Genomic DNA, 144,179 nt, shown 5'->3' with positions numbered 1-144,179 from the left:
CCTAAGAACATCATCTATGCATCTTTTAAACACCATCAGGGATGGTGACTCAAACATTTCCCTGGCTGCCTGTTCCAGTGCCTGACAACCCTTTCCGTGAAGAAATTTTCCCAAATATCCAATCTAAGCCTCCCCTGGTACAACTTGAGGCCATTTCCTCTCATCCTATCACTTGTTAACTTGGGAGAAGAGACTGAAGCAAGTGAGCAGTAAATTAAAGCCTGGTGTTCAATAGCACTGCATTGCAACAGTGGACAAACCCTATGAAACAGTACCCATGTCCAAGGATACTACAGCAGGAGCATCTGCTGCCCAACCCAGTGGCCTTTCATCTCATACATAACCCAGTATGTGTTGTTCTTCTCCCAGGACTCCTCAGGCCATCACACTCCGGTTGAGAAAAAATAAATTTTGGAGATTTGGTACCAAACACTGGAGGAGTCATTGTGTGGCTTTCAGATGCGTTTAGTGAACTTTTATCTAGCAGATAAGACATATCAGACAGTGAGGCTCTGCCCCACAGCTGCTTCATTACCAGGCTCCTCATAGCAAGGCTGGGGATCTGTTCTCCTGCTGGCAGACCCCTGCTCAGCAAACCAGCTCCCTGCTGAAAAGAGGGATCCTCCTTCTCCCAGGCACTTGCAGCCAGTATACAGCTGCTGCAAGAGTTTTGAGGGGAATCTGGCCCTCTACTGCCAGCAGCAATTTATGCACATTTGCAGGTGTGACACATTTGCTTCACATGACCTGTGGGAAGGCAAGAGCATTGCCTGGAAAGTGTGTCAGTGATACCACTTAGCACTTACATTTTCTACTTCAAAGTGTTCTACCAACATTAATGAATTGAGCTTAAAAACAAGAGCTGAAAACACCCTAATAACATGAATATATTGCCCTGGAACAAGTATATAAGCAAGAAGGCAAGAAAGCCATTATAAAATGAGGACATTTTTTTTTCTTTAATGAGTTGGCTTTGCCCAATCTATTTTTAATGTAGCTCATCTGTTTAGCTGTAAACCCTCCAGCCATTACTTGATAGTACTGTGCTGTGGAATACAGCAACTACGGATGTAAAATTTCTGTTCCTGTGACCCTGGTGGCCTGAGAGAATACAGTACTCAATTTAGGAAGGTCTTAAATGACTTCACTTATCTCTCCAGACTATTTTTCAAGATATATGTAAATGTATGTTACAGAGTCCCTCAAATACAGATTCAGCACCTGTTTTGAAGCTCTGGGACTGAGGGACTCAGCTGAGATTTGACCAGGAGCTGTAGACAGTCAGAGATGCAATTTTCTTCTGAAAGCATCATCAGGAGACTTGTAACTGTGAACAGATCAGATAGGGTTGAATAAAGCAGGCAAAATTGCCAAATCCAGGCTTCTCTTTAGCTAGTTTCCCTTTGTTTTTAATATGGTTAGGATTTCACCTGCTGGACCAAATTCCCAGATCTACGCTGAATTCACTGTAGCAGAAATCCCTTAATCTCTCTGCGCTTCCTTCTCTCTATTCTCTTTCCCATCTCTTCATCTACAGATAAGGATGATACTAATGTCTGCCTCCATGGGTGTTATGAGAACTAATTAGCTGAGCTTTCAGGAAAACTTCAGCAACAAAGGCAAATTTCTCATCTGGAGATGGATCACACACATGCATGTATAGATATAGATATAGATATTTGTGTCTGTAGAGATACATATATATATATACATACATATATAAGCTATACCTGTTGCCTGCCTGACTTTTCTCAATGTGAAGGCTTTTCTTCTCTTTTCCTTGTCTTTTTGTTACAGTCCCACTATTTTTAAATGCTGGGCTTTATTCCAAGTCAGTGTGGGAATGTCAGGCAGGTAGTTGTTTAAAAAAAAAAAAAAAAAAAAAGAAAAGAAAAGAAAAATAAATCCATTGCCTTCTCCTTTTTTAATAGCATTTTTGCTCTGTAACCATTGTTCCTGCCAGTCAGAAAAACTGCTTGGTTTTTAATGAAAAATTCAAACACCAACAAATTGCAGCCCTCCCTTTCAACACAGACATGCCCTTTGAATTTAATTATGCCTCAGGCAACGCATTATAAGAGGCATGTGATAAGTGACACCAAAATCTTACAACAAACACAGCAAAAATAGCTCGGTACCAGGTTGCCTGTTTTGGTACCGAGTCACTTGAGGCCAGAATCTGCCTGATTTAAACCATCGGTGATAGTGTCGCAGTTTGGCCCCACTGATGCCAGGAGACCTGAACCCCTTTACATCCACTGAAGATCTGCTCACTGTGCACCCCTTGATCCCTGGCTCTGGTGGGAGGGGGCGGCTGCAGGAAAATGTTAACCCCAAGGAAGGGGTGGAGGACCCTGCTCTGGGGCAGAGACATTCCTGGAGGGGTGATTCAGAGCACCCAGCGGGAGCTGAGGGCAAAGGAAGCGGAGGAGTTTGGAAGGCTTCCTTTGCTCCCAGAATAATTTCTCACAAGCTGTGTCAACTGTCCGCAGTTAAATAAATACTTGAAATATCAACATTTCCCATTTGGAGGGAGAGGCAGCATCAGTTACCTTCAGTTTTGTTGTCTTGGGAGCTGCAACAGTCAGTGAGAGGAGGCTGCCTAGGATTTTTCTGAATGTTTGCAGAAGAAAATTTCTTTAGAAAACAAACATCCACAACCCTGCCTGTAATGTAACACCAGGGTCAAACTCTGTCCCTCTCATCCTTTTGAATGCTAACATGGGATAATGCAATGCCCCTGTATTGTTTAGATCTTCTGCGATGGCCGGTGACTGCCAAGCAGCAACAAACCCATGTTTTCCACCTCTTTGGTGCTGCTGGTGGCGCACACTGTTTGCATCTGCTTATTATCAGGATGTAAAGTACTCATATGTATGGAGAGACAACAGTCACAGAGGCCTCCTGACTGCTGGTGGGCAAATATCAAGACAAATTCCATCTAAACTCAACAGTCGTAAGGCTATAAACACAAAATGAAGCAATTGCAATCCTGCCAGAGAGATTTGTTCTTTCGAAGTGGCTGCATTTGACCTGGTGTCTGTCTTTCCTTCCCTTTCTCTTCTGTACCAGTGCCTTGACATTTTAAAGAGGTTTTGGGTTTTTTTTTTTAATAATATATATTTCAGTTATAGCTGCTCTGTGTCTGAAGACCCTTACTCATGTCAGGAAACTGATTCCCTGCAGTGGTGCAGCTCTCATGATCTTCTGCAGCAACTGTTTTCATTGAAGTCTTAGAGATGATAGACAGCTAGAAGAAAGGGCTGGGATGCACAATCGAGTTATCAGAGTTTAATGTGTTTCTGTGCAACAACTGAGCCACACCAGCCAGCTGGGTGCATACCTTCAGCTTGTGGTGAATGCAGGATTTAAGAAACACATGTTACATGTTATTATGGTCTGAGTGTGTCTCCGGTCAGGTATTCACAATAAATCATTCACTTTCTTGATCACAATAACTCCATCACATAACTGAATCCTCCAGATACTTAGATGTTTATTTTCTGACTTTACCACTAACCTGCCCTGCAACCATGGGTCATATCACCCCCTTAGGTTTCAAACTTCAGATGAAAAATAGATATAATAGGAGTGCTTATTCAAAAGGGTATGATTTAGGGTCTTGTTTTTTGCTGCAGTAAATAGAAGCCAACAAGGCTGTGTTATTCTACAGGAATCAAAAAACTGGCCCGTTTTGTTGCATGTTTTAATGTGAACCTGGAAATCATAATTTTTGTACAAAAATATTTCCAAGTGTATAATCGCCTTTGAAAGGTGAAATTATGGGAGCTGCTGTCATATATCCCTCATAAACCACATGAAGGATAGCATCAAACATTTGGAAAGTGTACAAGTACAGCAAAGGGAAATATGGTGATTTACTGAGCTTTAATCTGTTCAAAATAATTCCATGAAATTTACACCTAAAGAATTTGGATTGCTGTAACCGTTACCTGTGAATAAAGCTTGCTTCTGGCAAGTGATAATTAATTCTTAACTCTCGGAAGCTTCTGAGTTTCAGAGACCCCTGAGCACATTTGTATGAAGATTAGACATTGTTTCTTTTCTCCTCTTTTTCTTTGAAGTCTTTTCTTCAAAGATTGCAGCTCGCTGCTCAGGCTGCATAAACCCCTCTCTTGACAGAGATCGCTTTTCCCTGCGCTCGCGGAGTCTTTGGGTCTGATTCTGCGCTCCCTTTACTCCGCTCTGCACCCCACCGAAGTACAGGGATATGTCAGCATCACATCTCTGCAAGTGGGGAGAAGAATCCAGCACTCTGCCAAACACGTCAAGTGAATTTCTCACCCCCTGTGGGGAAAATTTACCACATAACAACGCAGTAATTGATATTGATGGTGCGTGTTGTTCGCATTTCATTTTTTCAGACGCTCGTTTCCAGGGTTGTGAGAAGTCAGGTTACAGTGATCAAAGGTCGAAGCCTGAAGTTCCCTGTAAAACAAGTTCCCCGGGGCTATGCCTAATGTGGGAAGGAATTAGTGGTGAGATTTATACAAGGCACGTACCTAAGCTAGAAAAAGGCCAAAAATGCTAAACTACAAGAGTGAAATTCTGTTCCTATTTCCATCCCTATAAACTGTAAATAACTGCTCCAATATTGAAAGAATGACCTCCCCAATTTTAGCTGGAGTAGGAAGTGTTTGGTCCGTAACAAATGCAGATTAACTCTTATGTTCACACCTTAGTTGAACTCCTTACTGCTCCCTCCTCAAGCTGTTCTCTTCTTGATATTATCATGAAAAAATATTTTGCAGCTTCTTTTCTAACAAAAAAAAAAAAAAAAAACACCAAAACAAAACTGTGCTGTTAAGGAGAAGTGTTTGAGAAGTGTTTCCTTTATTTTTTTTTCCTCCCTGTTCTGGGGAACTGCTTTCTGACGGCTCATTATAAAGGAAATGAGGGAGAGAGAGAAGGAAAAGGATTCACATAATCCAAGTTTTGTTTTTTTTTTTTACAGCTTAGCATAAATGGCCCTCGTTAATGAAATAAATTAGAAAACCAGGGTTCCACTTATAGAATTCAGAAACCATATGGATGATTCAGTTCTATGTACAGCAGGACCCCAGGATCTTAATGCTAAGCAGTAGGAAGTCTTCAAATACTCTCAGCTGTCCTCCTTCAGTGGTCACTTACCTCTCCTGACTTGTGTGATGAAGTCACTGTAGAGGTGAATAAAGGTTGCACTATCAAGATGAATTCTTGTAGATTAAGTTTCTACTCAAGGTAATCACAATTACGACCCAAGACATTGGGAAAGAACAACGTTATACAGTCTGGCCAAAATTAGCACCTTTCCATTTAGTGACAAAAGAGTTTTAACCAAGTCACTGAAAGGCACTGCAAAATCCTTCACACTGAAAATACATAGCTGTATGTTTAGTGATACAAGTGATACTTATACACACCATGTCTTGCTCATTAGCAGATAACTCACACATCCCATCTCAAACTATCCCTTGTGTAGCTTCCCAATTTAGCATCCTAACTGGTCTATTCAAAATCAGTCCATCTAAGCAGTCTTGAGAGTTTGCTCTCATGTCCTTTCATAGTGCACAGGTTGGTGAAGGAAATGGTTCCAACTCTTGTTATGCGTCTCTTTTTTTACCCAAAACTTCAGTGCACAGACCTGAAATTTTGGGCCACTTCTTGAAACTGGCACCCCAGGCTCCACATACCTCTATCACCCACCTTAAGCACGAACAAGCTCTGCCCCATGGTGGCCCAACATACCAGAAACACAAATGCAACTGCATCAGGAGACTTCTCTCCAGGGGCCACAGGCCAGATGACAAAGAGCCAGGAGAGGAGGTTTACAGCTGAATATCTTTGCCCAAGGGAAAGCAGGCCAAACAATACAAAATGTCGGTAAAGGGCATGTTGCCCTTGATTGAGTAAAGAAGGGCCCCCACTGGCTAGAAACCCAGAATTAACAACAACAAGAAAATTAGTAAGGCTTGCCAGCTGGGGAGAGACATCTGGCTAGTGATCAGAGGGGCCTGTGAGTCAATTAATCCATCTCCGTACTGGATTAGTACATTGAAGCATGCTTCCCTTCACTGCTGCAGAGGGACCTGTTGAATGAGCTGTAAAGATGAATGGAACTAAAGAAATTTCATTTAGATGAAGAAAAATGGCTCTGAAGTAGTGGGTGGGTGGTTTTTACATGCCTTATGTGCTAGAAGAATTAAGCACAACTCAGAGAATTTAGGGCATGAAGCAGCCATTTGGATACCAAAGCTCTTGAATTTAAGGTCTGATGGATTTAAAGTTTGTATTCAGGTATCTGCTGCTTTATTTTTCATGCTTGTAACACAGCCAGAACAAAAGGTACTGCAAACACAGATTAAGATTAAAAACTCTTTCAGACCATTCTTCCCCAGCTGTATTACATCGTTACCGTGTGTATCTCCTCAGAAGCTATTCCTGGGCTCTTCTGCAATTATATGGAATGGCAGGACTGTTGCTCAAGGGCATCAGACTGCATTTAGCCCTGAAGAGACTGAGACTTGATTTCCACCTTCTCTGTCATTGCATATCGCTGGGACATGGTCTCCATAGATACTTTTCAGATCATCAGAGATAGGTCTTGAAGGGACTTCTTTGACACTGAGTTCGGTTCTAGCTGTCATTAGCCATCAAGTCACTCACGTGACTTATTCTTATTCCTTCCCATGGATTTCTTAAACTCCCTCTTCAATTTTTGATTTTTTTTTTGGTCTGTTATTTCTGCTGTCAAAAGGCTTTTCCAAAACTTAATTCCTCTGCTGTTCAGAAACATCTTTATAATTTCCTGTGTCCGTTTATTCAGGACCAGGTTACAGTAATTTGTTCTTGTGCCAGACATGTCTTTTACTCTCCTTCCTCCTAAGTTTCAACCCACTGAGGTGTCTATGGACAGCTGTCAAAAACTTCAGCTTTCCTTTTACTCAGCTAAATAAGTGAAGCCACTCAGCTCTCCTTCCTTAAAACAGGTTCACCACTCCCTTGGTTATTGCAGTAGTCCTCTTCTTCACCTACTCCTATTTAAATTATTATTTTCACAATAAAACATGGATTATAGACAGGTTTCTAGTGGTTATGCTGTGCAATGGCACCAACATCACCTTGAATGTACAAAAAATATCCTTCCTGTCTGTAGCCTGGAAGTTGTAGTCACAGATTGGGTGCTGCCTGCACCCAAGCAGTCTCCACTGCTTGTTTTCAGCAAAGAAGCTTTCAGCTTGAGGGAAGTATGAGGAATTTCTCTTAGTTAAACACTGAAAACCTGTTAGAGAGAGATACACGAGGATGCGCAGGAACAATCTTGATGAAGATATTAGCAAAGCAAATTCAGTGCTAGGATTCATCAGGCAAGATTTCTCTAGAAGAATTAGTGAGAATTGTCTTTCTGTATCACTAATAACCTACACAGTGCCAGTGAAAATCCTAGACAATATAATCTGATTGCCCATACTGAGAAATTGCTGAAACAGACCCTGGCATAGCTCTGACCTGAGGCATAGAGTTCTTTTGGGACATTACATTGTCCCAAATAATTCCTGGACATGACTTGAGACCTAGCACATAGTGGGCACAATTCACTATATACATTTTCAGTGTGGGCACCCTATTTTAGAGGCTGAGAGAGGTTAGCCGTATGGGTGCACACCATTGTGGGCCTAGTGATCTCACTGGCTGAGAACGGTCCCATGTAAATTTATTTTATGAGACTAGACGTAACTGTTGACTTTAGTGTACAAGTCCTCATATGAAAGACTATGCACAGTTCTGATCATCTGTATTCATGACAGAGGAGCTTGAAGGTTGCAGCGACAGCTCTTAAACCGTGACAGACACCAGAATATGATCATCCATATCACTTAATTGCTAACACAGTCTCTGGCCCTTGAGTTTTGGGCAAGATAACTCTCCCAAAACAGCTCTGGGAAGAGGCTGAGGACTATCTCAGCCCCAGCAGTATTCAACACAGACTCCTGGGATGTGACCATCCAGTTCTGGAATGCCAGACATTTTAGCTGTAAGGACAGAGCACAGCTGTGCGAGGTAGTATCCAGACCAGAGGGTCGTCCATCACCCATCCTATTTGCTAAGATAGCTGCAAACAAACTGGATCAGATATAGTGAAGGGCTATTGGGGGGATCAAGAGAATGCAGAATTAACTCTACGAGAGCAGATAAAACAGAATTTGTATGCTTTTGAAAAACCCCTTTGTGCTCAGAGAGATTTATATACAGAAATGGTCCACAGCCCCTGGGAATTCGGTCCTCAATTCCTTTAACTGGAGCATCCCAAATGATTTCAGCTGTCACATGTCATGTCTGAGAGACAGGGAGCTTTGACACAACACATACCTTCAAACAGATGTAGCACTTCTCTGGGAGGCAATGACAATTGCTGAGCATGATTTCCATCCCAATAAATATGAAAACTCCACAGGCATCAGTCAAAAGAAATCTACTCTCTTGTAAGATATTTCATATGAATCCCCTTCTTTCCTCTGTCTCTTGTCTTAAGGAAAGTGCCAAAGTGGATAAATTCAGGTCTTACTCCTCTGACAAACAAAGGGGCCTAGAGTAACAGAACCCCAAAACCATGAACATATGTACATAACTTGGGTCATATCAGGTTTGCAGATACCTAGTCTCTATTGCTACTGTGTCATTCAGTGTCCATTGCCAGCTATTGACTCTTATCAATCACAGACAGTGCCAGACATAGAGGGAAGAACTCCTTCTCACACATTTGTATAAAACCTACTGTTTTCCCTTGTTAGGACTCCTAGTTATACTTACACAATCCTTAAAATACAAGATTTGTCACAAATTCAAGGATCTCATCTGAAGAATCAGGTGGGTGGTGAGAAGGGCTTATCTGTCATTTTCTTTAAATGCAAAGGAAAGGCTCAAATATGGTTCCAGTCTGGGACATGTTCAGACCAGAGGTCCAACAATTCAAAACCACTAGGATTTCTGTTATGGTTACCTCTCAAACATGTTTATCCACTCAATTTCTTCCTCTTCCCGCCTCAGTTAGTAGCCAAATGCTGCTATTTTTTACTATTTTGAGATATCTACATAGTCCTCAATTCATTCATTTCACAGTTGTGTTCTAAGCAATGTATGTTCTAAAGGTTTTGATACATAAATAAAAAACTAATCAAATGAATCAGGTTGATAATAAATAGATATACATGCTTGAAAATAAGAATCTTAATGTAAAATGCAAGTAGATATAAACAGAACAAAATCTGAAATTATGGACTTCATAAATATACCCCGACTTACTCTCACAGCCCATCAGTGTGACAAAAGGACTCTAACTTGTCTCATATCATCAGGGGTGAATATAGGACTTACAGGGATGGAGAACTATGCCTACAGTCACACTTGACACAGAGTTATGAATTGAGTTGAGATTTCCTGGTCATCAGCTCATAAATTAATAATGATGAGAGAAAAGAGTCAATTAGGAGAGCTCTAGGAGCATCAAATAGCTCTAAATATCCCTTTATAGCCATCAAGCCATCAAGTTCCTTCAAGATGCAGCAAAAAACACAGGGAAAGGACCAAGAAAAGACAAACCTGGTCAAGGTAGTTGTCACCCACCTAATATCTGTCGACTGTAACACTACAAGTGTTTGCTGACAGCAAAGGCTAACCACCAGCAGTGGCCATCTCAGGAAAAAGCGGTTCTTCATTCAAGAAGGAAAAGCAAAAGAGTGTTTTAAATCTACCTGCAAGCTGCCCTGGCCTTACGCTCATGTATAAGGTAGGTTGCGTATTATAAAAGAAAGTGTTGTTAAAGAGAGATTGTTGGCTTGTTTAAGAGCATGCCTAACAGAATCTCTGGGAATAATAAGGAAGTGTTTAAAGTAAATTGCCTGCCTAATTCAGATGTGTCAAGGAGCTGATCCAAAGACACACAGGAACTTTAAAAGGCTCTGGAGCAGGCCCATCAGCTTCTCATACTAATAGGAGCCGAGCTGTTAGTGCTTTTGCGTGACATCCTGTAAGAAAAAGCACTGGCATTTGGCTTACTCAGGAGAGATTTCACCATCTGTTATTGTAGAGAACAAACAATGATATGAAAAGCAAATAAGCAAAAAGCCCTAACACTCTGTCACTATTTCAAATTTAGTGAGGTCTTAAAATATTCCTGCACAGGTAGAGGATTTTGCTGGAGGAGGATCCACACAGCAACGGGCTCAATTACATCCGAGTTTCCTGTGTAAGATCTGTCAAGCAACTCATCGTCACGTCTGTAAGTGAGTGTGAGTAATGGGTTTTATTTAAATTCATGTGGTATTCACTACCTACAGCCAGACAGATAATGGACAGATAGCAGAACAATGATCAGCAAGCAGCTACCACTTAATTCTTGTTTTATTCTGCAGCTTGCTTGCCTCCATCTATCTTCCCTTCTGAAGAAGTAAGCACGTTCTTTCTGTCTCAGATGGAAATGTGATGGCCCATTATGAATTCACTGCAAGTTTTCCATTCTCCATCCAAAATCTTGACAGTGATAAAAAAATAAAATCCCACAGTATTTGTTTCCAAAAGCATTCAGTTCCAAGCATATATGTTTAGCTTTCTGCAATTGGATTTCTTATCCCCAAAAAGACACTGTTGACAACTGAACTTTCTAACTAGCAAATATAACATTTAAGGAGACTATTTGCCTTTCCAAAAACAATAGGTACTAAGTATTGTGGTGAGGGCAGAGCATCCTAAGAAATATTGAAACAATCTGATGACTTGCTGCAGTTCTATTGATTTCAGAAACACAAAGAAAATATGCTGAACAGGAGATTAAAAAAAAAAAAAAAGGCATTAAGTAGCATCACGTGAATGCGGTACTAAAACATGCTACATATTCTCATCACTGTCACATTCCTGCAGGAAGAAAATATGTGTTCAGCCCTGAAAGCTACCTCTTTTCAATACGAGTATTGGTATGCATTCATTTGCTCCAGCTATCTGAATTCCTTTGGGTTTAGTGAAGCTGTCAAAACCTTACAAGTGTGAATGCTGTTGTGTAAGTAAAATTAATGACTCCTTTTCTGCTTCCCATATTTTAAAGCTTTAAATGAGTCTTATTGCTGCGGGAAAGGGGCAGAAGAGCGGAGGGACTGTCAAAATGGAATTGTAAATCTTTCGACATTTAAAATCTTAGACCTGATTGACCTCATGAAGGTGCTTCAGATCGGCATTTATCTTGGTATTGTAAAGCAAGCAAACTATCTTTACCCAGGCATAAATCCCACTTCACAATCTGTTCTAACTAACTAGGCTGTGAAGCTCAAGTGGAACGCTCCAGTCGAGCAAGTAAACATCAGAAAACAAACAAAAACATTTGCACTTGTGGAAATATTAAATGTATTTATAGTATGCCCTTTGAGTACGTGTAAGTGCTGGAGTAAGGGAACAGTAACGTGAATGTAGTTGCTAGTCAATTATTAAATAAAATGGAAATATATGAATAATTAATATCAATAATAACTCATGCTTGCCAGAATGGCGTGTGCTGAGGTTTTAGTTGATGCTTGTCATGATACAGGGTCACAGACTAAGGGTTGTTTGGGGAGGGGGCTTCCTCAGTGTCTGGATCTCCCAGCAAATTGTGGGCTGGACCCTGAGCTATAGCCTGGCTGTTTTCGGTACAGTGAGGAGGACTTCCCAGAAGCATCCTGCTTACAGCTGTGAGAGGAAGGTTGGCTTCAGAAAGCAGTGCCAGCCTGCCAAACACCCCTGCCTACATGCTGTCTGTCTACACCAGTGGCTCTATACCAGGGTAATTTAGATTCAGCTCAATAAAGGTTATTGACACCCTTATATTTCAGCTGGCCACGCTATGCTCCCCCACAGTCATTTGAAAGGCTCTTCAGAAAGCACTTTGGAACAGAATCCAGACTCAGGTGCTCTCAAAATCCTCTGAAGGAGGATGCATGAGCCCAGAAAAGAGAGATAACCAAGGAAAAATTATTAGTTTATGATTTTTCTCTAACAACTAGCAGCAGAGGTGACCCCACATGCATTATTTAACCATTCTTCCACCAATCCATGCAGAGAGGGCAGGAGATGTAATGCTCTGGAAAGTATCTCCTGTTTTACCAGAGCATGCATTCTTAGTTCTTGCTCAAACTACTGAGAGAACCTCTGGGTCCCCTCACAACCTAGAAAAAAAAAAAAACAACTTTTCTTCAAGGATCCTTCACAACATTTGAATTCAGATGTGAGGCATGTCAACAGCTGAATGAAAACTGGCTGGAGAAGATGGGATTCATGCTACTATCCAATAGGGACAAATTTCTGCTGCCACCAGAGCCATATCTAATTTACCTCCATGTGAAGAACAAAGTGTACCCACTGACTAGACTACCATTCCTGAAGGAGTGTATAGAACATTACAAGCATTAATTCTTAGGACACAACCACAAGGTCAGAAAGTAATATTATCCCTATTTTATATAGGCACAAAGATGTGAGCCAAAGACAGAGATGAGACTGAACCAAGTTTCAATGCACTGTTTTACTTACTAGACTGGAATCCTTCCAACAAATGGAAGGGGATTTTGTATACTATATTGTGAGCCCAAAGCCAATAAAACAAATTCTCACGGGTTTTAATGAGCTGATTGCAGGAAATATGGGTTGTACATGAGTTTTCTTAAGAGATTTGGAGAAATCAGTCTCTAAATTAGAGATTGTCATAAAGTCAAAAAGTGCTGAAGGATACTTTTATAGAAAATTCCATTATTTTCTCCTTCTCATAAACAAACAAAAAACTCATATTCAGGGATCTTTGAGTGGTTCTAATCTAATGTACAGTTCTTTTCTCTTGGTTCTGCTACTGGCTGTGCAGTAACTTCCCCATCAAAATTCCTCACATTTCTGGACAAACAGCTTTGCAAATGGTTAGTGCTGTAGCCATAGATTAAGTGAGGCAATATTTGTAGAGAGAAGTGGGAATTCAATCGATGTTTTTGAGGAGAAACAAATAAGCTTTGGATAATAAAGACCTGAAAAAGAATTTCGTTACCCTAAAGGGTATCTACTTTCTGTGGCGATTTCAGTCTTATAACAGGAACAACTTATTCTTGTATATGGACTGGGCTGTACTGAAGGTCATATCCCACCATTTCTAGCTTCTTGTTCTTTTCATTGTTCTTAGATACTGATGATCTCTGAGAGTTATATCCTGACACTAGGAAAGAAGTGATCTTTGCTTCTTTTAACGTCAATTCATGCCATACTTTGTTTTCTGCACAGCTTCTCATTGGTAGAATACAGAGATGGAACTTATCTCCAGTCATAAAGAGGTTTTTGTGTAGTGGAAAAGTACAAAGCATTCTTGTTTATCAGTTCAGCTAGTGAAAAGGAGAGAGCTGTTCACAACTCTACCAAAAAAAATATGTCTCAGTGTAAGGGTCAGGTGTCCAAAACAGAGAAGCAGCCAAAGGAAAAAGAGATGTGTGTTGCAGGTCTATTCCACTGTTGCCTTGTTGAGCCATCCAGGTTTCTTACAGTCCCTGAGTGAAGACCATGCCATTGCTTTAGACTCATGGTATGCACTGAATCACAGCTAATGCCCTACTGCAATTGTTTCTGAATGTCGAAAGCAGCCAGAAAGCCTATATGCATGCATACATGTGTATGCTCATTGCTACTCTTAGGCTGATGTAAATTTTATAAATTGCTTACCCTGTTTGGAACTGTATTCCTTCCAACCAAATATCAATGCATTGAATTGAGCAGCCAATTTGGGAGTTGAAAATGGGTTTTCTGAAACAGCAGGCTTAAAGAGCTGAAAGCGTCAAAGCTTTGAGCCTCCATGCTGGCTAGCTGATGAGTTTTCTATTTCTTCTCTGTGGCTCCTGAGATGCAATAACAAATGCATAAGTTAGTTCTGTTCACCTTTAAGTATCAATATAGAAAGTTTGCACCTTCTAACAGAAATGAAAATAATCAGTTAGTGTACTTATATGGACCGCTAATAGTGATGTTCATAAGGTACATGTGCTCATTGTGCAGATCTGTTTGTTCCTTTATGCAATATGTTGACAATGAGCACCTACCCACACTTGCAGCAGTCACTCAGGGGCACAACCATGCATCTTGCAAAATCGATGTGTTAACTTGCATATGTGTCAGATGAACTGCTGCCCCAGACACTGAGCCCAGGTGTGTCCATATACCTGAGGACAAGACCCAGCTCTACATCACATGCAAATACCTATTACAGCTCTCTGACTTCCTTATTACACCTACTCAAATTCAATATACTTTGTACTAGATCTATCAAATAAGAGAGGGAAGGAGGTAGGAATTTAATTTTTCCACTTGAAAAATTATGGATCTTTGTATTTCATTTCTATGCCTTCCCACATTACAATCATATTTAAGATCTTAAGTGGTTCTAAATAAGGCCCTAAGATTCAGTTTAAGTACAAAATATTCATTCAGGAGGAATGAATAACTCTGTATAGCTGGAACAATAGAACAAAAAGGTTTTAATGTTAACAATGGGCCAGATTCATCAATGAGATGACTATGATTACACAAATGGAGTCTCTTTCACCGGTACTTAATTTGGTCATTGCATTGCACAGTGTTTTATTCCCCACAGTTACAGTCCTAGCTCAAAATATTCTGTTGTTACAGGAGAACTCATAGTTCAAGTTTACAAGGCTCCTGACTCAATGAAACACTGAAGCCAGTCAAATGTCTCATGCTGACTCTAATGAATGTTGATTCAGCAACTGACACAAATTCTTGAATTCAGCTTGAAAAATCTATGCATTTTCTCTCAGTGTAAAAGACCCTTCCAGTAGAGCGTGTTGCTAAATTCATCCAACATTTACCACCACGTGACTTTCTCCAGCCCTAGTTCATCAGCATTGTATGGTGTGGTCTGTTTGAGGTTCCGTTTAATGTGAGCTGAGAGTGAATTGGGGGTCAGAAAGATCCAGCAAGAAATTGTGAGAGAGATAGAAATGTAGATGGAAGGACTGCTGCTTTGCCATTAAAAATATAAATATATATATATATATGTATATAAAAAATAAAAAATTCTAACAAACTTTTATTTAAAAAGCAAATACAGTTGCTTGTGCTTTGGAGTAGGATACTGAGAGTGAGCACAAGAGTCATTTGTTCAGGACTTTTGCTAAACCTTTGAGTATATCCCAAAGCCGAGCTGTTACCAACCCTTTGACATAATCACCGCTTACACATATTCAGGAAAACCTTCTTAAGAGACCAGTAGCTGAAACCTTTAAAGATTCTGTCCTTGCTGAAAACACTTGAGCCTCTCAGCACTTCTAGTACCATCCAGAATAATCCCACATGATAGAGAAGGAGGTTGCATTGCTTCACTATGTCTGCTTGGAACCAGTTTATCAATGCAATGAACGACAAGAGCACAGAGGCAAAGCTGGGATTTTACTGCGATTGCTGCTCTCTACAGCCAGCCATGGTGGGGCTGATCTTCAGAAGAGTCTCTTTTACATTGTCAACACAGACAGGTAGAACAAGAGAAAAAATAAAACACGTGCCACTGAAATGGTAAGGGCATCCAAAGTGTCTTGCAGTGTGCAAATGACTTGGAAGAAAGAGGCTGCCAGCATGAAATGGGGGAAGTCTTGGAAGAGGAACACAAGAAGAGGCAACTGCGAACAAGGAGTGAGATATGTCTGAGAGATGCTGAGGGACTGAGCTGAACAGTGACCAGGGAAGGGAACAGTTCGTAGACTGAAGAAATGGAGCTTTTAGCATTTGCAATCCTATTGTAAAAAGACAACTTCCTACATGCAGGCATCCTAACTACAGAGTACTAAGTTAACTCACTGAGGCCATGCTGGACTAACTGGGGCATGTTGTAAAGATAATAAGAGCATTTGTCTGTCATGAATTAAGCTTATAGATTGGTAGATCATTTGATCTGTATGACTGTATTATGGATTTGCCATTAGCTTTCATCTTTAGCCATGCTGACAGAATCAAAAAACACATTTATTACACTTGGTAGGTTTTAACCGACTTTGCATTTTCCTATGAGTACAGTTGGAACACAGATAATCTGCAAAAGACACTGACAATCTTCCAGTTTATTCTGGTTTATTCATATTTTTCAAAAAATAAAAATGCCGAAGAGCATATCACGGATGCATTCTCTCGTAAAAGCTTTACATAAGATTTTAAGGAGAATAAGCTAACATTAGGCATAGAAGAGAGAAAGATGCACTGCAAAAAAAAAATCTTACCCTCTGGGCTTGATGAAGAAAACAGCTCAAAGCCAGCAAATCAATGATTCCAGAATGAAACTGAAACATACCCATAGAGAGAATAGATGTGCAAAATGTGAGTCCTTCCTATTTCATATGGTATTGCTCCTACCCACAGAGAGGGGCTTTTTGGTACTAGGGCATACAGGAGTCTGACAGCATATAAGTAATGTGACAGAGGGACTGGTCTTTAGCTGTATCAAAAAGCTAATAGTGCATGAAGTGGCATCCATCTTACCTAGAAATCTTTGTTGTAGATGTCTGCATGTGACCTAACTGACTTAATGTGGACGTCATCAATATAGTTAACAGAGTGTAGGGTGTGATTCAGCCTAAAATAGATACCTCAGTTTGGTGAAATGAATTGCTTGCCAATCTCTTTTGGCTACACTGATCTCATTGGCTAAACGGGAGTCTAAAGAGTTCACTTGATTCAGAAAACTCCGTTGTCTATCTCCACAGGTCCTCTTCTCTCTCTGTGGAGAGAAATAGATACGGTTGAGTGCAATTTATTTCATCTTACTCCAATGACTAAAATACATTAGATGATTCATATCCTATAATTGACTAATTCCAAAAGTAAAATTGTGCTATCGGCGTACATAACAATAAGAGAGGTTTAAACATTAGAGCTTGGGACATTGCAAGGATAAAGGAGTGCTAATAGCTTGATCTGGTCTTTTGAAGGTGCGTTTCCTAAGGAAATAGTGCTTATGCAATTGCATTAACTGTCAATTCCCGTAAAGTTTGAATGCTAGCCAGTTTCAACGAAACTGTACCAAATACAGACTGCAAAGATATTAAGTTGTTAGAGTTTCCTTTTGAGAAAAGGAAGGTGGCTGAGTAAAGGAATGAAGAATAAGATTAAAACCCTGCTGAAAGAAAAAGGCTGAAGAGTGAACTCAGCCATAAAAGCAGACACAGGAGAATCCTCTCTGGAGATAACCACAGGAAAAGAGACAGCTCAGACAGGCTACGTCACTGTTGTAACCTGTCTTACATCAGCTGGAAACTGTCAGAAAAGGTATCTACCTTGGAAAAAGTAAAATGCCCTGTCTTTACAACATTAGAAAGAAAACACAAGATCTAGGACTCAAGTGTCATCTATGGATAGCCTGGGTTTGAGTGAAATCACTGGAAGTCTGGCTCTGAATTCAGTAAACCCTGATCCCTACATCTGAATGACTGACCAGATCTGGCTCATGTTGCTCCTGCATGAGATACTTTCACACTGCAGATGAAGACGTCTGTTCTGCAACTCACTAGGATGTATGGGAAACATGCAGCCTGTGATAAAGCAAATACAAGCTGTTACTCAAGTATCGTCCTCATTTTATATTGGAGAGAGGCCGTAAGATTTACTATTTACCATTTACCAAGTATTGTCACCTACTTTTACAGGACTACCCATTTTGCAGGTATGATTTCATTCCTGTGTGTAATAGGAAAAGGCAGAGGATTTTGGCCACACTGATTTTGCTTTCCTGAGAAAAAGTGTGTCAGTACCCTCCATAGCCAGGGAGCTGGGCCTGAGCCCTGAAGGGAGTGTGGTAGTCCTAAAAGAGCACAGGCCATTTTAAAGCTCTGTGAGCTGCAATTCTTTTTTCCTGAAAACCACCATGCAGATCAAAGGCCCAGAATTTTGTCAAAATCACCATTCTGCCCTACAAAACAAATTCAAAAATTTCCCCTCAGAATTCCTTCACTTTTATGGGGTTGTTCTCCTTCTACAATTCTCTCCTACCCTGGCACTATCAATGAAAAGCCCAGAATTGGTCCCCAGGCTCAGCAATGGCCTGACCTTCTACTGAGCTACTGCTGGAGCAGAGCCACTTCCAGGCTGCCGTTTGCTTCTGATTTATCTCCTGGCTCAAAGACAGCTCTGCAGTTCACCACCTGCAATGTAGGGTCCTTCTCCTCTTGGGACCATGGGGCTGGCACAGGGGGTAACAAACACCACAGCCCAAACCTTTGTCCACCCATTCGCTCCCCACACATCTGTACAATGGGAAGAACAGAAGATCTGCAGAGATCACTCTTTTCCATCACATTCCTGCCCCATGAAACAAGCTGTGGATCTAGAAGAATATGCCCTTGAGGGGAATGCAGCCTGGATCACAATCTGGTATGTGTGATTCCTAACCTAATTTTTTGCCCACACCTGGTCTTGTGGTTTCTCAGCTCACATTTTTCAATCACTGCTCGACAGGAGAATTTGGGGCAATTATCACAGAATAACATTCATTGTGCACTCACTGCCACATGGACAGTTCTGCTGGCATTCCTGCGGTCAGTAGAAATGTTGGCAGACATTGATTTTCTCCCTGATCAAAGCCAGAAAGTGCAAGCAAAGCAATGAAATCCTCACCTCTAGTTCAGTTTTGTTAATAAATACAAGTAGTGACTTTTGGCTGGTTCCTGAATTCTTTAATGGGATTATTATTCATTCGTACTGGCCTCAGTGAAATTTAGGATACAAGTATTAATGTTGAATTGCGATGAGAATTGTAATAACAAGAAAGCTTCTTGTTAAAAGGCACACAGGCCACACAGAAAGAATAATCAGCTCTGGCCCTCCCAAAATAAATCAATTCTAACTCCTCCTGGAGTGAGAGGAATACATCCCTAATGTGGACTGTACCTTCCAAGAAACAATAAACCTCTATACAAACAGTCACGCAAAGCAGATTTAACTCTTCATTGACCAAAACTCTCTGTTTGGCTCCAGTGAGGGATGAAAAGAACACAGTTAGGAGTTAGATTCATCCTGCTTAGCTTTAGACTTCTGACTTCGGCAGTGAAGTTAGGGTTGTTTACACCCTAAGCTACTGCTATCCACAGTGGAGACAGCACCTGTACAGAGTATTTCATCCCACCCAGACCAGGAATTGCCATTTGGAGGTTCCTATCTCCATCCATCCACTCCAAAGGATTCTGTGATTTCCTTTTAGAACCAGGTTTACTCTATCCATCCTCAGACTGCACCTTCTCTTACCATTAACAGGATCCAAAACATAAATAACTTCCACCTTTCCAAGAATAAATCCACTCCTGGGATGCTCAGCTGCAAATGGAGCCCTTTTTTCTGTCCATAACTTCCCAGTCTTCCAGTCTGTTTCAGGTCCTGGTAGGTTTGAAATCCTTGTGCATTAGTTGTCTCACTGGAGTTTGAGAAAGTATTTTCTGAGACTTCTTATGAAGAAGGAGCTTAGTGGCCAAAATGTATCTCTTTGAACAGTTTTTACCAATTAGTGTGCTTCATCTAAAGAGTAAAGAACTAACAGGTACACGTTTATCTTGCCTTATATAAGGTATGGTCATATGTAAGAACAGAGTACAAAGTTTGTACAAGTTTAGAAATAAGTGAATCTCCTAAACTCACTAGGAATTGTTGAGATTATTCATGTTGGTCCTTCCTCTGCTCTATCATCATGTCTGAGATTTGGCACCACTGAGCAGCTCCTCACAAGGAGAAGTGTCACAGACATGTGGTGTTCTTTGTCTTATGACTTAGCTGGGTCCTTCATCTGCCACCAGGAACACTGATGCAGAACACTAGTACTGTTCAAAAGACTTTAAATAGGTCCTGTGTCTTTCCTTGTTTTCATTAGCAAGGAATTCCCCGCTCGTGCTATCAGACCATGAAGTATTCTGGCAGAGGTATCAAGGATCAGGCCGAGTGGATTCAGTGAATTCAGCTCTGTGGCTGATCAGATGGCCGAAATGCCATTTACTGTCAGCACAGAGAAGAATAAAGCCAAAGCCAGCGTTAGAGAAATCTGTTTCTAGCACTATGCTGAGCAAAAGGTGCCAGGACACAGGTGGCAAGGTGCCTGGGCTGTCGTGGGGCAATCGGTGACTGCAGCCACGGCAGGCCATCAGACTGTGGCTTTACACAGAACGCTGTTGCACCTCTTCTTGCATAATTTGTGCTAAGTGCCTCTCTAAATTTTGAGATAAGCTGTTGTTGCCATAGCGATAGCCATTTAGAGCAAGGGAAGGCAACGAGCTTGTTGGGGATGTGAGGTTCTGGCTCTTCGCATAAAAATATATATATGTGTGTGTGTATATGCTGCTGTGGAGCTGCATGAAAGGAGCCAAACAAACAGCTTACACCAGATGTGAGGCGTGGACAGATGTGGAAAAATAAGCAGCTTGCTGCAGGCTGGAGGTGTTTGTTCCAGGATGCAACTTCTCCTACAAAGAGCTGAGTCCAAATTACAAAAAAGCCTGAGTGATGACAGTCCACTTTCTACAACTACCTGAAAGGAGGTTGTAGTGAGGGGGAATTGGTCTCTTCTCCCAAGTAACAAGTGACAGGATGAGAGGAAAAAGCCTCAAGTTGTTGCCATGGGAGATTTAGATGGGAAAATTTCTTCATGGAAAGTGTTGTCAAGCACTGGAACAGGCTGTCCAGGGAAGTGGTGGAGTCACCACCCCAGAAAGTGTTTAAAAGATGTGGATGTGGTGCTTAGCGACACGGTTTAGTAGTAGACGTGGTAGTACTAGGTTAATGACTGGACTCGGTTACCTTAAAGGTCTTTTCCAACCTAAAAGATTCTATGATTCTATGACTTATATGTGGTTTCACACCAGTAGAAGCTGCTTCCTTGGTCAGGATGAGGCATGTTTGTTACTGCCTTTGTGGGATATATCCTTGCAGAAACAGGAAAAGGTGGCTTTCGTGGGTTTATTTTTCTTACAAATAACTCCTACTGCTAGCTCTTTAATGGGAACACTTTTCGGCAATCTACTCACAGTGTTTATACTGGTTTATTTGCCAGGGCACAGGCTCCCAAAAAGTCAATAAATAAAGCAGGTATTGTATTACTTCATGTTAGATCCTCTTCTAAGATTTTTCTGCACACCTAACACTAGTATTTCTGGTGGTTACAGCAAGACAGAGTCAGAACTCCTTGGTTGTATTCATAACTTGCTTTATGATACCACAGTGTGAGGTGAGAAAACGGTATGAGCTTAAATACCTACAGTTGGGACAAGATCCTGCCCACATACCTGAGACTATTCCCCTGAGGACTTTCATAGAATTTAATCTTCCTCTGACTAAACTTTGCTAATAAGTGAAATTAGGTGTCACCTAAATCAGCAAATGCAGGCAGTGCCTGAAATTAAGTGTTTGGGGAATTTTCATCCTGAGAGTAAGTTTAGGTCCCCAGAGCACTAACTGACGCAGAAGAGCAGGCAGTTTGCATCACTGGCTGGGGCTCGAATTCTGTCAAAGTCCCAAATTAGACCAATTGTAAATGGCCTTTTTGAAGTCCATAAATTCACAGCAGGGCATCCAAGTTTGAAATATGTAGCCATAAACTTACCATGGCATACCTCGTCCATCTGTGAGCCCAGACAGGGTCATGGATGAGAATTAAAAATTACTAGGTTCTTGTAAGCATACAAAATTTAAGGTTTGAAAATAATTTTAGGTCCAAAAGAGAGAACTACATGTGAGTATTTTTTAAGTATAGCTTGTTTCTCAGGAATTAGAAACTGCCAGCTCCTGTCCCCTGTGTGTGATATTACCTATTTCTAAGGACAAGCCAAATGCAGGTATGGGAGATGCAGCATATTGTTTCCATCAAGCTCCCAGTGGTACTTTCTGGCAGATGCAAGGCAGTCTCGCACCTTTCTTTGCTGACTGGAAAGAAAAAAAATGCAAAGAGGATCTCTAAGTCAGCAAAAACCTATAGGTTTCTGTAGTTCGCTGATTTGAAACAGCTGCAAATCAAGTTCAGTATGATTTTTAAAACAATCCAGTTCCTGTAGATAGCTGAGGGCAGCTTTTGTTTTCAGTAAACTTCTGTGACATTTGTGATTAAAACTATAAAGGCAGTAAACACAATTCACAATCAATTATGTTTTATTAATGTTTTTTTTTAATACATGCCACAGCCCAGTAATCATGAAGCTGTTCAACAGAGCTGTTCTAAAATCAGCTAATAGGAGGATGTAATTTGCAGCCGTCTCTGCTCACTTACAAAACACTTGCTCTGTTAATTGTGATTTCACACTCTGCTGAATGCTGTAGCCTGGAGGTAACATTCATGTGATGGAAGAGTTGCCAGTCTGTGCTCTGGTGGAGGGAGAAGGAAGGATCCTTTTGAGAGAGGCTGCTGTTGTTAAATTTTTAAACCTTTTATATTTAAAAAAAAAAAAAAGCACCTTAGCAGGTAAAAGATACAATCCACTGCTAAATAATTATTTCCTGAACTATCTTGCCCTGTTTTGATCCTTCTACTGCTTTGTGATGTTATCAAGAACATAAAAACACATATAACCAGCAGGTGAGACCCAGTTCATGTAATCGGTCACCTACCCTGATCTCATATTGCAGATACTGGCTGAATTAGTCTGCTTAAAGGAAGTGCCTAAGTTTTAATTAGAAAGCATGTTGTGCCTTGAAGGTCTCCAGAGACACCTTATGTCTTTCTTAAGTCAGAATGGTCAGGGTACTCTCCTGGGAAAGGTCGAAGGTGCCTATAAAGGTGCCATATGTTATGCATGCAAGTTGAGCAGATTGAGTAGCATCAGTGAATAGTCAGTGGTGATGAGACAGAGTTCAGCACTGAACAGCCATGAGCAAGGCAAGAGCTCCTGCTCTGAAGCACTTCCAGGGCACGTGTCAGAGAGATGAACATTTCCTCATTTGACAAATGAAAGGATACATCTTAACATGGAAAATTCCCAGCTGAGGGGTTTATGCTGCTATGATGAGCTGGGAGTTACAGCTCAGACCAGGCAGGGGTGGGATCACCAACTAAGGCTTTTACTTCACTTATGATTAAGTGATGGGGGGACAACAAGAAGCTGTGGAGGGGCCTTGGCCCACTGCTGGCTCTCAGCTTTACTATTTCAGGAAAGTTTCTCCCATCACGATCAGTGATGTGGAAGGCACTGGGCCAGATTTTAACGCCACTATGTAGGGCTCAAAGCCAGGATTAGGTCCTAATAGAATAGACTACGTGGCAGCAGAAGTCATCCCACACACAGATGAAGAAGAGAAAGGGTGCACAATCAGCTGCTTTGCAAGGCCTGTATGACCCTAAGGCTGGCCATGCTGGCAGCCAGGCTGTATCTCAACAGAAGCAATAACGAGAAAGGACTCTGTGCCCTCCACCGATGCAGAGGTTCAGCCGTATTTTGGTCCTATTGCAGCAGCGTAAGGGAATGTCTTGGCAGAGACACGATGGGCATGAAATCTGGCAGCTCACGCAGATGCCATTTGGTAGGAGCCAAAAATGCACAAGGCAGAGCATCTCCACTGGAGCATGGACAGAAGCCCACTGAGAGATCTCAGCTCAAGAAAAACCCTGCAGATGTTGCATAGTGCTGAATAGTGATTATGAGCACAAGAGAAAATGAGTTCTGTGAGGGCAGAAAACAATAGATGCTTAAGAATCAAGTAAGAGGGAAAGGTTAAATACTTGTCCAAGGACTACATGTGCAGATAATCCTTGTGGGGGCTATGCTTAGATGTTAACTTCACTTACAGCTTCACTTGCATTAAGCACAAGTGTTAAAGCTTCTCTGAGCTAAAAGTTTCATGCCAGGATGTGGTGCTGAAAATGCCACAGTTCACTTCATGCAGGACAACTCTACATTTATGCCATTACCTCGCTCAAACAGCCTTTGACATTGCTGACCTTAGCATGGCGATGGCGTCCCTGCACCACCTAGCAGGAATAATTGCTGTGACATCCACAGGTCACAGAAGGCAGCTGCTCCTTTGTCCTCAAAGTCTTTACACTCCCACTTTTCCTCTTCCATGCCTTTCTGGGACCACACAGGGAGACTGAGGCTAAAGTCGGGTAACACACAATCAATAAGCAGACAGCACTTGTCTGTTCATTGCTGTCTCTGCTGGTGTGCTTTCAGCTGCCGCCAATGCCTGGAAGAAATAAGCAGATGGATAAAAAGCAGTAGGGTTCAGCTCAATCCAAAAAAGACAGAAGGGAAGATGGTGGGATTTTCAAAGGTCTAACCCTGCATTACATCAAGATCATTACACCACAAATTGTCCAGATGGTGCAAAGCCTCAGGCTCATGGCTGGACTTCTCAATACACTTGAATATACTTATTGTCAAAGTACAGAAGAAAGTCTAACGAGTTAGGAGTCTGCACGGCCTGACCCAGGTCTCCAGCTCTGGTGGTCTGCTCATTGTAGCTCCCTCTCCTGAGACCAAACTCACTATAGAAGGACTCACCCAGTGCCAAATGTACTCTTTTAATTTAAGAAGCACCAGAGACCCATATTTTCACGCCACATTGATGTCCAGTAATCTCGAGGAGCGCCCTGTTCCTCACCGGGCTAAATTAATAGGTCTTGGTCTAACCTACGGAGTCTTTTAATATCTAGAAAATTCAAGAGTACCACGTCAGAGACATCTGTTTTCCTGTGTGATTAATATTTTAAATTCTGTTTTCGAAACAGGATGAATATATCATAGATCTCTGAGGAAAGGACTAGGCATCTGTTGTATGTTGACATTGTAGAAAACATAAAGCATCATTTGTTGATGCTAACACAGTACAAACAGTAATGCAGTGCTCTGATTTTTTTTCTTCTCATTCTGAAGTAACAGAACATAAGCCTTTATATTGAGAGGAATGGTCTCCTTCTACACTGATATATTATCTCTTGCTTCATATATCATTCTTTATATTGAAATTGTATTTAAATTTTTAGGGCTTTTCAGACTGTTCTACAATATGCTAGGCCCAGGATGAAACTTCTATGGTTTGTACCCTCATGCTGCTGGCAGTGGTAATTGTATGAATTAATGTTTTTCATGTATGAATTTCTGAGCTGAAATTAAGGCTACAAAATCACCTAGCTGTAAAGCCATTCTTGTCATTTTTCCCAAGGGAATTAAAAAAAAAAAAAAAAAAGAGATATAACAGCCAGGAATTGAAATTGAAAGCACTTTGATTCATTTCTAGCAAATTTATGTGCCTGAATATCATTTCATGAAGGAAATTTCTCCATTTCCATGAAAAAAAATTAACTTGTTTACCTCACGACATTTTCTGTAACTTTTTCCTGTTTCCTGTCTTTTTTTTTTTCTACTTCTTGATTTAAGTTATCAGATTTCAGGCAGCCAGAATCAGAATGTGAGCAATTCATGTACCTGGCACATATCTATCACTGTAAAACTTGGGTTCCGTTACAAATATTCTTCTTCTAGAGGTGACAGCATCTCTAATCATAATTGGTAAGGAGACTCAAGCTTGTCCATCACTTTTTTCTGATAAAGTGAGACACCTTATCTTTCAGTGCAGTTCCCATCAGCCATTAAGGTCAAGTTCTGGCAGAGCACATATAAGTGTGCCAAATGTGTTGGATAAGCAACGCTGCTGTGCAGGTTACCCATGATCTCTGGGAGAAAGAAATCACATCATTTAACTTGTTGTATCGGTCTTGAAAGATGCACCACAATTTTGGAATTGGAATTGTTTTAGAGATGTGCTTCCCCAGGATAAGATTTGTAGGGCACAGCAAGGGCTCAGGGAAAGATGATACAGCTCTGATGAGGTGTACTTGGAGACAGAAGTATTGATGGAACTATTAACTTCCATGTTGTAATGTAGCACAGGTGTGGGGAATCTCCCTTGTGACCTTCCATTGAGCACAGGCCTCCTCCAAAGGAAGTTTGCTAAGGGTAGTAGGTAATATCAAGTTGACATATGGCTTCAGGCACCACAATATTTCATTATAGTCCTAAATAATGCAGTAAAAATCCATGAATACCAAGAGGGAGCCACCCACAACAAAGCTATACATAATCTTCTCCAGCACCCACGTCAGCTCTTGTTGCACCCTTTCTCAGGAAGCTGGGTAAACAGATGAGCCCTGCAAAATACTGCACAGAGGCAACAAATGTGGGGTAATTTAGGATATAGCACCTAGTAGGGATGAGGAGAAAACCCCCAGAATTTTATCCCAGTCATGTAAATCGTCCCATTTGCTAGTTAATGGAGTTGAAAAATAGCTAGGAGATCTGAGGTGCTTCAGCTCTCAATGAAGTTTCCCATTCCATCCTTTTAAGGGGAAAATTGGAAAGTCTACAATGGTTGGATAGACTGTCAATGCCAACCATTGATGCTGATACGGTGGAAGGTATCAGCAGAATTGTCATTGATGTATGAACAATTATATTCAACATACAAGTCATCTAGCTAAATGAAAGATTTAACTGCACTTCTTTTTGGAGTTTAACACCTAGAAAAATAGACTGAAGACCCTTAGCCTAATAGGAATTCACCCCTGAACTGAGAGCACAGGTGGAGTTACTCTGTGAGCTGAAAACAGAAAGCCTGAAGAAGACCAGAGCTATCATGTGAATGTAGCATTGGAAGAAAACCATGAAAGACAGATTTAGTTTTGGAGATTATATCAGTGGGATACTGAACATTGAAAATCCAGACATCCTCTTTCTCATTCTAGTTGCTTTCACAGAAACAAGAATATGCACATCCTTAGTAAACAGGCAAACTTGCACCAGGATATACTAGATTTGTGCAATCAACTTTTTACAGGCACAGAAATAGTCGACCAAAGGAGATTATTGAGACCAAGAGGCAAGGCTATTTTCAACAAGAGCAACACAGCTGCCATTTAACACAAGTGAGTTGCTTTTACTGAGGGAAGTGCTGACAGTGTCCCCCAAGAGCAGATGTAGCTCTTCCCTGTGGACCTTTCCTGGTGGAAAGAGAAGGGGCTCTGGTTTGGCAAGTGAGGGTATTTCATAACCCAAGTGCTTCTGGATAAAGTTCACACAGGGAAGCGTTAACAGAAACCTCCCACTCCAGACATGGAAACCTTTCTCCTTCTGCCTGTTTCTAGTTATTTTTCATTTTGATATTTGGATCAGTTCTATGCCTAGGCTCTATATATTTCCACCAGGGATCCAAAGCCTACAGGGCTATAGTGTACATATTTTTAATATTAACAAGACACCTAGAAAAATATAACCCCACCTGTAGCTGGACTTTGAGCATTAAATACAAATGAAAAATGAGAGAACTGCAGTTTGATCAGCAGGTACTTATTTTTGAAAAGTCCCAGAAACATGCTTTTAGTACTAGAAGAGGGTACTGCAAACCTAAATTGACATGGTCAGTATAGTGAAATCACTTCTGGTAGGAAATGGCAGATCTCAACTCCGGGCTGCTCACTTCACCATGGTTAAGGGGAAGAATATGGGCTGTAGCAGCCTGGTATAGGTACAAAATGTTTGTATTTATAGTCATGAGTTATGCAAGCTGCAAAGAAAGCATGTGGGTGGTGCACAGAGAGAACAGGAGAGAAACCGAGTTGTCAGTCCATCTTTGTGAGTTGTTTTAAAATAACGTCTCTTCTTCACGTCAAGCCGTCTGTTCAGTGTCACCATAGTGACGATGCTCACCAGCCACCCAAATCTGCCTTGCAGCTCTCTTTAGGAGTCCCACCACTGAGAAGATGTTGCTCCTGGAAGCATCCCTCCCTCAGAGCCCAAAGGGGAAACCTCCCCTGACAAACCAGCTTCTCCATTAATACCTCCGCTCATGACCTGTGCACAGCACCTGTGTTCCTTGGCAGGACCCTGCAACATGCAATATGCTCTATGGGCAGCAGCGCAGAGGCTGCTGAGTCTGAAAAAGGAGAGAAGTACATTTGATTCCCAAATCTCTGTTCTTGGTAACCATCTCCCATTTATAAACAAAGGCTTTGAACTCGTAAGATAGGATAATTGTGTTTTCCTGAAAAGCAGGACTCTGCATGTGTGGTGTTTCCCTATAGTTTCAAAGTCACTGTGAAAAGCTCAGAGCTTCACAGGAATTGTCAAGTGGGGAGGCTGAGGTGACTGGTGTGGGCGGGTGTCCCCCACCCATGGGCACCCCTTACCAAGCAGTGTCCTCAGATAGAGCAGGATCATGGGGCTGAGTTAGCTGTGTTCTCCAACCCAGGTGGCTTTCCTACCAAATCCTCCATTCTTAACTCTGGACACCTTCAGATTGGTGCTCTCAACACGAAACAGCAAGGAAGAAACAGAGAAATGGTCATGCCTCTTCCAAATCTCCTCTTTCCCTGATCACTCCTTGACTTCTGCTGGGACTGATCCTTCTCCATTGCATTACTGATTTTGGTTTCCCTCAGCAGGGCCACTGTAACAAGCTCAAGTGTTAAAATAAAAAAATCCTTTGCATTATTTGCAGGGAAAAACAGTTCTCTATATAGCATCATTAATTTTACATATACCCTTTTTACGCACAATCTCAAAAAGGTTTTTCAGTACCTTGCTGGCATTCGTTGCTTATGTATCAGAGACACATAGATCCCAGAGACTAGGATGTGATACAAGGTGGAGGGTGACACCCTTTGCAGCAACCAGCACCTAAGAAGGAGTCAGGGGGATGAGAACAACCTGCTTGCTGTTTAGGGTAAATCCGTTATAGCTCTAGGCACGTCCCAGACAGGTTTTAGAAAACCATATAGAGGACCTCATTACCGGCCTATTCTTTTGCAAAGTTAGTTGCTCTTGGTAGAATTGAAGGGCTGTTAAAAACAGGCTGATTTTAATATGACCTTATAAAAGACTCACATAAAAGCCAGAAGGAGCAATGGGAATCAAGAGAGGTTTGTTGTTAAGATATCAGAGGGGCATTGGAAAAGATTAAAGTTTGACTCTTGGCTGTGCTGATGACCTTAGGTAAGTCATTCAGGAGCAGGCTTGTACGAGAGATCAGCTTGCTTAGGAAGTATTTCAGAGTCAGTGCTTCCACGGGAACAAGTGGGCGCAGGGCACAGCTGAAAGTGTGTTATTTAATTCCTGAAGAGAAGCAGACACCTTTTCAAAGTTTGATAGTGATTATAAGTGCTGAGCAAATCAAAATCTGAACTTAGACTCTTCTAAGAATCTCACTTCATCTTTCTGTGCCTCTTTTTTCAGGAGTGTAAAACAGGGAAAATAAATATTTTACCAGTGTTGTAAGGATAAGTATAAGAATATTTGCTGAGATACAGCAGTGATACGAGCTATAGAAGTAAATAAAATGGATATGGCATTTTAAAAAATACCAAATCCTGGTTTTTATCCAAATGGTGGATTAGTGACAAGAACAATGGAAGTCTGTCCTACTAAATTATAAACCACACAACTACTTACGTGACAAATGCCACCTTTTTGTCTGATCATTATTTGCAATGAGATAGCATCACTGTTTTATGTCTCTGTGTACACTTGAACAATATTTGATAAATTGTAGTACAAAGTCTGACACAGAAAGTACTGCTGAATACAGTTACTTCATTAATCTTCCTAAAATTACCAGAAAATATATTTTCTAGACCTGGTTAATAAACCACAGGTGATCGCCAAAGTAGCTTACTTATAGATCACTGAGGGACAATGAAGCTTGTTTTTCCATTGACATATCACTTACTTCTGAATGGAAAATTCTGCTGAGACAGCCCACAGCTCAGACTATACACATTAGTAGGATTGCAGAGAAGGACCTTTAACAGTGTGTCTGACACATTATTGATTTATGACAGAACAATGTTGGACTAAACATGAATAAAAAGCTATGCTTTCACACAATTTGGTATAGCAACATTGAAATTGTACCAGGATAAACAACTGCCTTGCAGTAAGTGTGCTCATCCACCATTCAGTGTTAAATCTTAATTTTTGCCTATTCCAATTTCTTTGTGTTAAGTGCTTCTAAATTATAAATAACTCTGCAACTCTAATAGCAATATATACTCTGTTAAGGAAAATGTAAGCAGAGAAATAAATTGTTATAGTGATCTATTTAAAAATTACCATACTTGATTTATCTGAGGATTTGGAGATCAAGGCAGCTACTTCATCATATTTGGAGGTATATTGACAAGGAGTCTATGGACAAATCCTACCTCTATGTGGCATAAGTAGACTTTGTCTATGTATATTTAGTTACAAAATTATTACAGTATGATCTTTACTTTAAGGCTTAATTTTTCTCCTGTTAAGGTCATTGGCAAACTGTCTTGACCTTAGTGAGTGTAAAATAATATCCTATGCTAACTACATACATCACTGTTCTGTTGTCCCCTTGATCTGAGCACTGAACTGTGATTAACATTAAAGAGAGTAAGTTCAGCCATAAGTATTTTCATGCCCTAAGCAAGCAGCAAGTGTGAGACTCTTCCTTGTCACATCTCCTTTTTTTCTCTTTCATGTTTCTTTTTTTTTTTTTACCTTAATTTGCTTGTAAGATAATCTTTTATGGCTTAAGGAAGGGTGGTTTTGTGATAAAAACATTTGATGAAGAACTAGGTTCAATTTTCTGGCCTTCTCCATAACTGCCTTTAGTGGGTCAATTACTAAAGTGCCTCGAGGAACTACAGTGCTAATAATCACATGAACCATGGACAACTTTCTGCTGGTGATGTGAACCAACATGAAATGGCCAAAACACTGTGACAACATTGAAACTGTTTATTGGGAATGGTCTCTGGTCTCTGCTTGTCCATGAACCACACACAGACACTATTTATAAGAGCATTAGTTGACCTGAGTCAAAACCATCCCAGGGAGCACGTCAGCAGTTAAATGGTATGACAGGGACTTGATTGATGTTCTATTACAGACACAGCATTCAGTTCCCAATGGGCAAAACAGGGCTTTTCCTGTATTTCAAACATTTATCACAGCCCAAAAATAGAAGTAAAGCCCCCAGGGCTTTCTCCCATCCTCTCATTTCTTGCACCAGGTGAGCTGGTACTAGGAAGACAGGGTAAGTAAACTTCAGCAAGAGACTTTGGATCTGAAGGCTAAATGCTGCATTCCAACAAAACTAACAGCAAGGAGGTAGCACTGTGCTATAGCTGAAGGAATAGTAAGTACAGTGCAATCAACAAAAACAGAAAAAAAACAAAACAAAACAAAAAATTATTAAGGGAAAGCTGGAAGTAGCTGGAGACCCAGTGAATGAGGATACGTAAGACTTCAGAAGAGAGAAAGGGTGGAATAAGAGAGGATGGTATGAGAAAGATGTCAGAAGTGGTCTCTGTCCTTGCAAAATGTAAAACATCGTTGAGCAGTGGTCAGCATCATACATATCACCTCATATGCCTGTGGTCTTTGTGCAAAGCTGTCATAGTAGATGCTTAGTCTGTCATCAGTTATGGGGCAAATGGAATAAGGTGCTCTATGAGAACACAAAACAAATGTATTTCTCATTATCTGTGTTAGCCAGCGATCCCTTAACGCTGCTCGAGTGTTTTATTGATAAAAGCTCATGTCTCCTGTTGCCTTTTCTAATTCCTTCCATCTCTTCTTTAGAGGTCCAGTGGAAAGACTTGTTGGCTTGTTCTTCGCTGGCTTGTGGGAGAGCCCTTCAAATTTGGCAATGGATCAGAAGGACTGAAAAGCACTTTTGCTCCCACCAATGTTTCTCAGAGCTGCTAAAACAGGACCAGTGAAGATGTTCACCAGACTCCAAGTCCTTGCTCTAGCTTTGTTTTCCAAAGGAGTTTTCCTTTCCCTAAGTGACCACAACTTTGTAAGGAAGGAAATTAAGATAGAAGGAGACCTGGTCTTAGGTGGCTTATTTCCAATCAACGAGAAAGGCACTGGGATAGAAGAATGTGGGAGAATCAATGAAGACCGGGGCATCCAGCGCTTGGAGGCCATGTTATTTGCCATTGACGAAATCAACAGAGACAATTACTTGCTGCCAGGAATTAAGCTTGGAGTTCATATCTTGGACACATGCTCCAGGGATACTTATGCCTTAGAACAGTCTTTGGAGTTTGTCAGGGCATCTTTGACTAAAGTGGATGAAACAGAGTATATGTGCCCAGATGGCTCATATGCCATTCAAGAGAATTTACCATTACTCATTGCAGGAGTCATCGGTGGTTCCTATAGCAGCGTCTCCATACAGGTAAGTCACAGGAACTCCATCAGGTGAGAATCTTCCATCTGCAATTCCTGTGGGAGAACCCCTGCTTGTATAAGTTTGTCAATAAAGCAAGTCTTAGGTTAATCACTTTACCCCAGGAGTCAATCTAACATATAATTATAACTTACTTTATATTAGTTTGATTCATTCTTTAAAACTTTTCCTGTAGTTTAAACCTCTGGCAGCTCTCCACTTACTCCAGTTACGGTGTATCCTGAGGGCATCTGAAGTTTCCAAAACTTAGCATTAGCATTTATTTTGAACTTTGGATTTCATGAGACTTTTAACAACTCTAAGTTCAGACATCTGTTTTCACATCAATAACAAATTATACCATCTATAATTAAGAATATATGTATACCTGTCATGCTGCATGTACATAACTACTGTCATTTAAACAACAGAGATTTAAAATTAAGGTAGAAATCCTTATTTTACTTCCATGCTGAAATAAAGTAAAAACTGCACACTAGATAGCATACTAGCCAGAAGCTTAAATTATCCCTGACCAAACAATTGCAAGATTTTAGTGTCTAATTAAGCACACTGAAGCCAATGAAAATTATTGAGCTGACTTCAGTGAGCAAGGTCTCAAATATCCCATGCAGTCAATATGATTTCTGAATGGATTCTAAATTTTATGTCATTCCTTTTGTTTCCATATATAGTTCATATTAAGACAGTTTTTGCCAGGAAATGTTGTCAGGCAGAGTGCAGTGTCAGCACTCTCAGAGGTCCAGCACAGAAAATAGATGCCCTCGGTATATCTTGCTCCCTCCTTCTGCCACATTGTAACTGCAGCTTTTGGTTTTACAATACTGATCCTAAATAGGCTCTCAGTAGAGTGTTGGAGAGTATTTAATGGCTTGCAAAGGTATAAAGTTGCAGGTGGTGAAATGCTCTATATATCCTTCCAATTAGGGTTTTATTGCGTGCTTGGTTTCAGTTGCAAAGAGACAGACGTAGTATTGATTCCTTTTGATTTTGGTTTCCCATTTTTTATAATTCAGTGCAAAAACTTTAAATCTTTGGCTTTTTTTAATTTTTTTCATTACATGAACATGAAGACCATATATGCCTTCTTTTTTAGCAGAAATTTTGCATTTCTCCTCTCTGGAGCATGCAATCCTATGGCAGTCCAGCCTCAGAAGTTCCTGAGTTCCCTCTCACTGTCAGTGTGCACTATCCATGAGCAAAAATGCCTTCTAGCTTCACTTAAGCTACCAAATCTACATAAATCTTATTGGTTTGGGTTAAATTAAATAAGCCAGTCTACATCACTCATAACCACAGGTGAGTGGTTTCTTAAATCCAGATTCAGGTAGGCTGAGACCATACATCTAGTATTTACTAATGGTCAGCTGTAGGTTTCCAAAGGCATCAAGCCTTGACAGTGCTGGACTACTATTTCCAGACTAAATACAGGTCCTAGTTACTACATGAGTTTCAAAGGAGAAAACTGTTCTTCTGTACTATAGTAGCGACAGAAAGCTGTCCAAGCTTCATTTACCTGTTTCATAAACAGGCCAAAGGTTCATCCAGCGCTCATTTCAGTCAGAATTACATTGGGGAACTGACTTCTGCTCTTGTCAAGGCATTAAATCCTGTCAGCTTGGGAGCATGCATGAGCACAGAAGAAGCATTTCAACTAATTAAATTTTATTCCCTTTTGTGTTCCAGTGTGTGGCTTGTCTGTGTATTCATAACAGGACATACCTAAGCAAATGGTTACCCATATAACAGGAGAATAATTTCTGCAGAGCAGAACCTCAGCCATCTCTCATACTAGGAGTGGTTTTGTCTCACTGTAGACCACATAGCATGGCAGGGATGTATCCTTCATCAGTTACATGGATCTAATCACTTGGAGCACAAAAAGCAAGTTACAGGGTTGGAAAAGAGACATCTGAAGAGGAGAAATGATAGCTACAAAACCTCAGACAACACAAATTGCTAAGGAAATCATTATTCATTGTCTCTTCCAACCAGACAAAGGGCACAGTAAGTGAAAGTAGCAAATGGCAGGTTGCTGTGGATGCTAAAATCTAAATGAGTTCAGGAAGTTATTAGAAAAAATAAAGAAATTCTGTATAGATACCACCTCCTGCTCAGCAGTTCCCAGAGCTGCAATTATTACAAGGCCAGTAAATACTTTGAAAGATCTTATGCTTGCCCTGTGCCACTGATGGAGAGGTGGCAGTTGTTTTGCTGCACCTTTGGTCTAGCTGTTTGTGGTCAGTCTCTTTCTCAGATCACTCTGAATGCAAGTGTGTCCAAAGGATATGAAGTAGCCTAAAAAATACATCCATAAAAGCAGTTACAGCCAAGGAAAGGGTACAGGTGTTTCCTCCCTTCCCAGAAACACTGAGGCAGTCATGTCACGTTCCTAAAACAACCTGGGGCTTCTCGCACAACATCTGTCAATCTGTCCCTTTGAAGTCACTCCCTGGTGACTCTCACTCTCCGTGAGGCAGCAGATCCGATGCAGTAGGCACAGAATATACACAGTTTATACCAATGCTTCAAACTGCAAAACCTTGACTTTGGAGCAGCTGTCAGATGGAAATCAGAAGTTCTTATAAGAGACTTTCTTATTCAGTACATGTGACAAGTGACAATATAGCTGTATGCATATCTGTATGCTGCCTAATTTTCAAAATTTATGAGGGATGATGAAACAATAGTCATATCTAATATTACTCTATACTTCATACAGCTTCCCTATAGTTGCCAATAGCTGTTCAAATGTGAGACTTTTTTTACACGGTTCTTCCGAAAAACTAATAAATAGGTTCACAAATCATTCAATGTGTTATGGGACACTTTCCAGCTAAAAAAGAATTCAGTTGGTTACTTTCCCTTGAAATAGACTGAGTTGCCATTCCTTCAGTCTTTCTTTTCTAGCCTTGCTCTAGATTTCAAGCTATCTAGAAAAGATGTAATTAAGGCTTTCGCTCTTTCTGCTTATCTTGTTTAGATAGCCAGTCATGACTTCTGTTTCAAAGAAAATCCCCGTCAAGAATAATAGACATTGCAGAATCAAACCTGAAGATGTAAAGACTTCAAAGCATTGAAGCCACAAAATTTAATACCATGCCAGACTGCCAAACTTCAGAGACCTGTACATCTGTACAGAGCAGCAACTAGAATTGCACCACTACTGAATGTCAAACCGGTTCAGCAGGCGTGTGTGCAAGGCTGAGCATCCCTGTTCCCTGCGCTTCCAAACAGCACTCGGAGTGCTGGGTGCTTTCAGATGTAGCCCTGTCAAGCACTTCTCTTTTGGCTGAGAGCTGTAAACATCATCAAGTCCACAGTGCAGTTTCTTAGCCTTAAAATAAACCATACTGAGCTCTTCAGGCAAATTATTTCTGCTTTTTCTTTTTCTTTTTCTTTTTCTTTTTTTTTTTTTTTTTTTTTTGTCCTCCTGTGAATTTGCTGTTGTATTTCAATACCTTTTCTTCCCCCTCCTTTCACCCTCTCTCTCCAGATTTTTGTCTGGACAGCTGTCTGCCAAATCACTTCATGATGCTCCTGCTGTCAGATTTCTACTTCTTTCATTATCCTTCCACCAAGGAAAAAAGAATTTGCTGGTAAATCAGCAACTAACACCTTCCCCACTGAGTCAGTATGCGCGATAGGCACTTTTTGCAGAGACTAAAAACAACAAGAGAATGCAGAATGCTTAATTATTTTCTGGTCAGACTAGGCTATTATCATTAATGATGATCCGGATAATTAGTTTTTAGATGTTGTGTTTAAATTAGCAGAAAGCCCAATCTGCACAGCATTTGATCTCCCAAAACTCAAGCCAGGATTCTCAGTCAATGGAAGAGCTCATGTAAAAAAAGCTGTTTTCATGACATAAAATTTTGACCTGAGCTGAATCTAGGACTGGAAGGTGAATTCTCCAAAGTTTGGAGGACTTTATTTTGGGTTCATGGCTTTTCATGTGAGCCAGATTGTTCATTCTCTCCTTGTTTACAACAGAATTTTCAAACATATTTTCCTTGAAGGTGTTCAATTAATTGTAAAAAAGATAAGAAAAATGCGCTGTTCGTTTTCACAGAGGAGCAGTTGCATATCTAATCCAAATGTCATGTTTAAAATACTTAGATGAGCTCTGTCAGGAATACAGATATGTAAGCAGGTAACTATTCAAGTGCTGGGTTTGTTCCTTTTGTTTGTTTGTTTGTTTGATTTTTTCTGAAAATTGGACCCATCTTCCAAAAAGGAAAATCAGGGTCCACTCCCTGCAGTCAATTCTTATAAATATTAAGACATTCCCTCAGGTGGGCTGGGCTTTGCATTTCCGTATCCACCATATTAATGTTGATGTAGGGCTTTAGCCCTGTTTATGCTACCAGCCCATAAGACCTCCAGATCACAGTGATAAAAGTTATTCCCAAGTTACAGCCTTATCCAGAAAAAAAATGGCAGAATAGAAACCAGTACTCAGCTGTCTTCTCTTGAACTTCTTGTTGTGTCTCAAGTAAACCACAGCAAAAACACTGGAAGGTTTAAAGATACATTACTGCTATTACAAAAGCTAAGGTCTCTCTCTCAAGTGAATGACCATCTGGCATGAAATTCAGAATATTTACTCATTTACAGACAATATATTCCTAGCTGTCATTTCTCCTTAGTCACACCAGTCTGCCAAGGGCTCATGGAGCCTGAAAGATAATCACCTCCATCTCCTTCCTCCAAGGATGAACCAGCATCCAACCACAGTCTTAACAATAACTTATGACTTCCATAACCACTGAAAATAGTGCAAAAACTGTAGAAGAGCTACATTTAAAAACAAACAAACACCATAATATATGAGTGTCTGTCCCCCTGTGCATGGAACCAAAGGGGATACGGGCAGGAGAAATGTGCAGGGGATGTAGGAGTTCACCATGGACCACAGATCACGTATGTCGTTTGTGCTGTGCTTGCAGAGGAGCTTTGCATTCAACTGTGCAACAACAGCCTCTGGTGATTTTGTGCTTGTAAAACTAAGATCTTTATTGAAAGATCTGTTCTGTGAGATGGGCCACCTACCACTAACATTTAAGCTACATATACACTTGCTGACTTCCTGGTGCCTTCTTCAAACTCTTTCCCTCTTTTATCTCTGTTTTTTCTCTCCTTCCATTACCTCTCAGTCAGATCCTTGCTTTTTGTTCCTCTCTTTTTTTCTATTCCACATTAAGAAATTGAACAGCCACTCGCTTGAGATTTTCAAAGTGCCCAATCAGCACTGGACATGTCTTTCTAAGATTTCAAAAGCACGTATCTCCCTCTGGTTGGCTTTTTTTAAAATCTCAAGGTAAATTATTCCTTTGCAAGATTTTTATTTTAGGTTTGGAATTTTTTTTTTTCCTTTGCATGAGCATTTTATTCTTTTGCCAAGGGCAAATGATACGATTTTTCAGGGATAGATAAGTAACCTGTATGATCATAGGTAAGAAGGAAGGAGTCCTGCCGTATTACAAGTGGGGAAGGATGCAACTACAAGGGAAAGCAGACAAGGATAGGAACTACTCAGGGACATCCTGACATCACCCACACTCATTCTGTCCCTTCTGACTAGGAATTATGCATCAGTTAATGAGTCTCAAATAACCATATTTATTGGTGGCTCTTTTAGCTGCAGAAGCCATTTTATGATTTTAGAACCATCAACTTCAGTTTTAGTCCCATTCCTCACCACATGTAAATGTAAAGGTCTTCCGCACAGATCTCAGTGTGGAGACTCAGTGCTTAGCTTACTTCACTTCAGCAGTTAATGTTGTATGGAGAGAGAGAGTTAATATGTGACAGCCCACTGTCCTATTCCCTGCAGGAAAAAAGAGAAAACAAGATTTCCAAACAATTCCTCTCTCCAAGTACAACATATCTCTACATGTCCTTCTTGGTTTATATTTGATTACACAGGACATGTATATAAAAAGAAATTCCTGGGTCTTCTGCAGAAATCCTAGATGTTATTCTGACAGTATTCCCTGTTTCTGATGTTCATTCCTCAGACACAATTATTTCACTTCTCAAACACTGCTTCTCTAGATGTGACAGCTATTGAGTCCACTGCAAATATTTAGCTATATTTTTCCAGCTTGATTGCCAAAATGTTCAGGAGAAGAGCAAGACAGAAAACTCTGTTGCCTTCTCCCCTCCCCTTACTAACAAAAATGCCAGACCTTTTTATTTGTTTTGTAATGAATTGTGGGGTTTTTTCCCAAGTTACCCGTTGAAAGAAATTTTGTTAAAGCAGCACACTCACTAATTAGTAAGCAACCCTCTTAATACCAAAGAGGAATTATATTTATACTTACAGATATCTCAACAGTGGGTGTCAAGAGGATGGACCAGATTCCTTTCAGCGGTAACCAATGATAGGTTGAGGCACAATGGGCACAAACTGAAACACAGGAGGTTCCATCTGAATATGAGGAGAAAATTCTTTACTTTGAGGTGCCAGAGCCCTGTACCAGACTGCCCAGAGAGGTTGTGGAGTCTCCTTCTCTGGAGACATTCAAACCCACCTGGACACATTCCTGTGTGATCTGCTCTGGTGAACCTGCTTTAGCAAGTGGGTTGGACTGAATGATCTCCAGAGGTCCCTTCCAACCCAAACCGTTCTGTGATTCTGTGGTTATAAATTGCAGGAAGGGATGTTCTAACTTGACATGAAATGTAAATGCCAGGAGGTAGGAGCATGGGGAGGGCATGCAGGCCAGTGGAGATAGTTGACTAGAGAGGTATTCTCCCTTAGTCTTGCATTAGGTTTATGCCCACCACTTATTACACATCTTCACTGCATTCAGAACCAATGCTTCTTTCCTGACATTCTAAAATGACATTTTCTGTCAAAATTTGGGTAAAATACTTTTAGATTTAAGAAAAAATAAAAATTCAAATTAGAAAAAAAATATTTGTTGGAACGTATGTTTTAGCTGCAGTTCTGCCTGAATAATAACCAAAAGCCCACACTGAAGATTACCATTATTTAGGAACTAGATAGAACATACACTGGTAGCAGTGCACATTTCTTCAAATAAAAATCTCAGCTCCTGTGCTATAGCCATGATCTAGACATTAGGAAATCCTTGTGACATGCCTTTGTCATGGTCTTACTGTTGGAATCTGGACAAGCAACTTATACTCAGCAACAGAAATACTTTTTCAGGAGACCAAATGCAGCATCTGAATCTCTGTTAGGACAGATTGCAGTTCAAAGACATGGGAATTTCTCCAGTTTTGCAACAGACACAAAACTCCCTTACCTCAACCCCACTCTGCTCAGCAGTCTAATTTACTGTCTGTTCAAAACAGCCACAGGAGCTCTTGTCTGTCTCAAAGGAGCTCTGGGAATTTAGATTCATTAAGCCGTGTTAAGTGCCATGAAATTCTCACATGGTATAATTTTAGAAGTGCAGAGAGTATTATCATCTAACAAGGGGTCTCCTCTGTCCAACAGATGTGTGATACACATTTGTATATTGTATTGAAGAGACCTTATCTGTTCCAACACTTCTGAGATTTCTTTTTTCCAAAATGTTTCCTGTGCTCCCCAGCCCTGTACACATTCAAACAATCCATGTAACATCCTCTGGGCTGTTAAGAAGGGAAATTTTAAACAAAAACATCAGAATAAATCCTACTGCCAGCAAAGAAAGCCCTACGGAGGACTGCAAAATGTTTGATGGGATTCAATAAATCCATATATGAGTTCCTGACATATATAGGTGTTACCTACCTGATCCCATCTATCATCAGGACTCCTGAACAGCCAGAAATATATTCAGAAACTAGATTCACATGTTTGATAGCTGTACCTAATTCACTGCTCCTTGCAGAAAGGTATTAGGAAGTCATTTTAAGTGTTACAAGCTAAATTGGCAATTTCCCACAAGTATTTTTACTGTCCCTGATGCACAGAGAATTAGAAGTGACAGATGTGGCTCCAACGCCATGAGAGGAACATCGGTCTCCTCTGTCACTGTCCTGGCCACGCCATTTGTAGGATTTGTTGGTTCCCAATGGAGGGACGTGGCTCACATTGGATTTTTCTGCCATGTTCAGGTTGGGCAGCTCCTTATGAATCACTCACCATCCTAGCAGGTGGATGAGAGTCAGGATTTCTTGGGAAGTGGACGCTTTAGCGCAGGACAGATGCTACAATAACAAATCCAGCAGAGCAAGAGCAGATAAAGTTTTCCCATCATGATGAGAACTGACTGTATCAACACTCTTTGTTCGCAGCAAGCTGTGCAAAGCGGTTGTTTTAGGTTGCAGATGCAGAACATCCAGCCTTATTTTCAAAGGCGCTAAGCATCTGCAAAACCCACTGGTTTTGACAGCATAAAAAAACAGGCTACTACTGCTACTTAAGTGCCAACATATGGATTTCAGGCTCTAATTGCAGACACCAGGGCTTGATTAAATTGCTGCCTGGAGCTTTTCCAAGATAGCTTATTTCACTTAGCAAAAGCTGGATCTGCACTGTGATTTTGAAGCTATAGCAGACATTCCAAGGTAGCATGGGGCTGTAGAGGTGTACATATCCCTCAGGTGGTTCAATCTCAGCGCACATTACTCGGGTTCACATTGCTCTGTTCTCTACTGCACCGAGCCACTGCAGAATAGACATAGTCCAAGATACCAGCTCCTCTCCAGAATGGGCTACCTGCACCCTTATCTTGTTGATTGTTTAATCAGAATCTGATTTTAGAATTAGAGGTTCAGATCAGCATGGAAATGGCTGGAAAATGAGACTGTTCTGAAACTGGCTGCATCAGCTAATAACCTGAGACCAGATCTCTTTTGAAAAATTTGTCCCTAAAACCAAGTTGTTACAGTATTCCAGAAAATTCTCGACTTCAGAATTTACAGAAGAGTGTCCTAATCTGAATCAATAACAGATACAACTTCACTGACCTCCATGATCATTTGCAGCTCTGACGGATGACTAGGTCACTACCCTCCGTTATTAATCAGACTTCCTCATTTTTTCTCAGTTTTGGGCTAGGAAAATCTACCATTTGGACAGTTTTGTAGTGAAGAGCATTACAATAAACAGCATTGTCACTGGAAAGCTTTCTTCCCCCCACAGCACAGTTTGCAGGGACCCTAGAAGCACAGTGACCTCCAGGGCTCAGGGCCACCTTGTAAAATGAGGGTGTAGTTCCATTTCCCTGCATATGGATATTTTTGCTACTTAGACTAAAATAAAAAATAAAAGATAAAGAAAAAAGTTCAAAATGAAAAAGTAATTTTAAAAAAAAGTTGTTATGTTTGTTCAGAGTATCCTTTTGTGAGCGGAAGGCTTGACTACACACTGAACAGCACTGCTTTAGCCAGAAAATGGGCTTTTTTAGCCAATATGATGGGGGAATGCAGAATGATATGTGTGCATAACCTTATTATGGTTTAGCTCAAATAAAATAATTCCTGCTAGAATAAACTGAGACAAGAATAGCAATTCCAGCCCACACTGTTCTGCAACAAATGTTCCGGAATAGCTACACTGAGGACATTCTTATTACCAAGTCAAAGTGGTTTTTTGCATGAGGACATGTGAAACAAACCGTGTGGATATGTGGGTATGTAATCAAAAGTTACAAAGCCACAGTGGCTCAATAGTGCTCAAAGCATCCATTGCACCTTGATGACAAAACAAGCCTTTCAGCCCATCTCCTCTCCTTAAAGTTGATCGCTTAAATCACCACAGTGGAAACTAAATCTCACATTTCCAGTATAAGGTAGTTTCATGAGTGTTACCACCTAGCAGGGTGGTTAAGGAGGTTTCGGCTGTTTCCTGAACCGCAGTAACTTATTCAGCCACAGCACTTCCCAGCCATGTACCTACACCCACAAGCAAAACTACAGAGCATTAGCCAAAGCTCCCTGCCAGGATGCTCCTTCCAAGGAGTGTAGAAGAGGTTTTATTTTGTTTTAAACTAAAATAAACCACTTCTAGCAGTTTATTTTATCAAAGCATTCTTCAGCTCCCCAGATACAGCTGAGATGTCAGAGCATCCCACCTGCTCTTCACTGGTGCCCCAGAAGGACCAGAGGACAAGAGTCTCCTGGAGCCCCCTGTTCCAGGTGGCCTAGGGGGTTGTGAAGGACACTGCACGAGTGTGGTTTGGCAGCAGAGTCTGTCCCAGACAAGAGATTACACCAGTTTACCCTGAGCCACAGCAGGACACTGGTCCAATGTCTGAATTACAGAAAAGATAGAATCTAAATCTATAATATCCCAAGTGATACAGGTTGCTGAAATTCAATAAAATTCTTTTGTTTTTTTTTACCAGACTGACTATTTTGTTACTGACGTCTGGGTCTTCAAAATTTGCTTTGTTCCACGATGGTTTTTTTTTCAAAACAGTTCTTTGCTTTTGATTTCTCACATACATAGTCTGTGGTCAGAAAAACATTCGGGGAAAATGTGAAAAAATTCATTGGGCAATTTTTAATAAGTTTCCCTTCAGAATCTCAATCACAGTATTACTTTTCAAATGGTTTTGTCAGGATGCACTCCAAGATCAGCTTTAAATTTAATTTACTGGACACAACTTCCACTCAGCAAGATCAGAACTCAAAGTCTTCACTTTGTCATTTAAGAAGTAATCACTGGAAAAATATGTTGTAACCTTTCTTAATTTATTTCCAGATGTAATCAGGAGCTACACTTCCATGAGAGTGACAGAGTAGATTTGGGAATATTTAAGCATCGGATGTAGCAATATATGGATAAAAAAGAAAAATAAAAACCACAAGACTTTGAATCACACACAAGAAGGGCAATTAGAGATTATTAAAAGTCAACACAACATTTTGCAGCACTTGAGGAGTACTGACATGTAACAAATATGCCATGTCAGGAGGACTGCCATCAGAACAGCTAAGAAAAAGAGTTTAAAAGAGAAAAAAGTAGGAGAGATATGGAGCATTTCAACAACTGGGGTCAGAAAGTTCTGTAAAACAGAACATGTACATGTATATCTGTGATACTTGCATAAAAGAAAAATGTATGTCTTAGTAGTGTATTTGGAGAAGATGAATCATACTGAAGAGGAAAGGCATGTAAATCCCTGGACCTTAGTAAGGAACACAGGCTGAAACTGAAGTATATTGGCCATTTGTGTCAAACTCTCTGTTGGTTTAAACAGACTCAGCTCAACAGAAATAAAAGGTTCATTATAGTCCCAGTAGGGCTCTGGGAATTAACTGGGCAGCAGAACAGCTATTCTGCACCTACACAGTGCACTGGTCTGACTGAAGTATGTGATTGACACCCTTAATTTGTGATTGTCAGAATATTTCTTGTTAAAAACCACTGTTTATGCCTTTCTCTAGATTTTTCCATTAGGTGTTATAAATAGCACCCTTTAAAAATCTGTGTTCTCCCCCTTCACTCTAGGTGGCAAATTTGCTCAGACTCTTCCAGATCCCCCAGATAAGCTATGCCTCCACCAGTGCCAAGCTGAGTGACAAATCCCGCTATGACTACTTCGCACGGACGGTGCCCCCTGACTTCTACCAAGCAAAAGCCATGGCTGAAATCTTACGGTACTTCAACTGGACTTACGTGTCAACAGTTGCTTCAGAAGGAGACTACGGGGAGACAGGGATCGAAGCATTCGAGCAGGAAGCTCGCCTCCGCAACATCTGCATCGCCACGTCTGAGAAGGTGGGCCGGTCCAACATCAGGAAGTCCTATGATGGTGTGATCAGAGAGTTGCTCCAGAAGCCCAACGCCAGAGTGGTGGTGCTCTTCATGCGAGGGGATGACTCTCGGGAGCTCATCGCAGCTGCCAACCGCTTCAACGTTTCCTTTACCTGGATTGCCAGCGATGGGTGGGGAGCACAAGAGAGTATTGTCAAGGGCAATGAGCACATAGCTTCTGGGGCAATAACCTTGGAACTTGCTTCCCACCCAGTTAAAGAGTTTGACAGGTATTTCCAAAGCCTCAGCCCTTACAATAACAGACGTAACCCCTGGTTCAAGGACTTTTGGGAGCAAAAATTCCAGTGTAACCTCCAGAACCGAAAACCACATAGAAAGGCTTGTGACAAGCACTTCACCATCAATAGTTCTAACTACGAGCAAGAATCCAAGATCATGTTTGTTGTGAATGCTGTGTATGCGATGGCCCATGCCTTGCATAAAATGCAGCGGACTCTGTGTCCAAACACCACCAAACTCTGTGATGCCATGAAGCATCTGGATGGCAGGAAGCTGTACAAGGATTATCTCCTGAAAGTAAACTTTACAGGTAATAACATCTCTTTTAGTACATGCAGAATGTCACTGTAATTAATGAAATGTTTGTCAGTCACAGTAAAAGCCAGATGAATTCCCAGTAGCACTTATTATCAAAGTTCAACCATGGTGGTACCCAGGTCACAGGAATGGACAAAGAAGCAGAGGGAAAGGGAAAGTGGTGAAAAACCTAGAAAAAAAAAAGCAAGCTTGATGCTCCTCCTATTTCTAACAGGAGGAAAAGGTGAAGGTGGCAACAGCTGGTCTTGGAAATGTTACCTTCCATCCCCTAAACTTCCACACACCAACTTCCATTTCATTCACAGCCAGTTTGGCTTCAGCTGGGCATATCTGGAGGCCAACAGTGATTTCGCCACCTGCTACACTAGGCAACTGTCTGCTATGCGTATGCCAAGACTTGGCCTTCTCTTCCTCATTTTTTTATGAATTTACATAATAGTGGGACCCTGGTTAATGGCTAACACCCTTGCAATAGTAAAGCAATCATTCCTCTCAAAGAACCAGATCAGTATAAAATATTTAAATAATTTGGAATAGTGCCATTATTTATGGTACAGATCTTTAGGTTTGACGACAAAGTATAAAAAGCTAAATTAAACATATGCAGGAGGCTTGTGGAGAGAGAGTGGGTGATCTGGCACTCATATAAGTAAACTTCATGGGCACTGGCTCACAGCACAGGACATGTATGTGTGTTTGCCATCACATACAGCTGAGCTTAGGTTTGTTATTAATGTTACACCACAGCAAGGCTAAACAGATCTACAGGGGAAACAAAGTGTAGAGCACTATGTCTTTTTGTTGTTACATGTCTAGGTTTCTGAAGCATCTAGGTTGAACTTACATTTCTATGTATTATTAAACTGATATTCTCAGCTGGCTGAGTTGATAGTAAGGAAACATCATGCTGTGTTTTGTATGAGAACTAGCTCCAAGAGCAACTAAGGATAAATATGTGTATGATACAAAATGCTCAGTCCCAAGAGACTCTCAATAATGGTACAACATTAATAGCACTGGGAACTGTGTGAAACTGTCAGAATGGAGCTTGATTTTTCCCTTCTTCAGAGATCTTCTCAGCATTTGATCCCAACCATCTCTAGATACTACTGACTACATCCCTAGAGCTTCTCTCACTCCCAATAGGCTATGGCTGTTGTAGCCAAGAACTTCGCCTTAATGGATCCATGGAGACACACATTCCAGTGCATGCTGCTCAGCTCTCTGGGACCCCTGGTCTCCCAGCACCCTGCTAGCTGACCTGTTCAAACCACATCAGGGCTTCCTGCAGCCCACATGCCTGGATTGCCTTACCATGGAAATCAAGCAGGGACAGATGAGACTGGTCACATCCTACATCTTCATTCATCCCCCAGGAGGTGATTCAGGAGGACTCTGGCATTTGGGCATATTCTGGTAATATAGATTCAGTCTCTTGGAGGGCAACTGGAAGTTGAGATGCTTCAAAAGCCTCATATGAATGTTACGTGCAACGCAGTTGAAGCCACATGCTTGTCTTGAGAAACATGCTTGTGTGTCATGCTGTTTGGTCTCCTCCTAAAGACTGCTGCACCTGTAAGGATAGTCATGTACCATGACACATACAGATGCATAGGGAATATATATCTATCATATGAGATACTGTAATTGCTTTTGGGGTTTTTTTAATTTTTTTTTTTTATTATTTTTTTAAATTTCATTTTGTGTGTCACAGACAACAGCACAAGACAGAATGGATCAGCCTTTTAGTCTTTAGAACTATGAAAATAAGAGCCATTTCTCCATCCCCTCCATCCACACAGCACTTAGTATATAGAAACTATTTTCTCATTTGCCTACACTTATCCTCAGAGATGTCTGAATATCTTAAAATTGGTGAAATCAAAGGGTATTAGGAGGCCAACACTTCACAGCAGCTGGGTCCTGGCAGACTGATGGCCAGGGTTGGCAGTGGGGTGCAATATGCTTCTGTCCCTGCCAGCGAGACACTTCACAACAGTAATAACCTACACAAATGAGTAGGCACTTCACTAACTTAAACTTCATTTTAAACGTTTTCTGACATTCCAGATATTTTTATGGGCTTAAATGTACAGGCTCTTAATAGAGTGCAACTTTAGTCTGTCACCAAACAATCTTGGTTCCAGTACATGATTGCTAATAATTTTCTTATCATGCAGAGATTTTTTAAGCACTCAAGCATTTTCCCACTGAGCATTTATACATAATGTCAAAATAACCACAATTTTCTTTGACAAAAACTCCAGGAGAAATTTTGTGTAGATATAGCCAGAAAAATTCATTTTCGTTTTGACTTAATTATCTTCTATACATTTTATGAATTGGAAGTTGAAGCTGTTCAAGCTGAGGAAAAAACAAAAAAAATTCAAAGTCTGTCATTTTGCAATTTTGAAAATAGAAGGCTCTTTTCTGAAACATATTAATTTGTATTAAAATCAACATGGAAATCTTTGAATCTATGAAGAGCTTTAGTTTCAGGTAATTTTCATTGCCAATTTAAAACATTAAAAATTCTGTTGAGTTCCTTCCTGGTGGTTTTGTTCTGTGTATATTTTTACTAGCTTACAATGTGATTTGCTCATCTTCTGTTTCTTTGTTATCTGTTCTTCCATTATAATGTGAATCCATGTTTTAATGTCAGTGATTTTTGAAAGCAGATGACCGATTTTTATGTAGTGAGAGAATAAGTAAATCTCCCATGCCATCTTCCATTCTGAGAGGTGTGAAATTTTAATACATACAAGTCTTGTCATTGATTTCCATGGGACCAAGATTTCACTTTTGCTTTTTCTGGTTGAAGAAAGTCTCTGGGTGTGTTGTTAACACAATTTCAGGACTCTGCAGCAGGGTACATCTGATCAGTGATGATCATATTTCCAGTCCAAATCTGAGAACGTATCAGTGAAGAGAGAGGATAGCATGGAAGCTACCAGTCCACCAGGTACACTGCAACAAAGTCAAACTGGGAACCTTTTTGGTAGCAATCTGCACCCACCAAAAGGAGTCAGGCAAGAAACAGAACATCACTGATGACCACGTTCACACACACACACCAGCTATTTAAGCAACATCTCCTCTGCTGAAAGGCAGAGGTGCAGATAGATGGTCCCTGCCTGCAGAAACCTGCGGCTTACCATGAGAGAAATCTGATGAATCGTCCTGAATATATTCTCCCAGCTTCCAGGAACAGGTGACAGTGCATGTCAAACACATCAGTCTAGTCAATAACAGGGTGCATTTATATGACTAGTGTGGGACTGTGGAATTTTAGACATTTACCCCACGCACTTGAATTAGTTTTGGCTAGTCTCTGATTATAGTTAATGGAGGGAATCAGCACTTCCAGACTGCGGTTCAGCCGGCTTGAGGTAGCCCACGTGAGGTACAATTTGCCCCTACATCTCTTGTTATTGACTAGAGATGGAGCATAGATCAACTAAGGTTTTCACTTGCCGTTTATCTGACAGCCTGAAGTGAGACTCTTGGGCACAGCAATAATGGGATCTGTAGGGAAATACTCAGGGACCTGTTAGTAGCGGGGTTGGAGTAGAGGACTGGTGACAGGTATTTCATTAATATCTCTGAAGTCCTACTTATTTCTACCTCTTCATTAAATTGAATTAACTCCATGGAACTGCAGTGTGGCATGAAGGAAGGGTGAGATTTCATTCCTTATTTTCTGTGAGATACATCAAGCACGTAATTTTCTTCTAAGTCAGTAAGATGTATGTGACAAACGTCGTGATATCCTGAATCTTTTCAGTAAGGGAGAAAAGAGACACTTTTGCCTAATTCCCACTTCCAGCAGCAGTATCTCAGAATTCAAAACCCAGCTCCTAGATAAACACACTGACTCCATATCAGTGTTTGTTTGGCCTTTCAAAGAGTTATAGGCTGGATCATCTTCTTGATCTTCCCATGCTCTGCATTCCCTCCTGAGGGCACAAGTGCAGCACTTGATGTTCTGAATCATGAAGCTCTTCTGCCGATAAAGAGATAGCCGTTCAAGAAGCTGTTATCTTGTATTACCGTAACAACAAAGAAGTGATGAACAAAGGCAAAAAGCTCCATGGGACAGTGTCCAAAGTAAACGCAACTTCTCACCAGCACCCAGGAACTGCTTGGTGGAAGAGACTCTCAAGAGGGTTATGAATACAGAGATGAGCCCTAGCATGAGGCAGAGCTCCATAAATCCAGCCTTCCTCCCTTGGAGGGATGGAGGGGCCAGTGCAGCAACCAGCTCTGCTAACTGTTCCAGCTCTTTCAAGCCACCAGGATGACACAGAAAAGCAGTGTTATCCCTTCCCACAGCGCTATTGCAAACCTCACAACCTTTGACATGTGTCAGGACAGTGAACGTTAGCATGGGCAGTGTGAAAGGGATGTCCATCATCTGGGATAAAACGGCAGGGTCCTTCACAGCTGTGTCCCACATGTTGCTATGAGGTGTAGCTGCTTCTCCAGGGAGTTGGGCTCCAGATTGACTGGGGGTGAGGAAGGGCATCAATGACATTCAAGAACCAGCATTAGCTTCATTCAGCCCAGTTTTGCTGAGCTGACTGTGCAGGGTGACAGCCTTGTCACCCAAAGGCATGGGACTGGGGTCCAGCTTTTCCCACTGCGCAGTTAGTGGGGCTGATGGGATTGCAGGACCAACTTTGCCATGAGTCTGGCACAGGAGCGTATGGGCAGAGGGAGATTGGATTTACAGGTGTATGCACATCCGTCTGTCTTCTGCAGCTTCCTGCATCTCCACAGAAAACAGTAGGAGGAATTTGGCTAAAGTATTATAGTAACCTTGGAAAACAGATCACTAAAAAAATTAGCCAACGCATATGTTTAAAGTACTCCATGTTTTTTCCTACCCCTTTCTTCTTCCACAGCTACAAGAATCACTGTCATGTCCCTTTCTGTATTATGTTCAGAAATACAGTTCTTCTACAGTAAAGCCTGTATCATCAAACCTAGCTTATGCTGGGAAAAAGCCTCTCCTATGGCTTACCAGAATGACTAATCAAAATGGTAATAGGGTTGTATATGAGGTCTGATTTGTCTCCTTTCTTCCACTGGACTTTATGACAAAAATTCCTGCCTGGTCCTAACTTCTGTGTGGTTGATTTTCTTTCTTTTCATTCTCCCCACTCTTCGGCAGTCAATCCTCAGATAACATGAAGCAGAAGCACAAACTCACCTTCTCATCTTCTCTTGAGCACTGGTGACTTCTGTGGTAGGAACATGCTGTCATGGACCATTTCCATCATAACTGTTCCACCTAAGTAGGAAAGGGCTTAAAAGTCATGGTCTGCAACAGACAGATGCCACTTCATTTCTGAGAACAGCAGCATTGCTTGGTCCCTGCTCTGGGATTTAGCCATAAATATTTCCTTTCAAAAGTCCACTCCAAAGCTCAGTGTCCTGCCAGGCTTGCACAGACCAACAAATAAGGTGTCTGCTATCACAAGCAGATTACAGATGCAGAAACTTCAAAGGCCAGGTATAAATTTAAAGCAAGGAGTACCTGTCAATAGATGTGCAGGCTAAAACTAGAGCTCATACACCAGGTTCTGCAGCAGATAGACCCACTACTCCATCATCTCACCCAATTAGCTCCTGCTCATCAGGTCAGACTCCCTTCACCAACAGCACTCAAACAGCCATCTACAAGGTCTTCCTGGCCTTCCTTGTGATGCTTCTTTGTAAAATAAACCAGGACACTGTTTTCAGCTGAAGGTAAAATTTCCATGGGCAGAAAACACCTTGTTAATCATAACAGTTTTTAAAGTGTAGTTCATGGTGGATTTGTGGCCAATAAAACCAAGGAAAATGTAGAGCAGTTTCCCCAAGATATTCATTAAAAATATACATGAAAAAGATGTCTAGGATTTATAGGAAAAATTATTGCCTTTTTCCTGAGACCACAAATGTGTCAGAGAATATAAAATCTTGAAAGAAGCTAAGGGACAGTCTCTGAAACCACACTTGACACTTTCTATTTCAGAGCAGAAGAGCAGTTGAACCTACATGGTGTTTTCCCATATTTAGCATTAAGTTGGTATATACACACACAGAACTGTAGGGAGATTTTGGAAGTGTGATTTTCCTGATGACTGTACCTCCAACTGCCTCTTTGCAAACCTAACTGTGGATCTGCAGTTCCTTTACTTTGGGCAAATTTACCCCACCAAGATATTCCTGGGTAGAAATATCTACTTAGCCTTTCCTGAAGCTTTTAATATGTGTGTAAATTCAAATATTTATGTGTTTTGTTTACATTCATGTTTATTTTCATACATATATATTTAAGTGTGTATAATATAGACTCATAATATAGAGAATCATAAAGTTACAAAATAAGTCATGTTGGAATGGCCTTCAGGAGGTGTCTAGTTCAATCTCCTACTGATAGCAGAGTCTGCTGAGAGATCATACTAAGATGCTCAGGGTTTTATAGATGTAATCTAGCTGAAGTTAAAATACTGCGGAACCTTTTTATCCTCTAGTTTACATTTGAGGTATCACAATGTCAAACAATCCAATCCACACCCTGGATGTGTTGGATGTCACACACTGCACCATGTAAATTGCATACTTGGGCTGGCAATAGGACACAGATATTGTTATCTCTAGGGCACAACGTACAAATAAAAGTTTCAATAAAACTTCTCTTGCCATGGCCACAGGTCAGTGACCTACCCATTAATGGTGTCTGCTATCTAGCTGGAGACTGTCAAAAAATGCTGTCTTTTCATGCTTTTTTTTGGTACTAATTAACACTAATTGGCCTGAGGGAGCAGGAGCAGAGGTTGAATTGTGTTCTTACCTCTTGAGGTAGCTCCAGCAGCAGAGACCAAGGTGTTCTGGACCATTGCTGCCTGGCTGACTCAGGCACAAGGTGCTTCTGCCTGACTTGGGCACTGAGCTCCCACAGACAAAAATATGGGAAATGCAGAATTAGCAAGACGCGGAGCAAGAACAACTTTTCTTCATAGACCTCAGGAAGACTCTAGAAGGATGTTCATCTTTGGCTTTTACCCAGCTGGGTGCCATTCCCGGAAAGTCTGCATAAACCGCAGACCAGCAATAGCTTCAAAATTGTTATAGCAGCATATTTAAGTGAAGGTGCTCTGACATCCCTAAAGCAGCAAATAGCTCTCCATCTCAGCTTTCTCTACTTGAATATTTATACAACCCACCACTTCAGTTGAACTGTGAAAAACTGAAGTTATGTAGTCTGTGCCTTGGATGTAACTTATAGGCAGCTGCTTTGGTCATATTAATAATGCAGCCTTTAGGCATTTTATAAATGTCTAGATTGCAGTGCCCATGTGGGTGTGCAAATGAGGATGAGATTAGACACCCTGTGTTTATGGAGAAACACATAACTGAATAACTAGCAATGATTCTCTTTCAGATCACATATTTTAGAGACAGAAGGCTTCGTAACCTAATTTCTCTAAATCACAGACTTATGTGTTTGCCTGCTGCTTCGTTTATAATAGTTATTATTTCGTCTTTTGTTTCACTGGCAAATGTCATGTGAATCCCAGACAATGAGGGTCCGCAACAGTCAAAGTGCTCGTGGAAGCAGGAAGAGTCACAAAGCCTTTTCATCCCCCAACCATGCACACTCAATTTTCTAGTCCCACTGGTCTTTACAATAGGGGGACAACTCAGGACATACGATAAGGTTCTATTGTTATTCTTCATGCATTTTTACCTGTGAGAGATATCCACAGATAGCTGAAAAGATGTCAGGTCTGCTTCTTTCTTCTTGTGACCTGGAAGGACAAGGTATCATGTGAGAAAAGAGTTTGGTTCAGGATTCCTACTCTTCCATTTTAGCATCTAATTTGGCTCTGAAAATCCAATGGGAGGACCAGATTATTCTCTATTACTCACCATGGAAGGGCTCTTCAGCACTTCCAGAAGTAATCTCCATCTCACTTGCCTGTTGAGGTGTTATTTTAGGAACTGAAAAAGACAGAGTCTGTGATCAGAACACAACAACAATGGTGTTAATGAGGATGAGGACAAGGATGTGAGAAGATTGCACAAGGACACACTTGGACAGTGTGACACATTGGGAAAATAAACTACTCTTTTGAGTAATCCAGGTGTGTCCTGGACTTCCAGTGAGTCCCCAGGAAAACTGGCTTTTTCAAGGTGATGAAGAAAACTACAGAAAGTCACAAACTCAGATGTCTAGTCCCAAAGATAACTAAATGCTATTTTTTACCAAACTTCTGGGTTTTTTTTGACAGCTAACAATTATACTAGAAAGGCAGAAGTGGAAGCATAATCTGTAGAAAAGTATCTTTTCTAAAATGACCTTAGTGTCAATACATTCCTGGAAGACATGTTTGCTTCACCCAGTCAAGCACCACGCAAAGATATTCCCAGGCTAACACTGACCAAAGGGGATTTGGTTCCAAACCAGTATAGCTGCAATAATGTGACACTAACCTTCAGCCCAGCCTGGTGCTGCAGTTTAGACATGTATCTTGGCCTGAATCCTATATCACTTCCATGCAGCATATTTCCAGGCAAACCTGTCACAAGCTGCCTGCTGTACTTGTACTTGTTAAACTGCAGCCCAGATGAGCATGTGAATCTATTTCAGCTTTCTGCGAAGCCTGAACTATTCCCTTCAAGCTTGTCTTGCCCATTTCTCACTCCCAGTGCAGCAAAAAGCAGCTTAGTGACTGTCGTGTATCTCTGTCTAGAAGCAAGAAAAGAACTCAAACCAACCTCAAAACATCCCTTGTGCAAATTTTTGCATTAACGTAAATTTTGCCAAATATTCACAGCCTTTGCCTTTGTGTAAATGGTCTCATGAAATAAAAGTAGCACTTAGGGCAAAAGTTTCAGAGGAATGACTGAAAGGATTTCCTACACAAATTTAGCTTTGTTATTCACACAAGTGTTAGTGAGCATTTTTAAGAAAAAAAACTGCTCAGTGCAGTAGGTCACACCTATCTTCTAAATGAGAATTCAAAAAGCAATCAGTTCTGCACTTTTGTGGAGCAGAAACTCCTTTCATGTATGACTATTCTTCATAAACTGACCTTTTACACAATTCCTGTCAACTGCAATCTGGATGGACCTAGCTGACAAATGTGTTAAAGGGTGACTTTCATTTCCTCATCTGTTAGACCCACGTTTCTAAACACTTCTAAAAGCGTTTCAGAGAATGTCTGCTTTGGCATCACTGCAATATTTATGGCTATTTTTTTAGTACATATGGAATGTAATGTAAAAAGATATTTCATTGCTGTTATCTGGATGAGTCATTTCCTTTTGTTTCCTTCTTCCTGCCATGGAAGTGTATTTTGTCTAAGGATATAACAAATGAAAACAAAGAATACTAAAATTCTTCAAGGCAGGGGGAACAACACGTATCTTCATGCACAGACGCATCAGAAACAGAGAAACTTGTAAAAAAAGGTCCACATACCCTAGCTGTAGCATGGCTCAGGCACAGGAACAATCCTTTGGTTTGCTTTGTCACCTCTTGCTCCAGCCATGAAGCCATAAATCAACATCAACTCAACTGCTCACTATTGAAATGTAAAAGGGTTCACCACTGAGCCAGAAATGACAATATCTCCAAATATAAGTCTTCAAAGTTAAGGCATGTAAATAGTAAAGTAATTATGTCCCTGCTCATTGCAGGGGGGGTTAGACTGGATGATCTTTGAAGGTCCCTTCCAACCCAAACTATTCTATGATTCTATGATCATTAAGTTGGCTTGTAGAGTCTGCACACCAAGACTCATCACCTCCTTAGTGCACTGAAAGAACAGCACAGAGTCAAATGTGGTGGGGATGTGAATGGAGGTTGCAAACACCCAGTAAATAAAAAGCAGAAGGGGATGTACCCCACAGTCTGAAGGCCCCTGCCTCCTCAGTCTTGCATGCCTTTTTCATCTCCTACAGTTCTGCTTTTCTTGTTATAAGCCCATCTTTCTGCTCGCCAACATATGAATCATCTCATGTCTTCAAGACTAACGGCACGTATATATCTAGCACTTTTCCTACAGAAGAAATTCAAGAGTAACTTCTGAAGGCTGGGAGATATTAACTTTCTAAATGTGTATGTGCAATCACTCCTCAATTCAATACGATTTTCATGCAGTGCATTTTCCTATTTGCTGCTCTATACAGATTCTAGGCAATTTGACGGACAACGGAATAAGCTAATGCAACTATCTCGTTTTACTTATGAAATATTTAACACTTCTGTAGATGAAATATGTTGCTTAGCTAGGAAAACTCTGCAGTTTTAGCCATGGAAGGAATTGCACCAGGCTCAGTGGAAACAGGGAAACTATTAGTGTGAGAAAACATGGCAAAGCTCAGCCTTGAACAAAGTCCTTACACAGAATGTATTACATGTGCCATAGAAATCCCATGTAACTCTGTAGCTGAGAGCATATGAACTTTCAGGGTGAACTGTGATTTATGGTGGTTGAATCTGACACCACTTTACTCCATGACTCAATACCAATCATGCAGTCATATGAGAAGTTTGGATCAGAAAACACACACATATATACACACAAACACGCTCACAAGAGCATTCACTCTCTGTTCTTTAAAATTTGAGTTTACTTAACCTAACTCTACAGTAAAAGATAAAATTTAATGTAAGATTGATGAGTTTGAATTGGCAAAAAGTGAACAGCAAATCAAAGAGAGTGATCTTTTCCTATCGAAGACAAGGGAGAACCTCCTGGTGTTCAGGTAGCGGCATTGGTGACTTGCAGCTTCCACAACCAGAGGATAGTCCCAGAGTGATTCTTCTCTCAGTTTTCCCTTTGTTCCTTTTCTTGCAGGAGCCATTACTGTCCTTGTAGCTTCTTGTTGTCTCTTTTACCTTTTCACCATACACAGGATGCTTTGCATGTGCTCTATACATGTTTTTCCTCTTGATTATGCCCTAAAAAACATCCTCCCTTGTTGCCAAGGTGGAATTTCTTTAGTGACTGTGTGTAGCTCTGGAGCCTCAAGCATCTTTCTGTGTTTCTGCCACATAACTTTCCTGCTCTCTTCTTGTGGGAACACTTTCTCTGTGGCTCTTTATCTTTTACGGTAGATATTAAATTTGCTACAAAACACTAGAAAATGCTTGATCATAAGCAGAAGTGTATGGCATGGTTTTGCTGGACTCTTCTAGCCTCAGCAACAACAACATAGCTGCCTGTAAAAGCAGAAGTTTGTGCTCTTAAGGTCCCTTCCAAGTCTATTCCTTTGACTTCAATAACTGTACATCAAGTGCCTCCATAAATAATTATTATCTATAGCTTCTCCAAAATAGAGTGTTTCCATGGTATTTATCTATGATTCTGATGGATAAAGCAGCTGATCACTGCTCCAAGATATTGATATCAGCTTGGTAGCAGAGATTGGCCTGCTGTGCCAGGACAGAACTCCACCAGACAGTGGCAAATAAGACGGTGTATGAAGCTGCTATTGGGAACTGACAAAAATATGCTGAAAAAAGTTTGTTAAACTTCCTCTATTACATTTGCACATCTATTTGAATAAATAGCTAATGGCTAGTTAATGGTCCAGTGACTGAAAGAATAAAAAGCCCATCTTTAAAGGGTCTTTAGAGAAGAAAATATCTCAAGTCGGATGAAGGCTTAAGGCGGTGCTGTTAATGTCCTTTCCAGATCTCTAAAACACTTCATCAGTGTAAGCCTATCAATGTGTCTCTGCTTCCACCATTAAACAGGCAAATAAATCAACATTTTCTTTTTACATTTTCCCCTGAGGTCCAGTGATTGCTGTTGCTGTTGCTGAACCGATTCAGTGGAGCAAAACATTAGCAAAAATGATTTTGTGCTCTCAGCTTTATCTTTTCTTCCTGAGAGCAGAAGAATTTGCAAGTGTTAATAGGACATGCAGCTCGCACGCTGTAAGATAACACACACCAATGAACACTGATGATGTAAGGAGTGGTGATACGCTACCTTTGCAGCTGGTGTGTGATATGCATGAATAACCTTAAAAGCCAGGAGTTCTTATCCTTTATCTCACTATCTTTTTACTGAAATTCATTGTTGTGAGTAGCCCACTTTCACCTCTACGTTGGCTGACTCAGTATTTGGTCATTAATGAGATATACTCTGTTAAATACTGACTTAACCTGTCATTTTAGTAGATGTGTGTTTACAGCCATCACATTATTACATTTAAAGAGTAAAAAGAAAATCCAGACACAAACCTTTACAAGGGGAGATGAGTTACATTTAATGTGTGTGGTTGGCCTCAGTCTGATGATTTCTCAAAATTCAAGCCAGCCAGATTTCATATCTTCTTCTACACAACTCACTTTGTGATCTAATAACTGGAGAACTATCGATGGAAGAAGCTACCTGCCTTCCTGATGGCAACTCGGTTTGGCCAGAGCCCACTTTTGGAGGTGTCTGTTTCTCTCCACTGACTATAGGAGCTCCATACAAAATCTACACTCTTGATGTAGCCACTCTAATCAAGTTTATGTTAAAGAAATACACACCACTTTTTTCATGCATATGTCATATCCACAGAGAAAACTGATCCACTTCAGAATCTCACACCATAGATGTGCAAAACGTTCACATTTCCAGCTGAACTCCAAGTCTTCTTTGTCTTCCACCAACATTATATCAGATATGCCAAATACTATAACCGAGCAGTGTAGTATGTCTGAGTATAAAGGTTTTTATGGGTGTTTCACCATAGCATTGTTTCTTTAATCCAGCTCTGAAACAATCTACAACTGCTTTTTTTCCACAAACTGCTTAATAAATTTGAGCTTCAGTTATTTCAAAAAGATGCTCTCCTTAGAATTCACTACTTACGGTTTTATTTTCCTGCTGGAAATACAATTTCATTTTGCAAATTACCTTCTTATTAGCCATTTGTAGGGTGATTGCTGAGAGTTTTCAGTAGCTTCGTAACAAAAAAACATAGCATAGAGTCATAAGATTTGTAGGAAGAGACAATACATTTATTAGACTGCCCACATATCTGGAAAAAATACAGAAAAGCTTTTGGTATAACTTCTCTTTGCCATATCTTGTTTTGCACCTTGATCAGACCTTGTGTTTTTAAACTATATAGTTTTAAAGAAGCGAACAAAAGCAATCGCTCTGCAAATGGATACTAATGTGGTTGTTTTCAAAGTGAAATTGTGTTTCCAGAAGGAAATAAAAATCTGATATACTGAACTCCAAGCAAAGCTCTTCCTTCAAAATAACTGAAGATCAAATTTCTTGAGCAGTATTTCTGATGGCTTAATGAAGTGACCTTGGGCCTGAAAGCTTGTGTGCTTCTTCCATCTATAGACTAGTCTAGTAAAAAATATGGTCACTCTTATAGGCTTGAAATTTCTTTAATCTTAGATCGTCACAGCTACAGTATTACTACTACTAATAATAGTATTGCATTATAAGTAATTAAATTTATGTCAGCCCACCTGATTTGGGCATGTCTTCATATCAAGTCAATTACGAAATAACAGACAGAGGGTCTATTTCATGGTTCATTTGGTCCTGATATCCAAGGACAAACTAACTAAATTATTCAGACCACTTCCTGGAAACACCTCTCTAATCCTCAAGTTCCCACAGAGAAGAGTGTGCTTTAACCAACTTGCTTTAATATCTTAATAACTGAATCTATTCATATTTCCTTCAGGCTGACAAAGAAGGACAAAAAATATTATTAGGTATTCAACACTTCCCTAGCCATCAGCTAGTATATGCAGTCTGGGGATGGAATTAGCACATCATGGAATGGTGCCTCCAAAAAGAGAAGGATTCATACCTTGTGACATAAGTGATTTCCTCACTTAGTCCAAAAGTCAATTTTAGCAAAATTAAAACACAGTTTCAACCTCTTTCAGCTGCACCCTGGGTATATTGAGAGTAAAGGGGTAAGGCATGGCACCAGTTCCCAGAACTGAGGTTTAAAGAGAATGTTCCTCACCCAGAAGTCCAAATGGGACACATAAAACTCAAAAGTCTATCATTGGCAGAAAGCTCCAACCAAAATCTCAAGCTCTGAATGCAATTTTAATGTTCAGCAATTGGCAGATCAGTCACCAGCAAGCTTTTTTTTTCTCGGACCTGAACACTTCAAGAGATACCAAAGACCAACCCAGAACTTACAGTTCCAGCTCCTGAGCTTTTGTGTTGTCAACCTAACAGTGACCATAATTCTTTATAATGGGATTGGGTTCCCCTTGCTTCTGTTTACAAAATAACTAGTTGGCCTGAGGGAGGAGACAGGCAGTTTAAAGTCATGGTGTAATTTCCTCTGTAATTGCAAGTTGATTGCCAGTATAAATTACCTTGCATGCATTTTGGCCCTTTGCCAGCCATTTCCTAAAGTGGATAATCTTAAATTAAAAGAGTGGTACAAATTGAAAGGCATTGCTATGTGGGAATCTCACAAATCATTGATATCAATTATCAATCTAGCAGACTTATTAAAAAAAAAAGAGAAAAAAGAAAAACACCTTGGAAGATTTTCCATGAATTGATTTATTTTAAAGTTGGACTAACACAAAAAAAAAAAAAAAAGGCAAACAAACTTCAATAAATGTTCTTAATTTCAAGGGATATGTTTTGCATTTTTAAGGAGAAATATAATGACTGTAAAACATTTGTGCGCCTTTTGCCTTTCACATCTCAAACTCCAAATCCTTTAAGGAATCAGAAATCTGCTTTCTAATTCCCTAAATTGCTTTTAAAAATAAGAGTGATTTCATAATTTCCTTGATGAAGGGCTGTATGTTGGCATCTAGTTCATTTTCCCACATAAGCCCAAGGGCCACACAAGCAAGAGGACAACACACACCTGAAAATGTAAAACATTGTGTTCAAGGGAAGTGTTGCACAGGAAAAGTAGCTAGAGAGTTCTGCTTTCAGTCAGGCTAAGGAGAATGACAAGCTGAATTAATCCCTCTAATCTTTTGGATCCTTTTTAGTTTATTTTGTCCATGTCACTTTTCTGCTGGGCTATTCTCTCTGATAACCTCTGCAGCGGTGACGGCAGCCGGTGCACACAGCTGGCAATAGACACCCATTCTCAGACACATTGCTGAGAGCTTGTACGAGTTGCTGTCACTTGGCACTCCAGCTGTGAGCCTTTCTGTTCCAAATATCGATGACAGTCATCTCACCTAACTTCAACACATGTATCATAGATGTGTTTTAGCTACTCCCTCTCATTAGGGTCGGCAGGAAAAGAACAGGTACAGTTCAGCTGAGCTACCCGAGATACCTACTCTAAGGTGACCCCCAGAAATGCCCATTTTCTTTTGTAGGACAGAAGATTATGATAACTAACTCATGTGCAGATATCTGCGTGATAGATATTTGCAGCTAGGCCTGGGGAAACATTTCTGTCTCTGACTGTTACAAATGCTGTGGAGGCCTATGATATGTTAAAATTCCCTACAAGAAGCGAGTTTCTAACCTGAGAGAGGAACTATAGAGATGAATGTAAAACCTGTAGACACAGGTGGGAAAATTACACTTGATGAGGACTAATCAGCCTCATTAATTTCTCAAATGAGAAGAAGCAACACTGCAAATGACCCAAACACATCCAGAAATTATCGTGCAGAGGTTAAAAGTGACTACTTGTCCCTGTGAAAACGGATATTTTAAGCCCATTATTTGATAATTGTGGAGATGTACAGTTTAGTGACACCTCACTCTGAGCATTCCCTATATTAACTTTAAAACTGCCAGATCTCAATGTCCCTTCTGCCAATCAGGTGTGAATTCAGCTCTGCTATGCTGAAATAAAGACAAGACTGAGTGCATCAGGTCTCCTTTAGTGGGTCTGAATACTCAGTCAAGCACAAATAAGTTACTTCAATCTCAACAATCTATAGCTACATAAAAAAAAAATAAAAGAAAAATAAAAGATATATGCGTTCTCAGGGTCCTTTGTGATACTTTTCAAGATAATGCATCATACACACAGATGAGCCTGTTGGACAAATATTCCGTATCCTGTTGTTATATTATTATCAAGACTCTTCCTTACAGTGCTTTAATAAGGCACTGCCCAGGATATATAACAGAAAAGAGTAGGGGGTGTTAAAAAAACTATATTTTTCTGTTATAAAAACAAATGACTTGTTTTTCAGTCTTAAGAAGTTCAGAGTTTTTGCAGCACCATCTAGTGAGACTAAAGAGGTTTTACTCAACTTTTCTGAAACTCCAGCCTGTTCCCTCTTTACATTTCCATTTCTTTTTAATCCCGATCTCGTTATAGTTTGTTGGCTGAAAGTCTTTGGGGTCAACAAGCTGTTGAAGAGGGTGCCTTTGGTGCACACAATAGCTCTTTTTACATCTCTTTCTGAACCGCACAAAATCCCACAGCTTCGCAAACTGCCGAGCTGAAAAACTGCCGAGCTTTCATCAAGCCTTGTTATTAATGAATTGCCTCCTAGCTAGTGAGCTGCACCTCTGATCTGTACCTTGTTTTGAAAGAATACAATCTGCAAGCAAAGAACAGATGCGTGTTTTATTGGAGATGAAGTATGTTCTCAAATGTAGGCATACCTGTCATCATTCCTACCAAGAAGCATTACAGATGATATTTTCTGTAAGACAACATCTATATAGTCAGCTCTGTGCCAGACATTAGCAAGACTATGCAAAATATCCCTTCTGGCTCAAAGATGATGCTGGCAAACAAAACTCCACCTGATTCCAAGCCAGTTAAGATGATGCTCATATTTTCCAAGGCTTCTTTGTCTCTTAAAAGTTTCCCTGTGCCTAATTAGGATTAAGCCTGCTTTGTTTTCTTCATCTACTCATCTGTGGCTAAAAAATCCTGGAGTGCTTTCACCCAACTGAGCCAGAGTGTGAAATCAGAAGTATTTAAAAAAAGATTTCTCATACAGTCCTTTAAAGCAACATTTTTGACCAATAACAAAATAAATTCCCTCCCTTCAGAACATTTTTTCTGAACTCTTTCATGTCACCAAGAGCTGTACATCACCGACACCAAAAATAATAAAGATTTCTAAATGGAAGCCACTCATCTGCTTCTAACAGCACATGAGCACATGCTTGCAAGTTTTGTGATTGCTGGAAAAGACGATTCTACTGTAGGAAGGTGGAAACAAAATGACATAACTGACTGTATAAAAGCTATAATGTTGGTTTATGTTCTTATCCATATCTGCTACTAGATCAGTTGTAACACTAGGCAGTCTTTCCTCTCTTATGTGAAACTGAAGGAGCTTGTCCTTCAGTTACACAGTGGAATCCTCTCCAACGATGGGATTTCTTCAGTGAACTGACAGAAGTGGCTGCCTGCACTGCGGCTCCATAGGTTTCTGTCTTCTGTGCTCTGTGTACCTGAGTGTCCCTCCTGTACTCATAAATGTCACATCTTCATTGCTGAACTGCTGCAAGCTGGAGCACAAAGCATCACTAGTTTATCTTTAAGTCACTTTTAATTATTCTTTTTACCTTGATAACTTCCTTAATATTTTCTCTTGGATAACTGCTTTGCATAAGGATAATTAATTTCATGAAGTGCAAGGAGAGAAGATTCAAAGATGCCGCACAAAGGAAATGAAGTTTGTATCGTCATTCAGACCCCTGTTAGATAACAGCATGGATAGATGCAGAGAGTTTTGTCTCCCATCTCCCACAGGACAAATCCAAAACAGCTTGGCTACAACTCTGAAAAACATGTGCCAGCAATGCCTGTTATAAAGATTGTAGGTTTATTCATAAAACTGAAATTTAACTATGAAAAAATTCTCAGATTGACTTATTATATGGTCTGATATTTCACCTCTGGGAAAATAATTTTTTAATACACAAAAATAATTCTTTTTATGCTAGAGCATCAAGTCCTGCTTTTATACTATATTATTGCCTATAAGCATCTTATTTTTATTATTATTATTATATCATATTTTCTGAAAACATGATTTTTTTTTAAATAGTTCTACAGGACCTAGTATGTGTTGATAAATTTCAATTAAAATGCCTTAGTTATTTTATATGTAATCAGTGGGTATATTAATTGCTGCCACCCAGTGGGCTTATTTGTAGGCTTTGTCTCACCATTCTATAATTTAATACATCATTGTTTGGTTAAATGATTTCATTTTCTCCATCTGAAGGAGGGCAATTCATTTTCCTCTATCAGCAGCCACTAAAAATGAATGTTTCAAGCTACAAGCTGTGGTTGACTTATCAAATATTGTCCTACAGAAATCTTTTCTTTGTATTTGTGGCATGGGAACTGCCCCATGGAAGGCAATGTATGCATGAGCTTCAACCTAACTATATGTGTGATTACCTTCTCTTGGTCCTAGACCTACCTGTCAAGTCAAAGCCAGATACTTTGCTCTATTTAAATGATAAATATTGCAGCAGAACTAAGTTGTTAAACATGTTACATAGCAGAAAGTGTCTCCTGAATATTGCTGATATTTCTGACCGTCATGTAGCTTGCACTGGGGTACTCGTGCACCCAAAGTTATACACCTGACAGAAGTTAAGCCGTGCAATCACTTTGCAGGTTGTCTCACTTACCTGCAGCTCCGGTGGTGCCACCAGAAGTCACAGGCTTTCAGCACACCTCAGGAGCTGGCCTGTATAACACCAAAGTGAATAAATTGGCTCTTAAAACTGGGCTGCTGTGTTAACAGCTTCTACAATCTACGTAAGTGTTATGAATAATGAAATAAGACACGGGCAATGACAACACATTATTGAGGACCTGTTAAGTGCTGCATTATGATTGCATTTTAATGCTGCTCCTGCATCAGAGAGCTTGCATGCCTGTGCATGAGGAGGAGGAGGTAGGGAAGGGAAGCTGCTTAATCTTCTTGTTGACCTATATTTTGAATTTAGCTACCTGTTTAATTTAGAGCATGTTATTTCCAGGTGGAGTGGCCATTTGGAGGAGTATTATGCTGCCCTTAATTTTTGTGTACTCAAAGGTCTTGTTGGGCTAGATAGTAGTGCAATTAGATGCCAACAGCCAATAAAAAGATTAAAAAATCCTTTTACATATTGCTGGGTTACCCTGGCCTAGTCCATAATCCTGCAAACCAAGGCTGCCCACCACCGTAGTTGACACAGATGAGGTGGTAAAGCTCAAGATAGGGCAAGGATAAGAACAGAGTCTTGGCTCAAACCTAGAAGAAAATATAGCTGGACATATATTATCTTCCAATCTTGCCCTGAGATAAGAATAAAGTTGTGAAAGACATGCACTCCAATTTGAGCACCTGGGAAGGTGCAAGTTATGCATCAATCCTCCAATCAGGGCTTTTGTGCCAAAGAAAACACTGCCCTTTTTACTGACACTAGTGTAATTATTGCAAAATAAGGTAACACTCCACAGGAATAAAGGTGAAAGAATTTGACCTCAGCAATATATAGAAGCTTAATAAACCTACTGCAAGAAATTCTAAGTACCTGGAGGTTGAAGTAGAGGAAGATATTGCATCCTTATTCAATATTGCTCATGCTCAAGCACAGCATGGGCACAGATGCAGGGAAAGGGATTTACTCCAGCAATGACAGTGAAACCACTTCTGTAACCAAAGACACTGGGGAATGAAATCACCTTTATTGCTCATCAATGGAAAAAAACAAAAATAATAATAATAATAATAATAATAATAAAAAAAACCGTCACCTTTTGCTTCCTGCCTATGAAGCTGTTCACTTTTGATGCTACAGTGAATGACCAATAAATCACAAGGTAAATGCAATTTCCTCCAACATTTTTAATATTTCTTCATTCCCTGCATGAGACTCAGCTGGAGGGAAAACAAAAACTCTCCAGAGCTTACCGGTTGGAAGTGTTACAATATTGATTCCACAGAAGGTCATATATCCAGTTTGTGACTTTTTCATCTATTCCTGAAACAAGACACAGGACTAAAGCATCACATGTTGGCAATCTCAGATCAGACAAGAAATATCAGAAACTGGTAAAATTGAAACAAAATAGGAAGAATTCAAAACATCCTACAACACAGGGAGAAGTGTAAAAGACATGGTAAGAATTTGTTGAGGACTTCATACATTATCCTCAAAATGAATCTGCTATTCAACTGCATTACACACTGTTGGCCTCAAAACTGACATTTATTGATCTAAACATTTAAATTTCCTTTTATCACTACAGCCAAATTTCACCAAACAATGCTGAGTCTCATTTAGAAGGACACATCTTTCTTTTAAGAGAAAATGTGAAAGGTACCACTTATGGATACTGGGGGAAATAACTGGAGAACTCATTTGTGTTCAGGGCAAAATAAGTAAGGATATTGGTAATCTAATCTAAGTTTCCACTTTCATAAATAAATCTCATGCAGTAAAGTGAAACAGAATCCTATTATCTGGATTCTTCAGAGTTCAAAAATGAGACAGACAAAGATCTCTTGGCTTACCTGTTGGGTCTTGAATTGGTTTCTACAAGTCATAGGTGCCTGTGCTTGCCAAAGGAAAGAAAATGTCACCTGCAGCTTTGATAATAACATTTCTTTTTTTGGTTTTTTTTTCACAGCTCCATTCAACCCTCCCAACGCTGCAGACAGTATGGTCAAATTTGATGCCTATGGAGATGGTATAGGACGATACAACGTGTTCAATTTCCAGTATACTGGAGACAGATACTCCTATGTGAAGGTCGGTCAGTGGGCAGAAACCTTGTCACTTGAGGTAGACTCTATCCACTGGTCCAGGAGCTCTGTCCCTGTCTCCCAGTGCAGTGACCCCTGTGCTCCTAATGAGATGAAGAATATGCAACCAGGAGATGTCTGCTGCTGGATTTGTATTCCCTGTGAAACCTATGAGTACCTGGCTGATGAATTTACCTGTGCAGACTGTGGGCCTGGAAAATGGCCTACGGCTGACCTGACTGGCTGTTATGACCTGCCAGAAGACTACATCAAGTGGGAAGATGCTTGGGCAATAGGTCCTGTTACCATTGCATGCCTAGGCTTTATTTGTACTTTTATGGTCATTGCAGTGTTCATCAAGCACAACAATACCCCCCTGGTTAAAGCCTCTGGCCGTGAACTGTGCTACATATTGCTCTTTGGGGTCTTCCTGTCTTACAGCATGACTTTCTTCTTCATAGCCAAGCCTTCTCCAGCTATCTGCACCCTGCGTCGTTTGGGGCTGGGAAGTTCCTTTGCTGTCTGCTACTCTGCCCTTCTGACAAAAACAAACTGCATAGCCAGAATATTTGATGGTGTGAAGAATGGTGCTCAAAGGCCAAAGTTCATCAGCCCCAGCTCTCAGGTCTTCATTTGCCTGAGTCTCATTTTGGTACAGATTGTGGTGGTGTCCGTGTGGCTTATCTTGGAGGCCCCTGGCACCAGGCGGTACACTCTTCCTGAGAAGAGAGAGACTGTCATATTGAAATGCAATGTCAAAGATTCCAGTATGTTAATCTCCTTAACGTATGATGTAATCCTCGTAGTCTTATGTACTGTATATGCCTTCAAAACAAGGAAATGTCCAGAGAACTTCAACGAAGCCAAGTTTATCGGTTTCACAATGTACACAACGTGCATCATTTGGCTGGCCTTTCTCCCCATATTTTATGTGACATCCAGTGACTACAGAGTAAGTCTTTGGATATCTGTTTTCATAAATCATGTGCATCACTTTAGAGGACCGTGTCGTCATTCACTTATAGCTTCTTTCACTTCTTTTGTTCCCTGGATCCCTCACAAACAAGTTCTGTTTCCATGTTAATGTCCACCTAAGCACATTACCAAATTTTAGCTTATTTCTAAGAAAGATGCCTTCATTTGAAATCGAACATGTACAGTTGGATGTGGAAGAGATTAGCACTATCAGTCAGATTGTGATAGAGGCATAGTGTATGGTTTCATATTGGTACATAATTATGTGAAGTTGTCCTAAAAGAAAAACCTGGTAGATCATGAGCTAGAATGAGTCATAATGAGTTATGTGGTGGAGGTGGGCTCTAAAATTAAAAACTGAACCAACCAATTCCCTTCTGCAGAAGAATCTGCTGTCCAAGCATAGTATTTTATATAATAATAAATAAAAAAGATAGGGAAATTATTTCAAAATTTCCTATGAAACAGGGTTCTTTAAAAAAATCAACAAATGTTATGCTTGAATATAGAACATTTTATTCTTTGGAGGAGATAAAACACACACAAAACACATACCTCACTGAGCAGAAAATATCGGTCAGCCTTCACAAACAACTTCAAAAAAACATTAAATCGTTTAAATTGTCACACAGTGTTGCGAAACTTCAAGTTCAATAAAATCATATTTTTGGACAGAAGGAAATTGTCTCAGGAAAAGATTCAGCTCTGCTCCACTGGAAATCTCACAGTTATTATGATGTGCGAAGTGAGTGCTGGAGTCGGCCCTTGCAGCAGTTTGCGGTGAATTAATTCAACTTTCTGCCCAGAAGAAAGGTAGATTAACTTAGGGTGGTATTATTACCAGTAGTATGTACATGAAATAGCATGTAAAACCGTGGAGCTAGTAATGTCACTTAACTTACTTCTGGTGAGACCACCTTGGAACAGTATATTTAGTACTATTTTTCTCAGCCTAGGAAGGGTACTGAAAATCTTGAGAAAACCAGGATAGATAACAAACAACGCAGTAAGACACACAGAGTGACAGTAAAAGAGCTAAATATATTTAGTCTAGACAAGAGTAAACCCAGAGAGACGTCATCACAGACTATAAATAAATTCAAGGCAACAAAAAGAGAGAAAGATTATTCAGTCTCAGGAGAAGTTAGAATGGAGAGCAAAGGATTGAAACTAATTAAGGAAAAATTTAAGGAAGGCACTGGGGAACAGCTCTGAACACCCAAAGTAGTTGGGAAGATAGACACAGAAGGAGGGCAATAACAGTGCAGACAGTCACGAGTGGGCAGCACAGACAATAAAGGTCAAGAAAAACATGACTTGATTGCATTTTTCAGTTTTATCTCCTGAGTGAGATTTTTTTAAACCACCCATAGCCATTTAATTTAAATACAAGGTTCCAAATAAGCCACCTCAAGTTCTACCAAACTGACAGAAAATTATTTTAACCTTTTTGGATCCTTAAATGACAAGTCAGAAGCTTTTTGAAAATCCCATCCTGGATTTCTACACTTTTGGGGTTCCTTTGAAAACCCCAAATTTAATTTCTATGCAGCATTACATGTTGATTCTGAATCAACCTGTGCTAATCCTGATATGCCAGGGACAGTTGGCACTGTGGGCACTGGAGACCACTCCCTGTGGCACCTCCGCTCCTCTGCACACACAAAAATAGCCTTCAGCAGTATCTCTAATCCTGTTCTGTGCACATTTCTGCTTGCTGCCGCACCTGTTAGCTGCCCAGCACCTACAGAGGGTTCTTCCCTCTGAGTGCCCAACCTTACCTAACCAAGAGCCGGTTTAAACAGAGCTTCAAGCTGGCCCAGGACAGCTGACAGAGCTCCCAAGGAGTTGCTGGAGGTTGTCAGAACTCACAGATTCCTGTATCAATTTTGCACCCTGACATTCCCCAAAGTGTTCCCAAGAGTCCTCCAGTGATCCCAGAAGCTGTTCCCAGAAGGTCTAGAAGATGCCAAAGCAGTGGCCAGAAACTGCTGAGCAAACTGCTGTGTTTAGTGGCTGACTCTGCTAGGCGTGCTGTCAAAAATGTAAAGGAGAGCTGCTGGAAAATATAGATTTCTCTGATGCCATTGATTGTCATGCAGGGCTCCACATTGATTTCAAAATCAAAGATATAATGAAACCTGATACGATTGCATAAACGCACATAACATAAATTCACAGCAGCCCCAATATCTAGCACATTTAAGGGAATTTTCAATCTGATCACCTTAGACAAAACCTTAGGAAATGAAGCACTAACACAGAAAGGGGCAAGTATTGGTATTAAACCGGTTATAACAAAATCAGGTGTCAAAAGCTCCTTCTGTTTAGACAGCTTCTCCCTGCATTTTCTTTAGGGATAATTCTGGCTCAAGGAATGACTTGTCAGTCATTCCTGCCTGGTCTATCAGGATTGCATCCGTTCTGCCAGCATACCAGTGTCTGTGAGGCCAGGTTACACACTGAAATACTGAGCTGACCTGGGTTAAAAGGAACCCTGTGGAATGGGGCTATTTTTAACCCAAATCATCTAATTGGTTGAGCAAGGCGGGGAGAGATTTGCTCTATTAGTGAAGAGAACTTGCCTAGAAACTACTACCTTCATAAATTCTTGTTTCATAAGAAAACTCCCAGTCCTATTTTACCTGAAAAGTGTCCAGTTCAAGACCCACACAGAACAGACTGCAGAGCCCTGTGGAAAAAATGAAGAGAGGTGAAGGAGAAAGTACAGCTGGAAATATTAAGATGTCCCTTTCTCATGCTGCCACTGTAGGGTCTTCCATGATCACTCATCTTGTGAGAGCTGAGCACGTTTTGATAATTCTTGCTAAATCTACCTTGAGTAAAGAGTAATTATTAATTATATGATCACATTAGTTATACCCACTGCTGACAAAGCACTTGGTGCTCAGTATATATATTAAGCAACAAAGTCCATTCCCTACTCTATTTTTCATTTTGCACCAATTATTTCTGACAGGGAGATATGAGGAGCACTCCCATGGAAGAAGGCTAATCTCCAAGGACTGCAGGATTGTAACTAAGGAAAAACGAGCCGTGGATGTACAATCATTCAAATTAAGTAGTAGAGTTTAGGGGAGTTTAATTCAACAACTCAATTAAGGAATCTGCTTGGAAGAAAATAATATAAACTGAAAATGAGGCAGTAAACTGGCATCATGTTTACCATTGAACACAAAGAAACACAGTGTCAGCAAAGTTGCACTAACAAATCCCCAAAGGCAACTACTCTAAAATCCTGCAGCCTTATAAATAGTTCATTTCTCAGCCCATAAACTTCTGTCTGAAAGTCAGAACACCTTTCAGACCCAGCTCTTATGTTTATTCCAAATCACACTTATGTTCCTGACAGGGATTGTTGAAGTTTTCTGATTAGGATTGAGGCTGGAGTCTAAACTGATTTTCAAGTAGATGCTTTGCATGAGGCATATAACATAACCCCACATTATGTACGGTGAGTGCAAGCTGGTTCCACTGCAGCCAGCTTTGCCCAGTTGTTGTGTGACAGGCATAACAGAGAACTTCCTGGTCAATTTAGGAATCAAGGACATGGAGGACAAGAGAAAGAGAGCAGAACTACTCTTTATTCACTAAACTGAGGAGAATATACTCAGTCGAGCTCCCCCTGATATGCAGACATGGGGAACCACCAGCACCATGCACCTCACTCGTATGATTTTAGGATTGTGGAAGATAAGGATGCGAGAGATGTTCAAGCCAGCCTGTACCAGTGCAAACTCCCAGGACTCTGGTTCCTACTGTTGTATGATAATGCTTCTAATATTCTGCATTTCAGAGCTTTCCATACTGAAACACCGCACTTTGCGCCCACTCTCTCCTAGGTGCAAACCACCACCATGTGCATCTCTGTGAGTCTGAGCGGCTTTGTTGTGCTGGGCTGCTTGTTCGCGCCCAAGGTGCACATCATCCTCTTCCAGCCCCAGAAGAACGTGGTCACTCACAGACTCCATCTCAACAGGTTCAGCGTCAGTGGGACCGGGACCACTTACTCCCAGTGTAAGTAACAAAACTGCTACCTTTCTATAAGGATGTGGGGTCATGGTGAGTTTGGATAAAGATGGTGGTTTTACCAGCAACAGAAAGACATTTATAGGTCAGGCTACGTACCCTGTGGAAGTATCACTTCATTTGTGTCTGGAGAGAAAAACTCATCCCTCTCCCCCTAGAATCAGCTCAGAGCCCACTCTGAAGCTCCCTGAAGTCAGCAGAAAGCTTTTGGTGGGCCCTGACTCCATCCTGCTGCACAAAGCAAGTAAAGCCCATTACTCACTGTCACTCTTGCACAGTGACAGGAACAGATTGCCCTGGAGTATTCCTGTCAAAATGACACACCAGCAGGACCTGGGCCACAATGCAGCATGCCCTCAGTGGTTCTTATCGCCTGCATTATAAGGAAAGTCTCCAAGCCTGCAGCAAACGCACACAAGAGATGCCATCAATTGTATCTGTATGTGGAGTGTGTGTAATACCCTTTATAATTGCCACAGCCAGGAGAAGCAATCAGTGCTCTGTTGCAAGTACAGTTCATCTGCTCTGCTCCTTCCTTTCCTTCCTCTTCAGTCTTTTCATCACAAGCAGATTCACATCTCTGATTTTGATTTGAGGCTATTGTTCCTTTTCTGGGTGAGTTGCTTACAGATTTTTTTTTTATTTAACAACAACAACAACAACAAAAAATAGGTCACCTGTATGTTTTGGTTTTTTTCATTGTCAAGCTTAACTAGTCAAGGATGGGAGCACACAGCAGCTTGTTCACAGAGCTCTGCAGACAGCATGTCTAACCGGGAAAGTTAATTGAAAAAGCACACTACAAATAGAAAGGGGCAAGGAACAAAAAACAGAGGAAAGGGAAGACACAGAGCAAGGCTTGCCAGCAAGGTCACACTAACCTCACCTCAGCTTTTTGAGTAAATCCTAAATTTAAAAATTGGCTAGAAGCCTTTGGCACTTTAGACAGAACCTGAAAGGAACTTGGGACCCTGCCGTGTATGACATTGGCAGGGATAAGGAGGAAAATGCATCCCAGCCACCCCTGACTCTCCCATCCCAAACCATACTGTGTCATGAATACCCGGGGTTCCTTCACAAGGAAGCAGCCATGTGGCTCTACATGTCCCCCGTCTCATCAGAGTCAGGATGGCATCCAGCCCTGACACCAGAGACGAAAATCTCTTTGCTGTTTTGGAAAACTTAAACCAATAGAAATTCGATGGCTCCAAGTGCCTGAAGTGCTGAGCGCTCCCAACAAGGATGGATTTGCAAAACCACTGGATTCCAAATAACCTCTAGAGATTTGGTCTCTTGATGAAACAGTAAATTCCATGAGATTATTTTCAACCCTTATGAATTTTGTATAAGTGGTCTTTGCTAGCTTTTTAATTGTATCATAGGACAGAATAAGTTTAGTCAGAAACCATTTTGATTCTTGGATACTTTTGTACAGGATTGCACTTTGGAATTTGATATTTTTATTATAGCAGCTGAATAATACGTGTCTGTGCACAAGCACGCACACAACTGAAAGACATTCTGAGTGCACATCTTTACACTAAAAGCCTACTTTTCAGATTTGTGAAGAGCTTTAAGACATTAAGGAAAGCATAAAAATCCAGATTTAAGATCTCTTACTACTTCATTGTTTAGAAAGGTGGCTGCACTCATTTACTTTTCTGGCTTACACCTAGCTGAATAAAGGCTGCTTGTCTTTGTTGGTTTTTTTGGACCATGGCAAGACATGCACCTGAAAGTAGGATGAAAAGGTCCATCACATACAATGGAAAAAGTCCTGTAGTTTCCATATAGGACAATTACTTGGGGAAAATAACACTGGGAATTCATTTTCTATCATATTATCAATATTTTTAAGACGGAAAATTTTTCCTTACTCACCTTTATTTATCTGTAAATGACTTTAAATAATTTTTCTTTTAACCTTTTAGTTATTCATAAACCTCAAAAAAATATGTTGGCATACAAATTGATTCTAATCCATGTCTAAAATATTCCTCTCATCAGTCCTGGGGCTGTCAGCTTGTTTTTATTTTGGTCTCGATGGTGTTTTCATCAGTCAGCAACTGCTTCATCTGAGACTGATCAAAATTAGCTCCAGGGCGTTCTAGTAACAGCAACATCTGAAAAGCCAGTTGTTGTTCATTATCAGAGCTTTAGAGAGCAGGAGCGCCCAAGCAGCTTAGATGAGCAGTGTGTTTCCTACCTCCACGCATCCTATCTGAACTGCATCTCAGGGCTACCACCACCTCTTCACTCCATCAGTCATTAATGCCATGAGCATAGTGAGTCATGAACAGCAGGTGACCCATAGTTTCTAACACAGTTCCTTGAACCATGAGATCTGGCCAAACACTATGAGAGAAGGTAAGTGACACGAAGCTCCTGGGTAGCGTTGTTTCTCTAAATGTGTGTTGTAATTACATCCCTAAACTGAGCAGTGGAGGAAGGGCCCAAGTCAGTGGTCAACCAGATGAGCTGTGGTGTGGTAGTGGTTGTGAGAGCTAAACTAAGAACATCAGGTAGCCATCTGGATATAGCTCCTCATCTTTGCTGCATGCTCTGCAGAAAGCACGTAGAGGACAATACTTGACTGCTAAGCAAGGAAACTTGTTTTAGAGGCACCAAGCTTTTATCATTTTGACAGCTGAAGTCTAAACTAAAAAACAATATAGATTTTAGCTAAAGAGAGGCAGGATATATGTGTACCTAGATACATGACACGTTTTGAAATGCATATATCCGTATTATTTGAATTTAAAACTCTCTTTTGACAGAGTGCTACATAAGCTCTACTTCCCCTGAAGTGTTTTCCCCCATAGGAATGCTCCCCAGTTTTCCTATGGCCCATTTTACAGGCATGGCAGAGGTATTCCCATGAGGACGGAGGTCAGCACTCATAAGACTTTCCAGAGATGCTCAGGACTCATTTAAGCACCTGCATGATTCAGGCTGAGCTTTTACACCAAGAAGGTGTCATTCATCCAAGTTATGTCCACATGGAGAGAAGCACTCAGACTTGTGCTCCTCCAGGTGTCCTTCACAGAGGTCAGAAGAAGAATTGAAGTTACAGTTTGGAACCAGGCTGGTAAATTTTCTTTCTCAGAATTTATTTTCCCAAGCTTTGCTCCAAAGTAGCCCTGATATATGGCTTTTATACATTATTAACTCACAGTTTTCCATCTGTGAGCATGAGCAGAGGAAGTGGCACAGAGACAGCAAGTTGGAATCTGCCTGTTCCTGACTATGCAGATGTGCTGCAAGGTGCCGATGGCAGTTCTGGGCTCTTGCATTTTACCTCTGGTTCTTTGCTTTGTATTATCCAAGCAAAATGAGGGACATCCAGGAAAGGGAATGTCAAAAGCATGGATTGAAGCCAAATCAAGACTTCTGGTCATGTCGCACATTTTTCCTTGGCCCCAACACAAGGTGAAGTGGAGATGAAGCATCTCTAGCAGGTCCAGCAGTATTTCAGGAAACACCTTGGCTGCTGCTGTAATACATGATGTGAAGCTCAGAACCCCGCAGGGCCAGCAATTAACATTGCAGAGGTTCTAGGGAAAGTAAGATCTTTTTTTCAGTCTGAGAGAGCTGAATACTCAGTGTGAACACTTTACTCCACCCTGCACAGTTAATATCTGCCTCCCAGCACTACAAGAGAGGTATGTGCTGTGGAAGAAACCTGAGAACTGAAAACACTAGGCCATTTGTTTCTCACCTACCACCATATTTCTCTGTCCATTTACCGTAGTATTTCAACTATTCATGCTCTTCACTATGTTGGACTTCAAAAAAACCCTGAAGCTAAAAAATGTCTGGGTAAGTGACTGATGCTTACAGAAACAAAATGCTTTTGCCTGTAGTCATACTTGCAGTGAAACAGGAATTTGAACCAGGTCTCCTAAGCAGCACTGATTTTTCTATTTGCCAACAATAAGTAGAAATAAAAATAACAACAATAATAAAAATTTCAGGACAGTGTGCTGCCATATTATATCCAGTTAAAAACTGAATACAAAACCTGATGGTTAATTTTCACGAAATCATAAGCATGATGCCCTATGCCCTTTTACATACAAATGGTTACTTCCATATACGTGACTTAAAACACATACCCAGGTTGTGAGACATCAAAATCCATCTACCTCATTCAGAGGAGGGCTCGTTCTTGGCTCTCCTGTTTATCAGGAATATGTCCTGCCCTCTGAGAAGAATAGTCCAATATGTGACTTTCAATGTCTCTTGTTAAAGCAGTTCTGTTTTCCATGAAATATTTATTCAGTCAATGAACAAATTAGAAATAGTAGCTGATTTGAAGAAAGAATTATATGTTCTGAAAATGATGCTGAGTGCCTTTGGAGAACCAGTCTGCAATTGAGAGTGTAGCCAGCACCAGTTTTGGAAGACTGAGCATGCCCTTGTCAGCTGCATAAATTGCTTTTTACGCTGGATGATTGAGTTTACCAAGTCATTGCTTGCCGGGTGTTTTCTTTGATGAAGGCATCACATTTCTCTGGGTCACTGTTATCATTAACCTAATGTAGCTTTCAAAAAACAGCTTTATGCTGCCATAAGCAGAGATGTCACAGAATATCTGAAAACACATTCCTGATTCCCAATGGATAATTTTAACAAAGACAGACAAACCAGCTTGCTTTTAAATTAAAATCCACACTACTTTAGCAGAATAGTAATATATCCTACAGTCAAAATACAAATACAATTAGAAACAGATTCTGATACTCAGGTTCAGTTGTCATGTCACTGAAGCAATGAAAATCTGTTGAATAAAATATTAGGCAATGTAGGCAAGGGCATCAGAATCTGGCCCTTACCTCTGGATGCATATTGAATCTTGATCCAGAGCTCCAAGAAAGAAAGGATATTATGGTCAGAAAATATTCTGGGGTTAGGTGAGAAATAATCCTGCTTTCAAATTCAGTCATTAACAAATTTATTCATCCAACACATATATAGGATTCTTAATTTTTTGTAATTAAAAAGCAGATCAACATACATTCCTAACACACAAAGGAGGATTCTCTCCTGGATTAAAAAATGCATATCTTTTATTTCAGGAACATATATTCCAATTATGTGAAAGCTCAGATCATCAGACCTTAACATTTCTTGCCAATAAAACACAAAAAATCCAAAGGTTCGCTTTTTGTTCTACAGGAATATCTTCACAAAACTCTAGCTATGTTAATTCCCACTATCATGGAAAGTGCTATAACGTGAGATCCAGTGGCCCAGAATCATAAAGAAAATAAAACACCACCAAAACCCTTTAATGTATTTTATTCAGACACTTGTTGGAGAAGCTTAGTCACCTTAAGCTCCTTCAATGGTCTCCAAAGAGAAATCAGGTTCCTTTAGAGGATGCTTGACCTTCAGATTTAAATTCCCTTGTAGAGGTGCAAGCAGAACCTCCATCAGCTTCACCACCGACACAATCACTTACAGTGACTTTTAGTTGGGCATGTTGGTTTAAATTGGTTGAGATGGTCCAGATCAACATAAAATCTAAACCTACATGTTGTAATTTTTTTGCCGCCCTGAAGTGAGCTGATTTTCCCCTCTTTCTTTTTCAGCATCTGCTAGTATGTACGTACCGACTGTCTGCAATGGAAGGGAAGTTCTGGACTCCACCACTTCATCTCTGTGATTGTGACTTGCAGTTCAGTTCTTGAGTTTTTAGACTGTTAGGTAAAATTTTGCACATGTTGTGCACTCCAGAAAACACCAGAAAGCAAAAGAAATCAGAACAAAACTAGTACCTTTTTTTAGAAACAGTGTAATAAATTATTTTTGAGGATTGTACAGTATATAGTGATGTTCTGGAACTTTTTAGACTGATTTTAGCCCTTCTGTTGTTAACAGTTGTAAGGGACATGTAAATAACCATGGTTCACAATGTGCATAGTCCTGCAGTAAGGGAGTGATTTGTTGCAAGCACAGTTGCAATGTTAGGTGACTTCTTTCCTACGAAATTTTTTTGTAGCTCCTTGTTGTAATTAACTTAGACTGCATTTCTATGTTGTATATTACAGTTACCTTACGTGTAACAGATTGGTTTTCTCAGCACAAAACAGCAGTATTAATGTAAAGGCACCAATAATAAAAAGATAAAAGTTTTTCAGCATGGTTTAATTTTTGTTTCTTCCTCCCTCAAGGTCATTATATTTCCCTAGATGCAAAGATACATTAAAAAGGATAAAAAATCTGCAGTAGTAGAGTGTTTAAACACATATCTGTGTATGGGTGTGTGCATGTGTTACCCATATCACATGATATGTACTAACAACTGATGCTTTGTCAGGGTCAAGTATAAATTCTCTCTCCTTTAAAAAATGCACATTATTAAAGCATCTCAATTGCTGGTTTTGTTATTAAAATGTCAGGTAATTTCCAAAAGTGAGAATGCCTAATTGGATCTCAATGAGATATTAGCAAAAAAATTTTGATCACTGCTTCACTCATTTGGCATGACTTAATGCTGTCATGCACACAGTAGATTGGTAGCATATCAGAAAACATGGATATCTGAGATTAGGTTGGCAAAGAGATGGACGAAAATCTGTCAGAAAATTAGCTAAGACTGTTTTACACCTCCAGCCAAAACAAAGCTGGTTCAGTTTGTCTGCATCAACAGCGCTGTGAAAGGTAATTGGAGCACTGCAGAAACATGGAGACCAAAAACAGTCACAAAAGAGAAATCCAGGAGACACACACATCTCAGGGGTGACCTTTGCATTCAAACCAAACGATTCAAGACACACATATCGTCTACTTAGACAACTACAAAATATCTTTAAAGTCTGGCTTTTATAACTGCACTCTTAAGGCCCTTCTCACTCAATTGAAACAATCTAAAATCCTTCCTTCTGCTGGGTCCAATAAGTCATTAAGGAAACAAACACACCTTTGATTAATGTGTCTGGGCATATTTACGTAAGGGCTTGTTCCTGTTGATCTCATTCCGGCTGAGGTCAACAGCAAAATTCACATTGACTTCAAAGGCAACACCACTGAGGCTTGAAAGGCAGACATTACAGATAGATACTACTGGATGTATAAGTTCTCTGGAGTCCAGTTCTCCCGCACTTGTTTTTGCACATTTCTGGAAAGGTGTGAGTCCTAAGGGTTGAACTAGCAAAGGAAGTAACTGTTACTTTGAAAGCAAAATTTAAAGATGCAAGTTCTTAAATTTTCTAGTCATAGATAGATGCTTATTTTTTCTGGACATCCACATGCCAGGGGAGGTTCAGACTGGATATTAGGAAAAACTTCTTCATGGAAAGGGTTGTCAGGCATTGGAACAGGCTGCCCAGGGAAGTGGTGGAGTCACTATCCCTGGAGCAGTTTAAAAGACATGTAGATGAGGTTCTTAGGGACATGGTTTAGAGGTGGATTTGGCAGTGTTATGTTAATGGTTGGACTCAATGATCTTAAAGGTCCATTCCAACAAAGATGATTCTATGATTTTATGATTCTATGTCCACCAGCAAAGAGCTATTTATGTCTGCACTTCTGCAACTCTTCACACTGGCAGCCATTTCAGCCCCTACATCATGGAGCTGCCTAGTACAGAAGTCCCTGTGACTTTCCCCAAAATAGGTGTTGCTCGACCGGCATTACGGGCAGAGCTCTGCATTCAGCTTCTTTCTCTCCACAACCTCTGGAGTGCCTGATGTTTGGGGCTTGGTTCCCACCTTGATGCACGGCACAGGGGTCAAGTTTTGATAGGTTGGGCATCTTCCTTTCTAAATCAAGACCCTTAAAGCATCTCAAGTTGGACAGCTACATTCATTTGACTATCGTGTGCTCTTTTTTAGATTAAGAGACTGTTCATAGTGCGGCAAAAGGTCAGAATATCTGACCATAATGCTGAAATCCCTGCACCTACATTATCTTTATGGAGCTCTTAAAAATGCCTAAGCTAATGAGAATTTCATCTCAGTTTTTATGGAAAGCAACAATCAGGGTCAAATCCAACTTATCTAACATTCATTAGTATGAATAGCTACATATGAGATTGTCAACCTCCTTTCTCTTTGTACTCAGTGGAGAGAAGCAGGTACAATTCTCCTGACTTTTCTTGGGCTGCTACTTCAGGCTGAGGTGATTCTTTCCCGACAAAGGCTAGCACAGTTTGCTCAGATCACAAAGTTTGCACTGAAAATAAAGGCACTGTGTCAGATGAATTCCAGTCCTAGAATCTAAATTGGCATTATGGAAGTTAATTTGTAACAGGTGAGGGTCTTACAGTCCTGGAGTTTTCATTCATTTTGATAGAATATTGAGGAAATGACCCGTGTCTGAACATGTATTATAAATACTTAGGTGGTTTGAAAGCCACCTGAATGTGGGTTTTTCATACAAAAAGAAGTATAACCACGTGGAGCTCTGGAGTTCCAGCCTCACTGAATGTTCCCAGCATTCTTGTACTTCACTTGGTTTTGCCTTTTCATTAATTTCCACTGAATCTCCAGGGGTGCAAATTATCTGGTGTTGCCTGGTTATTCACGTAACCTAGTTTAAAACAAAGGATTTCAAAATCTGGCAGAGGTTTTCCACACCATACTGGCAGGAAAATCTATTGAGAAAGAGATTTTTTTGTTGGTTTTGTTTCACACCATCATTTTAGTTTCTCTGTTTGAAACAGTTCTGCTTTTTTTTTCGCATTTGTGTAAAACTTGGCTTTGGAGTATAAATCTCTTCTGGTCTCTTTATTGCTCCCATTATATACAAAGATTTGAATAATTCACCTCAAAGCATAGAGGGTCCTGTCACGGTTACTTGCATGGTGGAAGGACAACAGGTACCTTGGTTGTGTGCCTGAAGAGTTGTCACACTGCTCTGAGCCCTGCACATAGACAACCCAGAGAAATGCTGGGGACGAGAGCCAGGCTTAACCCAGCATCATGGTGCCTTATTGGAGGATAAATAAAAGCTTTTCGTTTCTCATTCATCAGCCATAACTTCAGAGTACCTTAGCTAACTGATACAAATCGAGAGTGAAAAACTGTTCACTTTTTATTTCTTGGCTGAGCAGAAAAATAAGACTCAAAAAATCATCACAGGTCAATCTGAAGTAAATAAGGTTTGTGGGGTTTTTGTCTTTGTCTTTGTTATTGGTTTTATTTTTTGTTTTTCGGGGAGGGGGTGGGTGGTTTGGTTTAGTTTGGGTTTGGATTTTTTTTGTGTGTTTTTTGTTGCTGTTGTTTGTTTGGGTTTGGGTTTTTTTTTTTGATAGGAGAGGTGTTTCTTTTTTTCAAGTCTTGAGAGTAGTTTGAAAGTAAACCCAAAATCTACTGCAGTAAAACAGAACATTTTGTCTTCAAATGATTGGTTTTCCTGAATTTATTGAACACAACTGGTTTCAGTCATAGATAAAGAAATTTCAGAAGTAATTGTCCTTTGAAACTAAAAATGGATCAAAACTTATTTAAAAAAATATCATGTTCTACCTGAACAAAACAAATGCCAAAAATCAGCTACAAATGTTCAAAATATGCTGGTTCCACCCAGAATTCTCAGCTCTAGTTAAAGAGATGTCTGCTACAGTCCTTCACTCACTTAGTACACTTAGAGTAAGGAAGACCAAAAGAAACCCTTAACTCATCACCAAATCCAGTCTGATATCCATGATGCCATTGCCTACTCATTAATGTTTGCAGTCTGCAAGATGAACAAGTTTTATGAGAACTTGGAGCACAAGTCTGATAAGGAGCAGTTGAGGGACCTGGAGGGTTCAGCCTGGAGAACAGGAGGCTGAGGGGAGACCTCTTCGCTTTCTACAGCTACCTGAAAGGAGGTTGTAGCATGGAGGGTGTTGGTCTCTTCTCCCAAGTAGCAAGAGACAGGATGAGAGGAAACAGCTTCAAGTTGCACCAGGGGAGGTTTAGATTGGATATTAGGAAAAATTTCTTCATGGAAAGGGTTGTCAATCACTGGAATAGGCTGCCCAGGGAAGTGGTTGAGTCACCATCCATGGAGACATTTAAAAGATGTGTAGATGAGGTTCTTAAGGACATGGTTTAGTGCCAGAGTTAGATTAATGGTTGGACTCTATGATCTTAAGCATCTCTTCCAACCAAAATGATTCTTTGATTCTATGATATTATTCTGTGAAGGCAGAAGCTCTTTATCCAGATCCACCTCAAAACTTCTCAGCAACATGGGCAGAGCTGAGTTTTGTCACTGCAAGAAGAAAAGATGCCAAGGTCAGGCTGGGCTGGTTTTGCAATAGGAAGAGGATGGGTAGGATGCAAAGGCTGGGGCAGATCCAGAGTGCCAATCTTCTTGCTTCTTCTGCCTCTAAGGAAATGGCAGGGTCAGGAAGGGGCTTCTGTCTCCCCAGCAGTGCCACTTACCAACCACTTCTTCAGAGGCAGCAACGGGAAGCCAAGTAACGACTTCACTGCCTACAACCATCTGGAAAACAAAGCATGTTACCTTTAAAGAGAGTGACTTTCTAGCACATTGCCATTTTAAATATGGAAGGGAGCAAGGACTGGAATGGGCTGGATGTAACACCAAAGTTCTCAGAGATCACTCTTGTGTTTCTTTTATTCAAGAAAATACACATCCACAGAGCTTCACTTTGGCTTTTAGGTGCTGTTGGAGCACGAGCCTCACAGCAAATGGGATCTTCCTGATGAGTTCCAAACCTATGCATGCAGAGGAATAACCAAAACATGCATCGACTCACTTCTCATGTCTCTCTTGTTCCTGCTGCATGTATTCCCTATATTCCAACCAAGTGGCTGGGGATGTCACCGTAAGTTCCATCACACACTGTAATATTTTAGGATGAGACTGACCTCCTTCAGTTTTTGTTCCCATCTCCTTACATGCTTGCCAAAGCAGCACAGTTCACAAGCATTCAAAAGCAACAGGAAATAGAAACAAAGGGTTTCAGTAAAAGAAGTATACAAGGTGAAAGACTGAGACCACCGCCAAAGCTAAGCAGAACTTCCTAAGATTTCGCTTGAGGTTATCATTCCCTGTTACAATTCCTAGAATAGCTATTTAAGGCCTCCGTACTTCATGATGGTTAGGAGACTGAAGGATTGAGAGCAGCTCTAGGGAGGAGGACTTGTGGGTACTGGTGGATAAAAAGCTGGACATGATCCAGCAACGTGCACTTGCAGCCCAGAAAGACAACACATCCTGGGCTACATCACAAGGAGCGTGGGCAGCAGGTCAGGGAGGTGATTCTGCCCCTCTGCTCCGCTCTGGTGAGACCCCACCTGCAGTGCTGGTCCAGCTCTGGTTCCTCAGCACAGGACACACATGGACCTGTTGGATGGAAGACCTCTCTTATAAAGAAAGGTTGAGAGAATTGGGGTTGTTCAGTCTGGAGAAGAAAGGGCTCCAAGGATACCTTATTGTGGTCTTTCAATATTTTTTACTCTGAGGGTGGTGAAAAACTAGAACAAGTTGCTCAGAGAGGTGGTAGATGCCCCATCCCTGGAAATACTGATGGTCAGGTACAACGGGGTTCTGAGCAACCTGATAGTTGAAGTATTCCTGTTTCTTGCAAGGGGTTTAGACTAGATGACCTTTAAATGTTCCTTCCAACCCAAACTATTCTATGATTCTGTGACCCTATGATTCTATCATATGGCCCGAACAGCAGCATTCTTTGCATAGGAAGAAATATTATCCGCATTCGTGTGTCAGCAACATTTTTAGCTACTTTTACATTGAAGCATTTGTGATGCCACTGCTGGACATGAGTCAATAACCACTGGCGCCTAAATGGCAACATCTGCTGCTATCCTAACTGCTAACGATTAAGTATCTTGATTTTATGGGCACTACTGGGTCTGGCAGGACAGACAAACAAAAACTTGAAAACTTTTCCTTTTACTAACAGAGTCCCAGAACCTCCTTTTCAAGAGCAAATAGTCAAATTATTTCTTTGAATAAAGATGACAGCTCCTTGAAGCTACTCAGTAACTTTCCATTGTGGCTGTAAGACACTTAATTTTCCCAAAACCTAGAGTCTTCATCAATCATGTTATATGTTTCAAGCATTAACCAACATAATCAGAGCCAAGATAGGATACATTCTTTGCTCATTTCCCCCCTAGCAAGCACTGTCAAAGCTGAGAAAATAACATTCTGCTAATTTGCCAATAATTTATACAGAGACACCACTAAAATGTGCTTAATTCTCAAAGAGATTCAGTGTCTTGACTGCAGATTTCAAAAAAAAGCATGCAAATGCAGCAATAAAATGCATTCTGTTTAATCAAGTGAACACATAACAGACTGATTCACATTGTTTTACGGCATCAAACAACAGTTTCTGATGTGATTCCATGTGGGAGAAAAGGGGGAGGTTGCTGTAAGTATATTTTGGCAGAATATTAGAAGAGGTCACAGAAAGCTGATTTCTTAATGAAGTATTAAAGGCTTCCAGAATTTGTCTATTATTGGAAAATGGAAATTTCCCCTCTCTACTATATCTTCAACAGAAAGAAAAGAATAGCAGAAGCCAGCTAAAATATGCCAGTTTTAACTTGCTTAATTGTTGAATTTGAGGTAAATAAAGTTTACAGTATTGGTTTATATCCCACTAAGTTAGCACTGCATCAGATATATTATTAGATTGACTGGAACAATTTTGAACAATATCATGACAAACCATTTTGAAAGAGAGAGGAGAAGGGTCATACAGCAAAGTCTGTTAGAGCTGACAAAAAAAACCTCACTCTCTGCTTTACTTGGAAAACAAAAGGGAAAGAGAAGGGAACTAAACAAATCCTCTGTGGTATTAAGTAAAATTAAATACAGTTCATAAAAATTAAGGCATTTTGACATTACAGAAATATGGGTTCAGTGATGAAAGAAGAAATAATGTTCTGGAGAATGAACTCCAACTATAGCTTGGAAAACATATGGAAAGAGAAAGATAAAAATAAATAAAGGAGATGTAGACAGAAGCAATTTGATGGCAGTGAAAAGCTCGAGCCGCCACTGCTGACCTGCAGTGTTCACGAAAGGCTGCAGTTCCACCAAACATCTCAAGTCCAAAATTTCAAATATATTTGCACTTTATTTTATGAATGCCCATCAGATATATATCTTTGATGCTACGGCACACTAGCTGAATAAAAATCAACAACATAAAAACTCTCTTCATAAAAGATCCAAGAAGTGAAATCCCGAAGCCGTAACCGTTTACTCAGTGATCATATAATCTTCGACAACCATATATAAATGACATCATGACAACAAATACAATGTACAATAATAAGTGTGCAATGGTACAAAATATACAAAAAGGAATGTGTATTTAATATACATTCAACAATACCCCCATAAAAATCTTTTGGGAAAGCGAAGTGCCTTTTCAAGAACAACAAAAAATATACACCACTTCAGTTAAGATGCCTGAAGTATCTCCCATCAAAAGAGTAAAGCCTGTGTTCTTTGACTGGAGATATAAAATAATTTGGCTGAATTTCCCCCAAAGAAAAAAAAAAAAATCTAATCTTCATAAAAGTTTTGTCGACATCTATAGTATAATAAAATATTTAGAGCGCAGAAAATTCGGTTTAAATTTACTTAAAAGTGGGCCCTCTTTTATTGATAGATCTACCTCAGTCGTATAAAATCAAAAATCTGTGTTCCTTATAGTAAAAAGACCGTTTCTGCCCATGTGTTTTTTCTGGTTTTGATGCATTCCACAATTCACATAATTCTTCTATAATGGAAATATGAGTCTGACCAGAAGTCAAGATAAGATTCATTCCTCCTTTTCTCCTGGCTCTATACAAGTCTTGCATAATTTTACTCAAATATTTTTTGCCTAAGTTTCAGATTCCTTTGAGTACAACCTCAATGGGAATTTCAGGAAATTATTACAGCAGGTATTATGAAGGTCACATGCTTATAATGTGGCTGATTTTATGAAAAAGTCCACCTAGCCTCCAGTCTTCAAGGCATCATTTGTGCCCTCCTTTCTGTTTGAAGTGACAGCAGAAAGTATTTAGATGCTGAGCTGCACAAACACATAACCCACGCTCAGCCCCACTGGGCATCCATGCTTGTTCCTCACATGAGTCCAGGACTAAAGGTGGCCGAGGATTTCTAACAAGCCTCCCAACTGACAAAGCCGATCCCTAGTTTCCAGAAGTAGAGATTCTTGCTTTACCTACAAAGTTCAGGCTTTGTTGGCTTGTGGCCCAGGGAAAGGTGACATATTAGCAGCCCAAGGGTGGGTTCTGAAACTGCCAATGGCCTCTCTTGAAAGGACAAGCTTCCACAGAGATGGACAGGTCCAGTTTGCTCTGTAGGCATCACTTTCCTTCTCTTTATAGAGTTTGAGTCTGCCATGGCCTATAAACTCATGGGTCAGAACCTACAACTCATACAACAGTAGTTAACACATTTAAATTTAATAGCACCAGGTTTTACCTCAGCCCTGATGGTCATGACTTAGGCATCAGAACGGGTTCAACTTGCAGGTGCAACACCGTGCCTCTTGTACTAGAGGCCAGCACAGACCATCCAGCCCTTCAAAGTATTAAAATCAAAACTGTTTTCTAAAGTTCAAAACTCACCTGAGGCTCATTCTGAGTACTATTCACAAGTTTGATTCTAAGAGAGACTCATAGTTATGCTACTAAAGGACAATACACAACATTTGCAGGAGGTTTCAGGCCTCTCAGAAAATAATTTCTCATGAATACATGTTGAAGGAGTGATAGGAAATGAAAGGTACCTATAAATCATATGGTATGTCTGAGCAATGCCCAGGAGAATGCAAAAAAAATCATGTTATTTGCAGTATGTATATCTCTTCCTGAGTTGAATTTCATTCCCAGTTTGGAATCCAAGCAACTGCTTTCTTTTTTGGCAAGGTACTCAATCACATGGTAAGGCAATCCAATTTTCTGTTTTGCTTCCTGTCTTATTTTGTCCTAAATGGCCAAGCATTTCTCACCAAGATCACCACTACAATGTGTGCCAGAGTATGTTTAAAATATGGTCCTGTAAAAATAGAAATTCGGTTTCTTTCTTTGAAGGCAGTATTAATTCTTCATATATTCTGGGATCTTGAAGATTTCAGCTGAACAGATTCAAAATTATCTTCCTTTTCCTGCAATGGAAAAGACAGGTTCCCATCAACTGGAATTCATCAAGTTCACTCCAATAGTTACTACAATCACTTTTCTCTTAATATCTCCAGAGCAGCCTTTTCCTTATTTCTACCACAGTCATTAAGTGCACATTTTGACCCTTTATTATTTAATGACACTCCTAATTCTGTAAAAATTTGCAAAATTAACAAAATTATGCCATATGTATTGTTATGATAATTACTTCAGAGGGTACATGAAAGTTTGTATTTCATACTCATAGTTTGCACAGGTAGCTGGGGAATTGCAAGGTAATCGTATCTATGGTTATTATTATGTTTTCTACAATAAATAAAATGTTTGGACCAAAGTCTCTGAATGTGAACACCTCTACCTCACTCCCAAATTCCCATCCCAACTCCTCTCTGGGAGACCCACAGGACAAAAAGAGTCTACAAATCCTCCACCATCTTAAAAATCAGGGCTGGAGGGATGAGTTTTCTTTATGTTTTTGTTTTTGCTGGGTGACAGCCTGGCCCATCTGGCCAGTAGGCATCAGGGTGAGAAGTGTGGACGTATGTACTGCGTGTGTGAACAACCCAATGGTCCATGCAGAAGCAGTGAATGAAGAAGCTCTAATAAAACTACTCACAAGAAAATGCTGGTTCTTGCTTCGTGTACCTACCTTTTACACACAATGTACACAAACAGTTTGGAAACCACATTAAACTAACCTCATGATCTGGTCTTTAAAGCCATTTCCTTCACAGACCAGGACAACCTGGTACAGATGTGAGAAAGACCAGGGAAGAAAACTGCCCTATGCTTGCCTATTGCAAACTATCTATTTCTTGTTCTAAAGGATCTGGTATTGTTATGCTGCAGACAACAGATGGAACCAGAGCAGCCTCCAACCTGAAACAGTTTCATAATTCTTTTACTTCTATATTCTCATTAAAAATAACAGTTATTTCGTTCTTTAATAAAGCCCTGAATTCTATGGGTATTCAAAACCACTAATAGCTTCAGGAGATGTTTCATTTTCATAGAAATGTCGTTGTCTGAAGCTTGAACATATAGTTAGGATACTTCAGATTTTTCTTTGTTTACATTTCTTCTCCTTTTCTCCCCTGTTTTCCTCTGTACCTTTTTTATGTATTTTACACACATACGCAGCAGGAGATTAATTTCCTCATCTTTTGCATAAATCAAACCTGATGCCTATAACATTTGTTTTGGAGAAATATATATTAAATTCCAGTTATCTGCAGGGCTACAGGACACAGATTTCAGTAAGCTAATGAGGTACTGGAAGCTGAGTTTGCCAGCTATGATTATCTAGCAGGAAAAAAGGAACCAGCTTAGAAATATCTGACAGGTTTGTTTAAAATGGAGAGAATACACAGGGAGTCTGCTACAATGGATATAGAAACTTTAAAAAAACTCTTTTTGAGTTCAAATAGGTATTCAAGCAGTCTGAATACTAAAGTACTAAAGCTTACTTTAAAGAGAAAGAAAAAGAAAGCCACTTCTCCCACACTCTCATCTCTATACTTCTAATCAGGAAGGAGCCAGTGGTTGGTGCTGCAAATGGAGTCAGTAAAGCTTTTACACTTATCAGACATAGAGGAAAACATGACCCTCACCAGCAGCACTGGTCATTACGCTCCTCCACAGCCAGCCAAGACATTTCATGCACAAAAAAACATCGTCAAAAAACATCATTTCAAAGTCAATCCCTGTAGAATTCAAAATGGCATCAGCTTCCATTTTTGCAACACCACTGCAAAATTTGATGTGACTTGATTTTGTTTAGATTTTCAATATTCTTAATATTGAATTAAGAACTAGTATTGAATTTCTGCTCCTTTCCACACAGAACAATATTGATTTTTCAAGACAAATAGGCAGGCTGGGGTCAAGGGGAAGTTCTGCATATTAGCTGTGTAATGGTAACATCTCCTAGGAGGGAGATCCGGGGAGAAGGCAGCATGGAAGGAGCACAGCAGTCTAATTAAAAACAAAAAAAAATGAAAAGAAGGAGAGGGAGAGGGAGAGGGAGAGGGAAAGGGAGGGGAAAGGGGAAGGGGAAGGGGAAGGGGAAGGGGAAGGGGAAGGGGAAAGGGGAGGGGGAGAGGAGAGGAGAGGAGAGGAGAGGAGAGGAGAGGAGAGGAGAGGAGAGGAGAGGAGAGGAGAGGAGAGGATAAGGGAAAAGAAAGGAGGCACACATTGCACTCAGTCACAGAGAGGAAAAAAAAAAGGAATAAATGAAAAAAATCTTAACATTCAACATTCTGAAATATTATTTGGACAAGAAACAAGTGAGGGACTTTAAAAAAAATATTTGATCTTTTAAGAAACCTTATTTTGGAACAACCCTCTTCAGCAAAACTGTTTGAAAGGGACAATGTCTTCCACCTTTATCGTAACCAAAGCCATAATAGATGCCCCAGTTGGACAACACTACCCTTCCCATTGGCTTCAAGGCATTTGGAGTAAAGACCAAAGTGTTTGCGGGATCTGCCATGATGTTCCTCTGTTGCTCCTCTCAGGAACGTTCCAAGGACACCAAACACCTTTGTGCAATGAATTCAGACATGCAACATCCCACATCACTTGTGCTGCAGAAAAAAAAATGCTTATTGCTCTTGCTTCCCAGTGAAATGGAGGAGGTTGCTGTGCTGGGTAACAGGCTGTGGCTGATGCCTCCTCTAAACTGAATCCCATAGCATTCAGAATTATGGTGCTCAAGTCAGCTATGGAGCCAGCCCAGGTGAGCTGTAAGCAGATGGCTGGTGGCTATGTGCCAAATTTTACTTTTCTGTGCCTATAATACCTCTGTTTGCCTCAGTGTCCAGTAGGAATCCAGGCAGAGAGGTTCCTCCTGCCATTAGCTGCTTCATTTATGTATCACCCACACCATAAAGAACACTATTAAAATCTCTCTGCAGAAGAGGGAGTGTTTACTCAATACCCTGCAACATTTCTTACCATTATCCATACTGCAGATTTCAGCAGATTGATTATGGACTGGGTGATGTGTATGCGGGTGGCTGCACAACGCACTGTGCAAATTTGCATCACAGCCTTATCACATCCAGTAATAAATAAAGGTAATAATTATTTTTAGTATTAATAGTAGTAATTACTACTCACCTTTGTTGCCAAGGACTTGAGCTTCCCCAGCAGTGACTGCTTATTTGAATATACTATTTCTTCTTCATTATCTTCTCCTTCCATTATAGCACAGCTGTCAGCAGCTGGCAGTTCACACTCTTTTGAGTTCGCTGTCATCACTAATTTGGAATATTTATACTCCAGCCTGAAGATATAAAGAGAGACAGGCATAGATCTTTTTACAAATGTCACTATTCAAGCTTTTTGTAATTTAGATTATCTGCAGCCCTTCCAAATTGTTATTGCTGAGGTATTTACTGGAAATTAGATACTTTTCAATCATTACAAACATGTAACCAAAATAGTATTAATGACACATGGAGCTCCTGCTCTCCAGGTTAGTCCTCCATCATTATAAAAGAACCGTGTTTTCCCAGAAGAGCACAAGTAGGTTGAGACGATTGCCTGCATGAAGAAGTGCGATTTGTGTGTTGGTTGGGGCAACAGCAGGTCTGACTCCAGCCTTTGTCAGACTCTGCATCACACTCCTGTCCAAGGAGGCTCTGAGGGAGAGGAGAGACATGTAACACTGTGTGGCAGGAGGCAGCAAGAGGTGGAGACCATGATACTGGAGTTTGGATTTGATGAAGGTGGATGTGCTATGTGGTGATGAAATCTCATGGAGGTGGAAACACCTTTTGAAAGTCTATGGCATGAGATTTGGGAAGCAGGGGACAATGGGGACAGGGAATAGTCAGTATGTTCATTATGAGAAGCAGGGATCTTTTGGGTGTGCACCAGACATGTCCTGCCAGAATACACCTAAAATCAAGAACCTTATTTTAACCCAGCTGAAAGGTACTAATTAGACTGAAGAGATATCCTTTTGGTCTTCAGACCTTAAGAAAACCATGTTGCTTCAGAACCCAAGGTCAACTTCAAACTCTCAGGGACTGAAAAGACAGTTCCTATTGGGAAATTATGCCATAACAAAATACTGTGGATTTCCCATGCTTTCCTCACTAGCATTCTTGATAGTCACATTTGGCAGAAGAAACCTTAAGCTGGTAGATTGATAGACTGATCTAACATGTTATTTCTCATCAACATTGTCATAAGAGATCCATGACATGTCTTTCTGTTCACTACATCAAATTTTTAGCTTACTTTTATATGGCATACAATTTGCAGTACTTACTTCTGGTTTTTCTTCCAAAAATAGCAGGTCAAGGCTATGAGCAGAACAGCTGTGAAAGCACCAACACCAGCTCCAACTTTTAGCCAAAAATCCACTGTTTCACAAGTATTAGTCCTTTTTTCTGGCAAGGGAACCCCTTTAATGCAATGCTTTGGCTCATTCCAGACATACAAGGTTTCCTTTCAAAAACAAAACACCAAAAAGTGAGCCACTTGTAGGAAAAGAGAAAACTATTTAGAGTTGAAGAAAACAAGCTGGTAGAAAGAGTAAACATCTTTTCAATAAAGGCAAACCTAAACATGTTCTTCAGGTTTTCTGACTCTAGGTGGGGTTTTATTGTCTACTCAATTGTCCCCTTGACTATGCCTGCAGGTTCAGACATGGCAAAAGAAGCTTTGGAGCTTCCAAACCTGTGATAGGACTTCCTAATATTTGACTAGAGAAGGCAGAACCAAAAAAATTGTAAGCAAGGGAGGATGAATTTCTGAATGGAAACTCTGAATCCTCTCCTAGTCTGCCCCTGATGCTTATGGCTATTAAAGGACTAAACTCCTTTGGGCACTCCATCCTTCACGAATAACCTGTCTGTATGTACAAATGCATACATAGTTCAGGTTCCTACCCACATGGCTGTTCAGCACAAGCCAGCTCTCCTCCAGGAACCCCACTGCCATGGACACAAATATCGCTGAGTCTCAGCACAGCACCTCACCAGCAAGATTTGCACTCAGCCAGCTCAGAGCCTGGACAGAGATTTCTCTACTCTACCTGCACTTGCATATCGCTTTGCACAGCGAATTTCAACAGAGTCCAAGTTATAACCAAACAAACCCATCTGACTTGCAGACAAGGTTGCTGTACCTGAAATCCTTTTTTGCAAGCTCCCTCAATCTCATGGTAGTCTTGCTCCGTGCAGAGAGGGCAAGCTTCTGCACTTTCCCATATGAAGTAGAACGTGCATCCATCGCAGGTGCCCGCGGGGCATGAGCTAGGAGGAGAGCAAAGCTTAGTTATCACTTATGAAACAGTGGGGTTTGCATCCTCACTCCACATTCTGCTGATAAAGCCTGGTAATGGTAAGTACAACAAAACATTCATCTAGTCACCAGATGGAAAAATCATGGGGAAGAATTTTTCCCAGTTTGTAAAATGTTTTCTTAGATCAAAACAGATGTTGGGTTGTCAAAGGTCTAAAATAACAGCTCAGTTCCTGGCAGTGAGTGCTTCTCACACACCTACAATGAAGAGAAGGGAAAGAAGCAAGCCTTGGAGACCAGCAGAACTACTCCAGCGTTACATCAGCACGGACTAGCCCAGCAGGCACCTCTACCACTGTTCTTCTGCACTGGGTGACTGTTCCACATGAATGCTGCTATCTGGTTCCTGCTGTTGTTCTAATGATGTCTGGGTGATTTTGTCCATATGGAATGGACTTGTCCTGTCATGGTTAATTACTAGAAGGATGTTCACTAGCTAATGAAGAGATAACAGCTTCTCTTAGTCTAAGAGAGACGAATGGCCCTATTTTGTATTCAGCCTGCAGAAGGCAGTTGTACTGGCAATGACAGGACGTTCACGTAGGTTTTGTTACTGACAATGACATCAGGTCTAACAGCAGCAGCAGCCAAAAGTCCATGCAAGAAGCTAGGTCATGTAAATGTGAAATATGTCCATACAGAAAAATTGATTTAAAGTTTTTTTTTTCTATATCCTCTGGAAATCTGTTATCCTGATCTGAAGGACTGAAAAATCCATAGCCCTGAAAGCCCATTCTGACTTATCCTGATTTGAATAACTGACAGCTATCCTCTCTGGATTCTGGAACATTTTTTCAATGTACATGGCAAGAGCACTGACAGATCTTTCTCCTCAACCTCTTTCATCTTATACTGTACCTACATGCGATACTAAACATCATGTCTGAAGGATCAAGCAGTTACATGCAGTATTATTTGACTTGTATCAGACAATACCTCATCATTTGAAAACAGCTGTCTGACTGCTGAGCTAATCAAAGGGGGCTAGGAAGAGAGAAGTCAACAAGAACTGAGATAAGGTACATCATGACAGCTGTGTGCTGTTTCTGCCCATGCTCACACTTCTAAAAGCAAGGTAGGTTACTCCTCCCTCACTACTGGTGAGTTCTCACAGCTCATATCATGTTTAACCTACAACACTAGAAGGACACCTGCAGGATTTTGGCTCAGCAGCTGATAGATAGTGGCTTGTTGCCCAGAATAATTCATAGTGTGTCAGGTCCCTAAGAAACTGGGGTAAGCATCTCCAAAGGTTCAAACATCAATCACTTATCCATCACCTGTGAAGGAGATGCCCCTTCAATCAGACGTGCACAGTTCAGCTGTCCCAAGAGGGACGGGGATCAAAGAGGCCCCCACACTTCTCACACTGTCAGCTTTTGGGAAGAGGACTTTTAACTTTTGGGAAGGAGGATAAATGAGAGGGCTATCAGCAGATTTATAGTAATGTCCAGACAAAGACAGGTCTTGACAGCCAAAGAGCAAGGTTACCAAAGTTGAGGGGAACTGCTGAAGAATGTACAGGGTGTTGCTAAACAGTAACAGAATTCATTCTTTTATTGCTTTTTCTCTGCAACTTTTCAGGTGCAGGCATAAACAGGATTTTGGAAGAAAGAAGCTTTTTGAAGTCACTTGAATCAGAAGGGGAAAAAAAAGGCCAGGTAGATTTAACAAAACTGGTACAAGGGGTCCAGGGTACAAACTGGAATGATGAGATACATAAATACATATAGAACTTGGACTATGCAGAGTCAAAGCTCACATCAGCATCGCAATAGCAGATTTCATAGTTCCTGGAACAGGTTGCTCTTTTTTTAAAAAAATCACTTTGTCCACAGCCACTGCTGTAGATCAAAGAAGAAAAAATAACCTCTCAAAGCACCAAGTAGGTAGTTCTAATCAGGCGGCCAAAGATCAAAATAAGGAACTGAATAAAAGAGAAGAGGAGGCAATAAACCATCACTACATTTTGTTTTGATTTTAAGCTCGGAACAACCTGCCCAAGCTCTGACTTCTCTCACCACACAGCCTAAACACAGAGCAATTGGTCTGCTGGGAGGTGATGGACACACACGTCCTTCACCCAGGAGAAATGAGTGAGACTGCACACCTCATTGCTGTTAAGTATAAAATTACTAATGAGTTTTGTGCAGATCACCTGAGGAGAAAAAGGTTTTTGGCACTACTAGGATACAAATACCTGGGCACAGAAAGCTCTCCTTGGTCTGGTTTGTTTGGGTTGCATCTCATTGTCACAACAGTTGCACGGCCATTTTCACAGGAGGTTGTCACTGTTGAAGACCTAATGTCAAACGAGAGGAGAAATGTAATACATTTCCTCTATACTAAATACATGTTTTTCTTTCATAGGTCTTTGTGCATTCATGCAAATGTAATACTAAAGAAATAGCATTTACCACAGCATTTTAGCCCCTGTCAGCTGTAAGAAAAAAAAGGAGCAACAGAAGCAGGGTGGGTTTCACCACTTTGTTTAAATCTCAAAGTGCTCTGAGAGGCCACCCAGGGAACTGCTCTGTTTTTCTAGATAGTTTGAACTCTGCTGAGTCAAGGAATAAACCTGCCCATAAAACAGAATGGAATGATTAAAAGAAGAGAATTGCAGGTGTTGTGGTTGGTGTGTTACTCTGCCGGAGAGTGTATGGTGGCTCTCCCCTTACCCAGTAATCTGAGAAACACACTGTCCTGAAAGAGAACAAGGCAAAGGGGATTCAAAAAATGGACCTTATTCCAACATGACAGACATCACAAGCTAAGTTCATAATATACTGAATGTAGAGTCACTGGTGTGAGGTTCAGTTTGCAGAATCAGACATGTAATTTAAGTATTCACATACGCATGAAGTGCTGATATCTGAAGTGCTACAACCTATTAAAATCTAAAGCCAACACTAAAGCCAAGACAATCTAGAGAGCCAGTCAGTAGAACAAATATAGGTATGTGCCTTAAGATAAGCTGAATAGCTACACAGCCTTCAGAGTCCAAGTTTAGAAACCCAGTTGCCATGAAGACACCACCGTGTAGACATCATAGTCAAGGTGATCTTTGAGCTGATTCTGACCAAGCTGAGGTATTCATTTTATGGAGAAAAGCAAAGAACAGGAAAAGCACACGAGTAACTGTGCAGGTTGGAGCAATTATTTTTAAGCATGATTAGTTCATTTTTGTAATATCAAAGTAAATACAAATGAATGTGAAAGAAAATGTGCAACAGGAGGTGGCCATATCAAAGCCACACACAAGAAATTATGGAAAGAAACGTAATACTGGAAGTGGCATCTGGACGAATCAAAGCTCTAGTGTCACTTTCTATAGATCAATGTACATTTGACTAAACAATTTTTGCTGATTTCATAAGATGTTTTTCAACATGCCAATCAATATCAGCCAGATACTGACTAAAGTGATAAGGATTAAAGGTGGATTAAAGATCTCCCCTCACAGTTTTAGTTTCCTTTAAACAAAGACATTTGATGTTCCAAAAAACAGTATTTTTAACCTACTTGTAAAAGAAATGCACATCAGGTATTTTGCTTGGAGAGGGAGGAAACATATCTGTCTTGATGCTGATATTTTCTAGTGTTGTTTCAATAGTAGCTCCTAAAATTTGAGGGAAGAAAAAAACATTGGAACAAGCTAAGAGTGGATTTCTGAGGTGTTCATGTGTAACATTTCCTCAGTTTGAAAGGCACGGATCTCACTTTATAGCATACAATGACATTACTATACATTATACATTTTCTTCTATTCTAGGTAAACTTTGCAGATTTTTATGTTCCTCATATAGTCTGATTTCCTCATATAGACATAACAAAACAAAAAATTCATAAAACAATGCCAGTGTAAATAAGTTTTACACTTTTGTAAGAATTTAAAGCAATCAAGGGATATTGCAGAAGCATAAAATAATTTAGGTTGGAAAATAACTTCCAAAGATGTCTGATACAATCAACTGCTCAAAGCATATGCCTTGAATATATAGCCCCATTACCTATAACCATGTAACACTCTAAGCAATCTGCAGAACTGTGGGAGAAAAACAGAAAGATGCAATGACAAGATTCAGAAGGATTGTGGAGTTATAGGCAAGCCCTGATGGCACATTTTGGAACAAACGACAGGCTGGTATGTGGAACAACACAGGTTACGCAGGTCTGTATGGATTTTGGACAGGAGCTGAAAAGGGAAAATTCAAGTAACCAGAGTTCTTAAGATCCTTCCAACCCCATGAACCAAAGAAGACAGAAAATATTGGTGCTGCACTGCGATATTTCAGAAAAACATGGAGGTGTAAAAATGGGACAGGCTGCAACCTTTCAGTGAGATGAAAAATTGCTAGAATGACAAGAAAAATTGGTACCAGCCAGCAATGGGTGGGAAGATGAGAAAGACTGAAGAAAAGAAGTTTTCCCCTTGTTCTTGCAACAGTTTAGACAGCCTAGCTGAATCCTTAGGACTTTGACATGACTGGCATTACATTTGGGAGGATGATTCACACAGCTGGAAAATCCATGTCTGGTCATAACCCATTTAGGTAAATATAGTAGATAACTAAGGTGACAGTTTGCACTAGACACTGCTACCTGGTGTAGGACAAGTTAGAGGCTGGAATTGTGGGTCAATGTGCTCAGGAACAATGCTCAGAAGGGTTGCACATGAGGGACAGCTACAGAGCATCCCATCAACAGAATAAAATGAGCTGTGCTGCAGTAACCACTAGGAACATGTGCAGGAAGATGTCAGGTTATTGTGGAGGGGCCTCTGAGAACATATGCTGACATCAGCAGAGATTATCATTTCCTCTCATCGAAGACATTGCATTGAACTCAGGGAAACTTAAATTTGGATTGTGACACAATGGACAGAGATTAGTTACTCACTAGACTGGAAGATGGGAGCTCCTAGGGACCCTATTATATTCAACAGAGGCAATGAGAGAATATTCCCAACCAATATGCACTACTGTAGAAACGGCAGCTCAAAGTGCAGTTTCTCAAAAATGAGAACACTAGAAGCAAAATCAAGTGTGAAAAAAAAAAATGTCATTCTTCAGAGGATATTAATTATATGGCTAAAAACTCACAATGGTTCTCAAGAATGACGATAGCTTTGACTAAGAGTCCACTTTGGATCAGAACAGCAGTAAAAGAACAATTCAAATAAAAATATTGACACTAGCTTAATGGAGGGGGAATGCAGAATCAAATAAAATCAAAAGTTATAAGTTAGAGAAAAATTATAATGGATGCTAAACACTTCAGGGAAAAGCCTATGTTTGGCAGGACTAGAAAAATTCTAAGTTTGGAGCTTTTTTAGAAATATCAGAAATAAAAGTACATCTTATGGATAGGAAAGACAAACTTCACCCATTTTAAAATGGAACACTTGTGATAAAAAGGCTGTAGAAGAGCTTGAAATCTTCTCTGTGTCTTGGGAAAAAATCAGGACTACCTCCTTTCTTTCCAAGACAACGTCTGAACACCCCATTGCCTTAGTGGCAGGAGAGGATATTGGCATCTACTTGGCATGCTGCTTATAAACTGGCAAATCTGCACAAAAAGTGACTTTTAATAAAGCTTTTAACGATAGCGAAATGTTAGAAGACTAATGGAGAGGGAATATGGTGAGCCAAATGGCAATGTAGCTAACATGATTAGGCAAAATAACAGGAATGGTAAGTGGAAGAAGAGTTTCAGTTAATGGAGAGGTACCTAATGAGTGACTGTCCAGTTAATGGATAGATAGATAATGAGTGTCTGTCAACATGCATTCATGGAGAACAGGTCTTGTTGAACAAATATGATTTTGTTCCTTGAGTGCTGATGAATTTGGTTGCTAAAGAAAATTATGTAAATTTATCAAGTGTTTCACTAATTACTAATGAGATTTTCATTAAAAATTTACCAGTGTAATATCAATTAAGTGCACACTCTGGATTAAAAATTATTTAACTAACTAATTATAAAATTATCTGGCCATGGAAAATTGTCATCAAATGTGGTATGTCTCCAGACTCCTCTAGGCATTGATATTGGAATCCCAAAATGCAAGATTATCATCAAGGATCTGCAAATAACTACATAATCACTGTTGGTAAAGTGTGTAGATGAGACAAAGATTAAGAGGAACAGTAATAAAATACAGAGCGACTTGATCCACTTGGTAAGCTGGTCCCTATCAAACCAAACACATTTTAGGGCAGACAAGTGCACCAAGGGATGAAGGCCAGTCCTAAGGAAGAGAGATTTTCCCTTGGAAACTGTAACCCTGAAAAAGATCTAGAGTGGACATCAGATCCAAGAAGCCATCATGAAATCCCATGAGTTTGGAGAAAGAAGGACTTGGGGATTCTATCCTTGCATGTAAATAGAAATACAGAAGGGATTTTTATTGCCATTCTCTTGAATTAAATACTGGGATACTATTCCTTTCTGATGTCCATGCTTTAAGAAAACCTTATAACAAGTTACAAAGGCTGCAGAAAGAACCTCAGGAAATATTCAGATGCTTGAGAAATACATGATAGCAAGAGACTTAGAAGAACTTGGTCTAATTAGTTTATTCAGAGGAGCAGACCAGGGAGGGTGTGATGATTCCAGTACACAAAATATTTCTCCAAGGAGGAAAATGTGGGTGTGAAATGGAGAAAGAATAATAATAAGAGCGAGCTGAAAACTGAAGCCAAGCAAATTAAAACAGGAAACAAGTCTGCTTTAAAACAAAATACAGAGACACTGTTTGATCAGTGAAAAAAAATACCAATGAGTGTGGCAAAGCTTTTATTTCTGGCAGTCTTAAAAGTCCAGATTGGATGCTCTTCTAAAGATGTGCTTTTGTCAAACATGAGTTTCTGGGCTCAGTGCCAGGGAGCAAGAACAAACACTCAGTGCCTGTAATGGATAGGTGAGCAGACTAAATTACTTCATTGTCTAATCTGGCCCCAGACTCTGGGAACTTGTGGGACAGAGCAATGCAAGACTTAATGATCTGCACAGCCCAATGCTGCCCTAAGCCTCCTCCTTTCTCACTTAATTGTGCCCCAGCACCAAGTGGGGACTTGGCATGGGCAGAAATACTTGGACTAGTGTGACTACAGTAGTGATTGGTCTTGCCCTGCATGAGGTGAGTTGGAAATACGAAGCAAAATGAATGCTTTTTAATTACATCCTCCCGATTTTTGTGCTGAAACTCCACGCACCATGGGACCCACTAGATCAAACACGGGGAGGAGTGAGTAATATGGGCATGGAAAGCAAAGAATGGGGGCACTCCATACTCTTCTCCAGCCATTAGCTGTACTGAAACAGCAGCAAAAAGCATCTGTCCACATGTGCTTCACAGGAACAAAGTGGAACTAACTCCTGGACTGCCCCTTTGCTCTTCTCTCAAGATAATACAGCACTTCTGAGCTGGGAAGGATTTACTCTGCACCCCTAAACACTTGGGAGTACAAACCACATACCTAAGAACCTGTCAGCAAGGCTGTTGGACTGCAGAGCCAGGGCTGTTCGGAAACCCTTGCTGTCCGATGGGATGATGGTGGACTGACAGACAAAAGCTCCCACAAAGTTGGAAAAATCTTCTGATTCCGCAACCATGTCCTTCAGAGTGACATCTGTGATATTGTCAGTGCAAATAGCCATCTTCTTCCCCTGTGGACAACCAGGAGAAAACAAGGAAGCTGTTGGTTGTTGATAGGATGTGAAAAAGTTTGGAAAAAGAGAAATTGCAAACTTCTTGACTGCAGATGGATGAGTTTCTTCCCTGCACCTTAGAAACAACTTGATGTTTCTGTCATGAGAGGGACAAGTTGCAACAACAAACTGTGCCACTCTGAAACTTTCAATTAAAGTCTTTTACAGACCCATAAACATGATGTCACCTCTGGTATGTGTCTTATCAGAAACCTGTGCTACGAAGCACTCTCTTTTGTTTATCTTGACAGCATAGTGTTTACTTGCAGAGCACAATAAAACGGCTTGCAATGGAAAACCATATTTCCCTTGCCTTTAAAACACTGTAGAATACCTCTTTATTTGGGATTTAATCCAGATCAAATATTCTCAAATCATGAATACATAAAACCCCTAAATAGATACATAGTCTTCAAGGCTGCACTAATGTCACATGCTGAGTTCAGTGCTGGAATCTCAGAGCAACAGCAAGGAAAGATGAATTACCAGACTCAGTTGTTCTGATAAAACACCAAACATTCAGGACCCACTCATATGGTTGGTAGTACTGTAGCACCCCTGCAATAATTTGGGCAAATTAAGACAACATGGGAGGGCACATAGCTGTACCTTTGTAGATCTAGTTGTCAGCAGCTTTAATTCAGAAAGTTATGTAAAAAGATGTTTAAGTCCAAAAGTATGCAAAACACTGTAAAGAAATGGGACTACTCATTTGCCTCAACTCATGCAAACCCTTTGGCACACGAGAGAGAGACTTCAGAACTTTAGAGGGCTGAACATCAATGTAAACTGCATGCACTGACCTTTGTGGGACAATATACATTGCTGATACTGCTCTGAAATTTCAGTGTATGTATGTGACAACATGCTCTGGTACAGTCCAAACCCTAAATGTAAAAACTCTGATTCTGGGGCAAAGACTGTTTGCATTCACGGAGTAAACACACTTCCACCACTTTATACGGCTATAATCAAAGTCAGCAACAGGCACCTCGGCCACTGGCAGAAAGCAGTGTCACCAGGGGCTCTGCTGACAGCAACATCTCCAGCCAAGTCATGAGGGAAAAATATGGAAAGAAGCTGGAAACCAAAAGACTCAGATTCTTCAGTTGAGTTCCTTGGTGTCAGCACAAAAGGTCAAAGTTGTGACCCAAGTGACTTCAAGGCACAAGAACTAAGAAAAGGTAGGGATGTGATAGGGTTTTTCTTCTGAGCATCACTTATGCCTAAAATACTCTCATCTCTTTTCTGGAAAACCACTTGGCTGCTCAAAACCCACTTGCACTGCCAAGCATGATCAAGAGAAAAGCGTTTACAGTGTTGGTGACAGCTCAGCTGTAGAGGAGTCCTTGTCCTTTCTCAGTGTGATCCCACAGAACAACAACACAGGCAGTAAATTGGTTAATCTCCCCCAACCCTTGACACCAGGTGAGCTCACCTCATTCCCACACAGGCTGATGTTAAAGAAGTGGAAGAACTTGGTCCCTCGGGAGGTGAAGCTAGGTCCGCTCATCAATGAGCCCACCTGGCTGAGGTTGCTAAAATCATAATTCAGGCTCTGGTTATCCTTGATGTATGACACCAGGCAATCACTGAAGCAGGCAGAGTGATCCTTCAGAAGAAGAAGCATCCATTAAAGAGCAGTTATGGACCAGCAGCAAACCATTCACCCGGGAGTTAAAGCAAGCAGGCACAGGCAAAATTGCTCTCTGTGTTAAGAATGGAGGAGAACTTGTCCAATTCCTGTAATTCACCTTTCCCTTGGAAGAATTCCCATTCCTGTTTCAGTCCCCTGCAATCACATATCAGGACTTCAATATTCCCTAAAGCTGGCCTTTCTGTTGTCCCACGCATTAGCCATGAAAATGTAGTTTCTTTCTTTCTTTTGTCGTGGGTGCTGGGTTGGGAAAGACCTCAGAGATCATCAAGTCCAACCCTTGGTCCAACTCCAGTCCATTGACTAGATCATGGCACTAAGTGCCATGTCCAATCTCAGTTTAAAAACCTCCAGGGACGGGGAGTCCACCACCTCCCTGGGCAGCCATTCCAATGCCTGACCACTCTCTCTGGAAAGAATTTCTTTCTAATATCAAGCCTAAATATCCCAGCTTAAAGCCCCGTAGATAGACCAGAACATGGCCTCAGTTACACTTGCATCTTGCAAAGGAAACACAAGAAACAGCTCAAGAAACAGGGACAAAATATGAACCCAGCTGGAGAAAGGTAGAAAATTAACCAAAGGGAGCAGTTCTTTAAGCCCCTGTGCAGCTCCTTGCCAAAGGATGTTGCACATGAGAAATGCTTATCTAGCCTTAAGGGCAATTTCATATAAGAGGAATTTGTTACAGGTTTCTAAAGGCACATAAACATTATCCAGCTGAGGAAGTCTCTGAGTTTAAAACAGCAGAAGTCTGGGACAGTTTTAGGTGGAACTAACATATGTGCTCTTACATTGTCCTCAATGCAGCTTCTTGAAATGAACCTTTATTTGAGCCAGCATGATCCATTTTATCTTCTTATTGCATGTTTACAAACAGAAATTAGACCAGGGACATATTTGGAAGAATGGGGTCGTTGGTTACAATTATACTCCAATGCTCACAATGCCCATACCTGCAGGAAAGCACTAAAATTGACCCTTTGAGTGCTTATATCCCAACCTGCCCTATCTCAGACACACTTAGTTTCTGCACCTTAGTGCTCTTGCTGCCAGGCCCACACGGGATGCAGGCCTCCATGCCGTAGACCTGGTGGATGGACAGGAAGGTGTTGGCCGGACACTCCTTGCACTGGCTGGTCTCCTTCTCGATGTAGTGCCCCGCCGGGCAGGGCACGCAGGATGAGCCAGACTGCTCGGAACAGCCACCCGCGCACAGAGGCACTCCATCCACTGTCGATCGGTCACCCTCTGAAATCTACAGCAAGGAACTACCCTATCGCTTTGATGCACTGTCTAGCTCTGAAACAAGAGGCAAGGAAACTACCCTAGTGCTGTTGCACCATTGCACATGGACACTAAAAACAGTGCTGTGCACCAGGGCAACTACTCAGGGATTGGCTTATGCATTCACCTGACTTTCATTAAAAAAAAAAAAAATACACAGAACAATAACATAGAATGTCCTGAGTTGGAAGGGACACACAAGGATCATTGAGTCCAACTCCTGTCCCTGCACAGGACAACCCCACAGTTCACACTATGTGTCTGAGGGTGTTGTCCAGTCTCTTCTTGAACACTGTCAGGCCTGGGGCCGTGACACCTCCCTGGGGAGCCTGTTCCAGTGTCCAGCACCCTCTGGGTGAAGAACCTTTTCCTCATGTCCAACCTGAACCTCTTCTGGCACATCTTCCTGCCATTCCCTCGGGTTCTGTCATTGATGGCTAAAGAGAAGAGCTCAGTACCTGCCCCTCCTGCTCCCTTGTGGTGAAGCTGTAGCTGCCATGAGGTCTCCCCTCAGTCTCCTCCAGCCTGCACAAACCAAGTGACTTTAGCCACTCCATATACAGCTTCCCCTTCAAGCCCTTCACCAACTTCATAGACACTCTCCAAACCCTTCACCAACTTCTGGACACCCTCCAGTAGCTTTATATCCTTCTATATCCTTCTTCAATATGGTTCATCCCCAGCCGCCTCCCAAGGGTGAGGTGACAGCCATTGACCCTCTACAAAAAGCCTGTGAGCTTCAGTGGAGGGCAAGAGATCTGGCAGTGAGTGTCCAAGGAAGGCTGTGCTATAAAGCCACGTACATAAACAAGTACTTACATCTTGGCCCTCGTTTATTCTCTGAAAGGCCCAGGTGAATGTAAAGGAAGCATTTTTGGAGATGATGTGAGTGTAGGATTGTTTCTCTTTACTTCTTTCCCATGATTCCACCACATTGGTATTTTTTCGATTAATGTCCTACAAAATGGACGTAAATCTCTTTTAAAAAACAAAAGTGTGGTCATACCACACTGAACACCAGTAATAATATAGAGATTAGTATATACTTTACAATAGCATTTAATGTTTAATAAAGGAGAGCAAACATATGTATTCTCTTTTCCACCATTGGTAATTTTTCAACTGAGAATGGCTGTCTATTCCAAAATATGCTCTAATTCACACAACAGTTAATTCCAAAGTCCTAGAGTAGGTTATAAACATTATGAGGACAGATTTAGTACAGTTGTTCTTTCAGATTTGAAATTCTGTTCATGTGTAAAACATGTGGGTAGTGCCACAGCACAGAAAGGGAAAGGCCCAAGTTCAAAGAAAATTGTAGTTTATGACATCTTCAGGCATCTACTTTGTTGGTGTCTCTACTGAAATAGAACTGAGGCCTAGAAGGCAGTGTCAAAGTTTACATGAGAAAATGCTGTTCAATCTCTGTATTTCTTATTCTCCATCAGTGGTAAATGTTCCAGTGAAAGATGCTTTTCCTTTAAAACAGATTCCTTTAAATTATCAGTAAAGGCAGATTCTTTCAAATTACCACCTAATTTCCACTTAAATCTCTTTAAATTAAGAGCAGATTTGTGTGAAGTATCACTAAATCAAAAAACAAACAAACAAACAAAAAGCACCAGCTTCGCTTTGCAATAGAAGGGGCAAGGGGGCTATCGCAGATCCAGTTACCTTCCTCAGCTGATGGACTTTCAATAAGCAGATGAGGAAAGTAAAAAACATGCCACTGTGCTTTCACAAATGTCTGCTTGCTGCCATACAAACTCCCTGGGTCACCAACAGGATCAAGACCAAATTTCCAAATTTTCCATTTCCCAGGCTTAACTTGTGACTCTACTAAATTTCTGGAGTTTAACTTGACTGCACAAGAGACACTGAGAATTTTATCAGTTTAACAGGGGAAAATTTGGCTCTTTAGTGTCCAGTGATTTCTTTTAAAATAAACAGATAACCAAGAATCGTTCACAACTCATGTCGGTAGAGGAATTTTGCTAGGTCTTTCACAAAATCCTTCTTGCAAGGGCATCACAGATATTAAACTAATGTCATACTTAGTCATAATAAACCAAGTGCAACTAATCACGCCTATGTAGAGGTATTAAAGTGACATGTGGAAAACCAGTCATGGAGAGAGAGGTCTCACTCACCGCCATAAAGTACAGCACACAATCTGCTGAACAGATGGTCTCAAAAATAAAAGTAATCCGTCCTAGTTCTGACCCAGTTGCTCCTGTCACCGATGTCGGAGGTCTGTTTAACAGAGAAGGAACGAAACATTTACAAGATGCTCTCCAGACAGGCAGCAGTCAATCCTTCAAATTGCTTTTCGTACAGCGGGAAAACCATCAAAGTCCTGTCACATAAAACCTGCTCTTGCAGAACTGCAGAAGCCAGGTTTGCACAGTGGCTCTGTGCTGGGTATTGGGCACAGCAGGGTAATTTTAAGTGTCTGACTCCCTTGTGGTGCAGTTCTCTCCTTACAATCAACACCTGAACTTTATGATATCAGTAGGGAATCTTATTGCTTAAATGCATTACATGCTTTAAGTGACCTACAGTGATTTAATTGCATCTATCCTCCACTGGTTTTCAGGAGTTTAATGAAAACCAGAAGTATTCAGGGGCTTCCCCTGAAAAGTATTAAACAGTAAATTGTAAACTGGGACACGTTGAGCTTCTCCATGGATATGTTTCTTGCTTCTATTTTAATTGCTGTTTGCCCATACTGTAAAATAAAAATCAGGGTTTGCTCACTGGGTCACAAGCTCCCTCAGCTGAGGTACAGCAAAGGGAGGGTGAGGTTCGTTTTGCCATACCTTATGTGTCTTAATATTTGGCACCTGGTCTGAGCTAGGAGTCTGAGCTCACTCTTTTGACAAAGAGACACGAGCACCTCAAGCCGCTATTTCATGTGAGAGTCCAGGAGGCATCGCAGGAGAACAGGACATCCCACCTCTCCTGGACCTCTCCAGATCTACATCGCAAAGTAACTTGGATTTCTGTAAAAAACCTTCAGGGCAGGCACCAGTATCCACCCTATGGTAGGTTCAGCTGGTTACCTTGGGATAATTTAGGAACAGAGGCATAAGCATGTATTTTCTTGGTTCCAAACAGCCAACCAGCTGGCATCTCAGACTGCTAAAAACCAAGGTCTTAGAGAATCGTCTGCTGCAATGGTTTGACTGAGGGCACAGGAATAAAATCCAAGCTTCCTCTTGTTTCTCACTCATTACATCATTGCACTTCAGAAAAGAAAACTCAGTTCAATCCAGGGGTAATACAAAATAGGTGTAAGAGAAACAAATAAATAAGAAATAGATTAAAAAGAAAAAATCCTGTTCCTCACTTGAATCCTGGGATGTGCAGGTTCAGGATAAGATAGTCATTGTCAGAGCCTCCTGCCCCACTCTGGATGTGATCACCGGCCACTTCCCAGCCTTTACAGAAGAATAAAAAAAATAATCAAGAAATGGATGGTTTATGGGTCATATGGAAAAAAAATATCTGTTACCACACTTTGTAAAGCAATTTGGTACTTCAGTATGTTTTAAAGATGAGTGGTATACACTGTTGTTAGGGAAGTTCCTTTTCCCTGGGTTTCCCATAGCAGAGACTTGGGCATGGATTCCAGAAATTCTTCAATAAGTTAAGGCAGTCTATTTCCTGATGCTGTAGAGCAGTACAATAATGCTTTTGAATGAAAAATTGTAATAATTGTATGAACTGATGATTTTATAGGCAAATGTCAATGTGAAATCAGCAAAGCAATTGAAATTCCTTGACCTTTGCTGTGCAGCTCAAGGGGGATGATCCATCTGATCTCTTTCAGCCTTAAAACAGAAGAATCAATGAATCTATGTGCTAAATGTTAAGCATATACTCCAGTGCCCCTTTTCTCAACACATATAAGTTAAAGCTTGAGTTAATATCAGCTTGACATGGTGGATCAAACTGAGGAAAACCTTTCAGAGAAGGCTAGAGGTGAGAGAAGTCCCAAACGGGATCATTTTCACTGGCGAGCTGTGACTGCTCTCTGCTGCAATCTTAGCACATGTGCAGAGAGAAAGTTCTGAGTGCTAAATAAGTAAATCACAGATTTTACTTAAGTTTTCCAGAAGAATTATGTGTGACCTCGGCAGGCACAGTTATCACAAAACATGAAAGAAGATAAACTTAGAAGTCAAATAGTTGTGTTTTTTTCAATGGGGATAATCAGATGCATCAAAGTCGATAGTGGGATAGGTCCTTGGCCGAGGGGACTTCACACAGGCTGCAGCTCCTGCCCTCTTCTGGTATACAAGAGATTTTTTAATTTCTTGTGATATTGTGACACTGCTTCCTACAGGACATTTCAAGCATGGTGCAGTTAAAGAAAAGAGGGGAAACTGCGCTGTGACTCATGCAGCAAAGAGCACGCACATCTTGATGGGTGCTCCATTACAACAGTGACCATTGCAGGAGAAAGACAGGCACATAACAACACGGGGAGTTTGGCTCACCGTTCATCCCATCGCACTTCGAGTTGCCGACATTAAAGCACGACGTCTTCATGTTGCCTGGTAGGATGTTCCACCACTTGTACTCAAACCCAAGAGCTGGTTCAGTCCCAGCAGGGCAGGCTTTGCACTCTACATGGTGAAAGGGCAGGAAAAGGATATCACATGGTCAAAGCATGTCTCAAGGTGTTTTAAAGAACATAGATATTATTTTTTACTCTCTGGGGCAAGTAATGAGCAAAGAAAATAATTTGTTTCTTTATAATTAAATGGTCGAAGACTTACCAGGACCAGAAAAATAGAAACAAGACTAGCATTTTATAAATTGCAGATCATAACCTTGTGGTAAGTAATCCGCAAGTGATCCCCAAGCATGACTTCAGCTCAAGCTTTGATCATACTGCTAAACATGAGTTTCCACAAAATGCTGTAGGTGACCATTGGGCCAATACATCTCAGAATCAACAAGCCAGAGTTTAGGCTAGACAATGTTGGCAAGGGACTCATCTGGCAGTGCTTAAAATGGTAATTTCAGAGAGAAGAACTTGGCATGGACAGGAGAATGGGTGAGGAGGAATTACTGTCTGTAAAAGTTCTGATTCCTCAGAATCCCTTAAATAACCCTCAGGATGTTTATACCAGCCAAGAAATGCATCCAGAACACAGCAGGTCAAATTAGAGCAGCAGAAGACTTCAGAGGGAAAGCAGATATCCGTATCCCTCTCTCCAATGTTATTACATAAATATTTTATGCAAAATGAACTCTGGCTTATAGTGATGCATCATTAAAAGAAGTCACATGGAAGCTGACAATTGCTTTTGGGGACACTAAGCAATTTTTTTGTCGACTCCTACCCTGTGTCCCATCTGAAAAGGTGCCTGGTGGGCAAGGAGTGCAGGAAGATGAGGCATTGTTATAAAAGCCTGGATTGCAAGGTGGACAATCCTTCCTCTCTCCAGAAGGAGGTAGTGTCAATGCATCAGGGAGATCTTCTCTGCAAATCTTTGGTTCAATCCATTTGTACATGATCTGAGTCTGGAAAGAGAAGACACTGAGCTCACATGGTGTTTTAGGAAGCTTTAGAACTAGACGCACCAGTCAAGGTCCCCCTTGTAAATGAAATTAGGGTATTCCCAATATTTTAGGCCAAAAACACACCTTGCACATCCAGGACAATAAAGGGAAGGGCAGTGAAAGGAAACAGAAGTGGCTGGGTTCACAGGTGATTCCAAGATTTCAGGCAAAAATGTTTATCTAGTGGATTTTCCCATTAAAATATTTCTGAGGAATGTCAGATAAATAATCCCAACAACAGCATAAGCAATCTCTGCATTTTAACCATAGTAACCCAAAATATAACTTCTGCATTACAAAATCCCTTTATCAGGAAGGCTTCTGTTAACAGAGAACATCACAAGTTCTGCATTTTCTCCACACTGGCTCGTTCTTTGAAATGTCCTCAATTTCTCTCTAGCCATTTTTACCTACTGAGGAAATGCCAAAACCACACAGGAACAATTCCAACCCCTATCCAGTCCCTCCACATTACACAAGGAGCAGTCCATAAACACTAGCATGAGTCGATCCATGGCATTACCATTCAAAACAGGATCACTTCTTTGTCATCACCTCTCTTTGACAACGCACAAGGTGAGATGCATCACCCATGGTGTTGGGTTTCAAATTTTATGTGTCTTTGAGTCTACTCTGAAAGGGTTTAATATCTCAAGACAAAAATTAGTTGAATTCCAGAGCTGTGAAACCCAACTAGCAAGACTAACTTGCCCAGAGCTCTCCCTCCAAGTAGTTCTACCCTTTCATCCTAACAGTGCAATCAGGGAACCTTGAGGCCAGAAGCATGGGTATAGAGCTTGTCAGGAGAGATTTCACCTTATGATTTTGGTTCAGGGCCCTGAACATGTGCCCCTGCCAAGCCAAATATTGAGCTGCTTGTGCTCAACGTTAGCCCTCTGATAACACAGAGCTGCTCAGGAAGTATTCGCCAGCCTTGAAGCTGTTCAGAAAAAAAGCTGGAAGAAGCCTCAGTGCAGGCTCAGGTCTTGGCTCCTGGGAGCTGCAATTAAGCTGAGTTTCTCACCCTTGATCCCTGCCTGAGCTGTGTTGCAGCCATGCCTGTGCCAGGTCATGTACCCTGGCTGATCCAGATCCTGACTGATGGGTGGACTCCATGGGAGACAACAATGTCTTTCCAGCGTAACACCTGGCTGATTTTAGTAAGCCACAGATCCATAGGCCCTTAGGCTGCTGTTTTACAGCCACTGTTCACCTGAAGATGGGATGCAGAGTCAGGACAGATGGAGAGATGGAGAGATGGACCTGTTGGAGAGGGGCCAAAGGAGCCACAGGAATGATCCGAGGCTGGAACAGCTCTGCTGGGAGGACAGGCTGAGAGAGTTGGGGTGTTCAGTTGGAGAAGAGAAGGCTCCAGGGAGACCTTATTGTGGCCTTTCAGTGCTTAAAAGGGGCCAATAAGAAAGATGGGAACAAACTTTTTAGCAGAGCCTGTTGTGACAGGACAAGGGGTTACGGTTTTAAACTAAAAGAGGGGAGATTCAGGCTGGACATGAAGAAGAATTTTTTTACAATGAGGGTGGTGAGACACTGTCCCAGGTTGCCCAGAGTGGTGGTGGATGCTCCATCCCTGGAGACATCCCAGGCCAGGCTGGACAGGGCTCTGAGCAACCTGATCTGGGTGAAGATGTCCCTGCTCATGGCAGAGGTGGCACCGGATGAGCTTTGAAGGTCCTTTCCAAACCCAACTATTCTATGATTCTATGGCTGGCAAGCACAGCAAATGCAGACTGATTTCCAGAGATGCAGAGCACTAAGTGGTGAAAGCAGTCCTGAAAATCCAGTATCTGTGCATCTATGACACATGTTGTTGTTGCAACTGGTCTGCAGAAAGACCCACCACTCTGTATTCTGACTATGTCCATCAGTGAAGGGAAAATCCACTGATGAGACAGGAAGAAGGTCAATGGCGGGAGCTTATTCAAAGCCAGCAAGCCTTGAATTGCACAGAGCAGTGACAGGGTACTCTATAGGAGATTGCAATTAAAGGGGTACCTGGGGGTGTAAGAGTGAACACTGCTGCTAATTCCTTGAGTCATTAAAGAAAGTTAATCAGTGAGTCAAGAACAGGTTGTAGACCCTGCCAGCTCTGTGGCTAAACTCACTGATGCTTTGTTAATAAAGCATGTGAACTCTCAGCTGCATTTTAGAACTGGCTGACAAGGAGACTAGTTGTTATCCCATCCAGACCTATGAGAGATGGAAAAGGGAAGAAAAAGAGATAAAACAGGCCTGAGCATGTGTCCACACCTCTGTGGGCTCTGTATCCCTGTAATTAGGAGTTTCTTCTCCAAATCCCACCAAAATACTGCTGGGACAAAGAGCAGGAGAGCTCCAAAGCCATGCTGCTCCACCAGTAGGTCCCTGTATGAAAGATCCACTGGATCTAAGATCTCTGGATGAAATAATCTACTGAGAGTCCAGATGTTCCGAGGCATACCATGAGGCAAGCACATTATTATCAACTAATCTCTGCTGCTGCACATGGATACTCACAGGCTATGTATATACCATTATTTCAACAGACTATGGGTTCTTTTTTGATGCAATGACCAGGGGACATCATACTTATGCAGAGAAATGTTCTTTCGCCTGCAGCAGGCATAGTCATGCTCCTGTGCACCTGAATTGTGTCCAGGCATTGCTGGGACAGGGCAAGTTGTCACAAGTCAAAAATATGCCAGGAAAGATCACTACCAACTAAACAGTACGGTTTGTTCTGGGACAGTACTTCAGCTTGTGTTCCAACCCTGTTTTTTTATGAGCGTGGAGGCAGCACCGGTGACACAGGCAGACTAATCACGAGTGCAAGAAGCTTAGCATTTCACAAAAGATCACTTAAGTAGACCCATGACAGGCAGATTCTTACAGGTAAAGAAATGCTGGACAGAAGGTAGCTAAAGGACAAGCCCAAATCAGAGAGATTCAATGCTGAAAGCAAAATTGGGAAAGTAGTTGGGAAAGTCATTCCTAGAAACCCTACTTTGTTTTCAAATCAAGAGATCACAGTAAGCTCTATGAGCTTAAAAATACTACTGTGCCTTTTACTTACTTTTCCTTCCTTATCACATGGGGTGTGGATCTGGAAAAAGTCTTTGTTTGTGCATGGAGGTCGCTCTATACATGCACTGGATCCTTCCTCTAAAAAGAAAGGGTAAAGAACAGGATGTTAAACTATCAAATGATCCCTGGAAACAACCGTAATGAGCTTAAAATCCAGAGATCAAGGTGAGTCAGCAGAAAAATACAAAATGAGAATGAAAAATCAAACTCTTAATGGAGTCTACATGAACCTTCCCCTGAAATTAAGAGGCAAAAGAGGGAAAATATGAGCTATGCTTGTACTGTCACACTGAAATTCATTGATTTAGTATAACCAGGGAATCATTCAACCCCTCACCCCACTCCTTCGGCTTCAAGCAGTAATTTGTGTAGTTTGCCAATCATTGGAATTTTTTTTCACTTGATATGGAACAAAAAACTCTCTAACCCATTAGAAACCTCCTTACAACACTGGCCCAATTTTTCCTCTCCCCAGATATTTTTGCAAAATTTCCATTTCCATCATGAGCACAGGCACAGGTCCCCAAGCATTTGCCATAATCTGTGATAGCAGGTGCTACGGTCAGCAAATGATTCTTCAAAAACTGTCTTATAAAACAACTACAACGAAGAAAATAATTTTGACCATGAGGGATGGATTGTGCCTGTGTTGTTTGATGATTACCAGCTGGGAATGCAGAGAACTTTGGGGACTAGGGTTTGCAACTAGACCGCCACATCTTCCAACCAGGAAGGAGGAAGGGACAGGCCAGATGATTTAGAGAGGAGACTCCTAGAAACACGACAAGCCTGAAGAGTGCTGAAGCCAGTTCAGGTCATCACCAACTGATAACACAAACTACCACAAGAGGGCAGAGCACAACTGTTATTATCTCTCAGAAGAACCATTCCCTTCGAGGTCATAAAAGATCTCCATCCCTCCCTGCTAGCACAGGTGACAGCCAAGATCTAGTATGTCCAGTTATATATATATATATATGTGCCCTCTGCAGCTTCTGGGAAGCCCCATCTTCATTTCCCTTTTGGTAGATCGACTGGAGACTAAACTTCATTGTTGGATAAAACCATTCTCACATCTGCACACAGAAACAGCTTGTGAGCTTATGTACTCAGGTTCTCCTGGTTTTGCTTAACCCATTTGATTTCTGTACCTGCATAATACATCTCTTCTTTACACTTGGTGCACTCTTTAGCTCCTTTCTCAGAATAAGTATTTCTTGGACACACCTGGCACCCAGATGAACCTGGTTTGTCACTGAAGGTACCAGGCTTGCATGCGAAGCATTCAGATGTATATGCAACTCCTGTAAGGTAAATTATAGGTGAAACACCGAAATGCAGAGAGGTATGCCCCATTACTGCCTGTCTGCTTATGGGGGAAAGCAAGCCAGCTGGGTTACACAGCTTAAACATCACAGACTTTCACCGCTCACTTTAGACACTTTGGCTTTGCTGAGTCACGATTTTAGTTTTTAATTTTTGCTCCTCAATGAAAGGCTGAGCAATGTAAGAAGCTTATATGATACTTTGAGTTTGATCACACTTAGAACAGGACCAAAAGAACAATCCCAGATTAATTAAGTTATTTAAATAGTATTTTAGCTGTCACTGTTATGATATATACGTTCATTTATCAGTGTTGAGAGGCTTACCAATAAGCGTGGTCTTTACCACATTAAGGAAAACCCATTTATTTCTCCCTATTTATGTGCTAAGCCAGTCTTCCCCAGTAGATGGCATTATTTACCAGCTAAATAATTTTTTCAGCTTTTCCCTGATAGTGCGAAGTTTTGCTGCTGTTTCTACACTTTAGAGGAGGAGACAAGGAATAAGGGGGCTAAAAAAAGCCATTTTGGTGCTGTAGGCACAGCAGTAGAAATAGCACTGGGCAAACACTGTGACGAAGAGTGAGATAAGACCTAAAAGGCAAATATCACTTACCTTCAATTGTGATGTTTTTAACCAGAACTGGTTTTACTACTTTGGATCCCATGAGAATCCCTGTTGTTCTCCAGTATAATATGTTGCTACCTGATTTCAGCGTTACCTGCAACAACACACATGACACTGAGCAGTTATCCCGTCAGCAATAATTTTATTTATTTCTTACTTCCATTACTCAGATTTCTTGCATCCTAGCAGAAATCTTTTCTGTTCCTAAGCTGCTTAGTGAGTTAAGAAGTAACAGTGAGACAGCTAGGCAGATGTGGTAGAGACATCTCTGCGGAGTGTCTACATATGCTTCATAAAAATGCTTCTCAACACTCCCGTTTCATGGAAAAACATGACCTTGTTGTAAGCAGAACTGGTAAAAAGCTGTTCCTGCCTTTATCCAATAGCCCTGACACTGAGGAGCTTTTATCTCTAGCTCTATGATCAGATATAGTCAATCAGTTTGTTTTTCAAGCCTTGAGATACACTTTTATAAAGAAATCAAACATGACCCAGAGTTCAAAAATCCAGGCTCACAAGTGAGTTTTGTTTATAGGCTTTAAAAATCAAGCTCTGCCTACATCTAACACTATGGCATCATGATCAGGAAGCCAGGCACAAACCACTAATGTCCCCAGCAGCAGTCCCATCCCTCCTGCTCATTTCTGACCCTGAACAGCAGACGAGATGCAGAAAACAACCCAGTTTACTACTGTCTTGACCTACTTGTCTTCACGACGTGGTTCAGCAAGAGGCTGCACCACCCCCGTGCTGGCACAGGATGCGTGGTGGGTTGCTGCCACCATGGCTGGGATAAGGGGCAGAAGGAAGGCAGGACAACTTCTTTCAGCAGCAGTGTTGGTGCCTGCTGCCTTCAACCCACCTGGGTAACTACAATATCACACTGCTCACTAAAAGCAGCAGGTTTACCAAGACCCTGCCTGCTCTGCAAAGTTGCACCATAGGATGAGAGGAAACAGCCTCAAGTTGCACCAGGGAAGGTTCAGACTGAACATTAGGAAACATTTATTCATGGAAAGGGTTGTCAGGCATTGGAACAGGCTGCCCAGGGAAGTGGTGGAGTCACCATCCATGGAGGTGTTTAAAAGACACATAGATGAGGCTCTTAGGGACATTGTTTAGTGCTGGATTTAGGTTATTGTTGGACTCGATGATCTTAAGGGTCTCTTCCAACCAAAATGATTTTATGATTCTATGATATCTACTAGCCCAGTACAACATACCTACTGACAACATAGTGATATTGGACTGAAGGTGCTCTATTTTCATACAAGGAGAGGGATAAACTCTATCAGCATAGGGGTCCAGGAAAACGAGATTTACAGTTGTTGTACAGGCCTGGCAGGACCACAGCTTTTGTTCATCCAGGATAAAGAGTCCAAAAATTCAGCAAAGTGGAAACACAGCACATTGTATCTCCCACTCTCCAAGCACCTATTCTCCAGGGGAGCAGAAGAGAGCTGGGTTACCACAGGTAACAACAGAACTGGGACCATATTGAACCAAACATCATGTTGTGTGGTGCAGAGATACCCAATATCAGTTCTAGTGCAGCAGGACTAGCACGCTGAGAGCAGAGGCTGCAGGATCTGGAAAAATGGGCTCAGAGAAGCCACCGTGACAGGATTTGCAGTGAAGACAAAAGCCTTGAGGGGAGTCCGAATAGTCATCTCACTTAGCTCCTGTGTCTACATTTCAGCAAGGCATACAAACAACCTTCATAGTCAGAGGAGACACTTGCACTTCCCAGGTGATGAGCTCAGATGGCAGCATCTCTCATGCAGACACTGCTTACATCTCTCAGCATACACAAGTAGATGCCTTGGCCTTAGATCTCAGCCTGTGACACTCACCCCTCCTCACCCAGCTCTCTTGCCTCCTGATGTGACTGGTGCAGGGCTTGCACCTGAGCTAACAGGCACTGCCAACAAGAGCTGGCTCAGGGATACGGTTTCTCCTCCAGGACAACAAGCAGACCATGGAAAACAGAGACTAGACTGCTGTCTATGCCCATAAAAAGCCTTTTCCTTCTGGCATAATGTCACATATGTTGGGTCTTTGCTGGTATGGCTCTGGGAATTAGGGTATGATGGTATATTGGTAGCCAGGCATCACCGTGAGCTATTGAGTTGGTCTACACATGGTCTGTGCACTGAGCAAACTTGGCCAGCTGGATCACAGGCCAGCCAAACGGCTGCTGCTCCCAACATGGACATGCTCGTATCGGTGCTGCAGGAGCCATCTCAGGGCTGCCAAGTTATTTTTCAACCAGGAAAAACACCACGGAGCACAAGCTGGGTGCAGTCCAGCTGTTCTGCACAGACTTGGGAATAAAATGCCCGTCCTGTATCTCTCCACATACACGCACCGCTCTTCTGCACAGACCTGGGAATAAAATGCCCATCCTGCCTTTCTCCACATACACACACCGCTCCCGCTGCTCTGCTGAGAAACAGGGAATAATCTTGTGTTCTCGTGAGCAAATAACTGCTGTAGAAGATCACAGAACCATAGAATAGTTTGGGTTGGAAGGGACCTTCAAAAGCCATCTAGTCCAAACCCCTGCCATGAGCAGGGACAACATCACCCAGCTCAGGTTGCTCAGAGCCCTGTCCAGCCTGGCCTGGGATGTCTCCAGGGATGGGGCATCCACCACCTCTCTGGGCAACCTGGGACAGTGTTCCACCAACCTCAGTGTAAAACATTTCTTCCTCATGTCTAATCTGAGTCTCTCCTCCTTTAGTTTAAAACCATCACCCCTTGTCCTATCACAACAGGCCTTGCTAAAAAGTCTGTCCCCATCTTTCTTAGAAGTCTCTTTTAAGTACTGGAAGGCCTCAATAAGGTCTCCCCGGAGCCTTCTCTTCTCCAGGCTGAACAACCCAACTCTCTCAGCCTGTCCTCCCAGCAGAGCTGTTCCAGCCCTTTGACTGTTTTGTGATCATTTTGTGTAAGATTTCAATTATAACCATGCAGAGCGACTATGGCATACGGATTTGCATAAATCTATTTACCTCACAAAGCACTTGATTCAAAGCCCAGGGAAATCAATATGAAGTCTTGTATCTATATCATATGCTTTGGGATCAGCCCCTTAGAGATCTCAGGGCTTTGCCCACAGTGCCAGGAAAGCCGCGCTTCCTCAGATGCATTCACAGGATCTGGCCCTTATTTGCTCAGTGCTCAGAGGAAATCACAGACATTTACAAATGGAATAAAAGTTTCAGAAGGAATTTTTTGCACACTTACAGAATGAGAGCCCCATTCCCCGTTGTCTGTTAGCTTCACCCATTTGTCTGCTGTGGACTCCATCTCTTTGCACTGGTCATTTTGTATCTGTTAATTAAAAACAAGAGATCAGTGACCACAATCAGATGTATCTGTTGGCGTAATCACTGCTGGCAAGGAATTATAAGATTCAGCTTTGTTCCTGTTGTCTACATATTTAGGATAGCAGCTGCCTTATTTGTGGCAGAAAAACCTCAACTTTCAAAACCTGCTAGCAGCTTAACAGTGACTCCAATGACCACCTCTGATGAAGATCAAAAAAAGAGAGCAGGAGGAGATCTCAGCCTTGTCCTCTCACTATCTGGTCAGACTCTGTCTTCTGAGCCCACCAAGACCAAATTCTCTAAAATCCAGAGGCCACAAGCTTCTAAATTAGAGGGGAGGTAGGAGTAGACAGGCCAAAGCTAGGAGACAAACTGCATTCTCTGCAGCCAGTATCTCTTATGTCTTTATCTCCCTGCAACTGGACCTCAATAGGGATGAGAGTAATGTTATCAAGGGAGAGGCAACATGCCATGGAGGGTCTGCCCTGGCAGAGGTGGGAGGTCGATTGTCCCTTGCCCAGGTCCAATGCAGCTCAGCAGCCTTTCCTTGCAGCAGGGTTGGGTGCATGGCCTCACAACGGTCCACTTCTTTCTTCTCATCATGGTCTTCTCTGAAGAAAAAATGTCAAGTCCCTTTGAGGTACGAGTTTAGTTACTCAGCTTTTATTCCACAAGGGAGAAAGGCCAATTCAACACTTTCAGAAGACATGGGGCCAAGCATCCTCCTCAAAGTTGCTCCACATCAAGTCTGAGTCGCGTAACCCCATATCCTCCAAAGCATCTGTGCACTTAATTCCCACCTAGATCAACAGATCTGAGGAAAAGAGGTGAGAAGAAGTATCTAAGTAGAAGGTATTTGCCTAATTATCTTAAGCAATCTGAACTACAGCATGTTTGTTCCTCAGTTCCCATCTGCAAAATGGAGATAAGAATATATAGCCTGCTCTCGCAAGGTGTAAAGGGCATCAATGTGTAAAAAGAATCTGGAAAGGGCAGAATGCAGAGGCACTGGGTATCTAACAAGAAGCATCCACACTTGCTTCCCACATTTGAGGGCACCTCCTTGCTTACCCTCAGACTGGCAGTGCAGCCACCTCTGCCTGGCAAGCCCCAAAATTTCACCCTTTCTCAGCAACTTGCAAGCCACTGCCACTGAAATGTCACTGTCCAGAGCTGAAGTGTCATTGTTAAATATATTTAAGTACAAAGATATGCTGGAGAAAAAAAAAAATACTTTGGGAGCAACGTTAAATATGGTTTCCCTGAAATACCGAGGTTGACTAGGAGTCACTGACATGGGCATTTCTATGAAGGACTGCACCACTCGCTGCTGCTTGAACAGGGAATGATAAATTTAAGGAGCTGAATGAGTGGTGTATGGATAAAAGCAATAATGAAAAAAACATTTTCAAAGCCAGTGCTCAGAGAAACAATATATTTGCTTCATTGCAAGAGCAGAGCAATCAGTCTGTCAAGCAACTGGAGCTAGGATTTGTAATCTTGGTGCATTCGTCTGACAGCAGTCTGCTTTTTTCCCCTTGAAGAAGGCAGGATAGTCTAATATAAGACTGAAATGCTAAATAATATTGTCTGCACTGTCCATTATCAAAGTATAATAGATTGCACTGATGTAGCAGCAATAGGGTTCCTCCAGCAGCTTATTTTTCTTCTTTTCCCATCTTTATTAAGGATAAGGATACTTTGCACTTTTCTCCAAGCTTCAAGAAACATTAACCAACACTAGCTGAGGTTTGGCACTTCTGTGAGATACCAGGAGCTGTGTCTTTTGGATGAAAACCGGAACTCACCAGGCAGAGAGAGAGGCAGTAACAGAGAAGACTGAACATTTCCAGTCATTTCCTCTGAGCTGCCCTCCCATTAGGTTTTTTCTGTCCCAAGTGGCAGGTACAACATTGCCAGGGAAAGCAATGTAGCTTTTGGTAGAAACTTCCAAAGCATCTCAGCGATGTGGGGCACCTGGGAACCCTCTGGCTCTCTGGACCCCAACCAGTCCATCCATGTGGGCAGAGCAGCGTTGTCCTTCCCATTCAGATCCCTGCTCATCAGACTGCTTTGGTAATTTGGGTACAGCATGATACAAGTCCGGTCAGGCTGCTCCCATTTCAGAGCTAATGATCCCCAGTCCCTCATTTTTGCAGTGCGGACGCGTCCTCAAAGCTTAATTCCTACTGAAAGTCATCGGAATTTTTACTCCTAAATCTCTCTTGAGAACTGTTGTTTCTGTCTCTTCTTTAAGGATCATCCTTTTGTCTCTTCTCCTGCTTTTCTTTTCATCTCAATTGCTATTACCCAAATTGACCTAAAACTAAAGTCTCTGCTAAGACTACTGTCTTGAAGCACCTCAGGCTCTAGATGTCCACCTTGGAAGAAATCTTTTAAAACTTCAAGTGCCTTGAAAGGCATCTCAAGTCAACCACTCCCAAAATGAAGCACCTACCAACAGCTGCCTTATAAAAGGCTGGACTGAGACCGTCATGATCCCTAATGAAAAAATCCCAGCACATGGTAGATAGAATCAGTTAAGTCTTGAGTTTTGAAGCTGAAATTCATTCCCAAAAGGCAGCATAAGTGGCAGAAAGAAAAGGGCTGGTTTTTTTAAATCTTGTTCAGCACTAACAAGCTATGGGCATATGGGGAATGCAAAGGGAGGAAAAAGTTGTTTCTCATGGTCTTTATCTGGATTTAATTCTTACAATATAAGGTTGGATTCATCATATAAAAGGCCTTACAAAAAATTCAAAGAAGATATTGTTGTCAATATACTGGTATTCGAAGAAGACAGAACCAGATTTCTTCAGGTGCACAGCATAGATGAGAGAAACTGTACAATCATCCCTGTTCGATTCGATGTAATTCCCTCGAGGTGTCCACGAAGAGCTGATGAACATAAACAAAACAAGCCTCAGCTGAGAGCAGAGACACTGAGGAGACTTTTCTTACTCTACTATACAAAAACTTATTACTTAAGAAAGAACCCAGAATCCCACAATAGCTAACGGCAGTGAATTTCTAAATTCATTACTGGAATTCCATTTATTTTTCATGTAAATATAATACTTTTCATTAAAATATGTATGGGAAAAGGTATGGTACTAGAAATTTAGGACCTAGCCTACATAGGAAAGGTTCATTATCCATAGGCCCAACATACGTTTAATTACACTCAGAAACAGCCTTCTGCAACCACCATGTGTCTCTAAATAAGCTGTGAAAGTACCTTTTAGCCACATTTTAGCCACCATGACCCTGGAGCTTTCCAGTTACAACTAAGAGGAGCTCCAGGCTGGTCTTAGACTCACTAACTGCTGATGAGCCTGAGGAGACCATGATGACAGCAAAGAGATTGCTAAAAATTTCGCTTTCCAGCCACTGCTGTTGGCCATTACTGGGGTTGGTCACCCTCCAGAGAGCTCGGGTGAGTCATTGAGCTGGGTTGGACTGGATGATCCTGAGGGTCTCTTCCAACCGAACTGACTCTACGATTCTATGATTTATGCTGTTTAGCTGTCTCAGGTTCACCCATGGCTGCGTAACCCAGGCGCAAACAGAACTTCTTACTTGTTGCAGCTATCGGCTTTATTCTCAGCCGAGCCCACCGCCGTGTCCATGAAAGTCGCCACATTGGAGAATCCTGCTGGCAGCTCATCCCACTCGTCAAACTTGATCCCGCTGCCCAGCGAGTAGGTCCCTTCTGCGCATTTGCTGCACACCTGGTTCTTCATCTCCAGGTACTCGCCAGAGGCACAGGAGAAAGCTGGGGAGACAATAATTTCCAACATATGAATGGATAAATTAATCCCAATTAATTTCCATTAATTTTATGCCGCTTAATTAATTAAGAGTGAACTGTGACTAAAGAGAATCACACAAGAACTCCCCAGCCCCAGGAACACAAAAGCTGAACTATCAACTTTGGCTACAAAATTGAGATGTTCCCCAGTGCCTGTTTTTTCCCTGACACAGTAGCACTGAAACCAAATCTCAGATGACAGCTCTTGATTTACAGCTTGTCTCTGTTGGCAAAACAAGGTTTTAGAAACAAAATCTCTACCCACAGACTCTGTCCAAAAGCAATTCGTGAGACTGAGGGTTTGTAATCCAGTTCTCCTCACCCTTGCTCACCCATCTGTTATACTTTGAACTCAATTAAAATCACCAGCACCTGGAAGCCAGAGTAGACTTGTATCACCAACCTGTATAGCTAAGAAGGGCGTATGGCAGCACACAGACTGTAATAAAATACTACAAGCCTCAGCTGAGAGTTGCAGGCCTAATCCAAGGCTCTCCCCACATTTTTCCTCACATGGGCTGCCTACAAAGCATTGAACATCTTGCCTGATAGAGCAGGTGGTCTTGGAAAAGATCACTAATGGGTCTGTGTCTTGCAAATGGGGTGATATGAGCATGCTGAGAAAATAAACACTGGTTGCCAGTGCAGCAAAGACAGTAATAGCATATGTAACTAGGGGAAGTATAATTTAGAATGAATGTCCACAAAGTGTTTTTACTGATGTCTCTAAAATTACTTGCTCCAAGTAACTACGCACCCCATGTTCCAGTCTGATCACCTCTACCTGCCAAGAGAAGAATATTCTCATTATATAGAGGAAACCTGGACAGTGGCTGAAGTCCCGTGTGACCAGAGAGACTCATGTCTGTGCCAGGAATTGTAACTCATGCCCAGATGCTCTTTGCAACAGCAGACCATCCTGCTTTCACAGAATCACAGGATAGTTGGGGTTGGAAGGGACCTCTGGAGATCATCCAGTCCAACCCACCTGCTAAAGCAGGTTCACCAGAGCAGATCACACAGGAATGTGTCCAGCTGGGTTTGAATGTCTCCAGAGAAGGAGACTCCACAACCTCTCTGGGCAGCCTGATCCAGGGCTCTGGCACCTCAAAGGAAAGAAGTTTTCCCCAGCCCCATGCTGCACCATGTCCTCTCTGAGACTGAACATCCAGGATGGAAAACAAGCAAGCACTTTCTGCAGAACACAGTATTTCCTATGTTGCCTGCAGATCTTTAAACTTAACTGCACCAGTTTAGCCAAAGCAGGATTCAGAGCAAAGCAGACAACTCGCATACCAAGAGATGGTGGAATTTTTTACTGTTTCACGCATGCAACGTTGTGCAATGGTGGATATTTCATATACTTGCTTTAAGAGACATAAATTCATAGTCTGGCAGTACGAAAAGACCAGACTGCCAGCCAAAGTGATGAAACTGGCCCAAAACAACTGATGCCGGCTGAAATCCCAGCATATGCAGTTCTATAGATGTGCTGATAGTTATCTAACTGCAGAAAAAACTTGTTTGGCTGTAAGTACTTTGATGAAGTCATGACTGAGTAACTCTAATTTCCATCTGAATCCAACTGCAGTGCAGGTTCCCACTTCTGTGCTGGCTCTTGCAGCATTTTCTTGTGTAATTACCCTTGATGGAATCCAGATGAAACGTCCATTTTGATGAAAAGATCTGCCAAAGGGTCATTTTTCCCTCTTGGTCATATCAACATATTCTGAATTTGAAACAGTGGACTGGTTCAGCCAACAAATCTGTTTTTCTAACCCCATCACTCGTTGGTGATGGATCAGGATGGAAAGTGGGCAGGAGCCTCACAGGGACAGGTGCTGGGGTAGGGATATCAATGGATTTCTGTGAAAGACGGACAGACAGGAAAATAATCCACACTCAGAGGGGGAAAGTGGTTTTCTGTAGGCAGTGATGACAGAGCTGTAGGGCCAACATCCTATTTGGCTACATCTGCAACCTCAGCTCAAGCCATAGGATGCACCTGCCGCTGGGTTCAGAAGCCCAGCTTTCTTCAGAGACCCAGAGAAAAACAGTGAGCACTTCCCCAGCTGGGACCAGATATTATAAAGCTTTTCACCTTAAATACATGAAGGTGTCCTGACTCACTGCTTTGGCATGATTAATAAATCCTGCTTTATCTTTTCCTTTTGAAGAGTGCACAGGGAAGCCATCAGGAAGTGAAGTCAAAAAAAAAAGTGAGCTCTCTCATGACATATTCAAATTCATGAACAGTTTCAACATTTTTTAAAGAAAGTTCAATATCAAGAAATAGAGAGCGCTGCTTAACCACATGTTCCAGATTTTTGAGTTTCAAATAAGGACTCAGTAACTGCGAGAGATTCGTGACATAATGAAGATGCAGACGGCAGCAGAGCCTCCTCTTCAATTACAGTGAGGTTGAGCAGAGATTATTGCTTTAACTGTGCTAATATGTTTTAACTCCTTGCAGCCTGATCATTTTAGAGGAAAAAAAAAGTATAAGAGATCAGGCAGGCTGCTGCACAGGACACTGCCATCCATCTCTCACCTTCCACGAGAGAGATGAGCCCTTTTCTTATTTAAGTAGGAATTACCTTCTTTCTCTTTTCTAAGAATCGTATTTCAAAGGCAGAAGCATTTCCCGTCAAAACACATGCGTCTGCAAGCAAACAAGCTCTGAGCATGCCAGCTGCTTGCCAGGTTCAATTTGAGGCTGAACGTGGCTAATGGCAACATGAACCACTTTCGACACTGGAACAGATGCACTGTTTGGTCTCGTTCCAGGCAGTTGGGAGCAGCTGGATGGCGATGGGGAGGAAACACAGCGTGTGACAAGCACTGAGATGGTCTCATCTCCTAGAGTCACATAACTTGCTCCTCCAGCAAGGGGGGAGACCAAAAGCCAGGCTAAACCCTCTTAAATCTAAGCAGCATCAATTTTGGAGTCTGTCCCAGCTGGAGTTGGGCAGGTTGTGGCTGTGCCCAGAGGGACCCTTCAGAGCAGATGTCCCCCACGATGGACCAGAAGGCACCTGCCTGGGGTGGGGACAGGGCACAGACAGATGATCTGTCCCAGGGCACTGGCACTTCACCTTATTTGTGATTGCTCCATCTCACTTATACACAGCTGAGCACAGATCCAGCGCTGACCTTGTCTACAGAAACATCTGACGCTATCGCAGCACCGCTGTGTTTGTGGGGGTGACACACTCAAGATGCTGTCAACAGGAAGGACAGTATCACCACAAGGGAGGTTAAGGTGCAATGTGAAGTTTCAGGAATTTAAAGCATGTAAAGCTCTGGTTCATCACCCACTAAACCCTCCCTCTTGCTTCAGACTCCAGAGGGAAAATTAGTCTCCTGGCTTAGAGGCAGCCTTTGTGAACACCACCTGTCCTCAACCCCAGAGGCTATTTGTTTAAGCATTTGATACCTACTTTTCAGAGAAAACATCTCTATTGAATAACTCCTTACATGTCTAACATGTTTCAGAAAACAGAATTAAGTGTTAAATCACATGAGCAATTCTGAAATCTTTCCCAGAATTGACACTATTGATCCTGTTTGGACATTACTATTCCTGTCCCTCTCCAGCTCCATATTTTGCTATTACACTTTTTGAATATCAGTTTGAGTAGTACACACCAGCTTACACAGAACCACACACATTGTGACGACTGAATTTGATTTTCTTTCTTTCTATGAAAAAACCTATGAAATGCTTTAAAAGGTTTCATGACCTGGAAGAACATTTACAGAGGCAGCTGGCAACGGCCCAACATGCTGTGGTGCTGGATACACTGATGTCTTCACTAGCTCCAGTGAAGCCGATGCAATTATTGGTGATTTGCAGCTGTAGCTTTGTTAAAATAAATACAGAAGGAAAAAAAATGTTGTGGTTTGTACAGGCGACTGGTCTTGATCACAAAAGACGCTGTAAAGTACTGTTAGATAGACACTGCCACAGGCAGCCACATGCATTCATACATGCACGCAATAAACCTGGCACAAGATTCTATTCATAAAAAATTAACATGAGCTACAGTATTAATACCCACCAAAACCATTGTATAAGTCTTGTCAAACAGACCTCATTTCATTCTTTAAAAGGATTACAAGTCACTTGATAAAGGCAACTGAGCGGATGTAATAGACTTAGGGTTTCCAATACAGTTAACTTAGTTTTGCTCGTCATCCTGATGAAGGTAGCACCACACAGTCCCGGTAAGGCACATCTTAAATGGATTAAGAACCACCTGAGTAACACGTCTCAGACAGGGCTGTCGGTGGGAAACCATCACTGAGCAGGGAGGAAGGGGCCAGTTCTGCTGGCCCCAGGACTGAGTCCACATTTTTATCAATGATTTGCAGGCTAATAGGAAAAAAAAAAGGTATTAAAATTGGTTGGTGAGAGACTGATAGAGTGATAAACCCTGAAGTAACATGAGCGACTCGGATCTGTCAGCAAGCCTGAGCCCACTCAAAGTCTGCAGAAGGCAGAAATGTATCCTGGAGAAGAGAAAGCCTGAAGGTCAGAGTGGATCCACTATTCATCAAGACATCCAAAAGGTGTTAATGAGATCTGCAGATATATTTAGAGCACATTGCAGGCAAGTGGATTGTTCTAATACTGAATATAGTTGTGATTCAGCATTTTTAAGAGGTTAATGCAAAAGAAAAGGACTTCAAATGCTTTTAAAATGAGAGGTAACCTCTTGCAGTGAGAGATCTGAAGTGCTTAGTCTTCTTAGTTTATCAAAAGATTGAGAGTCAACTTGATTAATATGTAAGTATCTCCAGAAGGAGAAAACACAGGATCACATTGGACTTTTTAATCAAGAAGAGAACTGCATAAGAAGAACCACCTTCTGGAAACTGAACCCTGATAAATTCCAATTGGACATAATGCACATATTTCAAATAGAAAGAATGACTGATTGCTGGAACAATCTGTCATGGCATGTGATGGACCCTTTGTCTCTCAAGTGCTTCATACCATAACTGGACACCATCTGATGGTGTTATCTCGCCTTCGTATCAATTTCCTTCTTTATATTCAATCTTAGAGGTTAAACTACCGAATCTAATTAACCTCCCTCCTCTTAAACTCTGTGAGTGGAGAGGGATGGTCTCATACCTCCCTTCTGGGGCACACCACAGATGTGGGGCACCCTGAAGCAGAACCCCTTCCCACTGCGTGTCCACCTCCAAGGAGTGCTTGCAACAGATTACTTTGCAGATCTGATTGCACTTTCCAATCACTTTGCAGGCATGGAAACAGCTCCCCAGAAGGCAAAACAGATCATAAATCAGCTTGCCTCATTTGCCCTTTGACTGCAAGGTGCCAGGGTCATGTTCTGGCTTTTAGTACAGCTGTGGCCCTCCCAGTGATTTTGATGGATTGGCATCAATGTCAGTTGGAACATTTCTGTTCACTGACCCTAACAATCTCACTTTGCTTAACTTTCTGATGTTGGCAGTCAGGACAGGCTAATCATGAACACACCTGGACTAACAGAGTAGATACTCACAAGTATATTACTACTCAACTTCTTCTGAGGTATGAAACTTTCCTCTGGAGTGTTTTCTTATGTCAAATATCTCTCAGATACAGCTACCCTGTTAGAGGGATCAGAATATTTGTGATTTCACTCTAAGATCAATCAAAGCAGCCTCAGTCCCCTTCACCAAAACCGTAACATATTCAATCGTTCTCCTCCTTTATGCAGCACTGGCTGCTCAGTCTCACACCTTCCCTCAGGTAGTTTCCCATCCCACATCACTTGGACTCATTACTTCTACCACAATCGGTCTTCTCAGCAGACATTTTTCTCCAGACATTTTTCACTTATGACACCTAGAACTATTTCAGCTCTTCTGTTTATTCTGTTGCCACTGAGCACGTGCATATTCATGTGCATCCTTCTGTGTCCCTCTGGCTCTCAACACATTACAGTTTTAAAAAAGACATAGGACTGCGTTTTGCCAGATTATAACATTATTAGAAGGAGCTAGCAGTGGAGCAATTCTACCTAAACCACTGAAAAGACACAGGAAAAATAATCTCAGACACTGGCTTTCCATCTCTCTCCATTCACTTCCTATGTTGTTCATCCAGAGCCCCACTGCCTGGGATGCAGGTGAGATGTTGCCATCTCCTGCAGGCAGGGTCTGGGCTGAATTGTCTCAGCCTCCCATGGGCAGAGGTGAAAACTGTAGCTCAGAAAGGAAATATGAGATGGGCAGCATCCCATAGTTGTCCCTTTGAGCAGCTGCAGGGTTCAGCAGACACATGCCACAAACCTGGAGGGGAAGATGTGGCCAAAAACAAGTACATAGAGTTCAGTGATACCCTGGGACGTCAGGGTCCACACAACACGGAACCAAGGACCAACCAAAGTACAGGATGAGGAGACATAAAGAAAGCCAAAGAATGGGAGTAAATCATTGCTTCATTATTGATGTTTCCTATAATTTCAGCTAGCTTCAGAATGTCTCCCGTGAATAATTTATACAAGGCTTCTCCAATAGACTGTGAATAATTGATGTTCGTTTTCTTCAGTCATTATATCCCAATGTGTTACCAGGAACCAGACTGAATCTTAATTTAAGAAAAAAGTCTGTCAAGGCCATTTAGGCTTGAAATGTGATCACACTGAAAGCTGATGTAACTTGGAGAGGAGTAAATAATTTTTCTTTTTATCCAAGAAATTACAAAAAAAAAAAGAGCAATGCTTTTTCCAGTTCACATTTTTGACAAGAACATTTACCCCAGTTGGCCTGGCACAAAGGACAGTTTTATTATCACTTTTATTTGATCATTTGGACTCAAAGGTGTGGTTTTGGAATGGGAATACTCAATAAATTCATGAAAATCTGGCATAGAGTGGAGGAAAACAGTCATCACCAAGAGGTTAGCAAGCACATTTGCTGCCAGGGTTGCAGCAACCACCCTAATGGTTCAGCACTGGAGATGGCATGAAAAATACCTTAAAGTGAGTAAGTATCTCTCCAGCACTGAAATGCTGGTGTTCCAAGAGGAATATCAACATTAAATATAAATAGAGGCATTACAACCAAAGCCATCTGTTCCTTTCTGCTGCTTACAAATCTATTCTCCTTACCCTGCACTACTCCAACCTCATACTTTTTCCCATAGTCTGTCTCTGTGGCACCTCAACAAATATGCACATACACACATTTGACACCAATTACCTCTACATGGGGATTCGGAGCAGCCTGACAAGGGATTATCAATAACAAGGAAACAAGTATCCGAGCTCCTAAGGTCTGTAGAGTTGGATAGACAATATCCTGATGGACAGTGAGAGGAAAACACATCACAGGAGCAACTCCAGACCCCCCTGACTCCATCAGGCTTATTTTGATTGCTCATCAACCAAAATGGTTGGTGCAAATGGCTTCTGGTGCCATTCAAGATGTCCTCTGCACACACATACACACAGTGATTGCCTCTCATACCTCTACCAAGTCATAGCAAATCTCAAGGTCTTTCCAGCTGCTTTCCTGTTGAAAGAGAAATCAGTGACTCAGAGGAAGATGCATTTAACTTATTTAATTACACCATCTACACAAATAGGGTGAAAAAATCAACAAAAGATACTAAGGCCAACTTTTTTCTTGGAAGTCTCTATACACACATCAACATGCAGTTCGCAGTAACTGTTCTCCAGGAATTAAACTCTGTGGGTTCAGTGCAAGCCCTTTTTTTTTTTTAACTATTTACATCATAGAATCTTTGCTTCAAAAAGCCAACAATGGGACTTTTTCTGCAAAGACAACGTATTGCTCATGCACAGAGGACAAAATCTGGAAAAAATTACTTGTAAAACTGGGGTATCTCTCAGGGTATCAATACGCATTAGGAAAACATCCAGATGGAAATGCCATGCCAAAATGGAGCCTCGAGCCTCAGTTCAGGTGGGAAACCTAATGCCATCAATAGGACTTATCCACCCAACTTGAGTTAGGAACATGCGTTAGCAGGGATGCTCTAAGAATAGAAATAAACATCTGCTTGAGTGCTTTGCTAAATCACAGCCTTTTAGCAGCAGCTCTCAAACTATGCCATGCACACCACTGCTGGCTAAACATCTTTGCTACGTGACAGCCTTGCATTAATTCCTCAGCTTCAAAGTGCTCCTCAGAGCAGCTTCTGCTGATGTGTGTTAGTCCCCCACCCAGGGTGCTCTAGACTTGCCTTTGCCTTCCAGAAAATACATTAAAACTTTCCTACGGGTACTAAAGAGACTTAGATAAAATTGAGTTGCACAGTCCTGTTGTCCATACACACAAAAGTGCCCCTATAAAGATCAGGACTCTGAAATCTACTTCTTGCGCATCTTGCTGTTCATGTCAGAGGTGGCTCGAGAGCCAAAGTTATATTGTTGTTTTCTCTGTCAGACATCCTTAATTGCTAGGTAATATATGACAAGCCAAGGGCCAAATCTATAGCATATGAAGAAATTCTCAGATTCCCTGGATTTCATGCCCACTAAGAATCCACTTTTTTCATACTAAGGTTTGAGAGAGCAACCTTCCATATGCGACTCTTATATGTTGACAGTCAGTTTTGTGGGAGCCGTACAACTGTTCAATAGAGAGGGGAGAAGAGAAGGTGTTAGTGAAAATGAGGGAAGACATCAGCATGTACCATTCGAGTGAGCAATCTCAAGGATGGATGAACAAAATGGGAGATCTTCTGAACACATTTTTTGAACATTATCTCAAAATAGTACTTCCCTGCAGCTCAGGATACCCAACAGCATCTGTCACCTTATGTATGTATAGCTATGTGCACATGTCAGATCTAAATGACATGGTTAAACACCAGCAGCCATTAATAGTTTGACCTCACTGTTTCCTCCAAGGTGAATACACAAAGAAGCAATGTCTGAATGACAACAAAAATGAAAAAATTATTAGTACATCAAGGCTGATGAAGACAAGATCCAGTGCTTTCAAGCCATGAGAAAAAATGAGCATGGATACATGTCTAGTCCTCAGAGCTATGCTGGTGTCACCATATTTCTTCTTCAGTTGAAACAAAGGATGTTTTGTTGGGATTCTTGTTTGCTTCAAGAGGCTGTAACTCTGGACTCATTTAAGCCCTATGAAAAGTAGTTCCTACATGTATTCATTTATGAAGACAATGACACTGCGGTGTTAATACATTTTTTTGATTATGTAACAAACTATTTTGAGATAAATAAATGTGACTGTTTAATAAATAACACCATTCTCATGGGAGTATTTGTATGGACATTCATATCTACATGTGTGATAATGTAAACATCAAAGAAACTACTAAAACTTATCATTGCTATTTTTAGCCAAATTTGAAAATTCTAAGTAAAACTCCAGAAGAACCAATTCTTTAGCACAAAGACTACACAAAATTTGCTTGAATACAAATCTAGTTGAAAATGAACAGGTGTAAACTTTATGTCAGAAGGCCATAACACAAGCACACAGATTTTGCCAGATGTATAACATTGATTTTATATTATCCATAGACAGAGGTACATATGCTTATACACCATATGTTATAAAATTCCCAGATTCCCAATGACTTCAAAGGAATTAGGAGCAGATCCACTTCTTCCTGGCTTGGGATACCCAGTCTTACCAGAGACTGAGAGAACACAATTTAAAACCTTCTATTTAGGTTTTCTGTTACAAAAGCATAATGTTAAAACTTCTGCAGATCACTTAAATTGCCTTGAAGTGTTATAAAACCTACAAGTCTTAAAAAAAAGATCATTTGCCGTAATTGTGTCTAAAATGCACAGCAATTAGCAGGAAGATCCATATCTCCTCCTATGGTATCCTAGGAGCAGATGACACAAGTTAGAATAAACTCAACAAACACAGCTCAGTAGTAATAAATCTAGGCAAATTTTGCTCTTGGTAAAGTCCCCAGTAAAGTCCGTTGCCCCACAAAAGCCCATTGTAATTAAGGACAGTCTATTTTCTGAAGTCAGTGGAGCTTTTCACACGCTGACCTCTTGGCACACGCTCACAGGCCTCCACCTCAAAACTGAAGCACGTTTCTGATTTCAAAGAAGTTGCTCCCGCCTTAGTGGCACCAGATATAGGTGGAGCTCGCTAAGCAGAGCCATTGACAACTCCACAGCACTGTAGTTGGTCAAGTTCTTCCATATTATCAATATTTTTGTGTCTCCTTTCTTAAGAAATCTTGCTGATTCCAGCTGGTATTCAGATGCTGACTATAGCAGTGTCCCTATCAGCACTTTTCCCCCTTGAACATGGTAAATTCAGCTCATTTTGAAGTTGCACCATTATTCTCTCTACAGTTGCTTTATTATGCACATGGCATCCTTAAAATTAACAAATACTTATGAAATAAGGTGCAACCCATTCCTGTTTAGGATGGCAAAAATAATTCATATTCTGTGGAATAAGATAGTAAATATTAAAACAAGAATTAGAGGACAAATGTGAACCTTTTAAGCCCTCTTTGGTCACAAACTCTGCTGAAAGAAGCTTATCAGTGCCCCTGGGCACAGCAAGGGCACTCTCTGAACCAGATATTTGGGTTGTACTTGAGTAAAGTGAGACAAAAGGAGAGGAAGGAAAGGAGATGTGGAAGGAAGGCAGCGTCCAAATGCAGACTTTTAATTTGACTGTAAAACATGCAGCAGATGGTCGGGCTGGTAGAAAAACCTGACTGTGGCCACCAAAACACAGTGTAGTGTCAATGGGAGCATCATGCCAAGTCCTGTTCCCACTGCCAGGCCCTGAATGGTCCCTATTAGACACAGCACACAGCCCCCACACCAAAACAGAGGGTTTTCAGAGATACCAGCCATATGGGGGTGCAGGCAAGGGCTTAGCTCCCAAAGTAAACTGTTCCCATTGACTGCCATAAATATTTTCTGTTTAAAAAGCCAGGCACACTGCCCTGGTAGCAGCAATCCTTATGAGCTACATTCCTTTCCTGCTATGAGATGCATGAGGAGATCATAGCGAGATCTGTTGTAATTAAAAGTGAGCAAGACCAAATTAGTTAAGCACATTCAAGTTGCAATGTAGTGATTCAGAAGTTTGGGTTTTGCTGAGGGAGGATTTCTGTCTGTCACTCACCCAGCACAATGTTACTCTGCCTCCAAAATGGTTCTGGGAAGATGCCTAGAGGGCACATCTTAAACATCAAACAGGGGAGAGCCACACAGAGTAGCTTTAGGAGTCATAAATACTGTGGTTTTTGTGGCCAAGATCCTTGCTGCACTTTTAACATATCTCTCTGCAGGATTCCTTGCAATTGTCACGTGCCGGTGTCAAAACTATGGCCCATCTCTGACCACAGACAAGCAGGAGAGGTGGCCGAGCAGTTTGGCATGGCTATACCTTGAGGTACTGCACCCAATGACAAAATGCAGGCTGACACCTTGATGTGGGGTCTGAAAGTGGCAATGGCCACAGCCTCACAGGGTCAAGCAGATCAGGGGAGAAAAAAAATAGAGGAGAGTGAAATATAGAAAGGGGAATGTTGTCCCAGCTCATTGCCAGTGAGCTACTGTGCTGCAGAGCTGCTCCTGCACCTTCCCTCCCACTTCTGGGGTCACTGCATGGCAGGACCTCCTACAGCATCACAAATATCTGTCAGGTGAGATTCCTTCTTTCTTCCTACCTCCCTGGATAATAAAGGTGTTGTGGGGATGGTGGCAGGAGGGGAAGGTGGTCTCATCTAATAGGTTATAATGCAGTCAAAATATGACAGTCTTTTCTATGCTGAACCTCATGATTAATTCTCAGAGGACCCTGTGTTCTCTGCAAGTAAACTTTGCTGATTAAGATTTTGAAGACCATAACAGGATGAATCCTGGCATGTTTCGGAGCCTACAGCCGTTTCGGGCAGTTGCTCTGGGCAGGTCACAGTCAGCTGTGCTTTGTTGCAGGTCGGCATGTGCTTCAAAATGCAGCAGAGCACAGAGATACCCAACCTAATTTGAAATGGGTTCATTCGAATGAAAAGCCATAAAACACAACATCCTGAAAATGAGCACGTCTCGAGACACCGGCTAAGTGCCAGTGCCACAGTTAGATTGCTCCAGATACGTGAAGCACCTGAGCTGGTACATTTTTAGTAGTCTCAAGTGTCTTTCCACTCCACTGGAGACCACAGATTAGACATATTTACAGAGATGATTGGAGACATTTAACACATTGTTATACCGTCTTTCAAATTCCTAGTTCAGGGACAATTTAAAAAGAATGACTGCTAAGCATTTGGAAGTGGGAGAGGTTGGCACAGTGTTGTCAGGATCCAAAATTAATGAGAGCCTGCAAGTCACTTCTGTTTTCATGGAGCAGTAAAGATCAATAGCAGATATTCTCAAGCGGCAGGCATTTCTGAATAGATGAAAACAACTGAAAATAGTGCATCATGAAGTCAGCAGCAATGGCAGATGTATTCCAAAAAAACACACGTTTTCTCCCAGATTCCTCCATATCCAGTGTCCTAACTGCCGCCAAGGACCACTGAGGGCTCTGCCAGCCTCAAGGAGACAAAAAAAAAGCCCTAAGAACTCATGCCGCTATACAACTGAAACCCTTTTTTAAGAGGAGAGACATAGTTGGCTCAGATATATCTCAGGACTAGTATAACAACCAAAACTTCTGAAGATAGCCGATCTGCCTATGGTGATTGTACTGTGGTCCCCAGCTTTGCAGCTTGAAGGACTGAAAGAGACACCTAAGGGAGTTCAGGACTCTACCAGTCATCAGGATGAGCCCTAGTGTCCTGATGCTCTGGTGTAGGGTAGGACCTACCAGATGGTAGAATCTGAATAACTGTGTAGAATGACCAGAAAGACTCATCACTCATCTCTAAGGATATGCCATGCTTAACGGTATATCCTGATATGCCTCAAGATGAAATAACTCTAGACATAAGAGAAAAGGAAGGCATCCCATGGAATCATTAATTACTTGGTGAGATGTGTTTGCGACCCCTGGCTAAGCCTGTAGCACAACTCTGACTCTACACATGATCCACTGAGAACATATGTTGTAGCAGCCCCAAACACAAAAACTTTCATTTTCCTGAGGCTATAGTAATTTGTGCTTTTTAGTATAAGACATCCTTGCTCCAGCCCCTGTGTTGTCAGATGAGACAGAAACCACCAGCTCAGAGAAGACAAGTGAGGAATGGTCTATCTGGCAACATTTTCAGTACGACTCACCATCAACAACCCCTATTGTGCAAACTCTGAAGAGCTGGAGGGCACATAATTTTCAGAAGCTGCCTCTCCCAGTATATCCCACCCATTGCAGAATGGACTGTCAGCCAAACTCTAACGCTGGTTCAAATATTTCGCAGTAAAAGCCACCACGTTAGCCAAGCCGAATGGGAGGGGTGTTCCCTACACATTCCTGCAGTGATTGACTGCTGTTGACAGATTCATGTTTTCAGCCTGAAAGGTTAGCTGTTCTTAAAGCAAAAGGTGAAAGACTATGAGACAAGAAACCTAAAATGACTTTTGCCATCAGAATACAGCCAGACATCTCCTGAAGTCGGATAATCTACTGCAGACACACACAAAAAAAGACAGAACTACATTAACACTGCTGCACTCTTAAGACCCCAGAGAGATGAGATCTGAAGGGCTCAGTAAAAAAAGTCAAATACCCAATTGCTTCTCAAACCAGCTGAACTGTCATGGGACTTAACAACAACACGAGGAAAAGCATCAACTGAGATGAGTTTTCCAGTGTATTTAACTGAATGTTCTACTTTGGTGTATAATACTGCAATCAACTGGGCACAATTTTCCGCTTGTCTAGCAGGGGACCAGATATGGAGAAGCCAGAGATTAATCTATTGTTATAAAACAGTTGAATTTTCATTGAAATTTATTTAAGACCAAAAAGACACGCAAATAAGAGGAGATGAAGAGGGAGGTACACCATTTGTTGAAATCTGTGGCAATAAGCCGAGGACAGTGCAACATTGCTGAACTTTAAACCACTTATCACAAGTTTTAAGAAGAAAAAGTGAAAAAATGAGTTATACCTATGTTCTCTGGTGTACACCAGAAGTGGTTGCCCAGCAGAAGGAATAACACTATGTGCTCCTTTATAGTGCAGACAGCAAAAAGTAACAGGCTTGAAGTACAACAAGGGAGATTAAACAGCAGAAAAAGCTGTAACAGGAGGGAAAATGAATAGAACAAAATAGATGAGCAAATATCTGGGGAGCCTGCGGGCCCTTCATCACTAGAGGTCTCTGAAAACAGTACAGCCAAGCAGCAGCCATGAACCACAAAGTCATTGCTACTTTGCTATTTGGGCTGGGGTGTGAATTATGGGATCACCTGAGGTGCTTCCCAGCTCTGTATTTCGGTGATTAAAAAACACATCCTAAGCATATACAGAGATGCCACATTTAAAACCTTAGAAACTAGACCCAAATGCCAGGAATGACAGAGATAGTTTTATAAATGATGCTTGCAAGCAATCAGATATCTTTCCAGTGGTCAGCACTGCTACAGAAAACATTTATACGCCTTACACTGGAATATATGCCGTAAAGAAATGAACAATAAACCTTTACAGGAAGAGAGTCAGAAGTGAATAAAATCTCATCATTCCTACAGTACAACTGAAAGGATGTTGCCATTGTTTATCCCATTTGTCAGATACAAAAATTTATACCCTCGTACAAACTACTGAGAAAGTAAAGCACTTGTAGGATCTTTTGTGAAGATAATTGCTAGAGCAAAGAAGTACAATGGGAACAGGTGTTCAGCTTGGGAAGCTACAAATCAGTGAAGGAATAGATAAAAAGTGCTTGCAGAGCAGCAGTTCACTTATGTCCTCAGATACAAAGAAGTGTGTTAACATTTAAAAAATGCAGGACCACATGATACGAAAGCACTCCAAGTTGTTAAAAATAAATACATAAATAAATAAAATGCAAAAGCTTAATCATGAAAATAACTCAGGCAAATAAGATATTTACCACTACTTATGCATTCAGCTTATTAATTAGCTGATTAGTTACGTAATGAGAATGTGAATACTATGCAAATATAATTTGGCCACTCCTGGTCACCATTTTGTCCAATACAGCTACAATCGAACTGGAGAGCTGCAGAACTTAAGAGTATGGCAGCTCAAGACAAGCAACCACATCTTTTCAAGTGGTGTTTTAAGAGATGTGGCTTGTCAATTAATTAGACCTGTAGCAGATATTGATTTATACAACTACACTACAAAGACAATCCCTGCTCCACAGCTCCAGAAGAATAGAAGGATTGGAGGGGATGGACTAGCCCAGGGATGCTCAGGACATCAGAGACAGAGCTAAGAAGCCACACAAGGGTAAATAGCACAAACGGGTAACAGTGGTCTGTAACATGAAAAATGCCAACATACTGCATTCTTTCCCTTTCACCGGGTCGGGTAGTCCAGAGCACTCCACCGATGGGTTCGGGACAGCCACTCTCCATCTGGAGCCACTGCTGTCACATTCGGTGTACTCGAAGTGGTAATCTGTCTGCAAGCAATTACAAAGAGTTTCAGTTTCATCATAACATTTGCATATTAAGCTCATTAATCAAGACTGGGATTAGCAAACTCAGTTATAATTAAACCAGAAAGGAAGTAACTGGAGGGGAACATACTGTGCAGCACTCGCACTGCTTTGATGATCACCGTGTATCATTACAGAGCAAGCACAAAGCACATCGGACGCTGTGCAGAACAAATGTTAAAGCAGAGGGTGGGATTTGCAAAAGCACTTGAGAGACAGGACACAGATTCCACTAGAATTCTTTTCCCAGTCTCTTAAAGCAGGATTGATTTCAAACTTCTGGCCATCATGGTATGCGATCTACAGTACTCAGCCAGGCTTCCTCTTTGGTCAAAAGAGCAAGATGTACCCAGAGCACAAGTCATCTCATATTAGGCTGGATGTCTAAGATGGACGGGATGAATAATCTTTTGCAAGTGCCTTCCCCTCTTCACCAATTTCAGAGGAAGCCCAGAGAAATTAGGGGACATAAACCCAGTATTGGGATATCCCTGAAAATGCCATTCAGGTTCAACTCTGAGGAGTGCCTCAAGGTATGACATGAGGAAGATCATCCCCATGGTCTCTGTGACCAAGATAAACTCTGAGTAGTCTAACTGAAAAGCTATAAACTTCCTTGCACTAGCTAGAAGAGAGTATTAGCTAGTTATCTTATTAATAATATTGATTCAGATCCTAAATACAATCAAGACTCATATCTACTCACATTTTTAGTTTTGTCTTTGTAGCTTTATTTCCAAATTCATGGCCCAGAATTTTACTACTTAAATAAACCCCAGCAACATCTCATTCTAGAATTGGTTTGGTATCAAAAGAGAGTGTGGATGAAGTTGGCAGAATTGTTGCATACCTTTCTTCAAAGGGAACAGACCTATATTAAAATGACACATCCTGGCAAGCTCCATGAGATGGCTCCACAGGGGCAAGGCCACCTCCAGCTCCCTTTGCAGTCAACAGAGGGAAAGCGTTGGCCACATGCTTATTTTAGACACCTGCTGCAGAGTGGATAAGGAGATAACACAGGCCCTAGGAAAGTCTCTTTCTCTCCACTGGCTACAGAGGGAGACCAGCCACTTGGTTTGGATGGAGACTTCTCCATTTCCTCAGGGGAACCCCACCTCTGACACCGCACAGCCCTGTGTGGCCCATAGAAATAACACAAAATCATGGGACTGAGGAAAATGGGACCAGAGCTTTAGCCACAGGTTCAAGATTTACACAGCTTTAGGGTAGACTGGTGTGGCGGATCTATAAAATGTGTTGGTTCCTTTCAATTTATCTGGCTTGTCCTGGCAGCACTGGCCATAAACCAAAGTGGGGAAAGGCAATGGTCATGTCCACTGCCCAACGGACGAGGAGAAGTGCTCCTTAGCTGGCATAGCTCCCCCATGAGGCAACATAAATCTGCCTTCCTGAAGATCTGTGCCACCACAACTTCAGACATCAGTCCCTAAACTACGGTCCCCGAGGAGGAGGTATTCTGTGCACACAAGGATTATTTTGGGGATCTTTTCCCGCTCCTTCTACAACCCCTTGCAGTGCCAACATCCCACATGATGGAGCAGAACAGGGAGAATCAGGTGGAAAAAGGTCGGTCCATGCTGGTTCTGGTATAGATTAGTAAATCCCTGCAAATATTCAGCTGGCTCACAAGAAGACTTGCAATTCTGCTCATTTATAGAAAAACAAACAACACTGAGTTTAATACTTCTCTTACTGTTACCATAGCTCTCCAGAGATATTCAGACGTTAATATAGTTCTATCTAAATATCATTAAAGCCTTTGGTATTTTGCTTCCAAGTGCAAATAATATTCTGATTTCTCTGGAATTAATATTTTCATGGTTCAATAAATGCCTTTGTGGCTCAGCCTGTGGTTTACAAACTTAACTAACAGCACAGCAGAAAGAAAAGCTATTTGTCTCAAAAATAAATCAAAGTATAGGAAGATACTATCAAACCCAGAGCTATATATGAAATATGATATACCACATTCTCAACTCTATGAATATACTCAATTAAAATACACATTGTCCCTCTTTCATTATACAATCTTCAACAAACAGAAAGAAACCAGTCTTTAATCATCTTCATGTGAAATCTGCCTGTAAGACAACCAGAATATATAAATAACATATCTGTAAAAGATCCACTTCATAGTTCGTATGACATAAGAAAAAATGATCTATTAAATTAAATATGAAGACTGCAGCCATGGAGGGGCCAGGGCATCCCAGAAGTGGTGCAGCTGGCAGGGACACCCCATGCCCTGCAGGAACAGCCCCTCTAATGGTGGATGACTGTCAGCCCCCACTGGAGATTAAAAAGTCAGGACAGTAACTAAAATTATAAAGAAAAAAAGGGTTTCTGCTCTCATTCCACGTTCAGGTGGAAGAGTCAGGTCTCCAACCTTCCTCTTTCATCTCTTCATGGAAATATCTCCAAATTTAATGAGCCAAATGAGGTTTACAGGGGAGACAGACCCAGCAAATGTCCTTTCCTCTGACCACCCCATCTCTGTGTGCTGTGTCCACCGAGGAGTCTCCAGACTCACTAGGAAGGTTGTACAGCAGAACAAAGTTCTTACATGGCCTCTTTCCATTGCTTTTTCCGCTACCATGATCAGTTCTCTTATGGAAGGGAGATTCTTTTTGTTTGTTTTCTATCTGACTTCCAACTCAGTTTTATGTCTAAAAACTGCTCCATGGACCTGCTTGTTCCTCTGGTAACTGACTGTAATAATGACTTTGCAAATTAATTTCTGTCCGTGGTCACACACACACCGCTCCAAAATCCATTCCAGCTACCATCTTCTCCCTTATGCTATAGTTCTCCCTAGAAACAACCACTGAGGGTACAGCTGTATCTCTTGTTTAAAACCAGAATATATCTGTGTTGCATTGCAGACATGACAACAGCTCATAACTTTGGCTGTACCGCTTGCCAGCATTACATTACATTACATTAACCACCTTGGCTACTTATAGCAGGTGAATATAAATGCACAGATCTTTCATTCAGCTATATTATCCAGCATCTCAAGCTGATTTAGAAGCCATGGTGATGCCGTCCTCAGCACCCAGCATAGCTCGGGTTCACTCTACGAGTTGGAAGCAGCCTTAACGGCAGCACCGACACACATGATGTATGCAAGCACTGGAAATCGCTCATTAACACTGGCTTACCGGGCTCAGCGCTTCTAATCTGCCTCGGCAATTTGAACTTCCAAATATAGAAGGCTGACAGGAGCCTCCTCAGCACCATGGGATGCTTACACCACCTTTGCATCTCACTGAAAAGTGCTGTTCCATTATGCTGGGACTTCTTCTCCTCCCTGATGGAGAAATTTCTTCACTCCCCCATTCTCTGAAATGAATTTCATTGCAAATCCATTGCCAGATGTTATCTGTTGCCAGCTATTACTCTGTTTTTGCTTTAAGTGTTTTTTCCCCACTATCATCCAGACATATAGTATCTTTAAATTTGGCCATGGGCCTGTTTTCGTTTTAACTGTAGTTCTGACTCTGTTTTATTACTTTTCTGGGCTTGGCCCTAATGTTCTAAACATGTCCCTCCCCCAGTTCAGCTGTTATTTCCTATAACATTTCCTATTTTATTGCTCATAATTCCTAGGCTTTGGCAAAAAAGGCTTGAGTTTCAGACTCAAAGAGTAGGTTTCCATAGTAAAATGTCTCTCAGGAAAAAAATGAACACCACCACATATAGGGTTAAGCTTAAAATAAAAGCAATTTTCTAAATGGAAAATTGATGCTGTTCCAAGAAGCTGCTCAGAATCAGTGTGTAGTCCTCAGCATTAAATTTCAAATGAAAGGTTAATAGTAACCTGAAAAATGTCACCAAAAATAGGCAAGTGCATTTGGTTTACCCTACACTGAATCTTGTGTTATTGTTCTCGGAGAATTAGTGAAATCACATCTGCAGTACCACGCAAAGCCATTATAGGAAACTCTCTGACGTACGTACGCTCTCTTTGAAGGACATTGTGTACAAAGAGATGCCCTCATGCATGCACATGATGTCAAAGAGATGGTGCACTGGTCACAGCTCTGCCGGTGGGGGAGGGGGGAAAATGACAGAATTTTTCCAACATCCTATGTTCAAAAAGCATCAATATGGGATTGATGGCGTGGGTCTGCCACCCTTGTACACATCCTGTGCAAACCTCCAGCAGATACCTCCTGGCTCTGTGGTGGCACCTGCACCTCCTGCTCTGCAGCGCTTCCCCAGCTCCCAGACCACCATGAGCTGGCTGAGTGACAGTTCAATGAGGCATGTCCCCTTCAGTGTCTTCTCCAATTCCACTGCCCCTCTTCTCATACAATCCTTGGCTTGATTTCAAGTGGCACCAAGTGGTCCTCCTTGCCCGGGTACCCGAACTCAGTGCATGTAGTGTTAGATGTCTCCGGTGCAGAATTCTGCATTTGAGATAGTCACCTCATGGCCCTTTACAACAGTTGACAGACAGAGGGCACAGCTCCTCTCAAATTAAATGTCCATTTCAGGGCTTTTCTGAAACTCTAGAAGTATCAGTTTCCTCTCCATTGGCTGAGAGCTTTCTTATGGGCTCTGTAGAACTGAGCTATCTCCATGACAAAGACCAACATCCACTTCAATGCCTTTCCTACTTTTCTCCACCAATCTTTTCATTCCCTCCTTTCACCTAGATCACAGAATCACAGAATCAAAGAATATTAGGGATTGGAAGGGACCTCAAAAGATCACCCAGTCCAATCCCCCTGCTGGAGCAGGAACACCCAGCTGAGGCTACACAGGAAGGTGTCCAGGCACGTTTTGAATGTCTCCAGAGTAGGAGACGTTTTTCCTTCAGCCAGTTCGCAATCCACCTCACTACCCGATCATCCAGACCACACTCCCTCAGTTTAGCTGTGAGGATGCTGTGGGAGACTGTGTCAAATGCTTTACTGAAGTCAAGGTAGACCACATCCACCGCTCTGCCATCATCTATCCACCTTGCTATGTCCTCATAAAAGGTGATGAGGTTGACCAAACACGACTTCCCCTTGGTGAAGCCATGTTGACTGCCCCTAATGATCCTCTTATCCTTGAGATGCCTTGAGATGGCACCAAGGATAAGTTGTTCCATCACTTTCTCAGGGATGCAGGTGAGGCTGACCAGTTTATAGTTACCCGGGTCTTCCTTCTTGCCCTTTTTGAAGACTGGAGATGCCCTGTAACCCTTCCCATTCAACTAGAACTGAAGGGCAGAGAGCTCACACGTCCTTCACCCAGTTCCCAGTGGTTGATCTGGGCAGAAAACAATGGCTGAAGCCCAGGAGCAATAAACAATTGCCATATCTGTTATAAAATATAATAGAAGAGTCTCTTACAATTTAACAGCTTGCTCTGCTCATGTTGTTTTCCAAACACAGACATCACTGAAGCAAAAAAAAAAAAACAAAATATTGACCCTACCTGCCACAACATTACTAAACAACAACTGTCAAGACGTCCATCACTTATTCCTCCCTGAACTCACACTGCTTGTTCCACTGATACTTTTGCTTAACCCGATTTACTGCACACAATGCTATTAAAAGATATTGTTTGCCAAAAGGGGCATCCATAATCTTCACAGACCCATGTGCTACCTATTTTTACATGTGCAACAGGGATTAGCTGTGTATTTAAAAAAAAAAAAAAAAAAAAGACCCATACACAAATAAAAGCCTCTTTACAGAAAGAATGAATATAGGAGACAATGCTTTCAATTTCCCGGGACACTGAGATGTGATATTCCAAAAGACATCAGATGTAAAAAAGATGCAAAAACATGGCAATGTCTCCACCTGCCTGTTTCCCCATGTCTGGCCTCTGCATCATTTGCACACTCAGGAATTATATTTTCAACACCTTCAGATCACTCCGGTGCTTTCAGGGGCTGCCTATCAGTCACTTCTCCTAATTCAAGCTTTAAAAGAGGAGATGTAACTTGCCATTTATTATAAGTTTCAGACTTCTAGCCCATTCTCCTCTTTTACTGCACTCATTATTTCTAATTATATCCTCTGGCGTCAGTAAATACTCCTGCTTCCCCTCTCTGCTGCCATCATTCCCAGCCCAAGAGCCAGCAGCAGACCCGTCCGTCACCAGGGCTCTGTCACATCACTCATCCAGATCTAATACCCAAATCTACGCTTCTCCTGAATGTGAACACATTCTTCTTAAATCTCCTTTGAAATTACCTGTATTAGTGCTTTTCAGCTGAAAACTTGAGCTGGGCTTTTAATTATTTCCATCTTTAGTCCTAAATCCCTGAATTCCTTAAGACACTTATGTGTATTCTATCACATTTCTCTTTCCGGACTCCTTATTCATTTGTGGCTTTTTTGGCAAGGAGAAACCCAGCCCCAGTTGCATTACTTAGAACCCCACAAGGCAGCTGCATATATTCAGGCTTTCTGAAAATCAGGCTATTTGCATCTTGAGCCTAATTCAAGCACTAGGTTTCAGCCACCAGAAGCTAAGGTTGAAACACTGCCAAAGCCATCTGCAAATTAAAGATGAACTGAAGAGGTCTGCTGAATGTAAGCCAAAATTCAGCAAAAATATATCATCAATATTTGTGAGGAATCAGAATAAATTACACTTTAGGTAAGTTTTTATATAACCTGTTTAAACATAATTTCCAGGATTCTAACCCAAATGTACTAAAATAAATGTCTGGTCCTAGGCCAGTGAGCAGAGTGACCTGCAGTGGAGAGTTCTCTGCAGAATGATGGGGTGAGTTCAGAGAACCACGAGCGGTTCCACCAGCAGAAGGAGGACAGAGACAACCCTTATCAATGTTTAGAAACAAACAGCTGATAAAAAGTGTTTGGATTAATATTGTGTCCCAGTGAGAAGGGTACTGAGCTCTCATGCCAACTGGGTTAAAGGATTCTTTTTGCCTTTGGTGAACATACTGCATCATGGGATGATCGTCAGCAGAGGAAGAAGGTGCTTCCAGTACATCTCAGATGTCCAGAGCAGGGCACACGAACTGTACTTGTTTCTCCCTCTGGAGCTGGAGGAGTTAGCTAGCCTAACTTGGACAGAGAATAACAGAATAACTGGAGTTGGAAGGGATCTCTGGTGACCATCCAACCCACCTGCCAAAGTGGGTTCACCAGAACAGATCACACAGGAATGTGTCCAGGTGAGTGTGAATGTCTTCAGACAAGGAGACTCCACAGCTTCTCTGGGCAGCCTGGTCCAGGGCTCTGGCACCTCAAAGGAAAGAAGTTTCTCCTCATATTCAGATGGAACCTCCTGTGCTTCAGCCTGTGCCTGTTGCCCTTCATCTTGTTATTGGGCACCACTGAATAGAGTCTGGTCCATCCTCTTGACACCCACGCTTGAGATACTTATAAGCATTGATAAGATCCCCTCTCAGCTTCTCCTCTCCAGGCTGAACAGCCCCAGCTCTCTCAGTCTTTCCTCATAACAAAGATGCTCCAGATCCCTACTCACCTTGGTAGCCCACTGCTGGACTCCCTCCAGTAATTCCTTGTCCATAAGTTTCCATGAAAGCATCTGAGTTTGGGTGGGACAAGTCCATTCCTGTGTGTCTCCTCACCCAGCTGTGACACACTGGGCTGCTGTTCCAATTTGGAATGCGCTGGTGCAGCCTCTGAACAGTTCCTAGTCCAAGAGGAACCCACCTCTTAATTGAGCCTCCCATAGGTGCTTGTCACGGAAATTACATGTTATTACTATGGCAGAGCTTGAAAGTAAGAGACAGCAGGGCTAGAAGGGCACTTCAGAAGTGATCTAGTCCATCCTCTTGTCCCCCATATCTAAAGCATTCCTAATAGAAGTTTGTCCAGCCTCTTAGAAAACCCCCAGTGATGGATTTTCTGTAGCTTCCCAGGGTGAAGTTCATAGCTATTGGCTAGATAAAATGATGCTAATGTGCAAGGACCATTCATCAGGCAGCTAATGAAGCAGTTGTTGTCATCAAGGAGGCTGAGAACAAGAGCTGGGAGAAATATGTGGGTGTGAAGGGTTTATTTGTTGAAAAGCACAGCCCATTTCAACACAAAAACAGATTCAGAGAGTGGGCTGGCACCAAAGGCTGGCTGCCTCCTTCAAGAAACTGCATTTACTATACTATACATTTACTATATGGTTTGCTAAGGATGGTGGAGATTTCTCCAGCTTTCCTGGGCACTGGACAGGGTCTGACACAATCATTTTTCTGCAGAGATGTGCTTTTTCACACTGACATTTCTTCAAACAAATCTCTTTCAGCAGCAGTCCAGTAATGACTAGGAGAGTTTTTCATTATCATTATCTTATTTACCCTTTCAGTGACCATTTCCAGTCTGAAAAGGTCAGGTCAGCCAGCGGCCCTTTGACTGTAAGAAATTTATTTCTCTTTAATATAAAACTTCACAAAGAAGCTACATGCAGCACTAGCCCTGCCATCTTTGAAAATCTCTGGGATTATTTGTTTTTGCAACATAGAGAGACAAGTAGTTCCTAGTAAAAGAGTGGCTCGTTCATCCAGGGCCTCATCTGTTGCCCAGCTATGTCAACACAAGATATCCATCAACTCCACAGGACAACAGGATGAGCACCAGTCAACCAGCCCATTTATTCATCACCCTAAGTATTAAATAACACGTGATGGGCATTGACAGCCTTGCAAGTAAAACTCTAGGGAAACTAAAGATGTTTCTACCTCTTAAGATCATTCAACTGAACTTAATGGGTGGAGATGCCAAATACAGAATTCTATAGGATGGTGCAAAATGGCCCTCAAAAGATTATTTTCAGCCAGACAAACTGTATCTGTGGTGGCATCTCCACTGATGGCTGATTAATTTCATAAGGTCTATAGGGCAGTTTGCTTGTCCTAAATCAGATTTTTTCTCTTCCCTTGTGTCAGCTCTACAGCTTAGAACAACCTGATCCATCATAAAGTCTTTGGGTTTTTTTCACTAGTTTTCAGCCAGAACAGCTCCTGATTCAGTTCATCGCATGCTGTGTGAGTGCTGCTGTGGACCCACGTGGAGAAAGCATCAATGATGAGACAAGGTGGAAAGATGGAGAGCAGAAGAGTAGGGAATAGAACGGACCTAATGGCCACACCAACTTAGATTGATGGTGAAAATGCACCTTGATCCTGATATCTCCTCTCCCAGCTTTCACAGCTGTGTTATTCAAAGGTTTGGGTCTCTCTTGGGCACCAAAGAACAGTTTAATGAATAAGGAAATTAAAAAAGTCTCTAGGGATACACATCTCCTCAGCCACTCAACAGAATTTCCAAATGCATATTCTGGTTCATAGCAACAAAATCTTGTAAGTCTTCATCAAAGAGAGTTTTTTCTAATGCCAATCAAGCCATTAAAATAGAGAGCTAAAGAACAGACTTTGTTTTCTAACTGCATCTTTGGTGAAATGCTGACTCCTGTTTTAGTACTTCCCCCCTTGCTTTACATAAAGTAACTTTGAGGAAAGCCAT

The 144,179-nt window shown here is 41.2% G+C and overlaps 2 protein-coding genes across 2 annotated transcripts; one reads left to right on the top strand and one right to left on the bottom strand.

The window, feature by feature from the left end:
* Window positions 1-31,731: 31,731 nt before the first annotated feature.
* Window positions 31,732-75,915, top strand: GRM3 (glutamate metabotropic receptor 3; the record flags this gene model as incomplete). The annotated part of the gene is made up of 5 exons (XM_080360729.1): window positions 31,732-32,229; window positions 43,664-44,519; window positions 65,108-66,174; window positions 70,061-70,235; window positions 75,842-75,915. 5 exons carry the CDS (start codon window positions 31,732-31,734, stop codon window positions 75,913-75,915), a joined length of 2,670 nt encoding a protein of 889 aa, XP_080216855.1.
* A 9,393-nt stretch (window positions 75,916-85,308) lies between these two features.
* Window positions 85,309-134,649, bottom strand: ELAPOR2 (endosome-lysosome associated apoptosis and autophagy regulator family member 2; the record flags this gene model as incomplete). Its single annotated transcript, XM_080347620.1, is given in 21 exon segments — window positions 85,309-85,368; window positions 88,505-88,670; window positions 89,664-89,842; window positions 90,525-90,651; window positions 92,901-93,002; window positions 94,223-94,319; window positions 98,182-98,371; window positions 99,852-100,025; window positions 101,107-101,319; window positions 102,162-102,314; window positions 103,508-103,610; window positions 104,707-104,797; window positions 105,860-105,988; window positions 106,712-106,892; window positions 110,002-110,090; window positions 111,164-111,316; window positions 111,954-112,059; window positions 115,215-115,301; window positions 118,048-118,195; window positions 118,877-119,072; window positions 134,535-134,649. Coding segments are annotated over 20 exon segments (2,712 nt in total). The 5' UTR covers window positions 119,041-119,072; window positions 134,535-134,649.
* Between the last annotated feature and the right edge of the window lie 9,530 nt (window positions 134,650-144,179).

Source organism: Nesoenas mayeri, assembly GCF_963082525.1.
Source record: "Nesoenas mayeri genome assembly, chromosome: 1".
NCBI lineage: Eukaryota > Metazoa > Chordata > Aves > Columbiformes > Columbidae > Nesoenas > Nesoenas mayeri.
The sequence above is the reverse complement of the archived record's forward strand: the minus strand, read 5'-3'. Positions and strand labels throughout refer to the sequence as shown.